The 144179-nt window shown below is 27.8% G+C and overlaps 1 protein-coding gene and 3 non-coding genes across 5 annotated transcripts; 2 read left to right on the forward strand and 2 right to left on the reverse strand.

Moving 5' to 3' along the window:
* Positions 1-14854: 14854 nt before the first annotated feature.
* LOC112594397 (homeobox protein abdominal-A homolog) lies at positions 14855-89992 on the reverse strand. Of its 2 annotated transcripts, XM_025339163.1 has the most exons (6): positions 89243-89992; positions 68603-68745; positions 36191-36342; positions 28748-28791; positions 22050-23165; positions 14855-16033 (listed from the first exon to the last, which is right to left on the reverse strand). In XM_025339163.1, exons 5-6 carry the CDS (start codon positions 23119-23121, stop codon positions 15627-15629), a joined length of 1479 nt encoding a protein of 492 aa, XP_025194948.1. In that variant the 5' UTR covers positions 23122-23165; positions 28748-28791; positions 36191-36342; positions 68603-68745; positions 89243-89992; the 3' UTR covers positions 14855-15626. The 2 variants fall into 2 exon arrangements, with proteins under 2 accessions (XP_025194948.1, XP_025194954.1); XM_025339169.1 differs by lacking the exons at positions 68603-68745; positions 89243-89992 and adding an exon at positions 54351-54437.
* Positions 89993-141113: 51121 nt separating this feature from the next.
* On the forward strand, positions 141114-141185 carry Trnaq-uug. The gene has a single exon. It is a non-coding gene; the product is annotated as a tRNA-Gln (tRNA).
* Positions 141186-142236: 1051 nt separating this feature from the next.
* On the reverse strand, positions 142237-142308 carry Trnaq-uug. Its single transcript has one exon. It is a non-coding gene; the product is annotated as a tRNA-Gln (tRNA).
* A 1141-nt stretch (positions 142309-143449) lies between these two features.
* Trnaq-uug lies at positions 143450-143521 on the forward strand. Its single transcript has one exon. It is a non-coding gene; the product is annotated as a tRNA-Gln (tRNA).
* The last annotated feature ends 658 nt before the right edge of the window (positions 143522-144179 follow it).

Here is a 144179-nt window from a genome sequence, read left to right on the forward strand (position 1 = left end):
GCAGCATTAAAACGACACGTCATGTATAAAGATAAGTACATTTTACGTTGTATTACATTAACGATATCGTTTTAATAAACATAATATATTCAATTTCGACCGTCTTGATTATGCACCATAGAACATCAATAAATCAATAAAATTTAAGTTGCTAACGCTCGTTATACAATAATATAATAGGCAGCACAAAAATATTACTTTAACATTCTCTCTATAATTAAATCATTTAAATAGCACGGTAATAGATTGTTATTGTTATTAGTTTTATAACTACCTATTTTAGAATAAAAATATCATCGTGTTTGATTAAAAACTATTAATTGTGAACTAGCACTGGCTCACTGCTGTACTATTACAACATTATTATAATTTATTCTAGAGCTGAACAATATTATTTTACTAGTTACATACAATAAACCTGAAAAATAAAATACATAACTGTTTATAATTTGCGTTTTATAAAATAAAAAGGGGTAAGCATTGATTTTAAAAAGTTTACATTACAGAATCACATATTTTTTAGATAACTTATCAATCATTATAAAACAATACCATAACCGAGTTGAACGCAGCTAATCGATATAATAACATTTAGTCAAATGCCATTACCTAAATCTATTCAATTTTAATTTCAAATTAACCAAATTAGTCATATTTTATAAAAATTAATAGTATACAATACCTATTATAAAAAAATATATTAATTTCACTATAAGCAATTAATTTAGTTCTAAAAATATTTTTATGATAAAAACATTACTAAATTATTAGATCTAATTAATTCACTCTAAAATTTACCAATAATCATTTGAATTTTAATAAATTGAATTCTATCATGGCAATTTAATAAAGTTGTTTAAATGTATTTATTATAATTTCTAATACATTTATATAATATGCCCAATACATATTCATAACAATCTTTATTACGCTTGGAGCAAGTTGGTTACAAAATTGAGTTTCAATGTTTCAAATAAGTCTTACCTTAAATTAATATAGTATTGGGTTACCATTGTCCCGAGTATGTTATCCCGGTTGTCAGTCTATAAAGCTGAAAAATTACCGCAAATCTGGTTAGTTTCGATTAAAAACGGTTTAATAGTCGAAATTCGGCGACGTTCCGACATGCCGTTATACGTAATATAATATTTTACACATATACAGATCGATAAATTGAATTATACTCACACATAATAATTATCATGCGAATAATCTATATATAAGTTGATATTATGTCCAATGATTTTTTACTTTTATAGTTTGAACATAATTTCGTCGTATCGAAATGTCAAAAACCACCAGAAACCCTCCGCACCGCCGCGCACCGTTTCCAATAAATGTATAACCTTTTACGATCGACACGCATAATATTGAGTAGGTATACGTATTTTAGTATTTATGGTGGATATGGCGAAACACCTATACACATGACGTATTTGTTCGGTTCGTGCGTATCGCCTAGTTTTATGCGTATACTTTTTTGCATTGTTATCGGACGCTTTTTAAAAGAAAGAAAGAAAAAAAGCTCTGTTCGCAATAGTATTTTATATCTATCGAGAAAACCATAATAAATCTACACTGGCAGTATACGCTTCACTTGGATAACGTCATGTGTGTGCGAGTACCGCTCGCCGACCTCGTCGACTATCGCACCGACAGTTGAGTACCTACACTAACCGTTCCCCGACACGTCAACATCGTCACATCGATAAAATAGTGTTTTATCATATTATTATCGTACGGATTTTCAGCGCTGGGGCCAACGAGAACGGAAAACCCATTGCCAGACACGTCGAGCGTTCGACAAAACGTGTGGAAATTAATGAAACGTCACAATCACCTCTGTCGCCTGCGATGGTATAGTGCGATTAATCGCCGTCGAGATCAAAAGTCGTTGACCAGACGATAGTGGACGAATATTACGGAATGCGAACGAAACTAAATGACGAAAAACAAGACGAAAATCGTGCGCAATATTCGCTGACGAAATTATGGATCGAAATATTAATCATATTATAATTAATAATTTATAATATATTATTATGATAATTATTATTATTGATGATTACTGTTTGAAGATCATGTGCCGTCGGGGAGACGCTTGCAAGCGATGCGCTCGCCGAGAACCAGGACTGCATAAAAAGGACCCGCGACGAAACTGAACTCCGAGTCGAGGACTCATGCGGAGTTGACGATTTTACGCCTCCGTGGCTACCAGGACCGCATGTTTCCGTGTCGCCGCCACTGCCGCAAATAATAACACAATAATATTATTATTGTAAAATCGGTCGAAAAACATAGACGTACAATACTACACTGAAATTATAAAATGTGTTGTGAACGTCCTAAATATTGTATCATAATATTTTGTTCACTTGTACGAGTTGTACGTTACGTGTACGGGAAACAAAAACATATTAATATTCTCTCGGAAAAACGTGCCCGAACGCGATTTTCGTGTCCAATCCAACACACTTGCCAACGATTGTTTCACACGAACAACACTTATTATTATTCATTTCCATAAAATGCCTACACGATTCGTATATTGTACGTAATATTGTACAAAATGTTACTTGTATAAACTGTGCTCACAACTTACTATAATGCGTACCGTTTTTCGTTGTGTATTAATATTATACGAAGTGAGATGAACCTACGCGAATATCGAAAATGAACAGGAATAAGTCCGTGGTATTGTATACATAGAATATATTATATTGATCAACAGAAAATTTTTAGAAATCGTAAAACTGAAAATCTTAAAACTATAGTTTCTAGCAGTCCATTGGGTCGTCTTGTCGGTTCCTTTGAATCCTAAAATCAAAAATATACATATATATATATATATATAAAATATTTATAAATATATCATACATCGTTACTAATTAATTATTCCAGTCGCTTTTCATCAAATTAACGTAAAATAGTATTTTAAACTACTTTTTTAATCGGTAAATAATTATTATATTCACACTTAGGTATACAATAAAACCCGTAAATATCAATTTTATTTTATGTTTTATTTTAAAAGCTATAATATTAAAGAATAATATTTAAATTAGACAAACTTTCTATACTTCACTTAAAACCTTAAAAATTCAGTTACTGAAAATATTAGGATTAAACAAACTTTTTATTTTGATAGACCAAAATCTATAAAAATCATTAAAATCCATGTTTTGAGTAAAAAAAAAAAAAGTGACTAAACGTTTGCACGATACAAGCAATTAAACAATTACTCATAAAAATCTACTATAATTTTTAATATTGTATGATATATAGATACTTTAAAATAACTTACTAATATAAACACTTTAATTTGGTATCTTGTTTAATAAAACTTTATTCCATTATTATACGTTCAATTCTTGACTACGGCTGGTCATTTGGAATCCTCGTTTTTAAATTGAAATAAAACTTATTGAATGTGTGTACTATGCAAAATCGCTTCCTGCTAAAAATTAATCATTCCCAACATATTTATTAACCAGACATGGATGCCCTAAATCTTACTATCTTGAGGACCGATCATATCTTCTTATTAAAATTAATTCAGAATAAAATTAACTCATTGAGTGTATAAATCTTAAAGTTCCAACCAATACTAGATCCACTAAGTTCTCTTACACCTCAACTTTCTGTTCAAACTTTTTATTATTTTAATAAATTAAATATTATAAATTATTATTTATTATATAATTGTATTTTTTAATATTTTAATGATCCTTTTGTTAGATAATAAGGAATTGTCAACGTTTAATGAAGTTTAATCGTTTACATCTGTAGCATAACTACATATTGCAGGTAGTAACTAGTAAACTAATAATACATAATTAATGACGTACAAATCTGGATTAGATACTAAATCATAACATTAGGACATCAGGCATTATTTTTTTCGTTTAATTTCGAATAATAGTTTACCAATATAATTAGATATTTAATCACTTGTTATATTTTCATCTTAAACGGCTTTTACTGTTAGCTTTTAATCCACATTGCTATTACCAATTATTTTAATTTTAAATTATTTCTATGTATAATAAAAAAATCGATGACATATCTACAGCGTTCTCACATTACACAAATACAACCGTGATACATATCGACAAGATGTATACATATATATATATAATAATAATAGTGTGCTTATGATTATCGTTTTAGTTTTAACAAGCTGAACATTTTTAACTTGACAACTTGGCTAAAACTACATACTAAAAATTGGCACAATAACATTATAGAATTAAACACGTAACGATATTTTGTATTCAATCATTTTATATGCAAATTATTAATTGAAAAAATCCTAAATTTAGGAGTACTTTTTTGCTCTCGATTATGTTACTTTGCTGAATGTCGTGATCAGGGGCCAAGCCAGACGAAGGTGATGGGCGATGGCGTTCATAACTCCGAAACGGCAATATGATATAGTATACAATTATTACTGTTACAAAAAGTTTTTATTCACATCAGTCCATAAAGACATACGCATAAATTATCAATAAGGTAGTCATAGTCCATAGATACTAGATAATATTGTATTTTAATACTTAACATAAAAGACAATGCAAAATCCGACATTGAAACGTCTAATGACATATCTTCTACTGATACTTCACTCGTAAACTTAATAATAGAAGTAGACAAAATATATCTAACTACAAATGGCAAAATTCAATTCATAAAAAATAATACACAAATGTGGTACAAACCGTATCAAAAATAAAAGATGAAACTGACAAACGATAATGAAGTGCTTATGAATAATATACATATTCATAGTACACAACTATCTTACGTTAAAAAACAAACTATCTATATGTGAATCGTGTTGAATAAATAACACAGTGAAATATTATCACCAAATGAATATATAAACTAAGAAACAAGAAAAAACACCACTTTTCACTAAATAAAAGACAAACACTGAGCCAGATTTATAATCAAATAAATTGATAATTCATTTGGTAGTATATATAAATAGCAATCAAATTATACAATTTAATTTAACGTAATTATAAACTATTAATCTGATAAGTTAAAAAAAAATTCACTTCTAACTTCTGTTATCGACAAGTTCATTAACTTCAATATAATAGCAAATAGACTAAAAAATATAAATCATTCTATTTCACTTCTTAAACACAATAATTAGTCATGTGACCTGTATATCTAATTAACAACATTTAAAAAAATATAAAACATTTTTAGTATGTCTATAGGTACTACCTTCTTTAATGTTAATAAGTTTATTGTACATTAATAAACAATTAACTTATTGTATTATATATTTATACAGATTGTAATTTTTTTATTTTTTTATAACAAAAAAAAAAACTCTATCTAAGTTTTTAATTTTTATACTGTGTATTATATAAATACAGTAAATTGAATTGATTTTAGACTTTGTCAATGAGCTTGCAAACTGTATACAAGAAATCACATAACTTATTTTTATATCTAACAATTTAAAAATGTTCAATTTTATAAACTATATAAGTTTAAATATTAACAAATAATTTATTTAAAACGAAAAATAATGATTTTAGTTATTTTTTTGTAATTTAAAAAATATTATTCAAAAGAATTTGATACTTTTTACCTCTATATTTATTAATAGTTACAATTTTTAAAGTATTTATATTAGCTTAAATTTTTTATATGACAAATCTATTAACACCGTACTGCGATACACCATATTATTAACTTTTAAGTTAATAATAGCTAGTTATAATATAAATATTATATTAAAAAATAATAATATAATTATCATTACTATTTAATATGATTATACGTTTTACCTACTGGCTGGCGGCTACTACATGTAAAATTAAAATAAATTATAAATATATAATAAAATATCCTTAGGAGTCTCCGCTAAGAATATTTTTTTAAATGCAACGATTTAAGTTAAACATATCAATTTCAGCAATCTATACTCAATGACGAATATTTTGTGTTTTTGATTATTATTTATAATCACAATACATAAATCGTTTATTTAATTCGTCAAAAATATCATGTTTAAATAAATATAAAAATAGCTTGTACATCAGTAATGGCGTCGTGTCGTCGTTGATATAAAGATGTCGTGCGACTAAAAAAACAATTGTTATTTAATACGTTTTACGTAAAATTAATCAATTTTAATCAATGGATAATTAAATTTCACGGTTCGATCTCCGTCTGATGACAAAAATGATTTTTTTTTATTGATTTTTTTTTATCAATTTTAAATTTTTTTTCGTATAATTTTATTATTATAATAAATAATTCTATTTAAACAAATAATCCACCTTTTAGTGATGGTGCAAATTTAATTATAAACAAATCATCCATAATAATTAAACTGACATACCATATATAGAAAGGTACTTCTATAATTATTATATTTTGTAGAAGTATTTATAATGATTGTTTTTCTATGTTCAGTAAGATTGTAATACTACAAAAATAGTTAATAAAAATTAATTTAAAATATAGATGAGCTGATAAAAATGTTAAAATAATTAATAATTATACATTGAAATTTTCAGAAAAATATTTTGCCAAAATATAAAATTAAAATATTATTATTCAAAAAAGTAAAAACTTAAAAATGAATAATAAAATTTTTTTGTAAGATAAATTTTGTAATAAATTTAAGTTATCAAAAAAAAAAAAAAATACATATTTCAAAAATGATAACATTGATAACTTTTATATCACATTGAAAACTTCAATTATTTGTACTATTCTCATAACTTTTTTTTTTATTTTCGTAAAAAAAAAAAAAAACAAAATTAATTTGTATACATAGAATAAATCTCAGAAATATTTTGCTTCAAAATATTAAAAATTATATTTATATACGAAGTTAGACTTAGGCTTACATTCAAAACAGTAAAAATTTGATTCATTTCAATTTTATTACAATATATTTTTTAATTATTCGTAAAATACTGTCTTGTAATTATCTAAAACCTTTAATACTTTACATTATAACAAGTGTTTTCTGTTAAAAAAAAATCAATAAGCATAATACTATGTTTATACTATTACGTAATTTAGTTTACCTTTTAATATCAATAATTGATCAATCTGTAATCGACCAGTTAGTCAACGAGTTATCCGCAGCTTGTTCACAAGTTTATATCTATGTTACAGTACTAGCTAAAACCAATCTTAAACATGAATATTATATTGGTATTTTATACGTCGTGTATTAATATTTTAAATAGCATTAAATGCTTTTGTACATATGAATTTAAAATAAATATGTAATAATAACTATATAATATAATATACGTATACTATGTACATAAATAAGTGTACCACCCAGCGTATACTGTAGATACCTATCGGTTTTATTTGGAAAACATATTTATAATGAATGAGATCGAAATCTTTATCTAATTCAGGGTCTTTCGGCCGTTTTAAGTTAATATTATCTCGCATATTTTACATACTTGAAATGTATAAATAATATATATGCAAATTAATACTTAATATTATATACATATTTTATTTTTCATTTATCTCAAACTTAATTAAAGAATTAGCATATAATTGTGTAATATTTCGTTATTAGCTATATATTCGCATGTATCAATAAATCAATAATATGTTTTGTTCGATATTTTTATACAGAACATAAGAAACATATATTATATTTAGTTTTTTTTTACCCCTAATTTTATTTCTTTTCCGAAATTTTAATATTTTTTTTTTTTTTTTTATGGTAATTAAAAATTTCTTAAAATACACATCATTTTATGATATAGGTACCTACGTAAATTTTATCCATTCAGTATGATACAATAAAAAGAGCAAATATTTAACTCAACCATAGGACTTATAAAATTTTGAATTCTATTAATTAAAATATAATTTGTTGTATTTCTTATTTAATTAATACAATTATTATAATATAATTTAAGCCATGAATAGATAAATATCCACTCTTAGTAGGTATGTCATATTAACGGTCAAAATCGGGCAAATTTCAGAAATGCCTGAAAAAAACGAAAATTGTTCATAGAAATAGGGCAATACGTTATTTTCAACTTATACTCAAGCAAACCTGATCGTGATTCACGTTATTTGAAAATACTGTAGCTAATTGTATACATATATATTTCATAATATAAACAAAATGTATTCTATTTTACTAAAATAAGATATTAAGTCTGCGCAATCTTAAAATTTATAGTTGCTACGATTTTGCCCAAATCATGTTGATTACAAACTTATAATTTTGTTTAAACGAGTAAAAGTTGAAATATGACGTTTTTTCCAAGTATATACTGTGGATTGTAGTTCATGTTTTAACCGATCACTTTTTGGATTTTCCAGATTTTTACTTTTTCCTGTAACATATATATATAACGCGTATGATGAGAGCCTCTCAATAAGGTATACTTCCTATACTTCCGCCTTCCGGTATCCATCAATATAGATAATGTGTTAAAAATCCTTAGCAAAATATAATTTGTATTGTAGATAAATTTCAGAATCTCATGAAAAGGTATAACCTCATCTATTATATACTTCGTTATAGTAAAAACTAATAAAACGTGTGTCTACACATCTATGAAAGGCTCGTTATTTACTGGTCATGGCTCCACGTCATTAAAAAAAACCTAATACAAAAAATATAATGTAGAGTAGTAAAACTACTAATAAGTTATCAGTATCATATAGATATATAATACCAGTGTACCACCACAGTTTATACGCATATAGCGTTCACGATGGTTTTTATACATTATAAGTCCTCAACAATAGCGACAACAGGATTTTGTTCGTGGAAATTCCAATCTATGGGGCAATCTAATTTCGGATAAGATAGAGTATTGATTTCGAAATGGAGATATGGGCTATTGACTCCCTCAAAAAAATTAAAATATATATTTAAAATAATGATAATAAGATAATAAAACATAATACTGTAACTATATCAACCAATATTTCTAATTTCATATATATTTACGTCTTGTGCTTAAACAATACTCGTCATCATTATCTATAGATATATGTATGTATTAATGAATAAATTCATACAGAAATAACCGTAAGTTTTAAAAACGCACGTACGGAGAAAAAAATAATTATTATTATAATGTAATATGTAGGATGTAATAGTATGTAAAAATATATATAGGTCAATCATTGTATATCTATAAGAAGCATTTCGGTGTCGCGCTCGGTATTTCTAATGTTTCTATATACATATATCTAAATAAGAGATGATAAACACAAACAGTTATCGTTTGAAAAAAACTGGATTTTTTTTTTGCGTTTTATTATTATTTCTTAATTCTGTTTAGCTTTGGCCTAACGAATTGCTATCTTATAGGCTATAAGTTATAGCAATATATAGGTAAAGTTATGACAATTTTTATAATAACACGGGACATCTAATAATGTTATGATATACACGCACACGATAGGTGAAGTGTGCAATGCGTACAAATATAAACATTATACAGGGTGTGAGTGTATTTTTCAGTATCTTTGTTCAATATTTTTGAAATTTTATCTCGGATAATTAACACGGCGTTACAGAGCGATACTATTTGGTTATATAATCCGTTCAACTTTTTAAGCCTCTTACTTAAACACAAAATAAAATACAATAACATCTATTTTACTTTAGTGTTTCTTAAACTTCTTAGATTTAGTTTGAAAATATTTAATAGGTATTTAAATACGATTTATTTTAAAATTTTAATCATCACTAATTTATTTTAAGTACCAATAGTCCAAAAGTATTGGAAGTCTTAAAGTTTAGATTTGAATCTGGTAAAGAAATATTATATAATAACTATATCTGTATTATTGCACTGTGAGGAAGTGCCGCGGTATATATTATGCACAACGAGGACAAACACGTGGTGGAACATCCTGTATATATATTTAGGTTGTACACCGCACGTTATATAGCCTATACGTTTATTGCTGAAAAATATGTAAGGATTAAAGGATTACGTTAGTTTTTGGCTACGGTACTTCAGCATGCGTATACGTAGTATACATAAACGACCGTAAACTCGTTCGTCCGACGGATTTCGTGTTTGAAATTATTATGGCTGAATTTTTGGTTATTTATATATCACCGCGTAATATTATAGCCAATAGTAGTATTATTTTTCATATTATTATAATACCGGCCTACATGTCCGGAAAGATATAAATGATTGAATAAATCTCGTTCTTACAACATAGCTGTATGCAGATTCGTACGGTTATTTCCGTCGCGTTCGATCACGTTCTACGCATCTTCTGCTACTGGTATAGGTATAAGTATAGGTATACCTATTTAATATAGGTACCAATCTGGTTTTTCAAACGTTTCGTCGTCGACTGCACGATTGTAATAAATAACAATATTAGAACCGTCGCCGAATACAACTACGACGAAAATGATGATGTTGATGTCGACGATGATGTAATACACATATTACGCGTTTATACGAATTTTGGTGCCTAGGTATGACGTATTTCGAACCCACCTGTGATCCTCACCCGTCGTTGTCCCCGTTGTCGTTGATTGCCAAATGCTAGATGGCGCTAGAAATCGGTTCAAGACATACTGACTAAATTCCAATAAAAAAGAGACTACATACGTTACAAACTACGTTACTATGTTATTGAGTACGTGACACGGTCTTGTAGTATACCGAACGATTTTTACTGCTATTACCAAGTTTCGAAAATGTATTTAGCCGGAAATTTCTCCAGTTTTTTTAATTCCATCAAAGACCTATTTTCTATAAGTACCATATAGACGTGAATGGATTTTTCTTTGTCAGTCCGTGTATTTGAAATGTACATACAATCAGAAATAATTACATGGACAAAACTGTTTCGGCGATCAGCGATTATTTAAATTAACATTAATACCTTGATAATACTTTCATTGTAAATCTATCTAAATAGTGTCCTCTACGTCCACAGTCGGATTTAGAGGTGATCACTGCAGGGTGCATATTTTCATAATATACTATCAATAAATTAAATTTGAATGTTAAAACCGATAAGTCGATAAATTGATCGATTTTATATTTTATTTAGCATTAGTAACTTGACCGAAGGTGTTTCTATTATAGACTTAAAAAAAAAACAGTGAAGTCTGAAATTAATGTTATATTCTAAAAACATTATAAAAGCCTATTTAAGCCCACCTACATGACTTACCTATACAAAACATTTGTCCATAAGTAGATAATATTTTTTAAATGCGATTTTTTAATTGATCATCAATCATCATTACACCATCAACAAAAACAACTACTTAAGGAAAATATTAAAAATCAAAACAATTTGTTTTTTGAGTCACTCACGAATTAGAGATTGCCGTTTTCAAGGATAATCGATCTTAGTGAGTAGTGAGTACCTGCCTAAGTCAAGTCCAGGCACGAGTAGAGCGTATAATATGCCTACGAGACTATACTAAGTAACTATCATACAACAATACAGCATAAGTAGCTGTTAAAATGCCATCGAGCAAGTTTACCGACTGCCGAGGACAAACTCTCAATCACAAGCATTTTATGCAGATACAAACAAACAGTACAAAAACATAATTATATGATTAATGCGTTCTGTTGGTAGTATGGAGTAGAACATTATTAATATTTATACACATAATATTATGAGCAATTACCATCCTACACAATGATAGGTATACTCACTACGCACGCGTAGGTATATATATCTAAATGTCTAAATGTTTTTCCGTCATTCGAGGTTTACAAGACGGTTCGTAATAAATTGACTTATTTTGTTATGTATCTATATAAATGGAAATAGTTAAATTTAGTTACCGCTAAAATTCTACATTTTTTTTATCCACTAAAAAAATGTGTATATGCGCTTACCAAAAATTAATATTTAAATTTAGTAACATATGCATTATGCAAAAATATGAAACTATATTATTTAATTTTTACAACTAAGTGGTTTCAATGCACAAAATAAAATCCATTATACTGTGCAGTTAATAAAATACTATAAGCTTAAAATTCGTATAGACTTGAGCATATTTAGTTGATTTTTTTTTTTAATTTCAAACGCAAATCTGTGATTATTAAAGTGTTTAAATATTAAGTCTTAGAAGGTACCTGTATTTGTATCGTCGCTGGTAACGTTTAAAAGTGTTTTAGTAGGTATCATATACCTACGAGTGTAACTCGAGTAGCAATGGAGATAAAAGTATATATAATTATTATATTTACGTGGTAGTGGGTGGCATCCGCAAGTACTTCCATAAGAACACGAAATGTGTACATATTTTTTGTCGGTGTGTTCATTCAAGGTCCGATCGTCACATAATGTTAAACAACCGCACTCGCAACGATTTATTATTATACCTATATAATATATTATAATAATATGTATACGTATATGATTGCATGATTGTTGGATGCGGTTATTAATAAAATATATGTCTGATAATTTATGCGTATTTCCTACGCCATACGCGACATTTCGTTGTAATATTAATAATCGTAATTATTAATTAACAATACATATGCTAGGACGTCGATGTCGGACTCCCACAATTCTACTGCTGGCTCTGAAGGTAGTGACGTACACGAGGACAGCTGAAGTACGACTGTGACCATCAAAAATATTTCTGGGCATACTCCGAATCCAACTATCATTATGATATTTTAATTGTAGGAATCTATATTATTAAATAATATATTTTTTGTTGTTTATCTAATACGTGTAAATAACAACACCAATAATTAACGCTCATTTTTTGTATCGTTTTTTTTTCTTTTTAAAATACTAATATAACAAATCGGGTTAATATATTTAGGACAAATAGTAAATAATATATAATAATATGTATATAGCAAATTTTGAAATAGAATTCAATTTACACATAATTATAATAATAATAATAATAATAATAATATGTAGTCTACTAATTAGCAAAAAAACAAAAAAAAAAAATTACACTAACTTACAAATAAATCAAAATTTACAAGGTACAATAGATATAATAATTATAAAAAATTATTATCCATTTCGTTTAACATTAGTACATAAAATTACGCGAACCGACAATAATCATATTTTTCGGTTATTGATTTTGCCCACATTACATTTTTATATTGCATAAATATTGTAATACATTATATTAAATTGTATTATAATATAATTACGCTCAGATAATATTAAATAATTAATATAATAAATACTTAGGTCGATACAGATGACGATAAAATAATATTGAAGACAAAATATCGGTCGCGCGAGTTCGTTCATAATACAATGTCATAATAAATTATAAATACTTTTTTTTTGCTTTTCATATTCCCATAATCTATATTATTAATATATACAGTAAAATAATTTTTTTTTCCTGAAATCTATTTTAAAAAGAAAAATTTGAGTTCAATCGTTATTTACATAATATATTTGCTTACCTATATAAAATATAACGACGGAACATTAAAATTACCTATTTAATATTTATAAATACGTGGTCTACGCGACGATTTAAGCGTTTTCAAAATAATGGGGAGGAGAGATGGTAGCATTAAAAACAATAATAAAATAGATTTTGGCACCAATAAATAATGTTTAAACACTAAAGTTGAACCAAACGAAAAAAAATATAATGATAATGATAATAATAATAATAATAATAAAAATAATAATAATGAAACTAATACAACAAAATAATAGTCATACATAACCAGAACATAAATAACGTAAAAAAAAAAAAAACAATAGAAAGAAATATTACACATTTATTTCGCAGATATATTTCATATAAATCGCGATGTATAATACTTTAATAAGACTTTGGTTATTTAATTATTATTATTTATAATGAAAAAAATGTGTGTATATTAAAAAGGATTGTAAAATTTGCAATTTAATGCTTTAGCTACATTATATAAAGAAAAAAACTTAACAGAATGAAAGCCGCGATAAACCGTTTTCGTGTAGCTTTTGTAATATTATTATTATTTCGTCTTACTGTTTTAATAATATTGTCGTACATAAATGTTGCAATGATTGTATCTAAATATATATATATTTATAAAGGTATATTCATGAGTGTGAAAAACGTTTTACAATATAAATACTATAGAGGAAATATTGAGAAATCGAAAAAACCGACTAATATCTATACAACTGCAGTTTAAATTAAACATAATATAATATTATATGCATACGACTTGTACAATTTCCATGCGTATATTATATATATTTTTAGATAATTATTTATTAATTATATTACATATTTACACGTCACATTTATTATTTAAATATTAGAAAAAAATATAAGAAAACGCTAAAACTCGCTTAAAGACGGAGATCGATAGTTTTTCGTCTAAACAAAAAAAAAATAATAATAATAATAAATATATAAAAACCACTGGTTATGTTTCGTGAAACGATTTATATAGTTTTATGTATGTCATTATTCATTATTATTATTATAATATTTATTATTATTTAAGTTAGAGGCTAAATAAAAAAAAAGGAAAAAAAGAAACGATAACACATTTTTAAATAAAATTCCTACAACGATGCTTTATAATATTATAATCATATCATCGCATCACACTCAAACGTGTCCAACTCGGGGACTTATTATATTCTACATCATTATATTGCGGCATATACACGTTTCGTTAAATACACATACACATAATACCTAAATAGTAAAAACACGTTACGTTATGTATTGTATATTTAGCCTAATAGTATAATCTCATATATTATATACATAAACTTAGTAACTTAAATTGTATTTCATGTATATTTATAAATGTACACGTTTAAACATTATGATTTATAACATATTATAATATTATAAAATGTCAACACTCTGGAGCCAATGTATTTTTAAAGATGTACCCCTAAATACGTTAATAATAATATTATTAACCGTTTATTCGATTAAAATATATGACGTACTTATACCACGTTTTCCCTACCGTTTTTGAATTTCAAATACTAATCTGTTTTCAAGTGATGATTTTTATTTTTTCGGTTGATCTACGACTGAATTATATTATTTTGTGTTTGAGCGAGATACGGAATAAGAGACAGAGCTCGTCCGATTTGGAAGAACTATGAATTTAAAATAAAGTATCCATGTGTGAATGCATATATGAATAGCCAGAGTACGAGTTTTACGGTAAACGGGCGGCGCAGATATTTGTTCGTGTGGAACGGCGTAACGAAAGACAATCTCATTGGTGTTATTATCGTGGCCAAATCTGATTTCGAAATTCATCGGTAAACATTATACCAATAACTGCTGTAAGCTCATACACGAGAATTTCAGGCCACTCTCAAAGTACATGTCAAAATGTCTGTTTGGAGACAAAAATAGACGTAAAAAAAAGTGTCTGTTGCGTTTCGCCATAAAAAAACGAAAAAATCGATCTCTTCCCCCGTGAACATGTGTTGTATGTCATGTAAATAGATTAAAACTTACGCCGTACTCGGACTTACGATGTTAGCATTCAGACGGATTGCAAAGGGTAATGATGGTGGAGGTGATGTGGCGGCGGCGGGGGTAGCGGTTGTAGTTGATGGTGTACGTGGTGCATGTGCATCGATGGATGGGCGGCGGTGACGGCGGCTCCAGAGTAATGCAACGGTCACTGATGGTGTTTGATGGGCCCATTGCCGTGGTGGCCGCCGATGACTTGCATGTGATGTTGGTGATTGGCGTTGGCGCTACCGTTGCTGTTGTTGTTGTTGTTGGACTGCTGCTGTTGTTGCTGCTGTTGCTGTTGCTGCTGTTGCACGGCCTGCCGCTGGCTGTTCTTCTTGTTCTTCATGCGCCTGTTCTGGAACCATATTTTCACCTGGCGTTCGGACAGCGCCAGGTTCCGGGCCAGCTCCCAGCGCTTCTGTTTGGACACGTACGCGTTGAACAGAAACTCCTTTTCCAGCTCCAGTGTTTGGAACTTCGAGTACGGTTTTCTCTTCTTGCGCACGGTCACCTGACCTGTCCACTCCAGCGGGTTAGATCCGACACCCATCCCAATGCTCGACAACGAACCTGCGAGCGTACAAAGAAAACGGCGTTAATAATAAAATATACCTGTGAAAAATCGCTCGTGTATTGTTTTTTAGAAAATAACTGTATACAGGTCAATGAAACATTTCTCACTATTTTATTACTATAATTTAACACTTATATAATATAATACACATATTTATAAAAAAATATTTCTAGTATTCATTATATTTACGTGTTATATAATGTATAAATCTGCAGCATTGCAGAGAATTTTTTTTTTTTAATTCAATCGTATCATGATAGAAGTAATGCGTTAAAAAGCTTCTTAGAAATCTAAAACACTAAAAATTAGTTTGTAATAATGACGTTCAAAATAGTTTACAACACTACGTAGTGGTTTTACTAAACGATTGACAGTTCAATAACGCAATATGCATTTTTTTTTTTTTTCGAGAAATGATTAGTTTTGATATTATTGGGAAGGTTTTCTGAAGCAAAAAATATACGCGCAATATACATATATTTAATAAGATACTTTTGAGAACTGAGTAAAAGTTATAGGTATTATTTTATGGAGAATTATTACACTGTATCGTAAGTAGGTATAACTTCGTTGAAAGCTAGTTCTTTGGTATTAAAAGTAATTAAATCTATGTTGAAATGCTATTTAAAAAGTTACGTGTAACTATTAACGTCACGCGTATTATTACTACTAAACTCTGCATGATATTTATATCATTATATTATTTTGTTCGATACTACTACTTACTAGTAATAATTTTTATCATAATATGCACCTATTATATAGTATTTATCATAAAATTACGTTATACGCTTTGTATAACTTAATTTCGCCACTCGTCAAGGGTTTCACGTAGTTAAAATTATTATAATGCGATAAGTTGCAACTCAAAGCAGGATCTAAAGTAATCAATTTTGAGCAAAACGACCATTACGGGTTATTTTATAAATCTATACCGAACTGGTCCCGGCATAAATATATTTTTTTTTTCTAAACTGATCGAAAACCATTTTTATTTTTATAACGAAATAACATTTAACACGTCACGGTCGATTTGCGCGTGTATTATATAAAATGATATGTTTACGGCCGGTTTGGCGCCCTTAGGCCAGCGCTCGGTCAAATACCTATTATACAATAATACCGGCGGCCGGCTTGTTCAAATGCCTATCGACTTTATGTTATACAGTGTCTGTATACAGGCCGCACGTGTACCTGTACGACTTGAACATCGATCATTTGAATATTTTTCTTGTTTAAATCGTCGAATCACTCTGTATAAAACCTTATATACGATGTAGGTATATACGTCGATCAACGCACGGTTATAATATGTACACGATAAAAGAGTTGCAGCGGGTGATCACACAGTATAATATGGGCCGTATAATACACGCATATACACACACCTTTATACCATAAATTGTGTAGACATAGGTGAGCGTTGCAGGTATATACAACACGCGTAAATGGGCAAGAGTATTCGCGTTTCGTCAAAGTGCAAAGAGCCGGGATGATTTTGTTTGAACACTGCAATTTTTCGTGGTTTTTTATAACAGTTTCTGTTCTGCGAATAACATCCCTCGCGCCCGCGGTCGGGGTGAAATTCGCAAACAACCTCCCCGAACGCTCTGGGTATACGACCCGTTCCCGATAAAATGCATGTGCATATACGCGTTGTTATATTATCACGTGTCCTGGTCGAAGTTTTTTTTTTTTTTTTGGCGAATTTCAAAACAAGCGTTTGTTTTTTCTTTCAGGTTTACTAAATATCATACGCATAGGTACTCTACACCTCTGATGTAACCCTTTATACGCGCAGTAAATGAATTTCACGCCAGAAAATAGGTATAATTTTACATATATATACTCCAGCAATAATATATTATGAAACGTATTCGTACACATTTATAAACCGTATTTATGGGGGCATATACTGCAAAGCAGACAATATTGTAAATTGTCGCGCATATACGATATAGTAATATGCATTACACAAGGGTTGATTTTTGTTCGATTTCGTAATGCGGTGCCGGTCAGGATTTGTCCGACGAAATTTATGTTATTCACACGGGCTTATATAGCTTCTGAATCGAAATCACTTACGAGACGTATCGTCTACATTCGTGTGTATATACACATAAGTACCTACTGAACACACACGCATATATCGAGCACGCGCATATAGATACCATGTATTAATGGGAGAAAATATACAGTCGGACGGGTGCCGCAGCTGTTCAGGGGCGGTGGCGCGCGGTGCGCACCCCGTCGCAGCCGCGAGTCGGCAACTAGGAAAATTAAAAAAAAATTGGGCTCTATTTTTTCGTTGACCAAATAATAATGTGTGCCTACATAGATTATATCAAAGTGTAGGAGACGTGCGTGACATATATGTAAAATATTATAAAACACGCCCGACGACGGGGGCAGACGGGTCGAGCGCGTAGAAACTAATAATAATGAGCAGATGTTTTATCGAGTATAAACGGAATTTAAATTTTTCTACGCGCTCACAAGAGTTCACGTACATATTATTTGTACACACGCTTGTGTGTGTGTGCGCGCGAGCGCGCGTGGTAATATAGTGCGCGCACACGCGTTATGGCTGTGATATTATTATTATGTTCCTTCGAAATGGCACTCGAAGTGTCGTCGGCGTACACATATATATTTAGTAATATTAGTATAATAACAATCTCGTAACCGACAGTGGTCGTCAACATTTGCGTAGCAGTAGCAATGTGTGTGTGTGTGTGTGTGTGTGTGTTTTGTACTGCATTGATATCGGGGTTTAAAGTAGCAAGAAATAACAGGAAGCGCTATAACTTATAAATATATATATATATAATATATTAATATCGTAGTGTTAGGTGTAATTTTTACGTATAAAAATATATAAAGTTAATAAATTAAAAACAAAAGGCATTTAATATCGATAAAAGTTAAAACGCTTAGTTTACTGAAGAGATCTAGATTTCTAAACACGGTGTAAGCCGACTAGACGATGAAAGATAGCATACCGCTACAGTCATTACCGCAATACTATTATAGTTTCAAACTAAACATTTTCGAAAGAATAAAATGTATTATTTCTTGGTGATGGTGAGATAATAAAAAATCATTTTCAAAAATAAACCGAAGTGTTCATTAAAAACTGCAATAATAATTATAAGGAATCGCCGATAGGTAATAACTGAACGTTAATCATACCTTTAAGAGTAAATGTTAATGGTAAATTTTTTTATTGTTTTTAGACATAGAAAGACCGAGTCTTAAACTTAACAACACCTCCTCACTTTAAGATCAATATATTATCCATAGTTTTGCGATATAGACGTTCTATCTATCTGTGTATAGCGCTTTGCTGTAAAATTAATTTAATTTTACGAACTCGTAGCAGCGTGAAAGACGAAAAATAATGAAAACCTGTTTTAGTCCCAATTATTTAAAAAGTTAGAAATACATGAAAACAGTTTAAGTATTAAGAATAACGTCTAATCTTTGAGAAACATGACTGTTTTGAATGAACTGCTTGTTTTTTAGAAACACTACAAGCTCACGGCACTGCACTCAAACGAAATAATATTTTTAGATTTTTTAATTAAAAGCTTCCAATATCTTTATAGAATAGTAATTAGTATTTTAATTTTTTTAAATATACGTATGTTTAGTCTAAAATCATTACGGCTTAAATATTTTCATTTAAACAAATATGTTTTTATAAAAGTGAGTATACAAAATGCCTTATCTCTCATGATATACACAGCACACCAAATTTAACACAAAATATGTTTAATACAAGCGTATAATATAGATTACTTCAGCAATATGGAGGTGGTCACTGAAGAGTTAAAAAATGATTTTCGTCTTGGACGATTTAGGTAACTAATTTTGGTGTTCGTCGAGTGACGACCGACCTGTAGTATAAGAACAGTGGCGGTTGTAGTTGTAAGAAGTGTCTCGAGTCATAAAGCTGTCACGAACTATGGTAATAAAATCAGTTAAGTGTAGCTTCGCCGTTTACGCACGGCCGCGGTCGGTCTAATCATTGTAGTTTTGGTCATTTCGGATGTCACGTGGTAATATTAATACTTGTACAGTAGGCCTGTTACTTGACATGCACGGAACAGAAAATTCTGATCGCAGTAGTGCGGAAGCTTTTAGTCTGGCAAAACTTATCGGTCGTCAGCGTCCGCGATCCTCCAGGGACTACTACTCTATACGGCTCCGATTCAATGTGATGTACATAAAGTATCTAAATGATGGCCGCGCGAATTTGTGCAAACAAAATAAATAATATACCGAACAATAAAATAATAATAATGGTTTGCAACTGAACAGAATTCGTCATACAGGGAAAACACCTATACATCGCGTTATGGGCGGCTACCGAGTGCAGAAAAACCAGCGTATTATTAAAGATGCGCGTATATTATGAGGGTGCGGACGCCACCGCCGTACTCCGCCGTGGGGACAGCTGCAAATTACGCGCGGTGGGACGCTACGTCGGTAGGTCGGTCGGTATGTCGGCGGTGACGCGATGCATTGCAATTTTAGCTGATATTGTAAATAATATGTCATTCGATTATAACGTTTTTTATTTTTATTTTTTTTTTACGCTCGTTTTCTATTTTCGCGAAAATTATCCATCATAAATCACTTCCGCGATAACATTTCGCGTCAAACGGTTTATAAACTCCACCGGTTTTCCTTCGCTTCCGCGACGAATAACGCGTACCTATATTTTAATAATATAAAACGTCGTACGCGATCGTACCTACCACACGCGTGTACGTGCGACCGGGCCTATAACATGATACATACACATAATATAGCGATTTAACGATATCATTATGTAATGACGTGCGCGTCGTATGCATAAACTTGAATATTATATTAAATTATAATGTACCTACACCGAGAATACGAAAAAACTGGTCGAGAGCGGTGTTCGCGAACGCGGTCACGCGGTTCCGCGAAATCAAAACCTCCGCCTCGGTACGATATTATTATTTAAATTCAGACATAATAATATTATAAACATAGTACGCGTTCGATTCTTATTACCTATTAGGCGGCGGACTACGACGGATTCGGTAGCACCGAACGATGTATATTATCGTCTTCGTTATTATTATTATTATTATTATTATTTTATTATAATTTGGATCCCGCGCGCGCGGTATATACATGGATTTTGGGCATTTACCATCAGTCCATACGACGACGATCCGATACCGATGCCGCTCTGCGTGAGTGCTGCGTTGACCGTGTAGTGGGTATAATATACACACAATGATGATAATAATACACGCGGCGGCATCGGCATCGAACTGCCGCGGCGGAGACAGCTGACCTACCCGTCCAATAAAATCGTATACTTTACGGCCGCCCGTCCTTTTGTACGCGGACGGACGCCCGTGCACGTATCGCCTCTGTTGCTCGCACCGCACAATAATAATATTGTAAACTATATATATATATATATAATATACATAATATGTATAAAGCTTATATTATTATATACACGCGGCTGCTGCACTACATGTACATATATTATACATTATAATATATACGTCATGTGTGTGTGTGCTGTACACTACCCCACTCTTCTGCACCCACCCACGCGAGCGTGTATACGAGACGGCACATTTACCTACTGCAAGCGGGCGTGGAGGAGAGGTAGAAAAATAAGAAGAAGACGAAAAAAAAAAGGCCGTAATATATTACGTCATTACGCGCGTCGTGTTTGTTTTGAAATAGTTTGTTCACGTCCAAATTTTTATACAAGTCTCCAACCCCGCGGCACGTACCTATATTATACGTACGTAGTTCTCAGAACCGGGTCAAACGTCGTCGTTGTTACTATTATCATTTCGTATCCGAAAAAGTAAAACCGTCGTGCACATAGAGAGGTGTGACGAGCACATCGTTTCTCTTACGATACATATAGGTGCTGTGAGATGGATAAGACGCGACGGAGGTACATAATAATATTATAGTCGGTCGATTCAAAACGATAGTACGTACCTGTTGGCGGGTAAGGCGTCGACGAGACGGGATCGTGCGAGCTTCCGTAGTTCCTGAGCGGCAACGACGACGGAGGCGGCGGCGGCGGCGGCTGGTACGCGTTGTCGTGGCTGAACGGGCCCGCGGCCGGACCGTCGGCCGAGCCGGACGTCATGCGCGACGAGTTGTTTCCGCCCCGGTCGTCGCCGGGACTGCCGGACTGCAGGTACGTCGGCTGCGGCGTGTCGGCCGGGCCACCGCCGCCGGACGGGTGTCGGGACGCCGAAGCGGCGGCTGCGGCTGCGGCCGCGGCTGCCGCGGCCACGGACGACGAAGACGATGAGGACGTGGTGGTGGTGTACGGCGAGTAGTTGGTGCACCAGGACTGCGAGAACTGGTGATGGTGGTCGGCGGCGGACGGCGGTCCGGCGGAACTGCTGCACGGCGTCACGCCGCCGTTGGTGTATTTACTGGCGAGACCGCCGCCGCTGCCGCTACCGCCGCCTAGACCGGCTCCGCAATAGTCGGTGGCCGCGGGCGACCAGAACGGAAGGCCCGTTGGCGGTTTGCGGCCGCCGCTGCCGCCTCCACTGCCGCCGTCCATGGACGTCCGGTGATGGTGGTGATGGTGGTGATGGTGGCCGCCGCTAGCGTCCGCGGCCAAGTTGTAGTAGGTCGGCGCGGCCGGTTGATGGTGGTGGTGGTGATGAGGCGGCGCGGCGTACTGGTCGAACGCGGCGTGGTCGACCACGGCGGGCGAGTACGCGTTCCACTGGTGATGCGAATGTCTGATGACGCCCGCCGAACCGGCGGCAGTGTCCATGCAATCGTAACCGCCACCGCCGCCTCCACCGCCTCCGATGGAATGCGATTGTAACCGTTTGGCCGGTATGTGTAACAGAGGCGGCGGCTGCTGTTGCTGTTGCTGTGGCGGCGGCGTTACGGAGGACGTGATCGGCGTGGACGACGGCGACGTCTTGATGACGGCCGCCGGCGCGGCGCGCGCGATATCCACCGACGGCGGCTGCAGCGACACGGACGACGGAGGCGGTGGCGCCGGCGGGCTGTCCTCGTACAGGCCGCCGTTCATCATCGTCCACCAACTCAGCCCGGGTCCGGCTGTCGGGGTCGGGCACCCTGCACCGGTGGTAACATCGTGTTCACCGCCACCGTACAGCGTACCGACGGCAGCGTCCCCGAGGTCGCCGATGATGATAATTGTTGTGGTTTCGGACGGGGTTTAGGTGACAGACAACCGCGGGCGTAGGTGATAGCGGTGCAGTAGACGATGTCGGCAGCGTTCAGACGTCGGTCGGCGTTTGGTCAAAGTCGGCAACAGAACACAAGAAGACAAGTCCAGATCAGTTTAGAGTATTTAACGGTTAAACATATCATATATATATATATATTTTTTTATATATATAAATATTGCGTGCACGTGAACAGTTGTGTTTATTATAAATAAATATTTATATTAATAATAATGTTATACGAATCGCTGGCGCTTGACCACCGGACGAGGCGCGCGAGCGATAATTACGGCTTGGCGATCATAAACTGCCGGGGAATCTTTTGATCGCGAACAAAAAAAAAAGTAAAAAAAAATATCAAGTATGGACGCATAAGCCTGCGGTGCAAAAAAAAAAAAAAACCGTTGGGTAAATTAATTATTGTGATCTCCCCCGTTTCACTTTTAAAAAATTTCAAATAAAATAAAATAAAACAAACGATGAAATTAAAATTAATTTTAAAAAACCGAAAATGCAAAACTTCGCGGCAGACGACGATGTTTCAATGTTATTCTATGTTATCGTGTATATGCGAAATACGCGACGGAACTACCGAGACCGCGGACGGCGCGTGTGCGTGTGCGGCGGAGGTCCGAAGTTTCGTACGCACGGTGCACGAGAGCGGACTGACGTGAGAAGTGACGACCGCCGATGACGGGTGACGACACACCGCGCCCGACGGCTCACAAACGGGCCGACGCGAGCGCGTAGTAGTTGGTGTTTAGCGGCGTGGTGCACCGTCGTCGCGCGCCCGTTTGCATGCGCGTGTGCGCGCGCGCCGCGCTCCCGTCTCTCGCGTCCGCGGCCCGACCGCCGCGCTGCTCGGCGGACCGGCCTCGTACTGTGTCACCGCCGTCGGCGCTCGCAACAGCGCTGCTCTCAGGGCTGTCGTGCGGACAGAGCCGCTGCTGCTGCGGCCGTAGCTACCGTGTCTTATGTACACAATGCGTACTATTACGGAGTCGAAACATTATTATTATTATTATATTTTTCATGTCCGCCCGCCGTCGCCATAACGATGTCAAAGGCGCCCTTTCGTCGCGGCGAGAATTATGATAATGGCGCGCACCCTCGACGTTTTCGGTCGTTTCTGCACGAGCCTAATATCATATTATTTTAATCAGAATTAAAATTGTACAACCCTTAATGTCAGAAATTATTGTGAGATCAAAAACTAACCGTATATTTTATCATCTATTTGACCGTCATCACGCAGGTTTCCCTTGAACTTCACAGAATAAAACTTATACGTATTTAATAATACCTATGTAAAAACCATTCTTTTTGTATTTTTAAATGTATAGCTGTAATAAACCTTTACCTGAGGGTATGGTTTGATTCAATCCATTCATTATAGGTAGTCATTAGTATTTTTAACCATTGATATATACTCGGAACTATGCAGTTTAATTTGGAATTTATAACATTAGTATATATATATATATATATATATATATGTATGTAAATGTATAAAAGTCTCAAACACATTCAATAATAATTTATAACAGAATAGTAATACAAAATTTGTTGACTTTTTTTTAAAAGTAATAGAAAATAATTTTAAATAATTTCAATATTATATTGCTTTGATAAAATATCATGTGCTCTTATTTATTCGAAATTCGACCGATAATTCTATATATTAGAAATAACTATAGCCATATGTATTCTACATTGTACGGCTGCAGTTTATATATCTATTATATAATACCAGACAACGGAAATCTAAATTGACTCGTTGACGTGTTTTAAACACTACTTTTATGTGTATACCTAAATTTGGGTTTGAAAACCTACAGATGAAAATCAACCTATATAATATAACATCTATATTTTATAACGTGAAGAGTGATTTAGAAAATAATATACCTAAGTATACTTTATATATATAATATTTTAAACCTGCAGCATATCTAGTATAGGGGATACCTATAGGTATATATACGTATTTAATGACGTTTTTATATATGCATGTTATACATAAACATACCTATGAAGTTAACAAATCCGGATTCCGGTTCCATATATCTGTGTTTCATATAGGTACACAAGGAAGACTGTTCGGGAACCGGCTCGTCAAAAATAATATATTATTATTCATCACGTCCAAAAAATTCGATGACTATATATAATATACATATATATATCACATACAAAACTATTTGAAAGCTGTGCGCGGCATAATACTGCAAGATGCATATTATAAAGGTATATATTTACAATCCTTCTAGAAATAGGCACTATATACAATTATTATATATATACCTACCTATATACATGCGTTATATATTATATATATATATGAAAACCCATTACTGACGACGGTCTGACGGTAAAATAAATTGTATTTCTGACCTCAACCCTTTTAGAGTTTACGAGAGATAACGGTCGTATACGCTGTACGTATAAGCTGCAGCTATGTATGTATATATTTATATATGGTTTATATATTTAATATGAGTGTGTATCGATATACGGCATGATGTATACCTATTCCGGACGCCTGAGCGGCGACTTTTGAAATACGAATTCGAATAACGGACGCCATATACGATATAATACAGCATGACGTATATATTGAATGTGTATTATACATATACTTCCATGATGTGTATGGTTATAACTTATAATCGTTAAAACACGCTGCAGTATACGGCATTACGCGACAGATTATATGCATCTATACCCTTAGGTGTAAATGTTGAATTTATGTATAATATTATGTGCTGGCAATAGACAGATTTGCACCGGTGTATAGAAAAAAAGAAAAATGAATAGAGAAGATCCAAATATGAGAAGGGAAAAAAATAAATATAAATAAAAAGAAATGGCGCGTTAAAAGAAGCGTCGGCGCAACGCGTGCGCCCAAAATCGCAACGTACCTATACAATATAGGTATATAAAATATTATTAGCGTTATAAAGGTCACATACAGACAGATTAGTCCTGCATTTACACGGCGCGGGACTCTGTATACTATGTCGGGTGTCTACGCATGTGTATACATTGTACTTAAGACAAATTTTTCTCTTTATATTATTGTTGCGACACAACAAAAGCGGTGTTGACTCTTGAATCGTGGGGCTGATTCCGAATATATGCAGTAATACATTAATATAGGTACATTATATATATATGGGACACCTATTGTACAGAACAGCAACACACACTCGCCATTATTATATATTATGCACCTATAAATACAAAGCATCTTTGCGATCCGTCTAACTATACAGCATACACACGAAAAGTTTTAGTCACGGCCCCTCGATGAAACGTCAAATAACATTGTATAAATGGATGTATGTATGGCAAGAAAAAGAGGGCTCGACAACAAAAACTCGAAAAGAAAAAACAAAAAAATATATATAATATATATAGGTTAGGCTGAAGCGGCTGAGGGAGACTTCAGTATTAGGTTGTTGGTAGTAGGGGAGAGGCATTGAAGACCGTCGGGAGACGGTATAATACTGTATGGCGTCGTTATTACATTATAACCGGTGATATGGAAAATTGCGCATTGTGTCAGCGGCGGCGACGGCGTCGTAGTCGACTGCAAAAGAAAGGCAGGCGCTGTGTAGACAATATATGCATATATATATATAATAGCTGATGTACAAAATTATTATATTGTATATTTGTGTCTCGCGATAGGGGATCACCGCCGAATTTAATCTGTAAGTGCAACGCCGCTGCATCAGGCGAACGGTGTTCGAATTTTATGATGCGTATGAAAAACAAACGACCGAAAATAATGTAATAATCTGTTTACCATATCTCTCTCTGGCCGTCATCACTATGGCTCGAAAAACAGTTTTCTAGGGAAAAAAATACAAAAACATTCTCGGTGGGTATATCTACCTATATAATATTATTATATATATGTGTGCTGTGTATTATATGGGCGGTAGACGAGCAGATGAGCCGACCGAGTTTTTAATATTTATAAAGAAGTTTCTATGTGGAAATTTATAAAGATGTCAGACTCGTACTTATATATAGGTATATAACGTATATAATTATATAAAGATGTCGTCGTCGCGGTCCACCTGCGCTTAGGTATCCCTAAAATATAATAATATTAAATTATCCACGAAAAGTAATCACGCAGACGGCGATACTTTAATATTATCGTAATATATTACAATGATAATAACATAACTACGCTAGCTACAGCCGCCGTCTACTGTATAGATCTCAATCGGCTATGACACCGGTCGCGGCGGCGGCGAACGCCGCCATCTTTGTGCGCGCATGTCGGCTCATTATACGATTTTCGACTGGTCCGCAGACGCGCCGCCGCGGGAGGTCCCGACGTCCGGACCGCGCACGCACACCACTGCTCATTATCTACTTTTCATAAACTATTTTTGTGTATTATTTATACCAAATTATAATTTAGCTAAACATTTTTATTTGTGTATCTATATTAAATTAACGAATATGGCTTAACGATAATATATAAGCACATCATGTATATATATATATATATATATATATAAGTTTATTATAGGTACATAATATAATATTTATTATTGTTAATGTAAATATAACTACATGGGATTATGCGAAATACAGTATACAGGTTTATAGATAGTAGGTATATTATATGTATATAATCTATTTGTTGTATATGATGTTTCACTGCTTTTTTTTCTAGCTATAGTCAATAACTTATTTTTATTTTTAATGTATTAATATTTTAGAAAATAATCACTATTTAGTTTACTGTAAATTATTATTATAGATTACCTATGTACAGTACAAGTAATATCTAATGACATTAATTATAGGTCGATACAAACATTTATGATGTTCCTAAACTCGAAATAAAAAAATTAAAACTGCTGTGTTTACGTTTCTTAATAATGAATCATACATAGTGCGTGCGTATAAAACTGTTAATATATTATATTATGTAAATATTTAAAAAGTATGGTTACTAAATTTCATTGAATATTCAAATTTTAGTTACTTATATATTATTATATGTACCTATAAGTTTTTAACTTTGTAAATTACTAACATGCATGAGACTATATATAGTAGAAAATAAGTGTACCTATATTATAGTGCGTGGGCGGGTATGTAGAAAGGAACGCGGTGAATAACTATATGAACAAATATATCTATGTTTATAAATCCAAGTTGTTATTCGATGGAATTCTTAGTAAAAATAAAAAAATGACTAGGAATAAAATTAACTCCATGAAATACCTATAGGTATAATAAGTAAATAAGCGCGGGAAAAATCGCACGCGACGTTGTTTACTGAAAATTTCCATATAACAATATAATATGTGTACTTCCTGTATATTTAATGTAAGTAGGAACATAAAAGTATAAATATATGTAATATAATTTAATATTTGCGTGCTTAAAATAGAAAAAATAATGATAGATTTTTTTGTGCATGGATTCAATAATTACCTTGGACGCTGGCCAGAGTGATAGCAGGCAAGAAACAGTGCAACCTATTAACAGAAACAAATAAACATAATTGATTATTTTTCAGTTCTAGTCAAACTTAGGTTAGGTATACATATCATATTTAAGCACAATATATAGGTATATGACGTATGCACACGCAACCATCATGTTATGTTATAATATATTGAATATTCACGTGGTGGAAGAGAGACCTAAACGCTGTTGCACGCATCGCTGCACTGTAAATGCACTGAAATACTGCATGCTGCACGCGCGGCCACGGGACAACACGAACATATCACATTATAAATATATATATAATATATATACTAGTATACAACGCGTGTGTTGTTTGTATTTGATGTATATATACACACTATATTTATGTAAATATTATACGTCAAGTATAGATATACCATGCGTAGATATATATATAATACTCGCACGAATATACAACAGCAGGGCTGCAGTATTTATAAATTTACGCCATCGAGAATGCTCTAGTTTATAAATATTATAATGTAGCATGTTATATATATATATATATATATATATATATAGCTTCATATTCTAATAATATAATCAATATATTTATTTTATCCACAATATTAACTCAGGGAAGTTGATGTACCAATACCATATTATCCTTTAAACAATCCTTTATAAAACTTGCGATATTTTATTCTCACTATTTTAGAAATATAAATTTATATAATATGTATTTAGGAATAAATATAGTTATAATTTAATTTAATAGTTAACTGTAAAATTCTAGATAAAATATATTATTTTTTTTTTTTTTTGCTTGAATATTAGCTTAAAGCCATTTTAACTATACTCAATAAGTTTACTCCGACTGAATTAAATAATCATATAAGTAATATTGGTATTTTACTTTAAATTATTCATGAATAATCTATGACTATATCATGCATAATTATTTTAACCCCTTCAGATATCTCGTCACCTGCTGTAGTAAATATATTTATAGGTACAGGTACATTCCGACAGATCTGCGCACATACATACAAGATATTATTAATATCAGATATATATTACATTATTACCTACCTATTATTGAATATGTATATATATTCAACTGTATAATTATGACGAGGGAGTAGGATTTATATATTATAACTGGTATAAATTATTGTAACCGTTGAGAGCTGGTATGTCTAGTTGTGTCCTTAACTATATATTCTATTGGTATACATTAAACTACATGAGTGCCGAAGAAACGTTCATTGGCATAATATGTACAATTATGTATGACGTCTATATATATTATATATACATTGTATGGACATACATATGGTTTATGTATGTAAGTCTTAATATTATATTATTATAATGTACAACCATTCCTATAGGTTCGCCGGGACTCGTGAGATAAATAAGATGTATTTTTTGTTATTTATCTTATTTTTTTTATAACAACTTAAAGTGCACTCGAGCATATGATAAACATGTAGTAACATTCAAGTACCTAATATGCTATTATAGCGGTATATACCTATTTTAAAGCCCTTTACATTATATGTAATAATAATTGCACTACGCAAACAACTTAAGTGCTGCAGGTCTGTTCGATATAGTATAATATACTTATGATTTTTCGTAGACGCGTTATGTGTATATATTACATAATGTAGTTTGTCATTTTTAATATCGTATACTATGGTGGTCACATATGAGTTTTTGTTGACGAAAATAATAAATCTTCGGAATAAAAAATCGTTGTCCCTGCAGCTATAGTGTAATACATTCTCAATCAACAGCAGCTAATAAATAAATCACTTAACCCGCATACAATATAAATTACATTTATAATACACCGTTTATGCATATAATTATTATACAGAGACATTATTATATTCTTAATACAATACTAGCATTGATATACGAATGTAACAGTGCGGCTGCAATATTTGTAATAATAACGATTTTGATATTCGACGAGCTATTTGCACATCGTTTTTAAACGAGAAAAAAATAGGTACTGTATGCAAGTTATCAAGACTATTAGTGTCGAAATCAAAATTTTTTCAAGGAGGTTTCAAAGACTTTAAAGAATCAAATTTCAGATAAAATAAACAATCTTTTATTGTAAAGTCACATAACTTAACCACTGAAGGGTCCAAGAGAGGAAGGGTCCTGACCGGGAATACCACCATTTACCCCTCTATTATGCGACTGCACCTATATACTAATATATATTCATCTTCCTTTAGCCCACCTTGAAAAATATTCTGGTACCACCATAGTTTAAAGCATAATATATGTACTTTAAATATATAGTGCTCTAGCTGCATATATATGACAGTAATCAACTAAGAAACGTATTAAATATATTGCAGAGTAAATATTATAACATAAAATAAGTACATCAGTAAACCTGATGTTATTGCACAAACAGATCATAAATATATTTTTTTCCAAAAAAAAACAAAGCTATATTTATCTAAGTGTCTTCGCAAATCCACACTGTTGTATCTGCATATTTCATCATTGCGATATATATATATATATATATATATAGGTGTTCAAGAACTCGGTTCAATACATAATTAAATACAAATATCTGCAAATAGTCGCTATTATAGTTAAATTATATAACGTTATCCTGTACATTTATCTTTGTATAGCTTTATATATATTATATTTATATTTACATATGCAAGATGCAAGTCTATTATGTATATATATATATTATAATCTTTGAGACGGAATATACTACGACATTACACGTGCAGAGCTGGTTTTGGAATATAATTTCCGGTTACAGCGGCATTTACGACCGACGTCGGACTTCCTATGTTATATACCTACTTTATATAAATATATAATATACCTATGGTGTATTATTATAGATTGTACTGAATTATAATATAATTATATAGCATTACTTAAATAGATAGTTTATTCGAGTGTGTACCGAAAATAAATTTAAGGGAATTAAAAAAATCACAAATTAAAAGTTATAAAATATGTAAGTAAAAGTATTTTACTAAATAATTTCGGAGTAGAAGTATTTAAATCCAGATCAACTTTTTTTATTTAACTACACTTGGAGTTATATTGGAAAGCTATAAAAAAAATTATAAACATAATATTATAAAGGAAGTTGACGGGCCAGGGTGGTATAATACTAGAATTCACACGTATATTTATATATATTTATATTATACATATTATGTAGATTTGTGCGTTGGTTGGTCGCAGCTAATAGATTCGTCACGTATAAATATATATATTTAATAAAAATGTATCATATACGCCTATCTGGACTTTATACAAGCGAGAATTGCGTCACACATGGGCCTGAAAATAAATATGCTGCTATCGAACACGCATCTGGTACAATATATATCATATCTATATACGTCCTCGTATATGTGTATAATATAATATAGATCAGCGGTTCTCAACCTTTTTTTTCGTTTCGTACCCCTAAACTTAATATTTTGCTAGATTGTACCCCTCGTTATAATTTTTAAACTTTTTCACATAACTACTTTTAAAATATTTAAATAAAAAATAACAAAAATGTCTATGTTAAATTCTATACTCCTTATCTATTAGATAAGTTTACGGTTAAGTTTTAACTTGTGACACAAATTTTTATTTTTAATAACTTATCATGAATATTTTCGAAATTAATTGTTTTAAATAAACATATTCAACATTTTTCACCAATAGCCAATTTTTTTCATGTACCCCTTGAGATCATGTCGCGTTCCCCTTGGGGTACGCGTACCCTAAGTTGAGAACCGTTGATATACATAAATATCATGATTTATTGCATGCGTGTACAGCGCGCGCGCGCACACACACACACACGTATTTTTACATATGTAATATAATAGGTATATAATAATTAACAATTACTACATTACACCATATCCATCATATATTTATAAATTATTATTATATTTAGATATACAGAATGATATACCTTAAAAAACGCATTTACTTAAGTTATGTAATATTTAAAGTTTTTATTAAAAACCTCAAAAACAAAAAATTTATCTCCACCGCCAAAGAATATTGTTTGATTAAACGGAATAACAATCTAAGTAGTTTAAAATACTTTAAAACCTTTAAATTAGTATATATTAAATTGGTATAAATACCTATAGATACTTAAAAATTTCAAAAATTTGAATATTATTATTTAAACGAATAAAATTGAAATATAAAAAAATATGATAACTTGACTAGACAACTATATAATAGATTTATTTAACCTACACCTTCTTAGTTTAATATTATTATAATATATGTCATCATAACAAGTAGTGCGTGCTATGCATATTAAGTATGTTATACTTCAGGGATCATTAAAATATGGCGGCCATAGACAAACTTTATCCAGTCATGGTTAAAAAATGTATACATTGATTATTATTTTTAATATGTAACTGTTCGAATAGGGTTTTTATTATTAGTTTTAATTTTGCATTTACTTTGTTTGGATAAGAAGCATGTAGACTATATTTTAGTGACTCTTAAAAATATCCTAAATTCCTATAATAGCCTTTCAAAAGTATTAATTACTAATTGGTGATCTGTTATTATATTATACAACACATTATACATTTATATATTATAATAGCTACTGTAAATAATTGTTTCTCGTTTATCTACTAAGGTGAACCTCAATAAAATTTAATAAATATACCTATTAACTTTTTATTTATAATTCAGCGATGTAGTCAGGAGCTGTAGAGAAATTTCAGGAAAATGTAAAAATGCTTTTTGTTTACATTTTACGTAATTTGTATGAAGGTTACTGCAAACGTCTAAAACACTATAATATATACCTACATGTATCACAGTGTCAACACAATAAACGTATGAGAGATTCTCATTAAACATCACACATTTAATAAATTTTCAGATATCCCTCTCAAAACAAAATCTCGACTATGTCATAGTACAGTACAGCAATAGTACTCATGATAAAAAGTATGTGTTCATGTGCAGCATACATATATTAAATATCTAAAAAAATATTATGTATTATATATATTTATAGTACACAAGTTAATAAAAAAAAAAATAATAATATTAGGTAATAATAATAATAATATGCAAGTATAAAAAAAAAATTATAATAAACACAGTACGACAATTTATCGCTTATACGATTTTACAATAACTATATTAACTACGAATTCCTACGTACCAAAATATATCGTGAATGATTTGTTTTTACTGAATACATACATATATATATATATATATATATATATATATATATATTTCCAATATTATCTGTCCCCAAAAACAGGCGATATAAAATTTAAAACTATTTTATAGTTACACATTATAATATATTTATATATCATAATACATTGAATAATATGTATTATTATACTGCTATTGTCACGTGTAGTATCATTATAATGACCGTCTAGGGTAATGTAAAAATATAAAATTAAAGTTGTAAAACAATATAACAATATTAATGCTTTTTTTGACGTCAATTCATATTATGCGTTCAATAATAAATTATATATATACATCATTGTTTGTATTAGTTTTGTCCTATACTTGCGACTGGGCGGTGCGCGCTGATATAACTGCAGCGATTATCATATATACACGATTTGTGAAATAAATTGACGACGGGCTTTAACTATAAAAAAGTTTAAAGCGCTTTGAATAATGTCTTATAATAATATTATATACTAAATATATCATTGCAAAACGATAGGCACTGAAATAGTTGTAACAAAAAGTTTCAGTCTACATATTATATTTATATATAAATATTCGTCTATTTCTTAAGCATCACGTTAAAACTTTATGTAATATATTTCATTCTTGTAATCTGTACATTTTAATCAAATTCGACGAAATTTATTTTGACTGCCCACAAAAATTTTAAATTTTAAAAATTATAAAATATTTGAATATTATTAAAATATCGTTTTAACTGTATTTATATGTATAATAACCCATATTCTAGAAGAAAATAAATATTTGATATGATATGCACGCTTTATTATTTTATTGTATTAATTCGATTGGAATCTATAGGCTATAGTTTTGCCAACAACTAAATTATTCAATTCAATACGTACGATAGATACGTTATGTGTGTGTGCCTGTGAAACACATGATATATTAAACACGATATGTCACATATCGTGTCTAATAAATATAATATTATGCTACACACACAACACAGCACACGTGCAACATACACATGTAGGCAATATATACATAGAATAGAATACTTAAGTGATTTTCTCCGATAACGCTATCTACGACAATAATATTATAATACATTTTTCAGGGATATTTTTTTTCATTTTAAAACCATCGATATGTTAAAAGGGCGTATACACACGATGCGATATAATACATACATGGTTATATAACATATCTCAATTTTTTTTCTTTTTTGACTTATTTTATCTGTATTTGGAACAGGTTTTTTTTCATTAGCGCTTTTACATCATATATATATTATTATATTACATACATATTACTTATGTATATATATATAAGATAATGTTTTTCAACACATGTGCAGCAGCCGTTTACACATAGCAATGCCTAAACATAATTATAATTATCTTAACTGATGAAATAGATTTATTTTCCTACTATTTTGGACACTCGAAGTTGATTAGAATTTTTAACGCGTTATTAGGATGTAAATACAAGTATATAACATTAGGTCTGTACTTCATTATAAAATCTATAAAATTAAATTAAATAGAATGCAGCCTGCACTGCTGTAAGAATGTAAAATATGAGGAGTGACTACTTGACACAACGACGTGGTCGGTCTCCGACAAAGTCAAATACCCTTAAAGAAAAAAAAAAGAAAAACATGCGTTTGAAAGATGCACATAATAACTACAAACTCACATAAATAACTCAAGGAGAGAAGGAGCCTTATTGTGTACATTGCGTAGCTATACGCATATAATATATTATAATATTAAATATTTTAATTTTACAATAGATAAGAATCTTAAAAAACCAGTCTTGTCAACGAGAAAAACATACACATAATTTATTGTAATAAAAATATATAATACATGAATTCTTTTCAACAAAACTATTCAATATTATTTAAGAATTTTCCAATCTTTTTTTTTAATTATTTAAATTCATGAGTTTGAATTCAAAAACGGGCATTTAAAAATATATAGTACATATTAAATATAGATATGTGTAACATATATACGTGTAACGTATATATAGTGTATACTCATATTGCAGTTTTGAATTCTAGGTTACAAACAACTATATAATAACACTCTTAACCTTTAGATAATTTAGTGCATTATACATATTATACCACACATTTCAGCATATCGATCTTATTTAAGGTTTCCTATATCTACTCTATACAATTGAACAGGACATTATAAATAATACAATAAATATATGTGGGTATATACAAAGAAATTGCATTACCTGTTTGAAAAATAACTTGACTGAAGTTGGGAGTCCACGATTAGGCGTTTACATTGGCTTCGTACAGAAATCTGTGGTCGTTCGTCGGTTGATGCGGCTATTCACCCTCTCGCTCACGGCGGTGGTCTCTCTGCTCTATGTCTTAGCCGTATCTAAAATGAAACACAACAACGAACATTATTAGAAATTAAATTTTGTATACACGAATGTACACACACGTACGCAACACGGAACGTCGCAATACACACACATAATATATGTATTGTATGCTATATACGTGCCACGCATATATAAAATACACATAGGTATATACGCACATATATATATATATATATATATATATATATATATATATATATATATATATATATTTATATTTATATACACAAAAACATAGGGTTGAGATATATCACAGCCTTCTCACGCGGGGTAGTTTAATTTCCTGCGTGCAGGGGTCCACAATCGCGAGCACTTGTACAGACGTGGGTCCCAATATAGCTATGGTGCAGTGTATATTATACAATATATAGCCAAAGCCGTTTTATCGCTCTACTCGAGAGTAAATTTTAATTTCGAATAATACAGTATATACATATAGCTCCACGAAGAACCACGTCGTTTTACCGAAAAGCCCGTCGGCTGTAATCCCTCGCGGGAAACGCCGCTTCGCACTGCACAATTGCTGGAATCCGTGGGACGGGCACTAATTAAAAACAGACCCCTCGTATCATGTTTTTAGATATATATATACATATATATGTGAGTGTGTGTGTGTGTTTATATATATAAATACACACACACACATATACATATATTATACGATTGCAGTGGTATTTCCTACCAACGCGTATTGCTTCACATTACAAACACAGATACATTGTTATTTTAAACTAATTACATCCGGGAGCTTGCGAATGAAGCAACCAGGGGAGCAAAAGTCCTTTTTTTACGAGAAAATAAAATATTCATACATGTTATATATTCCAATCGTCTAACTGAAAATTAATAATATTTATTTAACAGCAAACCGTTATTATTACTTAGGTATTTTGATTTTACGCTGACGATTTTCGTAGGGAAAATGTAGGGAGTAATAGTGTAAGGAAAAAATCGTAGTTATTATCACATATTATTTATTTAATAATTAAATAATAATAAATACATATTAAACCTATAATTATTGATTTCTAAAACCATGTTTTTCAGATATTTTAAATTTCATTTGAAAAACTGCAGATTTAAGTTCACCCTCAATGACACATTCTCCACTATACCATTATAGAAAAGGAGATACTGTGGGCTTAGATATTTGATATCTAAGATCTGCCAAGAGCCAGCTTGAGCCAGTTCTTAAACTTTATTAGTTAAAGACGAGTCTAGACGTAGCCTTTAAGTATAATTAGTAAAATCCTTTATACTTCTTGATCGATTAAAATTAAGTAGGAGGAAACTTTAGTACAAACCGAACAATGAAGAGTTCAAAACTACAATAAAAAGTTTCTGGCTTGGGAAATTTGGATTACCCAGAACTTTCTGTTGGGGGTCTATAATGTGCGTCTCGGATATTAATTCGATCAAACTGTATTACCACCAGAGTCAGTGCGCAAATGATACTATATTAAATTATACCAACAATTTAAAGTCATTAATACAGGTTACAGGAATATAAGTGGTTTTTTTTTTTTTATTGCTTATATGATTTATAATATTTTATTAAATTTCATAACGCATGAGTAAATGTATTTAATGTTTAAAATGTTTATATGTTTTCATATAAATATATTATTATTTAAAAATAATTTCAACTAAACAAATGTTTTTGTGATTAATTATTTGATATTAATTAAATATATATGTATATTATAATGAGTAATTAATTAAAAGTTATAATGTATATGTGCATTAAAGTTAAACATAAAATGTAAATAAATTTGTTTTATTCAGAGATTGTTATATAAAAAAATATAAATTAAATGTCGACAGAGAACTTGCTTATTTAAATGATCCGTGATATTTTACAGATTTAATACTCCTACCTAAAACATCAAACGTTGTTTAAATGTATTTCATTACATTTTTTAAGATTTAAGAACGAAAACAATTTTCGTTGTGCTAAATGGTCATGAATTGTCTTGTCGTTTTCAACATGTCACCAAATTAACTGCATTTGTTTATATTACAAAACATATTATAGCTAAGTACTACAGGTTATAATATACAGCCTGTAAGAACGGAGAATCATATAAATTCGTAAACATAAAGTCATAACTCACTTAAGTAAATATTATAATTTTTAATTCATCATAGATGTTAAATTTAGCAGGTAGGACAAAAAAAAATCATAAATGTTTTTAAAAGAAATGATAAAATACATGAATCTTTATAACCTGCACATTATGTATTCATCTTGTAACTTTTAGTTAGTTTTGACTTTTGTTTCATATTTTCACTTTTTGTCTTTTTTTCATATTAAAAAATAATATATAAGTATTTTATATACACATTTTATACTATCTAGAAAATTTTGTTTATCTATAGGTACCTCTAACTTTGTATATTAATAACTACGTATATATATAATTTTTGTATCATTAAAATAATTAATATATATATATCATATATATATTATTTAAGTGATGGTAATCTGAGCTTCGTGTGCGGGCCATCTTGCATCTCTCATCCTCTTCCCCTATCACCGCTTCTGTTGGTTTTCAAAATGCGTAAGCATTAGTGGCCCCATCGCTAAGGCCGCCGTAGTAGAGACGAATCTCCGCCTTTCCCGTATACATAATTATAATATATATCATCTATAGTTGTAAACGCGTCTCGTGATGGTGATTAAAATATAAAACACGTGTATATGTATGCGTATGCATATACCTATACTGTATAGGGGAGAAACGCGTATTTATCCTGCTGCGGGACGGCTGTCGTTCCAAATCGTCTTGCGACACATGCAGTGACGAATGATATATGTATTAAAAATGTCCCATTCGAAAATGAAAACCGTCTGAATTTATTTTCGGGCGCGTGTGTGGCGCGGTCGACCGACAATCTATGCTACACTATTTATTATACTCTACAACTACACGCGTCATATAATAATATACGAGGGACCCCGACGTACTATGTATAATATAATATATACATGTATACATATTTACCATACGGGCGGCGATGATTGACACGGACGCCTCGATCATCGATCGCCTTCGCTACGATATCATTATTGTGTGTAAAAAAAAACACAGACGCGGTGTTGCAGCTGCACATGCGGAGGATGGAAATTTCGAGTGGAAAAATGTATAGCATACAGAACAAACGAAGGAAAATAAGTTTTAACCCAAACATTTGGAAACATTATATATATATATATATATATATATATATAACCATAAACGTCTATGTTGTAGCAGTGACGATATAAGGTATATTAATGAACGTTAACAAATGTGGTCTATTATAATATTATAAACACGCTGCTACATCACACATGTATACACACACGCCGTAGTCTAGACGCCATTTTCCTTGAGGTATTACTTCTATTTACATAAAATCAGTAGATATACTTTTTTTTAATATAAATACACGTAAACTATACATAGATACAGCCTAATAAGTCGTTTTAGATAGGTATAGGTATATGCATCTCATGTTTTTAAATACTTATATTTTGATGTATATTATTATTTAGTGTGAATTTTCCGAAATAGAATTTTTCATCAAAATAAATCGATACGTCGTATATCTACCTACTACAGTGACCATAAGAACGTTTCCTTAGTTACATAATATTATACCACAACCTAAATACGATATATGAGAATATTATATATGCATTTAAATATACAATTTTTATTGATATATATTATGATATAGATATAACCTGCAGATATAAGAATAAGTTCTCAACAACGCTATTCTTGCATGCACACTTAAATATTATATTAGTACCTAAAGGCTAAAAGGCTGCAGTTTTTTATTTTGTTCACAATTTTTTCCAATATCTGACGAGTAAATATTGATTTTGTCTATACTATATAGTATATACCTATATTATGTTTAAAGACTTATAAGTTACTTATGTCCTATATATGCAGTGAGTTAACAAAGTAAAGTCTGAGGTATTTTTTATTAATATTTACAAAACTGGTAATATAACTGCATCGTACCTACACCTGCTGGCTGATGGGTGAAATAAAATATTACATATTATATTATATGTATAAAAATTAATAGTGTTCAATGACGATGTGAAGCAATAATATAACTAGCCTCTAAATAATATATGCGTAAATTTATATGAATATGTTAATATTATACATACGCCACTTGCGTTCATAATCGATAACAAATAAATAATAAATTAATCATCTATAGGTAGGTGCGTAAAAATATAAAAAAAAGATTTTTGTCTTAAGTAAAATATTATTGCAACAATATTTTTTTTTTGATGTGAAACAAAAAATTGATGTAATTATTATTTTTTTTTAATATTAGAACGATACGCTATTATAATTAAATGAATACATAGACATTTTATACATCATGTTTACCAACTTATTATGAAAACAGTTTATAATCTATATTAACCTATTATACATTATAAATACTCAATAAATAATATTATTTGCTTTATAAAATTAATATATATAGTATATAGTATACATATATACTATACAGTCGGCATCATTGTTTATATATTTATACTGTAATATATTATATAAACACATGCAGATTTATTGCGATTGTATAAAAATCGAAATTCGACTAAATAGCGATCTGCTACTGCTGCCGACTGGAGATCGCAGTTTTATCGTATGACGGGTTGCGAAAGATGGAGAAGAGTAAACGTATATATAAATATACAAAAATACTATATCTATAGAAGAAATGCGTATTTATATATATATATATATATATTTATACTGAGCTACAAACGCACTCAAACCATAAAACCACACGGTCCTCGTCCTCGTCATCACGTTTAGGATTGTGTATTTTATACAGAGCGAAATAATTCCCGAGAATTGTGAGAGTGTGTTGTATATATAAGCCGAGGTAATTACGAGGTTGCTGTAGCAGCAATCTCAACTGACATTATCTGAGTCCCTGACAGACTTATACCCATCGCTAGTCACTGAAAGTATACATCTTTATTCTTTAGTATACTATATATATATATATATATATATATAATAGTAGGTATATATGTGCATTGTACGAAAATTGCGAAGGTTAAATTAGGTTGAGCACTGTAGCTATTTTATATGAACATATGGAATTTTTGAAAATAATCATTTTTATAAACATTCGACGCAACTTTGACTAAAACTTTAGTAGCATACCTATAATTATACAATTTAATAAGAAATTATATGATATATTTTAATTAGATTAGAATGTTATTAATAGTACCATGAACAATATCTGCAGCTACGATTAAAATAATCAATATATACATCTATAAAGATCTACTAAATAATAATAATTATAGTTTTAAAATTCGTGACACTATTAAAAGACTTTGACAGAAGTATAATAAATTAACTCTGCACCGTTTGTGCGTATATCAACAAAAATATTTAATAACCAATAAAATTATATAGATGCTGTCTATAAATTTTCCATAAACGAAATAAAAAAAAAATCGTAAGTACAAACACGGTGTGCATATTATAACTAGGACCAAATCGAAACACAATATTATATAGGTGTTCAAGTGTAAAATAGTTTATTATTTATAAAAAAAATACAACCGCATACGACGGAACAGAAAAATAAAATAATCGTGTACCTAAGATTTTTCAAAAGCATACGAATGAGTACATCATACCGTGCCAGGGCTGTTATAATTTAAATATTATAATATTGTAATACACATTTTGTTTTATCCTTTTACTAGCGACCCTCTTCGGAACAGTTTCCGTTCCCGGATGATAGACTGTACACAGACGAACGCGAGTAAACGTGCCGCACACGCGTACGCACGCACACACACACACACGCACACACATCACTTGCACCGACCGCCTAACGACCAATGGCGACGGTCATGGGTGTCGCCCCGGGGGCGATGGCCGCCGACCCGCACTCCATCCCCGTCTATCGTGGTGGATGGTATTTCCCCCTCCCCTCCTCACTACCATTCGTAAAGAAGTCGACGGGGAATGTAGCAGCCGCCAAGAGGACCGATTTATTTTCGTTTTTACTTTTTACCCACAAGAAAAAAAAAATCGTTCTTCCAAAACACGCCGCACAGCGTATATCGATTTCCAGCAGCAAAATTCCTTTTACTCCTCTTTAAACTTATACAGTGACATTCGCGGGATGAAACGTCTTGAACCCTATAGGCTATAGACCCCACAAACTATGGCGATACGACTAATAATAATATTACTTATTTAAAATAATTAATAATTATACATCGAAATAATATGTACTAAACAGGTGTATTAAAAATCGCCTATATTCACATGTAAAATCAAGTATAAAAACCACAGGCAAAATAATATATGTGTATACATCACCTGTATAATATATGTAGATACAATAATACTTTGAAGCGATGGAATATGTGTGATTTATATTTAAATCGTTTTTTTGCTTTATTATATGTTAACTATAGATACATAACTTGTGTTTATTTTTCGTATTTTGTAAATTATAAATCAAAATATATGAAGGAAAATAATGTTATCATATACTTAGGTGCAATCAATATATAGTTAAGTTAAGTTAGGTACCCATAATTGTATGTATCTATATTGTGTAGGTATACACATATACCTATTATTATACCTATGCCTTAAATATATAATTTATAACATACGCCTACACTATTTATATCTATATATCTATGTGCATCTTTATAGTACGAGTAATATAGGCATATTATTCATTATATAATATGCACTACTATTATTTTCAAAAATAATTTAATTAATAATAAAAAATGTATTTAATACCAATATAACATCAATGAAATACTTGAAAACGTGACAAAAATTATAGTACCTATATAATATAATAAACTATACATTACAATTATTATAACATACAGCGTATAGGTACCTATGCTATATTGCTATATAATAATAATAACGCATAATATGTCACATTCATGTCGCGTAATTGTAGATTTCGCGAAATAGACAAAGTTTATATCCATTTCGCGAAGTGGAAACGCTTTTTTCCACTTCGCGTAGATAATTCCCGTTATGTGGACAACATTTTATGGAATGGATATATTTAAACTACACATAACGGAACTAGTTCCGTCGTATGGACAAATACTTAGTGTAACAATATTCATAATCATATTTTTTATTATATTGAACATAGAACAGAATAATAATATAATTATATTATGAATATCATAATGAATTAATAATTATGAAAATTATTAACTAGATATAAATATAATGAAATGTGAAAATTATGAGTTTTGAACTATTTATATCTATTATTTGTTTAAACATAGATAATATAATTATTATGAATTATGATATGAAGAATTTAATTTTAAGTTGGCCTTAAAATAAGCATACTTTAGTTTTGTTTGGCATTTGCTTTTAAAATAGTAACTAAGAAAATATACCTTGTCCTCCCGTTAAAGAAGAAATAGTTTGTTTTAACGTTTTCTCAACTTTATATTTTATTTGCTTTAGTTTGATAAAATTCGAAGAAGCCGGTTGTAAACTTCCTACATCGACCAATTTTTAATAACTCCGATTTCAGTTCCCAATTGGCTCATATCATTTTTTTAATTAACCACTATTACAATAATGTTCACTGGATCCGACGGACATCTATTCAACTTAGTAATTGAAATGATCGCACAATCTCCAATTTAAAATGTAGATGTTAAACGCTTCCATTTAGTTGAAAAATTTGTGAAATATTATTATAAACAAACAGCTAGGACACTATATAAGTAATTACAAATTTTAAGATAGCTGGTAACAAAATAGTTTCTGAACTGAATAGACAGCAACGCGAGTTGACCAACTATTCGATAAGTATAGATAAACTACGGTAGATAGGTACGGCGATAATTTTACATTATACCAGCTGCTAGTCATTATACGATCACTATAGTAGATATTACTATAATCTTTATAATCTAAAATACCAGAATATTATAGAAATATATAGTTATTTTGATTTAAGTATCTTATATAAGGTAATTCATTTTATACAGAGCATAGTTCATAATATATAGTTTTGATATATCTACATATAATTATAAATATTATTACGCTAAGTGTTTGTCTAGATGATGGAAATAGTTCCGTTATGTATAGCTTATAGGTATTCATTTCGTAAAATTTTGTCCAAATAGCAGAATTACACAAAATAGAAATAAAGCGTATTTTCATTTAACAAAATGAGTATAAAATTTATCTATTTCGCAAAACGTACAATTACGCATGATATGGATGTGACATATTATATATATATATATATATATATATATATATATATATATATATAGGTATATATAATATCTACCTTTAATTTAAATTTTAAATAATGTTTGCCAATAATATACCTTTTTTTCTGTTCAAAAAAACCGGAAACGGGTGAGAACTGTTTTGCACAATACTGCCACCCAGTCCCGTAGCGTTGCCAATGATATACCCATATATAATGCAATGAACATTTCAACATTTTCTGTAATGCGTAGGTAGGTTATACATTTAAAATATTGTTTATGGGTATATAAATATATTTGTGTCATAAATTGAACAGTTTTAATTATACTATCAATAATGTTATACTATATTTTATCCAAATCGGATATTAGATTTCTAAAATCAGTTAAAATGAATTTTAACTAAAAAAAAAATAATATATAACAAGTAAATGAACTATTAATGATTAGTTGGAAATGGAGATTGTGGTATCACAGGTAGGTTTTGCCCGATGAATATGCTCAAGAAAAATTATGATAGCGGTGATTATTTCACATTGTAAATATCAATATATATTTTTTTTTGTGTTTTGGTAGATACATATTCTATTCCTTAATTGAACATACCTTATCGTGGCGTGGAAGCGTACGAGCTAAGTTATCTATTATCTGAGTTCATGCATCAAGCAGCTTTGAATGAACCTAGTTATAACTTGGTTACGTATAGTTTGTCAAATAATATATACGCGTTATATTATCATAAATCATTTACTTGTCATTTAGTATTATTATTGATAATTTATATAAGTACTTCAAAAGAATAAATTTAAAGTCATGAAATTCTATCTAGTCTTTGTACCCGCATGGCGCGTACAATTATATACCCTGCATTTTATGGCCATTATTTTATGTAGGTACTAATATAATAGGTTTCTTATATTCATACAGTTTTATGATAAAGGCAACTATATATTTATTAAATACATAGGTACGTATATTAGTATATAAATTGCATACAACGTATAAAATATTAATATATATTATATATACATATATTTTAATATTATGTGTACCTACTTATATTATATAATATATAATAATTGCAATGTATTATCTTTTACCTATACAAAATATAAACTGACAATTCATTATGATATGGACTCACGCAAAAATAAATAATTATGTTTAAAATAATAAATATTAAAAAAATTAATGAATACCTAATGGATTTCAGAGCGTATATATAATAATAATTCATACCGGATTAAACAATATATGTAAGCGTGCACATGATATAGTTTATCTATAATACACACACACACTCACACACATATGATATGTATAACACATTTAAGCTTAGGCATGTTATAATACCTTCCTATAAATAATACATCTACCATATACGCGCGTATAGACGTCGCATAATAAAAATTATTATAATATATCGCTAACGCATAAACGCATTTTCTCAGAATCGTGTATCGTCTATTACAACAAAATAATTCGTATGCAATATTGTATATAATATATTGGTAAACACTAAACACCCATAAACACATATCTTTGTCACATACCTATACATACCATCACCGGACACGTGAAATTCGGTGGCCCTGGGAATTTACGACTTTTGACACGAACATCGTACATATATATCAATATATCATACGTATATATTGTATGTTACAAAGTCAAACACGCATCAATAGCATACAACGTACCTATATCATTGCACAACATAAATTATTATATATTATAATAATCTCGTTGTATATACATACGGCGGCTAGTCACTTTATTCACCCGGCCCGTTTGATCGTCACATATTATTATATTATATTGCGTATTATTATATATATATTTATATACCTATAGGTTATATATTATTATACGTATATACGAAAAATTAACAACAAAAACGCGTTTTCATTCGATAAAATTGTTTGGTCCAAGGCGTGCAGCGTTTCGTTTACAACATGAAACAAAATTACAATATTTCACCAATAACTTGTCGATCGTATAAAATCCTCGCATATACCTACCATATATGTACATACCCTTCACGCGAGCACCCATCGTATTATATTTGTGTCTTTATACTTTGTAAATTCATAAAATTGTGTTTTTAATAAATTATTAGCAATCGTATACTCCTAAAATATATATTATACCTATTTTTAAACGTGTTGTAGGTATATATAATAAGTAATAACACGTGGTTATTGAAGCAAACATCATTATACGTGTATATTATTATTATTATTAAACATTGGAAAGAGAGGGGTACACATCGCGTGTTGGCAAGATCGCGTGATTTACGTTCCGGCTTACGAATGGTGTATTTTTTTTTTTCCATTCCAAAAAAGTTTTAGGGTAAAATAATACGCTTATATAAGTATAAGATTCACTGCAATATATATCCACACACACACACACACACACACACCTATAATCACCTCTAATAATAATAAATTGATAAATAACACACGACAGGCGTAGGTATATATTATAATAATAATATTATATAGATAGCCATTTATAGGTATAGGTACTATGTAGGTATATAGATAATAGGAAATGAGCGGCTCTCATGTATTAAATATTACAGATATATCAAATATATATGATATGTATATAATTATATCTCTGTGGGATACGGATAGTTTGACGTTCGCGGCGAATGGATACGCCCAGTTTTTTTATTTTTATCTTAATAACAAAATTCGGAATTTTTATTATAATCCAACAGGCAGATATATATAATATATAGTATATAAGTATATTAGTATATATTATAAATATTATATTACACATATATACATATATATACACAAAATACGACTTTTTGACTGTGAATCTTTTTTTCGGATTAAATTATGATGTGATAGTATAAATACGAACCCGGTACCTTAATATATTCGTAGATAATATACTAACAGAAATACGGTGTATTATATTACAAAAAAATTTACAATATATTATTGCATGTAGATCCTACATAGGTTTTATAACTTACATATTTATAGACGTTTTCGGTTGCGCCCCGCAGCGGATGATGACGATGGTGCTGCGCGACGACTTTAATATACACATATTTATTATTTAATATTTTAATACGTGGGATTGCGAGAGAAGAGACAGAATTTACATTATTTGTTCTTTTTTTTTATTTTAATACAGTATATATACAGATTAGGTATACAACAATGTTTCTAAGAATTATAATATATTATAATATGGCGTATCGTATAAGACCGAACAAAGTGAGATTTGGTATATATATATATAATATATATTACACGTTTTTTGAATAAACCACATTTTTATGTAAAAAGATAAAGTATACGGTAATGTATTCAATAAATTATTCTCTTTATTCAAATCCTGATTTTCTTTCGCTATGTTAAATATTGGTGGGTATATACATACATATATATATATATTTTATTTTTTTTTTGTTAAATACTGATAACCCTAATTCAAAATTTGAAAAAGTATATATTATATTATATAGTATAATATAATATATAGCTAACTATATTATATAGTTTATCAGTATAGTATCAACATTTTTGTACTTATAAATACTTTAAAGATAAGTCATTAAAAATTGTTTTACTCTAATATAAATTTAATTTATTAAAATCAAGCCAAGTATTTACTATATACTAGTGTGCTAGTGTGCAGGTAATATTATTATTAATTGATAACGCACTTTGTAATACTGTGTGATTATTATTATTATTATTTTTATTTGTTTTAGTTTAGTTATGCACACAGGCGCATCGTGCCCCGTCTTAATAAAATCTCAAATATTATAATGTACTTGTGTATTGTTGTTATATCCTGCCGTATTTATGAGCCCCTACAACCTCAGAAGTTAGATTCGAACCCATACCTTAATCTTTTTTACAAATTATAAATGTTTATAGATTAATATTAATTACTTAATATAATTTTCAAGTCATTCACCACTAATACGGACTTGTATTATCCTTAGTAAACAAAATTATGTAACTAAAAACTACTTATTATTCTTTGATCTCTATATCTCAAATTGTTTATAAAAATTATCTACTAAATAATATGCAGCTGAAAATAAGTGCATTCTCATAAAAATAACAGAATTTTGTATTTCTACAGGACACTCTTGGTAGCGTAGAAAAATCCCAAACATTTTAAGATGTGATTTTTAAATATATTTTTAATTTAAAAATCAGGTTTTAATTAACTGTATTGTAGAAAAAAATGAGGTAAGTATGCTTGGTGAATCTATGAAAATATAACATCTTATTAAAAAATAAAAAAAATAATGACGGTTAATTAATTTATATCTTCATTATATTTATCATAAACAGAAATATTAATTTTATAAAAAATAAAACATTTAGAATTATCATATAATTTAAATTATTTCCAAATAAAATAAATATTAATCGTCTAATTTTATTAAGTATAGCAATTTATTATTGTACTCTAGCTATTCTAGCTATTAAGCTGCGATAAGCCATAATATTTTAATTATTATCTTTGTTGATAATTTATTTCTTATAGTTTACTTGTTTGAGGTACCACTGATATTATATATGTATAGCCAATAGCCATATAGGTACCATATTGTTTTGACATGCTGATTAATACATTAATTATGTTAATATCATAAAAATAAAATTTATGTTCATTATATATAGGTACAGATTATAGATTGCTTAAAGCATATTTGATAAGTTTATTTATGATCTATAAAAATTTCACGAACTGTATGATCAACACTATATTTGTCATATGTATACTAAATATTGTTTTACTGTGTTAAACAGCGTGTATATTATTTGGATGAAAATCCATTACAATAATAATTAATAATGTATTTAATTATGTTTTCCATAAACTAATACACCAGCTATAATATGTCATGAATAGACACATATAAGAAAGAGCGTTTAATTTTTTAATTAAATTTAATAATATAAATTGATGAAATTAAATGCTACGCAAGTGATAAGTGATTACAAATCGAAGGTGAGTATTGTTTTGTATGTTACTTTTAAACTTCAATAGGGGAAACACATATTATATATATGCACTCAGCCTATACGCTGCAATTGGCGATGGGTACAAACACGCGCGAACTTATATATATATATATATAAACACGATGCACGTATATTTATGCTTATATAGTATATGAAAACCATTGTATTGTACAATGACAAATATAATTTTTACGCTGTCTCGTAAACAACAATTTGCTTGACATTGAACAATGCTGTTCAAGCGACGTTTGTATGATATGCGCTGAGAGACATAATATATAATATATGAATATATATATATATATATTTATAATTTGTAATAGGTACAGTTTGTACACTTTTATCCTTACATGAAATATCATACAATACTATAATTGAATTTTATCAATTTAAAATCTAAATTATAAAAAAATATGATTGGTTTTGTAATAAATTTAACATATGATGAAGGTTAAATAATAATTACATTTCAAATAAGGTATAGTAAAAGGTCTGTTTATTTTCTTTATTCTGATGACGCATTATAATTATGCATCTATAAGTTAATTTTATTTTCAACACATAATATATATATTATTTTAATAAAATTAAAATTTAATCTAAAATGGAAATCAAAATAATTTGTGTTTGGAGAAGACGTAATAGTGTGTCAAGTGATTACAAGTTTAATAGTACGAAATACAATACTACAATACTATATATATAGTATAATATGTGTTACTTATTGTAAAAGCCCAATTACTAAGGGTATACCTAAATCTAAGTTTTAATAATTAATGATAGGATTTACTGTTTATACTCAGTATAAATACTTAATATCATTATTTTATTAACTAACTCAATTTGTACATCTTAAGATACCTACACAACATATGTTTAGTAAATACGTCGGAATAAAATTATGATTGTCACCATTTACGGAGTACAAACATAATTTAAATTATAAATACTATATCTGTTGTGTACTTAAATGTTTTATTATACTATCACAAATAATTATCATAAAATATATAGACTGTTATCATAATTTATATTGCAATAATGTTACTAAAACTTCTAAATCTGTAATTTTTGTATTTTTGCCAATTATCTATAAAACTCGGCTTCTTAAAATATTTTTTATATTATCACCTCACGTCCATAGTATATAATATAGGTTTTATAAATAGCATAGTTTATATTTTATAATTTATCTATAGGTAGGTACATATAGTACATAGTAGACCCATATATAAATTGAAATAATAATAATTTTTAATATTAATTTAATATAAATTATTTATCATGTAAGTCTTCAATCAACATTTTAGTCATTACTTTTAGTAGGTAGGTATAGTAGATACTCACTTCTTATGAGTATAATATAATTAATTATATATTGTATACATTTTGAAACATATATACCTATATGATTCATAGATATTATAAATATGATATATTACGATTAAATGAAAATAGGAGCTAGGTATTTTCGTGAAAATTTTCAATAAATTCAAATAATGTAATTTCACCGATGATGTCATTTTATTATGATCTGCACTGACTACATTTGTGCCATACATATATTATAAATTATAATTTATAATAATATATATAGGTACCTACTAAAACATCGCCACAGCCCATCGCGATTTATTGATAACATATTATATATACGTAATGTAACCAACCAACAACGATACTGATAAGTAGTATAAAATAATAACGCCATTGTCATTACGCGAGCTTCGTCGGCGGCGGAGGTAGCGAGAGGCGAAAAAACGCAAACATATTATTATAGGTAATTATTATTATTATTACGTCACGCGCGGAACGATCTCGCGAATGAATAAAGAAAAATATCCCCTCAGACCGCGCAACTCAACCATGGGGCCCTGGTTTCGTACACGGACACGCGTATGACGTTGTGCACAGTATGTCCGGGCGGCCAAGGCGGTCACGCGCCGCCGCCGCCGCCCGTTTGTCTTTCTCTAGCTGGGTCGGAGTGCACCGCTCGCGCAGACTGCAGCGACGGTGACGGCGAAGCGGTCGTATTTTTTCCCTCCCGCCGCCGCACAGCCCATACCGCTGGCACGCCGGTGCATCGCAGATGCACTTCACGTTGGTTATAAATGCATTCGTCGCCGCCACCGCCGCCGCTGCCGATGCGAAATCGCATTGTCCGACGCCGCCGCTGTCCCGATCGATTTTCGCGTTTCGCGTATACCACGAAAAATTTGAAATCGCTCACGGACAAAATGTTCAGAAAATCGCTGATATTATTAATTACGAGTTACCCCGAGATCTGCGGCCGTCGCAACTGTGCTGGAAATGATCGACGAAATAGAACGCGCGATTTGGAATACTTAATAATAGGTATTATAGGTATTATAGGTAGGCGCGTATTATATCTACATTCAATAATTCGGAGTCGATGAGCGATAAAGCGAACGTGGCGGTTTCGGGGGTAGGCCGCGTCGTGCACTGGCGTGTGTATACGTAATAATTTTGTGGAATGTGCGTTTAATTTTAGGTAGAGGGATGACGTTTTCGGCGGTTGTAGCGGGCGAATAACAATGCGATAGCGCCCACTCCGCCCGGTCACGGCCGCCAGTGCGTGCGTGCACTACTCTTTTTTTTGGCAATTGTGTTTTTTTTTTCGGCGGTGTTGGCCCGGGCGGGGACGCGGCCAATGAAATGCGGGCGCATGGGCGGAACGGTATTGCCGAAAAAAATGAACGAAAACGACGAGGGAAAGAGTAGACGAGACACCGAGCGAGAGAGACAACATGCGATAATAATGTATAACTCCAGAACGTGAACACGACGCCGACCAATATAAATATTATTTAGGTGTGATACACGAATAAAATGTATCTGGCGCGCATCACACGTTGGTCGTTGGATATAATAATCGTAATAACGATAATAATTTTTTAATTGCTCTAATTGCGTAAAAAAAAAAAAAAAAACAACAACCGTCGGTAATGAACTGATTGATAGTATAAAATATCACCACGAGTAACCGAACGACGGCCGGTCGGCGGCTGCAACTGAAAATCACAATAAGACTGTTTTGTAATTATTATTATTACTTTTTTTGCAGTGGTTGCGTCGGTGTCGTTTGTCCGCAGACACCCGACGACGAAACCGCGAGTCGAGCGTGTGTGGCCGGCCGCGGGCGCCGCGGAATCGACGACCATCATGCATTTACCGCGGATTGAGTACCAGGATACTATGAGCTGGGAGCGCGCGTGAGGCAGCCGCCGCCCGGGCGTCCGCCGCCGAACCGTCGCGGTCGCTGTCACAATCGTCGCCGCCGTCGGCATCACAATCGATGCCGCCGCTCGAAAACGGATCTCGGAACGTCTATCGGACAAGTCGCGGCGGTAAGCGACGGTTGTGTACCAGGGGCGTAGCAACCCGGCCGCGACCGTTTCACGTCGACAACAGAGCGTCCGCATTAATATCGCGTAGTATTATTAGTGTTAATGTTTTGTCATTGACATTTCGATCGAGTCTTACACACTTACTATAATAAATTACTGCTATTAAACTATTACTGTTCTTTGCTTTGACAATAATTACATCAATTACACATAATCATTGGTCGAAAATATAGTCTTTTTAATAAAATTAAATAATGCATAAAATAATTATCAAAAAATACTATATTTTAAAGTCTTGGTACTTATACGTATTATATAACCAGGTAGACAATTAATAAAAAAATATAATAAGTATTATTTTTAATATATTGTTTGGTATCTAGCAGAATAGATCAATTGTATTATTATTGGTATAAGATCTTTGAATCATGTAATATGTGAACATTTTAATTTTGCAGAACATTTTTTTTTTTTAATATTTATGTATCTAAAATAAAAATTTAACTAAACGAATAGATAATCTGAGTTATTAAAAATTTATATACTAAAGATATTATGTATTTATGTATACAATTTTTGAAGGATTAATAATATATAATTATTAAAATTTTTAAATCATAATCCTTGTATATTTATTAACATAATATTGCAAATTTCTTGTCATGAACTTATTATACCCTTAATGTACACAGTTAAAGAATTCAAAAACTACTCCATTACTCGTTATAATTTCGATTTTGATACATCAATATTTGCACAAAATCATGCAATAACAGTTTATAATAAACAATAAAGGTATTTATTTTTAAACGAAATTGATATTGCCAAGAACACTTATTAATGTTATACAAAATCTAAGTATTTTTTTTTAAAACCCTTAAAATATTGCTATTAATTAAAAATTTACAAAAACGGAATTTTAATAAATACATTATTAAATGAAACAAGAGGGTGAGCATGCTTGTATATAATTACCCTAATATATATATATATATATATATATATATAGTGTTATATATAATACGCACGTATCTACTCGTGTATAAATATCACGTACTCATAGTTAAATTATACGATTCAACGTTGTAAAACTGAAAGTTTCAAGTCGTGTTCATGAATATATTATTTTGAAACAAATTGCAAATATATATGTATGCGTGATTTTTTTTAAAATGATAGTGCTTTGAAAAAATTAAAAACATAATATGTACCTATACATAAGGTATAAACACATAAAACGATGATTCGCACCAAAAAAATAAACCAACGTCGTGTTTATATTTTAGATATTTTAAATATATTAAATTATTAATTTTTCAAAACACTTATTTACATACCTGAACTTCTAGTTCGTGGAGACTTACGATCGAAGACGAATTTACAAACTAACTTGATCATACTCGGCGGTGATGTGCACATCGTCAGATCCGAATAGTATACTGACGGAACGTATGATAATAATAATATACTGCACCCCCAGTATTAAAATGGATTATATTGACGGAGGAATTTTAGTGCACAAGAAAAAAATCAACCATGTTATATTGTAGGTAAACTATACATGTAGGGTTATAAAATAATAACAATAATATATGCGTGTCTGGTGCGGACCAAAAGGGTCGTTTTCGAGAAAATGTGGGTCGACAATATTTACTCGTATATTTTTTGCTCAACCTCATCAATTTGTTTCAGTCTTTATGCCCTTTAGCTAAATTATGTTTATACTTTACTGTGTGCATACCGGGTCACCGCGATGTACAACAACAACGACGATAGAGTTGACCTAGATATTTTTTCTTTAATTTTTTTCATCACGTCCATGTATAACAACGGTGCACCAATATGGTGTATAATATAATATAATATATAATGTTCCACCACGTTATGTCGTAACGAAATAAGTGAAAACTATATATAATGCTATAATGTGGCTGGTCGAAACATAAATATACAATCCTAACATATATTATTTTACTTATTACTTCATATTGTTAAACCACTTCTATACATACAAAATAATCGTTTGAAAAAATTCCCACGGAGTTCTAAATAGTAATGTTTAGAATAACAAAGCAAAAAATTATTTCACAGCGATTTTATTATAATTATGGTATTTGGATCGATCCCCGACAGAAGAAACAATTAAAAAAAAATGTGTAGGTACTAGTCGTAATAATAACTAAGTATAATATCAAAAACTAATAATCTTGTATATTATATTTGAACAAATGATACACGTATATATAGTTAGTATTATTAACATAAATGTAGGTACATAATAAAGTGGTGTATATTTATTCGCGTACACAAATTATATTGTCTGTGAAAAACAGTAGAAAAAATTTTATGAATTAATTTAATGTCATTTTAACGATGCTATATAACGAACACTAAAGCACACATTAAATCGTTTTGCTATTTGTGACCAGTGTATTAAGATATACATGAGTATGTACAAGTTTAATGGTCTGCGTAAGCCACAGCCAACTTGTCTATATAGGTATGTATGTAATATGTATAACACTAGTATCAAAAAACAACACTTATATGATTAAAATATATCTTACCTGCATGTAGGTATTTACATAATGTATTAGAACTATGAGATGTGTGTGTAAGAAAATACATTGTTTTCACACAATTTCATAAAAACTGAAAATGTTGTCAAAACAATTTTGTTGTAATTCAGAAAAGGAAAATTAATAATCATAAATAGCTGAGTAGTTATCGACTTAGCCGCTTTCTTTAAATCTGAATTAGTATGTTACTACGTGCATGTAGTATATATAGATACAAGTTCTTAATTATAAAAAAATATAGGTATTTACATACATATATTATTTGATGTAGCTTTATATAATCTATAGCTTAACAGATTATATTATCAATAAGTTATAAGTTATAACTAATAATAGATATTCTATAGTTATAAATTTACAATCCAATAATAAAAGAAGTAAGTTAAAAAAATTATGTGTACCTAATTAATATTATTTAATATTGATATTATTGAATCAAGATTATAATTCATGTGTTTAGATTTAAGTAGTAACTTAAACTTAATAAAAAGTTGAATAAGACAATTAAAAAAAAAAAAAAAAATGATTTCCCTATTTTTCTCTAATTTATTGTGTTATAACTTATAAGTATTTACTTTGACTAGATTTTATATCATTGATATACACATCTAAAAAGTATAATTAATTATTTTTACGTCATGTAACTATTTAATGGGGTATATACTTAAACATATAACCTTATACTTATCTAATCAATAAAATTATTGTACCCAAGATAATATAATAATAAAATTTTTTATCAAAATATATATTATATGTAGTTACAGATAAAATAATTTTTGTAGTGTAGGTATTACTTTTAGTAAGCATGAATTAATTATATTATTAGATACTTAACATAATTAAATTATTGTTCAGAAAATATGATAAGATATAGCAGATTTGAATAGATAATCAACATTTTACTATTTTTACTTCTTTGTTTTTCAAAAAAATATTTATACTTTAAATTACTTGGATATTAACAAATGTAATTATATAAAGAAAAAAAATAACCCAATTATATTTATAATAATTATAATATCTTATTAAAAATACGGTATTTTTGCTTTCTAATTTTGTGTAATTTATTTTACAAATAAAATTGCTTATACATTTTATACTAAAGTCAGATACAACCTAAAATATCGATAAACATATTATTTTACATATCAGTTTATAACAAAAAAGTTCCAATCTATAAAAATTTAATTCTGTTGATTTTGGCCTGTTTTCTATAATATACATTAGATATTCACTGATATTGTATTCTATGATAACATGATATGAAAATTAGATTATAAAAGGCATAATATGTTGGGTACATAAAATAATGTATATTATCACCGGATATATCATAATATGTAGTACTAAATTAAACACAAACGATATTGGGAAATTATAATTTTATTTTTTGTTGCAGTTTTATCTTCACTTTTACCTTTTTTTATCTTTATAAGATGATCTTTAATAAGTCGTAAATTATACTAATATTTGATAAAAATAAAAATTGATAAACTTAAATACTTTTGTAGAATTATTAATCCTTTTGATTGAAGCAAAAAATGTTCACTTGTAATTTGTATATAAATATTATAATAAGTACAAGTTAATAAAACATAACAATATAAATAAAATATCGATTATCATAATTATAACTATCGAGGAAAATAATTATATATATGAAATTGTAATGAAGATTTTGTCCGTAATTATGTCTTTGATTTATATTGTAATTTATAGCTCTGAAATAATGTGATAGGTAGAGGTAAAATTATGCACCAATCTTCAACTTAACAAAATTTAAATATTTTAATACAACTTGGTTAATAAATAAATTAATTACAATTATTATTAAAAAAAAAGTCATGAAAATAATTCATTCGCTTAGAATTGATTAAATAATAAAGCACGAGCATAATACATATAATATATATATATATATATATATATAATTGCAATAGGTAAGTTTGAAGTTGATGTATTAAATTTTAAAATCAAAATTATTGATATTGCCCACTTTTAATATAAAATACATAATAATATAGTAGTAATTCCTATATATAACTCGGTGACACGTGTTATTCACAATGCAAGATTACGGCGATAAAACGTTATAGACTCCGTCGATCGAATGACTATATGATGACACCATCATCATCGCCATGTTTGTTACAACACCTCTTTTTTCGTCTCATCGTTATTAAACTTGGTTTCTGTGCAACTGTCCTGTTTTTATAATATAATATCATGTCTGGTAGAGCAGCGGTTCCCAAACTGTGCTCCGCGGAGCCCTTGGGGCTCCGCAATGGTTTCTCAAGGGCTCCGTTCATTATTACACAAAAATGTAATAATTTTAAAATTGTTTAAATTATTTAAAACGAATATATATATGAACGTTAAATATTTCTTGGGGCTCCACGAGAAACTTCTCCTTAAAAAAAAGGCTCCGAGGTTGAAAAAGTTTGGGAACCGCTGTGGTAGAGGATTGTAGCACCAATTCAAACTTTTTAAGTTATCCGTCGACTTTTGATCTTTAGAAAATCTACGATAATGTAATAAACTAATATGTACATCTTTAACATATTGTTTACGTTTAATGTATGTTGACGAGGTTCAATAACCGCATTAACCCTTATTACTTTTAAATTTAATTGAATAAAACACATTTGTATCAATATATTACACAAATGGCTATATAATATAATGTAATATATAGCTATATAAGTTGGTACTTAACCACTCGTATAAATAATAATATAACTTTGGGGGATTTTGCGCAATAACGGGAAACAAACGATCGAGTTGATGAAAAAAAGGGTAAAAAAATATCTGACATGTAAAAAGAAAAAACTTCTGTTCGCAAAACAAATCACCCGTCGTCGCGTATTATCCTACATTTTACACGTATACGCGTATAATATGTATGTATGTATAATGTACATATACATTAATGTTTTTATGCGTAATACCATTACGCACTTTATGGGCCCATAACGTTCTCACGTACTCCTGTCCACCGTATTTTTATGATTTCACTTTCGATGTATGACAATAATTAGCTGACCCCAACCATAACGTGCCCAGAGGCTGATTTATTATATATGACGGCCAGATATCCCTTTTTAAGTGCGGCGTTTAACTTAAGTAGGTACTTGCTTAGATATATATATATATATATATATATTATATTCTCATACTTAAACCTACACAACAATATAGTTATATAGAATTATTTAGGTGCAAGGCGCTTATACTTACATAAAAATATTATATTTATGATATACTATACCTATTGTATAATTAATACAGACCACGAGACATTATATGTTATCTAGAATAATATTACAATTATAATAAATATTGTACGATGTGATTGCTAATGTATAGGCATATAGCTAATAAAAAAAAATGTACAACACGCGTTACCTATATAATTATATATATATATTATTAATTTTTAATATAAAAAGCCATAAATAACTTGCAGTATACCTTAAGATCTATCTTATACCCTAATTAAATTCTATTGAAATAAATTTATCCATAAGAAATTAATTTGATGAAAATTATCAAATATTATTTATAGTATTTATGGGTGCCCGAGAATTGGGGCACAATTAACTTTTTATTATAAAGGTATATGGCAATTGGGCTACTTCTGTTTTACATTTGTAATAGCGGTATTATAGATCCAGAGATTGGGTCACTATTTTCAATATTTTTTATTATTGTATCCGGCAATTGGGCCACTATTAAATTTTAAATTTTAATAAAATAATATTTTATATAATATGTCACATACTTGTATGATATAAGTTGATATGTTACTTAACACTTTAATTAAAACGAAAATGTATCCGAAGCGACCACGTACATTATCAAAAGGTAATAAATTATCCAATATTAAATTATTAGAATTAGTAGAGGCTACCACCAAATAAAATGGATAAAAAATAACCAAAAGCGTTATATTTATTAAGCGTAAATATTCAATATATATATATATATAAATTATATACTTATATATTCCTGTATTATATATTTATGGACCAATCTCTAAATACCTACACTAAACACATAGATTTATTTTGTGGCCCAATCTACGGGTAGTAAAAGGTAAGCAAATACTAATTTTTTTTCAGATAAGTAAAATATGGCCCAATTGTCAACCGCCGGTATACATATACGGTATATGTATATTGTATACCTATATACAGTATATACTATATAGTTATACTTTACGCGAACCTATTTATTTATTTATTAATCGACGTAAATCCTTGTACAATAGGTACACATTTTGTGAGAATAAATAATTATTTTAAATTCCGTTAGATGTAAACTACACATATTTTTAACACAGTAAATAGAATGATTTTAACCAGATATAAAATACAAGTTTAAAGTTATATAAGCTCTAATAACTATTTTATTAACTGTAATCAATAATAAATACTTTCTATCTAAATGAAAATATTCATTTTTCGTCAGCCGAAAGATCCCTCTGTAAGCTCTTCTTTTATTGTAAAATTTAAAGAATGATTTCGAATTGCACGTTCTCAGATCCTTTTTTCAGATCGTTTTTAATTGATTTTCAATAATCTAATTTAATACGATTCTAAATGGATTGAAACTGAATTACAATGACTGTCTTAGTCTTATTTTGAAGAGGGGTAAAAAATAATTGTTGAAATAAACAATTAATATAATTAATATTTAACGTATTTAATATGTATAGATATATTAATATTGTAGTTTACTATTAACTATTTCTTATGTGTGACATAAGAACATTGTTAAATTTATACAATTGTTAAATGGATGTAAGGATGAGTTTATGATGTCATTGTTGTCTGATGACATATAAATAGTGCTTTACTTTGTACGTAGACATTCCATTCGTACACAAAACGTCATGCAGTTTCTGTCTTAGACTATGCAGTCATCCATTTGTAAATTACATTTATACTATAGGTAGTTAAAAAATATTATCCTATTTATATTACAGAATTATTATAATTGTAAAGTGTTAATATTTATAAATAATACCAATTAAAATATTAATCTTCTTTGAGTTAAATTTCAATAATAACATGTATAAAATAGAAAATTGGGATAAAGGTTACCTTAGGTATTTAAAAAATGAGTGAATTTAGTATTAAACTAACAATTTTTGGATGCAAAATATTATTTTAAATAATTATTTTTTAACTATTTTAATCTTGCAATTCAAAACTAATTTTTTTTTTTATAAACATTTATGATAAGTTCAAATTACTATTTGAGTTCTAGATGAATACCCATGATATATATATATATATATATATATATATACTCGTATATTAGTATTATTAAAAACCTATTTTTAAAATTGTAATTAACTATAATATTACTTTAATAATAAAATATTAAATTTATATTTATTTAGATTATTAATTAAGTAAGATCAATCCAGTATAGATAACTAATGAAGAACAATTATTTTAACAGAGAATTATTTTTTCTATCAACGTTTATACACCTAACAAAAGCTAAAAAGTCTATAAATACATTTACTATTTATATATTATGATACTTAACGCATCATACTTATAGGTACTGTATTCAGTAATAAATAATTATGTAGATTTTTATAATATACGTAATATATTATAATGTGTTTTATACTCCTAGTTTAATATTATCATTCAAATATTCCAAACATCGTATTATATGCCTACATAAGTATAACATGTGGTAGTTTGTAATGAGGTACCTATACATAATTTACGGATTATAATATGTACGTTCTAATGACATTCGATTAAATATATTTAAGACTATCTAATTTATGTCCTAGCGTCATAATTTATTTATATCGAGATTTTTTGACGTGATAGTTAAAGTTTTTCTTTTTATCGTTAAACACATCTTTTATATATATATATATATATAATGTGGAATGTCTTTATGCATATATTAGACATTCACGTTTATACGACATTTTGATATAACATGGTGGATATATGTTATAATAATATTATACAAAAAATATATTTTTTTTTTAATTTAAAATGAAAACTTGAAATCCGTATTTTTATATTTGTGTATGTACCTACCTACTACAGTCGACAATAGTACATAAATGTCGTATAAAATATTACATTTATCTACATTTTTATACATTATATATATATGTGTATAGATAATATACAGATTTGCTCGTCCGCGCATATATCCGATATGTATACATCTACGCCTTTAATATGAAAAAAAAACTAAAGCTATATTATATATACATATGTCCGAGTATACATTTTTATCGTCAAACATCTATATGGGTCCTACATCTCGTTATCGAGATAATAATATGTTAATTAGCCATCGTATATTATGTAGGATTTCCCACGTATCACCTAACTTTACGACGATTTTTATAATAGGTTATATATAGATAACTATCTCCCCCCCAAACTTTTCTGTGGATCATGCCATGTATGTATATATACATATATAAGCATTCACACATAAACACATAGATAATAAATAGAAAAGGGTGATATTTGACTATATGGATTTGGGACGAAACAAGTGACTTGAATTGTGTATGATAATTTAATTGTACACCGAATACATTTTGAATATATTAACAAACCCGGTGCAAGATTATCGTCGCCCAAAATATTACATGTACAAATAACGTTTATTATCATTAGCGTAAGTAAGCCTGTGCAGCGAATTACTAGCATCACTTGTACCTATTTAAACATAGATTTTAGTAGATATACTCGTTTACGCGTTATGTTGATATGTATATTTTTGTTTTTTATGCCGTTGAAACTAAAAGACTTATATTCATTTAGTGTTATATAATATATAAATGGAGGAAAACAAATTAAATTAAATTACGGTTTAACGGTTAACACGCGCTTAAACATATTACTTAAATAATATGTGCAACATAATGTGTGTGTCTGTGTGTGGTGTACGTACTACGCACGAGTACGTATTATAATACAAGTGAATCCACAGCTCGGGAGGCATAACGATGTAGGACGGACTATACGTGCATATAACGTGTGTACGTACGTTTGGTAGGGATGAATGGAGAAAGCGTGTTTGCGGGGTGGACATGGGTGGGTATGCATAATATTTATATGTAGGTGATAAAGGACCCGAATGAATAAAACCATAAGATTTATACGCCGGACAAGTTTTACAATTTTTTTTTACGCTCGGATGACTAGCGCACGTCAAAAGTGTCAAATAAAATTTGATTTTTATATTCACTATTCGTTCGTCCTCATTATTATTAATAATACATTTTAATATATACACATTTTAAACAAGCGTTCTGTATGTACGAAAATAGCTCGCATAAATATTGCAACAGTGATGGTATATTTTATATAAATTATAAGGTGGTGCGTGTTTAAATCAAATATGATTCTCGCATATTCCTACGATAAACGATGAGTTGAAATATGAAGGTATAGGGTCATCGTTTATTATTACTTATCGAGGTCTACATGATATAAAGTATAATATTTATAAAGTTACTAATAAGTTTTTAACTCAATCACCACTGTGTGAAGATGTTTATACATCACATTTTGATTTTAATACAACTAATTTGTACAAATTAAATTTTAATAACGAGAAATAATGATAAAAATTGTTTTTTATATGTATTTACTTGATTTCTATGTATTTATGAGTAAAAAAAAAATTAAAATGTTATAAAAAATTAAAATGTTATTGATACATATGTCTGTACAGTAGGAAATCATAAATCGTTTTAATACAGTAGCAATTGAGTATAAAATAACATAATGTGTGATAATTACATCCACGATTTAAGCATATATTTATATAATATAACTGTAGGTAAAATATGTTAGGATCGTCAAATTACTATATTCACTATTAAAAACTGTATACCGCATGCCACATTTGTGATACACATCACATGATGGATAAACTGCATGATATGTCAATATTCTAAATATCAAACGTATAAAATACCAATTATATCTCTTCGGCTTACGTGTTAATAACGTATGAACCACTATACCAATAAATTGTTGTGTAAAAACTCTTTATTACTCATAAACACATAAATAATATAACAATATAAATGTATATATAAACAATAATTAAAAAAAATAATAAAGGATACCTAATTACACATAGCTACCTAGTATAATACATTATAACTTAACTCTTAACTACACGCGCAATTTTGTTTTCAATAATTACACGCACGATGTATTTTATACACTAATTAGATTTACACAGAAATCAATGTCGTATTGTAGATACATTTAACTTTATTTACTTATAAAAGAACAAAGTACTACTTAATATTGTTTTAAATTTAATCATATAATAATAGTACATAAAAGAAAAAATACATTGTTATTACTATATCTATTATAATTGATAAAAATAAATATATCTTACATTAATTATTAGGTATTAACTTAAATGAAATCTCACTCGCTATCCTGACGTATTTTGGATGTTTTTGAAAAAACATTGTTTTGTTGCACCCCATTCTTTGCTTATTTAATTCACCGATATAAAAATAATTTAATACGGAGCTTGTTTATACGCTGCTATAAACATTGAAATATCGAATGATGATTGAAATAGATTAATATCCAACATATTATTTTAGATAAGGAAAGATTAGATTAGGAAAATAACTGAAAACAAATGTAAATCAAAATAGAACAAAATAAATAAAAATATTGGTATATAAAGCACACCAGCGCGTGTAGTTAATATAGGGTTAATATAGTTAATTAATTCTATAACACTACTAAACTACTCTTATATAAAATATTAAAGTTACCATATTTATATTGTATTCCTTCATATTTATACTAAACTTGTGTAATTTTCTTAAATAATTATTTTCATATGTATTAATAATCATTTTAAAACATCTATTGAAAAGTTTACATATATATAGTTAAATGCAAAGATATGATTTTAAAATATAAATTAATTATTAATTTGCATCAATTTAAAAATAAAGTTGACACAGACTTATAATTGCCGAAACTATGAATAACAGCTTATAGTGTTTAATTAGAGGAAGATATTTAAAATGCCACTATTTTAAGGAGGACATTCGTCATAGGTACACCCGTCTTATGTGCTATATCAAACCGTATCTTAAGTTCAAATTAAAACTTATAATTTTCAAGTACTTATAATTTTAAAGTAAAAAAATATCTAAAATACTTTTTTGCTTGAATACAGTTTATATATTATTCTCTTTCGACAATTTAATACGTTGATTTGCTATATTATTACGTTGTGTAAGAAAGATACAAAACATTATGCGGGTATGATGCCATCTTATTAAATATTTAATTATTTTTAAAACATAATGAAAGTTTCACAATAAAATTACTATATGTATAACTTAAGTACCAACTAAGAAAAAAATTAATTAATAATAACGTCTCTTATTTAATTGAATTGTTATTTTTTTTTCTCTATGTTAACTATAAATTTAGAGAATTAAATTTTAAAATATTTGTTTTAAGTTTATAACTATTAACTTTATGTTCTTAATTTTGACTTAAATTTACGTAGACACTCAAGTAATTATTTTTTTCTATTGATTTTCTACCCATCATTGGTTAATTTTTTGTACCCATTAATAAGACATTAACTAAATGTTACAAAATAATGTTTATTTTCTGATTTTTCTTTTTTACCCGAATATGGTTATTTATAGTTATTCAAACGAACTGATTAAAGTTGTACAGCAATCATTAATACTAAATAATACATAAACATTATATCACGCATATATTGCTTATGAATTATAAAATTGGTTACCAAATCTTGAATCGTGCAGAATATATATTTTATTAATAAGCCACTTTATAATGTCATAAATTCCATCAGAAAAAACGTATTTTATAACAAAAATACTCACTGACAACCTAAAATTACGATGAGCCATTTGATTCGGTTCCAAATGATGTAAATTAAACTGAAGCACATATGTACACATATACATATAATGGAGATATTATATGAAAAGCTTTAGATGATGCTTAGTTGATAGGACATTGAATGGACGGTGTCCAATTACAGCAATAATATAATCGTCATTTATATATATATCATTTGTATACATTTTATTTAAAGTTTTTCATACATAGATGGGTTAGGGGAGGAAAAATATACGATGAAAGTGCTGCCAAAAAGCCAAAAGGTATTGTGTATATATTATCTAAATATTATATGCAGGATCGTATATATACTATTATTATAGGAAGGGTTTATATTATAATATAATGAACTATAGATAGATACTATATTGTATATATATATATATGTATATGCATTATTGAAACAAGAGGAAAATAACTTAAAAAATATTTTAATAATTTTTAACTGAATTTTTGATTCAAATTAAAATAAAATAATATTACGATTTGGAAAAAAGACTATTTATTTATAAAATACTTTATTATAGTTTTTATACATATCATAGTATAGGTACGTTTAAGTTGAACAGTTCGGTAAATTTTAGCTCGATCGATCTTTAAATCATTTAAAGTTTATAAATGATAAACCAACCTATACGTTTTCAAGTCATAGACTAGTCAAGAATAAGTAGTGGAAGGCGTTGACGGCGTTCAGTGTTATAAAATATATAAAATATAGAAGGGCGTAAAAACGTGTTCGATACGAGATTTAAGTCACGTATTTTCGTGAAAAGGTGACGGTCACCGCGATTTTACGGCCTAAGTCGTCTCACGAGGACGCCCGCGGCTCACACACATTTATATATATTTATTCTTGACGTCTGAAAGCTTTTCGCTGTAGTTTGGAATAGTTTATATATATAAATATGAGTGTGTTTTTGAGGGAGTATTATCTCACTCGAATACACTTGACACGTGTAAGTATGTATAGTATATATATACAGGAGTTAAAAAATATGGAAAAATGCACATGTATATCAATTTTAAAACTTTTCAAATACCGTGCAATATAATATACTCTGCAGTATATGAAGATATTCTCAAGCAGTTGTAAGTTGTAGTATATACAAGAATCTATTTTCTCTTACGTAAAATTGTGCAGAGTTTCCTCTGTATGTGTTGGGACTTTTTTATACCGAATACGCGTATATAGGGTTGGTTTTTACGTCATCCCTCGCCCCCCCGATTCGCGTGCACGTATATCGTGACTATAAAATATATCGCACGCGCCTCGAAACGCATCTCCACGCGGCTACTATAATACATATATAGGAGAATACGCTGCTGTAACGAGAGAGATATTTAGAAAAAAAGCAAACACACACACACATACAATTCCATATATACAAAATATCATCCCCCTTGCGATGAATGATCGTAAACACCGACGTCGGCCGTGGTGGCTTATAAGCGTGTAATACAATTTTTCCAGGACGATGGCACACGTACGTATATAATTATATATATACAAAGTGTGTGTGTGTATGTGTATAAAAATCGACGACAACAATAGTAATAATATATCTATATACATACATATATATATACAAGTATAAAATCTATGTGCGCGAGAGTGAGTGTGCGTGTGTTATGACATTTGGATTCGGGCCGCGTAAAAAGCTAAAAGAGATTTTATGGCGTATGATATATATTATTATTCTATACGTATATTGTATTTGTCTACGCGTATAATACAGCAATATAATATAAATATAACGCATGAAGATACTGTTCGGTGTTTTTATCAATTTTTATTATGATTAAGGGGTTATATATATATATATATATATATATTGCGAATATAGGATATATACATTTTTTTTTTGTACACAAATTCTAAAGAGTCGTGGTATATAATATTATATTGTATTATTTAATACAGACGTGTACAAGTATATAACATACTATACATGTCTTTTCTATACGATCATAAGAGACATTCATTTTTTATTTTTATTTTAATATGCGTAATCGCAGATACAGAAATTAATTTGATCTAATTTTACTAAATATTATATTAATATAAATAAAAAAAAGTATTCAACTTATATCGATTACAATTATAATTAATATATAATATTATCGCGTGTATTAATAATATTGATTCCACAACCACTAACTCTGTGATTTATAATTTCACCGAGAAAAGTTCAAAATTATCAAAAAATATGTGGATTCAAATCGTGCGGAATAAAAATTATCAATGATAAAGGTTCCGGTTCAAGTCTAAGACTAATTGGATTTGAATACATACACATTTTAATAACTAGGTAGGTATTAGATACTTTTGTTGATTCAATATATTTTGATAGAAACCATACACAAATTAAGATATTAGTTATGTCTATAGATTCCATTGTTAAAATCTCCTTACATTTAACTGATGAAACTAATTTGTTTTTACAATCTTTGACCGTAAATAAAAATGTATATAATGATTATACTGTAAATATAATAAATTTTAAGTTTACATGCTTTTTTTGGTTTTTAGTTTCAATAGGTCGGTATATAAACGGATACCTACTATAAATTATAATCTAAATACACTTAAACACGCCATAGAATGAAATATCATTGTTTTAATACCTACCTACTTATTTAATAAATTAATTTGAAATTTTAGTATTTTTGGCCAGTGCGTGTTCATAAGATTAAGTTAGAGTTTTCACTCGAAAATCGTATTTTATGTTTTGATTTGGCGATGTATATAATAAAATAATGTAATGGATTATACCTATTTTAATATTATTATAAATATAATGAGGATCTAATTTTTGTAACGTTAAGTCCATTATCACATTATATATATTTTGTATCGGCTGCGCCATCTATAAATAAAATAAGGACGTTTTAACTCAACAAAAGTAATGATTTGTCTGACCTACCTACCTGTATGCATTTTCTACGAATAAAGAACTTAAAAAAAGTAATTGAAAAACGAGCATTACAAAAAAATTAAAAATCTTTGAATTACCGGCAATAGAATCTGTAATAATACTATATTATTCAATTAAATAATATTATATAACTCACCAAAATGCAAACAACATCGTACTTGATCGAGCCTCTATTTCACCTATGTCGCCCTCTATGTTTCCCCAATGGTTTGAATGAATCTGCACCCTCGTTGCGTGACTTCTAGACCGTAGTGAATGGCAAAAGTGCACTGAATGTATCTGTTAATAATATACGATTTGATTAATATACTGCTATCGCGGGAAAACTTAATTTTCGGTTATTATTAATCACACTTTGTATTATTTGATAGGCACTCGATAGGCAACTTAAATAGGTTACAAATAATGCGAGAACAATGATAAAAAATAGTAATACATTTTCAGTTATTAACGACAAAAAGTTAAAACAAATTATAATCTATTGACAACATCGTAATTAATCATTTCCAACACTAACAACAGTATAAATTCTGTGTTAGTGTATTTAGAACTAATTGTTGTTATCGGTAACTGTCCTTTTGCGATGGTACAGAAATGTTGGTTTAAGATTGTTTTGACAGAGGACGAACCAAGTTAAACAATATTAAACATGAGAATTACATTGATGTTTTCAAGAAAAACAAATTTTAATTATAAAAGTGTCGTATTATTTAATACAGAACTTAAAAATTGTGTAGGTAGTAAAATATAACATAATATCTTCGAAAATGAACAAAGTATACGGAAAATGGCAATTAATAATAAAAAATACCGTACCCACAGTGCCATCTAGCGAACTCTTTGTTCAGATTTCTTTACCAACAACTGAGACGTTCAAATTCGAAATCTAGTATGAATATTGTAGTATTAGATATGTGTATTTCATCACAATAAATTGAGTTAAAACTATATAATTAACTATAACAAATCTTAAAACTCCAAATTATCATTGTTATATTTAACACTATAACTGTAAGATCTAAGTCACTTAGTCACTCCTGCTACACCTTTTTGTAACTTCAGTTAATTAAAATATATATTCGATTACGATTATTAGAAGGTCAAGTAGATTTAATTTTTCTTAAAATGCATACCTAATAAATAATAATTTGGGTCAGAGATAAACAAATTGATTAAATGTATTTTATAGCCTAACATAATATTATGAATCCGTGATAAAAATATTTATTAGAAATGCGATTACTTAACAGTTAAAAAATTAATTTAAAAAAATAATTATTTTAGGTGACGACTGATCAACCTTCCTTTAATATAGGTGTTATATTTACTGTACAAATGAGATTATACAAAATTACACTAGATACGGTTAAAGTTGCTTAAATTTATCTTTCATCGTGAAAAAAAAAACACGAGACAACTACTAAAATGTTTAGTCATCATAAAAAAAAATCAATTTTCTTGCAATTTAAATTTTGAAATTAATCTTTATCTACACTGCAATATTAATTCATAAAGCCCGTTTTTGAAAAACATAATGAATATAATCAAAGTCATTATAATTATGTATATACAGCCAGCTATATGTTCATAATATATTGAATATTGAATTTTGATAAACGTGTAAATTAGTATAGCGATGCGGCTATTTCCAAGCCTGTTTGGATTATCACGTCTTTCGAATTAGCTTATGTTCGGACTAACTAGACCCTACTGTGTATATATATAAATATATATAGATAACTTGAAATAATTTATCATTTATTTACCCATTATTTATATATTCATATTTTTTATGAGATAATTATTCTTATAACTATTATGACTACAACTTTGAATATTATAACTTAAACATTATAGTATATATATATATATATATACTATATTGTGTTATTTCTGGTTAACGTACCTATACTTAATGCGTATATTGATATTATACTTATAATAATAGACGTATGTTTGATCAACTATTAAAATAAAATTAACTTCGTGAGCGTGAATCGTAAAATGTTAATGAATATTAAATACTATATGTGCTGTGATTCTACATTGCTATAGTCTAAATATTATCCTATATTTCAAATCTTATTAAAAAAATCGTAAAATCTCCAACAGTTTTGAAGTTTAATGACTAACTATAGTTAATTTTAAATAAAATACCAAACTGCGCGTATACTATTTATACAAATATAGGCAAGTGATTTTTAATAAATTAACTGTTTTCAGAATCATACTATGTGTCAATTATAAATACATCTAATACAACAATATTATTATGCTAATTATCTTGCTCATGAGTACATGATGTGACCGTTGGCCAAGTTTTTAACATTATGTATGATATAATATCAATTACTAATTCGATACAGTAATGATTTGTAAACAAAACAGTAAAATGATTAAAAACATGGCTGAATAGTGAATACATTTAGTGATTATACCTATGTTCCAATAAAAATGATACAATTTATAGTACATATACTCATTACCCAATCGTGTATGTATAAGACATAAATACTATGAAAATTTAAAATAATTTTAGTGATTAAAAAAATGTCAGTATAAAACGCCAAAAATGTTGTTATACTGTTTACATTCAAACTGACACGCGCACAAAATATAGAGGCCAGTCTACCGCCTATGACTAGAACGCATGCACCAAAGCCGAATATTTTCATTACACACTTGTCACCGGATAAATATTACACCTCGAAATGGAATGATATGTAGTTAAATTCTTTGGGCATATCACATAATGTATTGCAATATAATAGCTTTTATTTCTTTTATTTACAATCTATACGAGTATAATGGATATATGTATACAAACACCGGATACCTAAGTATATATATATATATTTATATGTTTATTTATATCCGTCTAGGTCACAGAGCCGTATTTCTTTTGAAGTCTGCCGAGGGTGAGTATTTATTCGACATTTTATTGAACCGAACTGCAAAGAGTAAACACAGGCACTCGTACCATATTTTACAAGCATTTTTTCCCCCTTTTTTTTTGCTCTAGTTATATCGTTATATCAGGGTCATTCTCCGGCGGCTTGCAGTAGGTACGGATCAGAAAAAATACTATGTCCAGTTGATGTACATTATATTATGTGTATATTATATAGATCCACGTACCGATTACAAAATTTCAAAAACACAATGAGACGATGGTTAACCCTTTCGGTTTTACGACTATCTACGTCTTCAAGGTCATACACAAACGAAAATATTTCCTGAACTTAGTTTGTAATTTCAAGTATCAAAATAATCATAAATACATAATGATATATAATACAACAGCGTCACTGATATTAAACTTAGTTCTAGATTAAAAATAATAGTTTTAAATCAGCAGCAAATTATATATACTGAATAATTATACATGAGTCATGTAACATTATTGTGATTTTTATTATGACTAAGGTTCGGATTTTGTGGCAAATGCTTCTTTTAAGGCGAGTATGATAGAAAGATAATTCTTATACATAAATACGTTTTGAATCGTTCCAATTTTAATGAAGTAAACTTTTTTTTGCTTTTTTCCACAAAACCTGCTTTTTATTACTTTTTCCCCTATTTGATTCTTTTATCTTGATTTTTACATATTTTTTTTGAAAATTTAACTTATTTCTATATATATTATACATGGACTATATTTTTATTACCAGAAATTATAAAACCAGTGAAAAAACCAGTAAATAATGTATGTCTGATAAAATAACTATGGTTATTGTGCCAAAATAGTTTTATCTACAATTATTTATAGTTGTATTTACATGAATTCAAATGAATTAGTTTATATGAAATATGCACCGATTACATCGGTTGACGTAGAAAGGTCTTTTTCTATGTATAAAAATATATTAGCACCCAATACCCAATAGAATGAGTTTTAATGAAAGTAACTTAACTAAATACATGGTCGTAAATTCCATTTTTAATATTTAATTTTTTGTGTAATTGAAATTTATTTTTTAGAATTAAATTTAATAAATGCTTTTCTTTGCTTTTTTAAGGATTTATTTTGCTACAAATCCGAGCCCTAATTATGATTGTATGCGTCCTAAAATAGAAGTAAATACAAAAAAAAAAAACAATTTAAATAAAGAACGTCAAGACTTGGGAATGAACATAGTTGGCCAAACATTTATAAAAACGATAATGTAGGTATACATAATTATAATTATTATGGGCGTATAACGCTACTGTTTATATTATTATGATAATATTACAGAAAGATGTGCGTGTATTTTTAAAAAGCTAGTGTAATTATGTGATGTAAAGGTACTTAAACATACTTAATGTGGTATATTTATATACGTAAAACATATATTATAGAAAGTATTTTATGTAAATATTGTAGTATATTACAGAAATTAAATAAATAGCGTTTATATTCAGTAGTAAAATATATGCGATGACACAAATGATGAAACTTTCGATATTTTACAAAATATAAACATATTAATTATATTATAAAGATATAACTATACTATTGTTTGATATACAAACATACACTTGTGTTCATTATATTATTTTAAAAGATAAAAATAACTGATTTTTTTTTTTGAGGGGGGAAATATTATTGTAACTAATCGATAAAATTATGCTGTTATAATTCTTCATTCTATCAAACCAATCAAAATATACATACATTATACGTCAATTCATATAGAAATAAATGATAGGAAAAAAATATGACAATAGCATATTATTATAAATACCTATAATAATAAGTAATAACTCAATTTTATTAAAGTATTATACATGAGTAAATCGTTGTACCCATTGCGCTGCATTAATACTTGAATACTTATGATTATTTTTATACTTTGTACATCTAAACAGAAAAATAGTAACCGGGATAAAATATATAAAATATATCAAGGTAGTATATAATATACACGTGTCATAGCTTGAATATTTTGGATATGCCTGCGACGCTACGGAAATATAACATTCACGTGTATGAGATGAAAGTCTGTATTTTTTAAATGTTGATATCCACCACTGAATATTAACATACACCATCATTATAACTATATGGGAAACATTAACGTAACGATAAATGAAAAATACCAGAATTCAATAATATTTTTTATGTTTGAATACAGTCATTTATAAATATTTTTATACACTTTAATGTTATTTTTTACAACATGACAAGCATTTTGAGTTACAAATTAATTTAGCGCTTTTGCAATTACACTTTTTTTTTTAAATGTAAATTTAGTTTTAAAATTATACCTCAGAAAACTCGTTGACCATGTGTGTCCGTCCTTTGTAACCAAATTTGACATGAATATCTTGTAAAATATCATACATTTCATTATTTTTCACGTAATAAATGATTTTAGATTTCTTTTCCTCCAATGAGACAATAGGTTTGTTGCGAGACATTATTTCTAAGTTATTATACTCTTTCAACTAAGTACGTACAGCTCTCTGTTTGGTTTCTTTGCTATTAAACTTAAACACTTCATTCATACATTTATCATTTTTTCGTTATATTTATTATAAAATACTTTTTTTTATAATTTCCATTTAACTGTTATTTTTATGAAGTTAACGTTATTATGCCATACGAACATATTGAGTCGGTGATACACATCAACAAAACATGTTTGCCTCGAAAATCATCAATCAGAATACAATCTATACATAAGTATAATATATTGATTGTTAATATTTACCAAAACATAGTGGTTAATGTTATCATTGACCAGTCATAATCAACATTACTCGGTAAATGTCGGTAGGTATATTGTTATTTTTGAGGAAATGTAAACTTTTACGAAAATTCCAGTGAACGTCAATATTCGTTAATGTATGCAGTAAACATCATTCGTCAATAATCAAAGTAATTTACCTCAACATATATAAATATATTAAATGTTATAATGAAGGTATTGAAATTCAGCAATGTAAATATTAAGTACTGCACAAAAGGTTTGCATAGATACGTATAGGTAAGCAACAATGTAAAAGATAAACAGGAAATTAATTGTGTACATTATATAATATTTATTTCATAAATTTAAAATATCTTGTTTCAATACTCTGAATTTAATTGAATTTGTAAAATTTCTTGATAGCTGTTATAATTTATACTAAGAAAATTAACAATTTTAATGGACTGTAAACGCGCGGATTTATTTTTGTTTAAAAATTAAAATTACGAGTACTTATAAACATATACTACTTGAATAAAAAAATATGATCTAAAGAATGTTTTTTGTATTTCGTATGAATGTATACAAGTTTAATGGGATATTGCATAATTTTAACTTACTGCTATCACTAATTTATAGGAATATAATTTATTTGATACGGTTTATATCAAATTTAGTGAAGATATTAAATAATTGACACATTTAAACAAAAACTGAATGTACAATTAAAAAATATAGCGTATTCAAAACGTTAATTATCTGCAAAATTTTAGTTATCATGTGTTAAAAACTTAAGTGTTTTTGAAGCTTTATTACATACACAATCTATGAGACCAAAAAATAATAAATTAGAAGAAAAAATTACTTCAAATTATAATCGAATTAATTAATATTGCTACATGCTATGATATCTTATAATATATACAACATAATACGAATATTTCGATTTAAGTAGCTTAAACATTCAAAAACATAATTAGAGAAGGAAAAACAATACTATATATAACTATGGATAGCCAAAATAGGCCTGATATGCTCTGTAGGTACTCATCATTTTACGTCACAGAATAGTATACTTAATTACTTTTACTCTCGAGTATAATAAAATGCATTTCATACAGGAATAGCGTGGTTCGTTAGGTGCAAGCAACTACCCAGTAATATTAACCAGACAGATAGAAATTGCGCGTCATTAAAATCTAAAAGACTTGAGTGTAAGATGTATGTCGTTCTGACGCTTTAAGATAATAAAGGATTATCAAACGTATAATATGCAAGAACTCGAGAACGCGGAAACCATAGAATATGACGATGCGCATCGTTTGACCAGAAAAGATATGACCAAGAATAGTAGGGAAAAGAATTCGAGATAAGCCTTTTTTCAGTTATATAATTTACCAGAGTTAAACGAACACCATCATGTCAATCTATATAAAATTTATACTATTTGAACTTAAAAAAACATCTTGAATTAAAAAAAAACACTTAAAAATATTTTCAATTAAAAAAATGCTTAGAAGAATTTTATGACTTTTTTTATACTTACACTTATTATACGACGAGCACAAGCTACTACGCATCTATATACTTGATCTTTTTGTACGTGGATCACCACAATATCATTGTGACAAAATTAATGGTGTAAGAAAAATCAATGACTGATCTCGATCTATGGAAATAGATGGCAGTATAACATTCACTTACGTTAATATTTTTAGGTTATTATTTGAATACCACTTGGTAAAGTTATTCAAGTTATTTTGTAATATTCTATAATCTAATATATCGTATTTAGCTTTAATTTATGTTATATCCAAAAAAAAAAAATTTCAAGATGGAAGACGTTTAAAAATATTGTCAACATAATGTTAAATATTTTGGAGACCATGATAAATTTTGATAATTAGAAGTGCAATAATTTAGTAGTTTTAATGTTGCAGCAATTATAATATGTTATACATACGCACGACAATAAGTCACATGATATGACATAAGTATCTAACTATATGTTGAATACCTATGCCATACATATAATATATACCATTAAGGTTGTATAGGGTTTTTAAATTAATTTACAACATCTAATAAATCACCTTAATCTACGAAGAAAACAGTTAATTATGTGATGACATTAAAAACCATTGTGATTGTAAAATATAATTAAGTATAGAATTTAAAATAATAGGTGGGATTGCGCATTTCTTAAGTTTGTTTATATATCTAACATAAACATTTTGGATTTTTTGCTACACACTTTTTATGCAATTATTACATTTAGATCCTATACAATTTAATATTCATATTAAATATATAGGTAGTAGTTGTATTCGATTTTACCCTGCTTTTTTATACAACTAATTTCTTGTGTTATTTCAATTAAATAATAAATGACAAATGATTTTATTAACATAATATATGTATTGTTGTATTTTACAAAACTCATTTTAGTTGTTAAGATTGTTTGCTCAAATTGTAATTATCATGTAGTAGGTACTATTGTGTATCAAGATAAAATACAATCGTTCAATTTTAATATTAGATAGTAATATTCTTATTTAAATTTTTTTAAACATACATTATTATCCACAGACTATGGAACGATGTATTGAATCAAATTCCCAAGAATTTAAACAATACATCTCAAAGTAATAAAATCAAAAGAGATCATAATATATACTGATTATTGTATATACAATATAAAAAAAGAGTGATAAACTTATACGTAAAAAACTTTTAATTTACAATAATTATATCTATAATTTTGTTCTCGATAAGTTGAATAAAATAACACATTAAACACAGTATTCAAATTTAAAAAAATTAAATAATAATATTATGTGATTGCGCTTTTACGAAAATATTCATTTCTAATAACTAGATAGCAATTCGGTATTATACGTTTTAACAATATTTTGAATAAATTAGTACGCCCAAGTGATTTTTGAATTAGACACGTATTAATAGAAACGCGTGTGAACAAAACAAAAATCCATTTGTAAATTTTATATAATTATATGTTTATAAATTATATATGTGCTACAGTAAGGTTTACAGAATTTGGAATAGTAAAACATGATTTATACGTCAATAAAGTAATAAAAGAATCGAAGTCGTTAAATAAAAGTTGTAACTCATGAAATACAACTCATACTTACACATCTTAAATAATGCTGCAATAAAACAATATATATATATATATATATATATATATATATATATATATAAAATAAATATATTATGTGCTATATAGAAGATCCATTTTCTAAATTATAGATATATTATAATTAACATATTATATAACAATTAATATCGATGGTTTGTTGACTATTTGAATACTATTATATTATACCATGATACCATATTGTAAGTTTTGGAAATGTATTTTAAACAACTAACATAATATGTAAATATGTATACTGTATAGTATATTATATTGTAAACAATATAATTTCAAATGTATACAAAACGATGTGTGCTGTAAATGATTGTTAAAGTGCCTCTGTTTTATGTAAGAGAACGTAAAGAACACTGAGCAAATATTTTTGAAAATTATAATGTAGCCAAAATATTTCCGAATATTCTGTCATCGAAGGGAAGAGGGAAAAACACAATATATGCATTGCAAAAATCAAAAGTAAAAAAAAAAAAATAATAATAAACAGTCACTCGTACGTTAATACGTAAACAAACGACCAACTACAAACGTATACCTATCAGTATCATCGTATTGTATACTATTATTCAATACTTATAACATGATGCGGAAAATCGATTTTTCTGATTAAAAATTCCTCATGAAGATTTATAATTATATCCTGAATACCTGAATAACCTAACCTACCTTTTATGGGGTAAAATTATATTTGTCACCGGCACGAGTAAGTAAGCTGCGTTTTATGACGTTAAATATTACATTATATAATGTATTAAACAGTATTTGACCCTGGAAGCGTAAGCTTGTGTTTGACCTATAATAAGGATCTAATGACAAATATAATAGTAATACATAAATATTATAACGATTATACCGCCTACAGCTGAGAAACGTATTGTTAGGGCTAAAAGCGATTTTCGAAGTCTTCGCATAGGGCCTATACGTTATTAATAACTTAAATTATCGTATCGTCGTAAACAACGCGCGTGCAAATTCGACCGATATTTATGTACATTATATATTCAGTTTTAGGAGGTATGTATTATGCAAATGAGACTCAACTCGTGCCCGTCGCATACCCACGAAAAGTATATTCGCGTGTGTGTTATAATTTACGGTTCAATAATAATATAATATAATATATAAAAACGCACACTGGCGTGTGGTGGTGAATATACGGTCGTTAAAAAAACGAAAAAATAACACACGAAGGGAAACCTAATGTTCTTTGTTTCGACCGGTTGACAAGTTGACAGGTTGTTAAGATTCCGTGTGTGCACCGCCATGTTTTATTTTTTGGTTTTTATTTTATACGTTTTTTTCCTCATTCGTTCTGCTCGTTTCTACTTTGCGGTCTTTCAATAGACATGACCGGTTTCGTATATCAGAACCAAGATATATCAACTATAGGTGTAACATATATATATATATATATCGTATTCGTTTCGTTTTCCCATTAGGTACACGTAGCATTTCTATAAATGTATATCCCTCCACTGAAATATAATATTTTATATGCGTTCATGGCACATATATATTATTACGTATGTATAGGTGTATACAATCGAGTCAATATAAACACGCCCTCGAGAGATTTTTAAACATTTTTTTTTTTTTTTAATTTTGAGATAAATCCAATATAATATAATGCTATACACATTCCCATATGGAGCTTATATTTGAACCGCCTACTACGCGTTGTGTTGGACGGCCGAAATTCATGATAAATATATTACACCAACTTGAATTATAATATATTATAATATTATGCTACGAATCATATATGTATACGGTTTTTAAAACAACCTTACTTTATAATATTATACACGTGCGTATTATACTGGAACGAAAATTATAATAATTCGTGTAATTAAAAATAATCTCTTATTAACCGCATAAACATGTTTTTAATATGATGCATATAAGTTTTATTTTAAGTTTTAATAGCGTACTATATTAATTACAATTTCAATTTCTTTAAGTCTAATGTATGAATACGAGTATAGTTAAATTTATGAAATTAAATAATTAAATAATATTTTTTTAAATTAAAATTGTATTTTGAATTAACAAATAAATATATTAAAGTACAAATCAATGCGAGTACTGTAAATGAATAAAACACAAACATTTAAAACTATAAATAAAAATTTAACATAGTACAGGAATTTAATAGTTTATTATTATGTGAATGTAAAAGTCAGACAAAAATTTGTAAAACAAAATTTGTTATTCTAATTTTTAATCAACTTTATAATATTAGTGTAAATAAACACGTAAACAATGTAGAACAAAACAAAATTAAATAATAAAAGATCTTTTTTATTCAATTACGGAATTGTTGGATCTACATACATCACAACTACGTTGTGTATATCTATATAAGTATATTTACCTACCAATTAAATATTATTCGCTACACCTGCGGTGTACGTATAATTTTGAATTTAAAACACTAATGAATAATAATCTTATTATTTTATTTATTTATTTTATTCTTACTAGAATACACAACAGCATCGTAATCAGTATAATACACTACATATTATTAATAATTAAAGATTATTCGAGTTAATTAGTTGTAAAACTCGATATTTATCTGCAATATAGACCTAATCAATAGTATATATATATATATATATATATATATATGTAATGTCAATATAAATTAGCCATTTATTAAAATGAGCTATGACCTCTAAAATGTTGGTGGTCAAATAGTGAAATTCTCGAGATAATATAATAATATGTTTTATCATTTATATACCTATCATTTATTGGATGCGGTATTCTATATATATAGGTGTGAGTGAATACATTAAGATATTATAATATATATCACATTAAATATTATGGGTCAACGTCATTTCTTGTTTGGACGTAGGTAATTTATGGTATACAGATTATATAGATACAGCTAGTTGTTAGTTAATATAATATACCTACATTTGTATTTTTATTATGATAGTGAAAAGCTTAAAATATTTTTTTTTTTTTTTTTTTTTATTGAACTTAAGCCCGGCAACTAGGGCCATTAGCTGTTTGTAGGGGTTATGAATTATGGTAAGGGGTAAGGTTGGTATGGTAGGTTGTATTTTTACGATTGTTACGGTTGATAGCAAACACGTGTATGTGTGGCAAGGTTTTTAACCACTATGATCCCGAGTGGTCACCCATCCGGGAACTAGTAGCTATGGCCGTTACTTACTATCAGTCGCATTCCGCGACTGGTAGCAGACAACGCGCCACACCAACCCACAAAATAAAATATTTTATATAATATAAAATAAGCATATTGCCTTTGATAAATAATCGTTACCGACGAGAAGAATAGAATATAAAATTGATCTTTAATCACTACGCGTATTTCCTTAGGGTCGCTATCTGAAGAATAATAAAAAATACGGTTTTCCTTAACAAATATATCTATAGCAGCTACAGCAACGATGGTGTCATTGTAAACGCATAATATATATAAGACTTAAAAGTTCAAAGTGGCGAATAATGAAAAAAATTCATAAATTCAAATTATTTAACAACAATAACCTAAATAGGTATATTAACAAAGAAGTGTGAAGAATTACATAACATACGCTCAACTAGTACGACTGAATGAAGTATTATAATTTATAAATTATAATAACAATTTATATATAATAAAATGATATGATCAACTACATCAATCCTTTATAATATCTACAAGTATAGCATCACTTAAACTATACGATGCACCGTCGAGATGATATTTGTATTATATGATGTAATATATAAGTAAATAAGTTTTAAATATATTATATTAAACTTATACTGGTAGTTTATAAAACTTAACATGATATTTCCTGTTTGTGTTTTATGCGAAAAATAATCAGTAAATATTATTTAAATATAGAATTTGTTTCATTTTTATTTTCTATAGATATTGTATTGATTCAATTAATATTCGTATACAAATCAATTACGCGTATTTATTACTTCATTAACTGTTTACAGATGCATATTTAGACGATACCAAATAATAAATTACTAAATCATACATTTTTATTTGCAGCGGTCAAACAAAAACTATTCCGTACTATTACAATATTTCACACTTTTATCAATGAAACCAAATGAAAATATAATTTATATAATATGAATGAACGATTATGATAATCAACTTTAACCACCAGCTTTATAGTATATATACACATAAATATTACAAAACAAGAACACTAAAAAACATTATGTGTTTTATTGCGTATTTAAAATGGTATAATAAATATTAAACGATGTACAGTTATTGCCCATTAGTCTATTTATTACTAATAATTAATACTATACAAATACTACTAAATAGTAAAAGAAAAATCTCTTAAACGGTTCGTTAACGGGTTCATTCGATGAATTTTAAACGATAATAGTATTATTATTAATATTTTATATACAAACAATGATAGTAAATAAAACTGTGTTCTGTTTTTTTTTTATTTATTTATTTTTTTTTATTAAACACTTAGAAACACATTAAACATGTTTATTCATTTTGAGTTTTATATTGAATTAAGTACTTACACGTGTGATATTTATCGGTTTGGCCAGCTGGTATGACAAATATCAGCAAGCGTTTTGCGTAATATTACACTATTATTATTCTTTCATAAAGAGCATTTTTAAAATAGCAAATTATTTTAAGGGCTTTATACTTATACACTCGCAAATAAAAATACGTATGATATTGTTTTTGAAATTTTATTAGCACGCTAAACTATAAAAAATAATATAAGTCAGTTATTCAACAAAGATTTTATTTTATTTTTTTAAAGTCTTCACACGTAAACAATAGACGTTACAACAATGACTGATTTTATTTAACCATTTTAATTTTATGTTCAATACGATTTATTTTGTACAATGCATGTACAGGTATATATTTATAAATACCAATCTATTACCTATATTATGTTTTATATTTTTCATTTTCAAAGCATAAATAAATTTAATTATATTATATTATATTTTATAGGTATTTAAATGCTTTATATAGGTAATAAATTATTCTATGGATAATTAATTGACTATAGTAGTGTTATAAAAATATCTCTTTAAATACGTAAATATTTATCAATATTATAGAGGAATAGATTTTACCTAATCAAATTTATTAGCATAGTTACATATGAAAATGGATACGAATTTTTTAACTGTCATTAATATTATGACCACATTGATATGTAATCAAATTAAAATAGATACTTATAAATGACAATAGGTTATACATCGAATACTTGAATATTTATAAGTTTATTAAATTTATTGATCGATTTACATTTATATTTAAGTATGTAAAATATACAACTGTGTATATATGTACCTATAGGTAGTGTGCAAATTGTAAAGTTATGTACATTCCTATAAATATTATAAGTTAGTTAAATATATCAAATATTGTTATCGCTGCAGACAAAAATGTATGACATTACTATTATTTAGACTTAATAGATACTACCAGCACAAAAAATAGATGGATAGAGTTATTAATCTGTACACAAATACATTCATTAGTATCAATTTACTTACTACTCGAAAAAAATATATCAAATACAAAAAAGTTCAAAACTATAATTATTTATAAGTAAATATTGTAATGAGTAAATGAAAAAAACGCTTAACGTATTTAAGATACATTTACTGTCAAAAGACATTTTTATGTCAAATATTTTTTTTTTATTCAAAATAATTTTGTAATATTTTGAATGTAAAAAATTACTGGCTCAATTAATACATATGTGTATATAATATATTTATATACCAACTCGACTTATAAGTAATCCTATAATTTTCAAGCTTAATGAATTACTAATTACTATATAAAATGATAGGCAGTTAATGCAGTGAATGGCGTTTGACTAATGCAATTACTTAGCCCTAGAAAATTATCTTGAATTTAAAAATTAAAATTTGTATGGATAAGTGTATACTTAATTACCATAGTATTTTTTTATATTAAATTGTTGATTACCTGTGTTCTATTATATAAATTCTAAATTGCTTTACTATTTTAAATTATATATTAATTTCCAGAAGAGTATTATAAGTGAACAATTGTTTAAATACTATGCATAGGGTTTTAAATATACTTGCCTCGCCACAGATAATATATTAAGCTGTGGAGTGTGTTCGTAAAATAGGTTAATTCATGCGTAATTCATTAAATGTTTATACTCATATATTATTTATTTCTTGGTAAACCACAAATCGCGTAACATTTAACTTAAGTTATGATACTACGTATATATAAGTATATATTTATATCAGTGGCGGCTCGTGAATCGTATGAGCGGTAAGGCAGATATTTTCAAAATGTATGGGAGAAAAAAATGCTGTTAAAATATAAAAATGAGTTTCAAGTTAACTTTCACAATAATTCAATTAATATTTAAATTTAACCTTTAAAATATAAGTAATTAACCACGAATAAAGCATATATTATTTATATTAAATATTAAAATAAAGTCAACTATAAAAAAATAAAAAAATGCTGTTCCTATTTCTATTAGTGCAAGTTATGTCACTTTGAAAAAATGTCTAATGGAGTGTTGACAAACTCTGAGGCCCGTATCGTTCATCCTCATTTCTTAATGAAATTCTGGCTTTCCCCTCTACCATGATATATTTTATAAATTTATAACCGTAGGGCCATCCAGCTCGTCTAAGGCTAAATATTACTAGCCTCTCAGAACTTTTTGGCTTTCGTCAAGATTACTTTATCGTTCTATGAAAATCTTAGTCATGATTTTTGATAATAGTGACGAAGTATTATTATCATTACCTATCTACTATGATAATTAATATTATACACGACAAAATAAATTTGTTTTGTCATTAAAATAATATATAATAACAAAAAAACTTTTGTATTTTAAAATGTTTAATATATTATTGAATATAATATTCTTAAAGCTAACTATAATTATAGTTTATATCTCCTTTTCCTTTACAATAGTTAAGTGAGGCTAAGCCTCACTTGTCTTCCTGACGAGCCGCCACTGATTTATACTAACAATAGCATTGTTGTATTTATTCTTATTGAGTACATTTATTGCATAATTCTATTATAGTTATAAAAATTGAATATGAATCCCATTAAATATAATTTATCGCGAAATATACCTTTCTTTATAAACCTAAATCTAACTATTATTCAACAAAATCATCCAATAGCATAAATATTATAATTATTTCTATGTACATTAGTATAAAATGCCACAGTGATGCACTCGACTACTATTCATATATAAACACGTATTTCATATAAATTACGCGTGCTTATCGTCTAGCGTTAATTTTTTTCTCATTAACAACGCCATCGAAGGAGTTCGATTACAGACTCGCGTATGGCGAAGAAGGCGATTATTTCGAGTCGCCCCTACCAGACGCGCAACATAGTGACGGCATGCAAGAGCATGGTTTTTATGGCCGCCAGTTTTATACAAATGGCCTCCATAAAGGACGATCCTTAAGGGGTGTGTGACGGGTATACATATACATATATACACATGTACACACATACATATATATATAAATATAACAATATAATATGACCTCCAACGCCGTGTGTTTAAGGAAACCCTGCTATAGCTATTTGCTTCCGTGTACCTAAATAGTGCACGTCTGCAGTGTATAATAATATAATATAAATTTAAATACACGTGTGTTTATGTATATATATCTAAAGGACCCCCGCAATGATAAGGGTGATCACGCCGTGACAAAAATACTTGTCCTTGCATCAGACCTTGAAAACAGACAATGTATAATGATGGTATATTGAAATGAAAAAAAAGGTACAACGTTTATTCTCTTGACTTGCGTAAAAGGACGTGACTATAAATATATATAGGTACAAGCCCAATTCGCGCAATCACAATAATATTATAAGATATTCCGTTTATGCGACGTTGATGCTAGTCAGTTCACTGCTGTCGTCAGTGCGCGGTTCGTGTGACGGAGTGGGTATAGGTAAGTACCAATAGCAGATTTTTTCAAATTTTTGTAGACTAGTAAAATATGTATTTATTTAAAAATATTATAATCTTAATGATTGATAACACAATTAATGTTTTTAACAAATTATTGTTATTGTATATTCGATAGAATACCGTCCAGGTAACTTATACTGCAGTTTGCATATTATGTTTAATAAAAATGATATATTATATAAATAATATATATATATAAGCAATAAGCATCCTTAAGACACAAATAGGTTATTATAAGATACATAAAATATTTTTTTAAATATTAATATCATCTACATATGGCTAGATACTGATCATAATCGAATAAGGCATTAAAGACAATTCAAATTAATCCTAACACAAATTTAAAACTATATAGGTATATACATATATATAAACGAGAATACATGTTAGATATAAACATAAGTAGTACGCACTAAAAGAAAGTTATCAAGAAGATGTTTTTACACTTTTTGATATTCACGTAAATTTAATTTGCGGAAAAATAGAAAATATCCTGCACAAATATTTCATTATAAAAATCTAAAAGTTTTAATTTTATCATAGCGTAATTTTATAATCTATGTTCAGATATAAAATATTTATATTACTACCATATAGGTACATAAATTGCGATAAGCTGCTTGACATAATTAAGGCACAAAATATTGGTACTGACTACTCTAAACTGTAGAGCTCATCGAAACTTTATTCATATATAGGTACTTGTAAAGTTCTAACTATAAATATTTACTTCGATAATTTGTATAATATGTATACATTTTCTACTTTGGAGTACTAAATTAAAATTAGTGTTGTCATTGTAAAAAGAATAAAATTTAAAATAAATAATATTTTAATTTTATAAAAAAAAATGTAATCCATTTAACACAAAATCGAAAAAAAAATTAAAATCAATATTTTAAATATGTTTAAATGTCTACCAGTATCTGCCCAAGAACTCTAAAATAATTACTATTACAATACTGTATAAATAATAAAAGAAAACCAAAAAAAAAAAAAATTTAAAATGGATAAATAAAAAAGGCAATATACATTGGTAATAATACACATTATAATAAACCTAACTACAACTTATCCAATTTATTAGGAAATATTTAAATTGAAATATTTTAGAATTTATAGATGTAAGTAAATAATAATTAAAAGTATTGTATATCATAAACCCATATCATAATCTATACAATGGCCAGTAAAATACGATATAATCATACTAATAAAAAAAAATAAAGTGAAGAGTAGGTGGTAAGTGAATTTGTCTACGTGAGAGTGTGACAGAACTTACTAAGTTAGAGCTCATCAGAGAGATATTAAATTTGTCTCATAGGTCATTTGCCTTATTAATCATCTTTATGAATTAAATAGATATACAATCTATAAAGGCGTGGCCGTTTTTCACTAAAATAACCCTCGCCCATCATTACTATGGCTGTTTTCCGTCAAAGGTTATCTTTCAATTTTCACCAAAAAAAATTCATAAATTATTTTAGATATTTTTTAAAAACTCCTAATATTAGTTAAAAATTGTGGGATGTATTATTATTATTTTATCATAGACAAAACCCGTTGCTTATGAAAGCTCACTCTCAATTTATACGCAGGTTCAATACTTGATAAATAAAATATAAACTTGTATATATTGTAAAATGACAAGTGAGAATGAATCAAAAACTTTATGAAATATTATTAATTTAAAACAAATAAAAAATGAAGAATACATTTAAAAAATACATTCGTGAACATTGAATTAAATTTGAGTTTGTAAAAAATCTCTTTTTAGCATAGTAACTTAAAATTTTTGTAATTTTTATAAAATTAAGTTTTTTTTATAAATAAACTTGTATTGTTTATAATCATTAATTTTGTTTAATGTAAACTTTTTATTTAGTTTTATAATTAATGCATTATTTCATGCTAAGCTTACTGTAACGTTAACTATTCATAATACATTTAAAAATAATTTTTAAACTCCGGTTTTATTGACTTTTACACAACCATAATACTTATGTTATGATAATACTTAAATGTGCCGAGTATCAAATATAAATTTAACTAAATGTATAATAGAGTGTATAGAGTGTACGTTAGAAAATGCATTAACTTTATGAGCAATAGTAGTAAGATAAAATGTTAATGATATTTATTATGTTTTTGATCGATATTTATGACACAAGATAAGGCGCGTACATCTTAATTATTACAATTTGATAAATTTGGACTCAATAAAGCTTTTTGAATAATTTATTATTTAATTTTTTTTTTTTTTTTTTTTTGGAAATTGGAAGATAACCTTTGGTGCTTTTAGTGAAAAACAGTTATGATGATAATAGGCAAGAATTGCTCTGTCGGAAAACGGAAATACCTATATGTAAACAGTAAATACAACCTTTTTAAAAGAATAGTGTTAACGATGTGATGAATCACGCAACTTAAATAATTTAATCAAAGAAAATCTCTAGACCCACCCACATTAGCTATTGTAGTATTAATCTATATAACAATAGTTAATAAATCGGTTCATCATAGTAATGTATATTCAAACAAATTTTATTATTTAATTTTTAAAATATTAAAACTAACAATTAATATTGCTTACACTATACGTCTAAAAATATATATAAAAATATATTTTTTGTATTATAATTTGTATTTGAATAACCGTTACAGCAGTTTAACAATTGTTTTTTTTTATATAACATTAATTTTTTATCAAGCAATCTGTTACAATAATTGAATAATTAACTTAATTGATATAATTTTGTATACATCACGGAAAATACAGAGTGAAAAAACCTCCCAGTGGAGGTACTTCGTCATCATAAAGTTATTGTTATCTTATAGGCATTTATATTTAAATTTTTTTTTTTTTTAATAACTAATATATTATGTAATTGATATTCATCAATTACTGATATCAACAGGTCACAACACCACTGCCTTTTTAATCTCTTTTGAGAATTATTAGGTATGGTTATGAATACGAGTTAAGAAATAAGTAGATTGAGGTGATGGTTTAATCATTATTGAAGCGTTTATAATATAGTTTGGCTAATTTGTTGACAGTAAATATTCTTAAGTTGGAGTGAAGGGATTTATTTAAGACATAGAATAGAGCTTTTAAAATGGTACAAAGAATTTTTGATTGGATTCTTTGGATACGATTAGTATTAGAAATTTTTGCTGAGCCCCAGAGCTGGATGCCATATATTCAAATGGGTTTGTGCAGTAATTTTTAAATTAATAATTCATATGGTAGTTTTATATTTTTGGAAGTTAGTAAAGGACGAAAGAAGCGTATACGATTATTTAGAAATCAAAATTAGTTTTTAATTAAAGCTACCTATGTGGTAGTTAGGTAAGACAGCGGTCGATGTGAATACCAAGATATCTTATACATTTGTCTACAGGTGATAATTAATTATTGAGAGACAGTGCTTGGCATACACTCTTTCAGAAAGTGAAGTTACAGTAAATAAACATGTTCTCGTTAATTTTAACTCCTCATTTTTTAAACCAGGTTTCAATAAAAGGTTAAAGTGATTTTGAAATAATTGTTTTTAAATTGATTATTATTTCTGTTTTTTCAAATAAATTTCTACTGCAAAATCAAATGTTGTTTAAAGTTCGAAAAAGTACTCTATGTCTTATATAATAAAAATGAAATCACTATTCTTGGTCGAAAAACAGATGAAAAAACGCGTATATTATCTACTATATAGTACAGAATCATTTTGTATACCGTTATTATGAATAACTATAAGTAAATATTAATATAGGTAGGTATATAAACTATAAATGGAACTAACGACTACCACAAAATATGCATATTTAACGTAAACGTTGATTTACCATGATATATAATATTATACCTATTAGTATTATATAGTTATACAATATCATTTATAATATGATGGAAAATAAAGACTTACGTGACGGCGACATAATGACGAACGGTGCGGATGAACAATATCACGGTAACTGCAGTGGTCTTGCACGGTGTGACAACGACGGGCAGTATATAGGCTTAGGTGCAAGGTTTATACCTTTACGAACAGCGTATACGCCTAAATACCTATGCCGGGCGTATTCCGCGCATAGCTGCCAGTGCAAGTCGGAGAACGCGCGGCGTGATCACGTGCGTGTAACCTGCACGCAGTCACACGTGTCGTGTGACGAAACAGCGATCGTTTTTATTATGTACGTGACCCGCGGAATCCAATATATTGTGTGTATTTGTGGAAATGTGTGTTTGCGTGTGTGCTTATATCCGCGTATGTGCGCGATTGTGCTTTTGTTGCGTTCTCCCGTGCACACGCGTGCTCGACTCGGCAGTGAAACGAATAAGTTTTTCGAACGTTATAATGTCGTGTCGCATCAACTATGAATTCCGTACAACGTACGGTGTAAATACACGGCTGGTGACTATATGGATAGCGTGTAATACCGAATAGGCGTACAGCGTACGCATACGTGAATATTTTATATTTAAGCACTTAAACAGTATACCTAAGCTGCGGCGGACCGAGTTGACTGTCCCGCGATGTCGGTGACAATGATGTGGAATTTCGATGAAACCGCGGGACACCCGGAAATTGGGCGGTTTAAGTTTAAAAAAAAAAGAAAAAAAAATGTAATAATTATAATTCGAAAACGATACGTGCGCGCGCGATTTTTTTATATTCTTGGGGTTGTGCGGTCGCCGTGGTCGTCGGACTGCCGGTGGTCGGGGTCGTTCTAATGAAGATATTATTATTATCGTCGAAAACGGGCGAGTCCGCGACCGGCTGGCTGCCACCCGAACTGGGCGCCTGCGGTCCAAGATGGCTGCCCGCCAATGACGTCGCTGCTCGCGTGGTCGCGCGCGCGTCGCGGCAATTGTTACTATTATTTTCACGGCTGGCATCGCCGACGACGCGCTTATAATTGTTTACAAAAAACAAAAAAAAATTAAATTTACTCCTTGTACGCGATCCTGTACATGTATAATCTTTACGCTTTAACATTACGTTAAATTATCTATTTCAATATTATTCAAACAGTCATAAGCATATACATCAAAAATCACGCATACAATCATTAGGCTATATGATATGTTATTTTAATAGTGTAAATATTATATAGTTACTTTTTTATAGGTATCGCCGACACATTATAAAACCAAAGCTATCCGTGAAAACACTTGTATTCAAACGTAAACAAACATTTTAACAATAATTTTGCAATAATATTGTATATGGTTGGTATATACGACTATACATAATGTAGGTACATCAAAACTTTGTAAAACGGTGATATCGTGACATATGGGTAGTATATAATATAAACAAAAAAGTATCAATGTGTTAAAATTATTTATTCAATAACAGTTTACCATAATTCAATAATTAGGTTTTCTTATATAAACATAATATATAGCCATATAGGTGTATCAATACGTATATCTGTATGAAAATGGTTATAATGGAAATGGTTTGGATTTGAGCGTCGTAAAAATTCGTAGGTTATAAAATTGTATTACGCGTGATTTTAACAACATATACGCTGGAGCAAAACTTTATATAGGTTTATGATTTATTTAACTAAGTTGATATAATTATTATACCTATGCTGATAAAAATATGAAATATGAAATCGAAAGTATATTATGTTATTATACACGGGTACATAATAATATATGCTTACACAGCTAGTGTTCACATTAATATACCAATTGATAATAGTTAATATATTTAAAATAATAGACATATTTTTAAATCATATAATATGATAATTTAATCTCCACCATGAGAAATATAAATTATAATACATTATCAATACACTATACATATAGATATACTATATACAAGTATAGGTTTAGATTTATACGCTGCAATATAAGAAATATTTGAATTCTCGTAGGCTGTATATACTGCAGTATAATATGTATATTTAAGTTCTCGTTTTCTTTTTATGGTTTTATTTTTATACATACACCATAGGTACACGTCAATCAGACGTTTATTCGTTTATATAAGTAATAAATAATTTACATTAGTATTTTTTTTTTACTGCAAATGCGTAAAATATTTATGCGAACAAAATTTAAACAATTATATACCAATGGCATAGAATCGTGTATACCTACCTATATATACTATAATTATTATACTTTATGGATTAACCATATCTAAAACTATAATATTTGTTCGAATAAATAAATAGTTTTTTTAAATTTTAAATTCAATAAATAATTTTAATTAAAATACATAATAATATAAAGGTAATATACACATATAGATATTAATGTATAATAATGTATAGGTAGGTACAAGGTTATATATTTATAACATACAACTTTATGAAATAATTCTTAATAAAATAAGCATTATACATCTATATAAATTCAGTTTAGAGATAATTTTACATAAAAATACACTCTATATCACCTTCAGAAATATTTTTTTGCTGTACCTACTTTCATATATTTATAAATTTTTCCATGTAAAAATACTTATGGATAACTATAAAAAATAATATTAACATAAAAATCTTCATTTTTGTAATACGATATAAAGCAGAACACTCTATGTACGTAATATATCCAATATCCATTCTATAGAAGCATAAGCGTCCTCAAAGCCCATGTTCCGAAATTATATAACTATGTAAATTTTAATATTTTATGTACCATTAGCTATTCGCTATCCTTTAATTTTTTTTTTTTTTTATTCAAATTTTAAAATAATAATATTAAATAGGTACAGCAAATTATCATCAACCAATATAATGAAAATTGTATTAACCGCAATTTTATAAAAATAAAACTAAAATGGTATATAGAGCGTATAATAAAAATAGCTAAGAAATGTAATTAACCTATATATTTAATACATTATATTTCTATCAATATTTAGTTTTTGTTAATTTATAATTAATAATAACCTAAAATAATATTTCGTGCCTAGTTAATCATATCTGATAGTTATTTCTATTACACTCTATATATATATATGCATAATACACGGGTACTATATACTCATGATTTATCGTTGGAATTTAATTTGTATATAAATATATTTATGTTTCTAAAATGTTTATCCGTATAATTTTATATATATATATATATATATAATATTATCAGCTGCAATGTACAGTGTTTATTTACCTAAATTTTGCCGTATACATAAAAATATATAAAAATATTGTACCACTGAAAAACTATTTAGTTTTGTATACATAACTATTGTATGTACATGAAAATAATATAATGATCAAGAAATGAGTATGTGAATACGACAGAGGTTTTCATAATAAATGTGCATCCTATAAATTATATTTATACCTACATTTATCTTTCATTACTTGTACAAAACCATAGCACACGTAAACTATATAAATAATATAAATATGTGTATATACCTACTACCTACCAAGAATTGCGGCCCACATAATTACAATTAACATAATATTATAGAGTATAAAGTTCCTACCTATTATAAAATACAAGACTTATAAAATCGTTACAGAGGCCATGTTTACAAGTAGAAGCCTATAGACACTTATTAGAATGATTAGGTAAAGTGCTATAATATATAATATATACAGGATAATATAATATTATTTGAGTTTTTTTTTTTATTTGTAAACAACGCTCGTTAATAAATATTAAGTTTATAAGATATTAGTTTTGTAATAAAATAATTTGTATCATATTTATTTATTAAAGCGCATAACTATTGTATCTTTATATACGCGTAGATAAGTGCAGTGCTAGGAGTGAGAATGTACGTGTGGGTGACATCCCTTATTCACAACTTTTATAGTAGATATTTTACATCCTAAGCACTTATTTTGATTAAAGTTATACTGTATTTTTAAAGTTTAAAAAATTAATTATTTTTTTAATTTGTAGCTCTTGTGACTGATGTTAATTATTTTTATTTTTGAACCTTAAACATTTCACATCGAAAATTATTGGAGTTCAAAACGTCTCTCAATCGTTATAAATACATAATTATACAATATCTATAATAATAATTTTATAATAATCTTAAATTATTTTAAAATAATCACAAAACAATATATTATATTAAGTGCAGATATAAACTAAAAGAATTGTACATATTACTTATAAAAAATTGTATTTAATAATTAATGTAATAATTAACTAAATTAATCTCATCTACCTGATTTTATTTTTATATACTTGTAAATATACATTAATAAATAAATATATACAAACAGAGAAGCTGGTTAGATATAATTTTTACTAAAACTGTAGGTTTATAACCAAATAACTCTATACACGGCAGTATTATCGTCATAAATATAAATATGCTTGTAAAGATATTATTACAAGTCGTGACTATTATCCATAAATGTAATGACAGAATTTCATTAATATTATCGTAGTATTACTCTATGTTAGTTTATTAATAAATAATATAATTAAATATGAGACAATATATGGATAGGATTTTATATAGTAAACAATATTTAGCGTTTAAGAAATAGACTGGAGATGATGATATCGCAGTTTCAAGAAGAAGTTAGCTATTATAAAAAAAAATCCAAGTTATATAATCTAATTTTTAATACATAGAACTAGTTAAAGTTAAGAACATATATACATTTTAACTAAGAAAAAAAACACACACATATATATATACAACATGTACGGTTTAGATAATATAAAATTCACAACATTTTTCTCTCGCGGTTAACATAATACTACGATTTATTTATTAAGCACATCACCTAACGTAGAGTAATTATTCATACTTTGGTTTTATATGCATATTAATATATTATGTATTCGCGTTTCACACAACAACAGGTAAATATAAAGTGAAATAATGCGCCATAACCGCTCAGCGGGCGCCGAAGGAAATATAATTATATAGGAGGTGAACACTAAAAATGCACGCGTGTTTTATATTATTTGTTGTTTTATATGTACAAAATAATGCGGTCGTCAAAAAAAAAAATAAATAAATAAAGGGCGGTTTAAAGACGCGACATAGTATGCGAAAACTTTTCATGTAGTAAAGGGCTGGCGGTTTGTTATACGGTCAAAGTTCCCTTCTAGTATAATATTTTAAGTTTTTTACATCTTTCTTTCTCTTTCCCTTTACGTCTCGTATAATGGCGGCAATAACGATAGGACGTGGCACGTAAGCCGCGTGAGCGTATATAATGGGAAAAGTTTTGTGCGTATATATATTATGACACCGCATAGTGCCGTAAATTCTTCGGCTAAGTAACGACAAATAATAACATCCCGTCATAAAAAAAAAAGTAAAGAAAAAAGAAAATCGGGTGAAAAACATTAGTGAAATAATGGCAGATGCCTTTTTGTATTATCATATGCATAATATATAGGTAGTTATTTGCATAATTTGTACTTTATGCTAGATATATGCTATGTATATACATGTGTACGGAAAACGAGCTTTGTAGTGAAGAAGAGGGTTAAGTAAAATATATAATCATAAGTACCATCTGCCTATATATATTTATATATACAAATATAATTTAATATTCGGGAGTAAAACACGCGTACTTTGCGTGTTCACACCACTCACTTTCTGTAGTTTACCATTAATGTCGACGCAAGCTGAATATATAAATTAAAAATATCATGAAAAAATCGAAAATCCTTAAAAAGTGACATAATACAGTATTTATTTCAATGAGACTTTTTTTATTTGTCTACCATGTCCTATATTTTTCATTAAAATAAGCTTATTATTAAATGTTATTTTGTTTTTATAAATTTGTATACCTAATTTTCATAAATATCGAAGTGTTAAAATAGAAAAAAATAATAATTGAAAAATATTTAAGATTAAATTATCGGTATTACATTATAGGTATAGACTTTCTACATTTATAAGTGAATATAAAACAAATATTTTTTGAAAATAGCCTACATCGTATATAACATTAATTATTGGTATTCATATATATATACAGCTATATGTATGTTATTTTCCATTGTTCATTAATGAGAATTCAATGCAATAATACTGCTCATTTACATCATACAATATTTTAACGTGAGCTTACATATTTCTTTTGTCTGATACAAACGGATGGATTTTATTACAATAATATATTATGAGCTACACTATTGCAGGTGTATATTAGTTTAAGTCATATATACGGCCTACAGTCTATACGTGGCTTATCCCGGTATTATAGGTTTATGCTGTGTATATTATGATATAGAAATAATTCTCATTGTTACACGCAATACCTATAATAGTGAATATAAGTACCACCCACTATAAATATATTCGAATAATACCTACTACGCCGTATATGATAATATGACGTATATTCTCTAGAAATTTGAACTACATTGTAATTTTTACTCGTGTGTGGCAATGTAATGAAAACGACTATTATTATTCGTTTGCATAAATGTATTCTGTAAATTTAATGGATTTTGTTTTTTTTTTTTTTTTTTTGTTTGTATATAAGAGTTATATGCAATGAAATCGATAAATGTTATATGTGTTTGTATTATATACTACAGTGTATATTATACACATATTATACAATTTAGACTTTAAAAAAAAAATGCAATGCGTTTTATTTTGTTGTAAAGTCGTTTAACATATTGTATAGAACTTTCAAATAAATAAAAAGATAAAAAAAAAAGCAGATTAGAAAAATTATGTTCATGAAATATTTTTTTAAATATATTCTTCAAACTTATTTTTCGATTACATGATTAATATCTATAAAGTGTTATATAAAGTGTTATATTTACTCAGTAATCAGATTATTTCACTAGGCTTTAGTTCTAAATTATCAAATGTATAATAGCAAGACTATTTATTTTAAACGGGTATAAACTTATTTATATTTGCTTACAATTAACTATAATATAATATTCTATATTGTATATCCTAATGAAAATATGGGATATAATATTTATTGGCAGAATAGTTATATAAAAATAGTCGAACGACATAATACCTATAATAGTTTTGTTATATTTTAAAAACATGTTTAATTTTAATATATTAATATGTATGTGAACCTTGAGTATAACATCTATCTAGGTAATATTTATACTCCAAATTTATTTATATACATACATGCGTTTAATAATACGCGTAGTCATAATACGTCGATGTACCACACTATAATATAATATGGGTATTGTAATTTTTTTTAAAGTACTCACATACTTATAGTGCACACATTCTTATGAGTTCGTTGAATTATATTATAATATATAATACATAAAAGTTCATGACAATAATTATTGTATCGATAATTTTAAGCGGAGATGGAAATATTGTTTTATAAAAAAATGTTACACGAGAATAAATATTATATGATACAGTCACAAACGTGAGAGCACTGTGCTTAATTTACAGCAGCTAGTTATGAGGCGTGTTTGCAAGGCTCGAATTTATTTCGAAGGTGGCTAATGGAATTAGATATATATACATTAATAATGTAATATATCCAAGCAAGTAAATTGTATAATTACTTAAGAACGCATTTCCTGTACTAACCAAAAGCATTGGATCATAGTATTATCATATTTTTTTTATTTTTCAACAGATGAACGCTATGCACACACACACACACACACACACTCACTCACACACACTAAACTAAAATATAATATATTATATAGTTTAGGTAAAGTATAAATATATACCATAGACTCTTATCCACTTACATCTCACATTCCGTTCCATTTTGGTCCCCGGGACTGAAAGCAGTATAAATCATTTTCGAAACATTCTTTTACGACCCATTTCTTTTCATCTGTTTATATATATATATATATATATATATATATAAACATGTACCACAGTAATGCTCCAACCAACATTGCAGCATTTTAATTATAATATTGCAACGTATACAGAATACAGAAACACCGCGACTTACACTATATACATTATACAGTTATATATAATATAGGTGCATATATATTAGTATAGGGGTATAAATTACAATCATTATTATTGCTCCACGTACAAAGATGTACTTGCGCCTGACATAAAAAAACGTTTTAACTTTTATCGCGATGAAAATATAACACAAAAAATGATTTACGCCGAAAGTATAAAATATATAAAAGTATATTGTATATTGCGCACACGTAAAAAACACCACCCACCAATCAGCTGATTGCAAAGCAGTCGTAATCATATCGGGTTTAATTAATTTTGAGCGAATTCAATTTAAAATTAAATTACTTTTTGTTTTAAAAAACGAAAAATTAATTAAGCCTGAATGTATCAAAGGTGTGGCCTTTATGATGCAAACGCACAGTTGTCGGTTCCTAGCCTATTTCTCGCAGACATGTAACTATACGGAGTATAATTATTATTCCAAACTTTAAAGTAGATATCAAGGTTGCACCATTTAATTAAATTTTTTTTATACCAACCTTTAATATTATTTTATAAAAAAAAAAAAAAAAAAATGATAATAAAGTAATGATGCTCAGCGTGTGTAGAGATTATCATCCACTAACTCTATATTGGCCTAGTTTTTAACTTTAATGTCTTTGCACCATTTCTATTTTATGTGACAAGGTAGTAAATTTTCAGAAAATTTATTCTTTCAGTAAAACAATTAATAATAATAATCATTAGTTAAGTATTCACCTAGAATTTACAGTAATTTATTTTTTTCATACAATCTATATAGTTAATACAATCTTAAAAAATTAAATCACAAAGGTACTATGGTATATATTTTTTTTTCAGTTTGAATCGACGACGCCGCGGGAGCTGCTTTCTCATTGCTTCCGCGAAAACTATGGTATATATTATAATAATTTAATATAACCTATTTTATAGAATATTGTTGTTGTATTCTAATTATCGCGAATAACATATAATTATGAGTACCTTTATTATTTATATGCAGCACTAATATAAAAGTCTTGTATAATAGATACTACTATAGGTATGTCATATTTACATATAATGTATATTATTATAAAATATACATATTATTGTTATCATACAACAACTATTACAATAATATTGAAAGCGCATTAAAAACAAATTGTTAAAACCTATTAAAAACATGTCGGTTGCTCAAATATTTTATAAAGATATCTAAATGAAGTATCGATTCAGAAAGAGTTGTAAATAGCTGGTTTAATAACTAAATAATTAATGTTTGGTCGTATCCGTGCCATTATTATATAGACTGTGTAAGTACGCGTACATACATTTATAATTTAAACGTAAAATATGTGATATATTATTATACATATTATGCACAATAGCTATTGGTATTTCTTAAATGTAATTGGATTGATCATAATATGCATATATATTTATTAAATATTCGATATTGTACCTTAATAATGTAAAAAAAAAAAATACAATTAAAACATCATACTTCATAAAAAAAAACCCAAAACAACTGCTAAACAATATAATATGTTCAACGATGAAAATTATAATTTATAATATATATATTATATAGCTTTGAATACGTATTTTCATGAATTAATTTTGTATTTCTTTATCAATAAGACATATACAGTCACGCTTCTTAATCATAAATTTTATAAATAATTTATAATAACTAAAAATTTAACATAACATTTGTACACCTATAGAAATCTTTATTTTAAATAAATACTATAAACTTAACTGCAGGAAATTAGATTTCAATTTTTTATGGCTATTATTCAGCGTAAGTATGTGAATATAACACAGTAATTTTTTTTTGCAAGCTACCTAATATTAATTAACTACTTAAACAAAAATAATTTTTTAAATATCAAGATCTCAAAATAATAATTCATTTTCGGAATATTAAATTTAAAAATATAAAAAACAATTTTAAACGTAATAGGTACTTTTCAAGATAATAAATATTTAATATTAAAAGACTTGCCCTGCTAAGTTATTACTTGTTATATTAACTCTTTTTTTTCTTTTTTTTTTAATTAAATACATTTACTATTTAAGTCGTTCTAAATTATACAGTATGTATAATTTGATACTATATTTTCAAAGAAATAATTAATTAAAATAAAAAAAAATGATCAAATGCTATTGATATATTTTGTATAGATAATAATATTAATATTTTATAATATTTGGAGCATAACACTATTGTAATATTTACTATGATAAACTGTTTAATGGTTAGTATGTAAATAACTATACAAATGTATTTTTTATAGAAATTTATAAAACACACAAACACGAAAAAAATTGATTAGATAGACTTATTAACAAATTATTATCCATGCTCCCGAAATGTGTGAAGTTTGGTGATAATAAATTATCCTCATCTGGTATAAAACATATAGTAATATAAACCTCTCAGAAAACTATTGTATATGTAAAATATTACACCCTGTAAACAATATAAAGAATATACTATAAATTAGCCTCAACAACAAAAAAAAAAAAATAATAATAACATAAAAACTTATCTAGTGAATATTTCAATTTACCTATTCGTCCAATTTCGTCCAATCAATCATCAACTCAAACAACAGACAACTACTGGAAATATTTCCAAGCATAAGCATACAAAATAATGAAATCTCAAACCTCAAATTCCTTAATGAACTTAAATCCATCAGATATATTAAAATCATTGATTCTCTTCAATCCTTTCTCACCACTAATCTTACAAACTTACTTAACACCAAATAATTTAACTACTAGCTACACTACAAAAATTAATCTATAAATATTTTAACTCCTATTTATATGAATCATTGAAATCTTCTAGTCACTAAATTAATATTTAACACTACCACTCTCTATAAATTTTAAGAAGTCTAAAATAGTGGTGGCACTAGGGACCAACCCAGTCCCTAAAATTGTGTGTAGTACGACACACTTTGTGTAGTACGAAAAGTGCAGTGTGTAGTACGAATTTTAAAAGTGTGTTAAAATTAAACCTTTATAATAATATTTTATACAATTTTATAGCTTTTATAGCTTATTTTTTTTAATAATTTAATGGTTTTTTGACAAACCATATTTTAATTATTATAGGTAATTAATTCATATATTAATTATACATATTTTTATTTAATTTATATTATGTGTTATTGGTTGAAGAAGACTATAAGCATCGGTAATAGTTTATATTTTTTATTTAGATTTTACTGATTTGAGACTGTGTGTAGTACGAAAATTTGGTTATTTTAGGGACTGGACCAACCATGTCTGGCCCTATTATTGACCTAATATTAGACATACTAATATTCTCATTTTTCATAAGCAGAAAATAATGGTATTTTTATTTTGTATAGTTCACTGTACAGTCTGTAAGTAATTTAGATTAATATACTTCTATATTATAATATTATATCATTTTTAAAAATGATAAAATATTGTTTTTCAAATTACATAATTTTTTATATATATTTTATAATTTTTTGCTTAAATCTCATTTTTGTGGCCCTACCTTATAATTTAATTGACCTCACATTGGCCCTATCTAGAAAAAAATCCTGGCGCCGCCACTGGTCTAAAACATAATTTATTCATAACGACTTATTCAACTTCTCATAAACTAACAGTATAAAGTTACATTGATGGTCTCTTCAACAATATGCCACCCCATTACCCTATAATGGTACATATGGTAAATTATGGTGAATTTATAATACAAGTTACTTATAATAATAATAAATTTTAAAAATATTTTTAAAGTTTTCAGAAAAACCGTGCATTAAAGTGAATGATTTGAACATAAGATTATGTCATATATAACATAATACTAAGTATAATTTATTCATTTCCAGATACTAAACATCAAACGAATAAATAACATAATTTTTTTTATTAAATTATACTTAATCTGCGACTGTCGTATACATCAGAATGAATCCACTAGTATCATTACTGGCTTTCACAAATATTTATTAATAAATCCATATACTGGCCTACTATTATATGTTTGTAAAAATTAAATTTAAATATTGCTATGAATACCTTATGAGTTATGTCCTACAAAAAAAATGTGATAATTTAAAATTATATTATTTATTTTAATATAATATGTGTTATAAACTATAATAGTGTAATACCTTATTTCATTATCGTATTAACTTAAAATCTATATACATAATTATATCTAAAATTACATAATATATAGAGGATCAGAAATTATTTTTATTTTTTTTTTATTTACTTGCAACTATAAAATATTTAATGATGTATAGTATAGGTCAACGAGAATTCAACATAGAAAAGACAAAATAACTTAATAATAAGATGCATAATAAAATTAGAAAAGTTGGTAAATATTTGATAAATATTTCATACATTATAAAAAAGTAAAAAAGATAAAATAACTTAAAAGATATTATATAATATTCTAACAGTTGGTATGTTTCAGCATAAAAATGCTGTACCCAATACTTTTACTATAATATATATGGTACACTCGCGTTTTATATCGCATCCGCGTGGTTTAGCCGGGCATGAAGATCGGCTTTTGCATATAGGGTCTTATATAATGCCATAATATGTATAAAAGTGATATTACATTGTATCCTATGTATATACATTTGCAAATACGTACACCATATAGCTGCAGCAGGATGCGGAAAATACCCGACCTTCTTATTTTTTTACATTCGTATTTCGATCCCCTAGCTCTTGTATGTGCATATGTATATATATATATATATATAGTTACGCCGTTTTAGTTTTTTATTACATACACGATATGTAGGTAGATACTTTGTATGGGCCGAATTGTTACGTTACACGATAGGTATAAATATAAATTCTATGTGTTCGAGTATCACGTTTACGACATTTTTTGTCCTAACCGCAATATATGCGCATATTATAATAAATCGTTCGACAACGATGTATCACACATTATAATACGTTAAGCTTGCATTTATCGTACATGTGCATATATTATACTCTTACGCAAATTTACGAAAATATAAGTATCTACTCACATACTTAAAGATTAAAAGCGTTTGTTAATAATAATAATTAAGCTACTATATTACTGACGTATCGAACATTAATTGCTCTACCTACTCTCAACTGGCCACTTGAACGACCCTTGCACATTGCATCTTCTACATATGTAAAAGATAAAAATATAGTATAAAGTTATGATTAATACGATGAAGTATATTGCATACCTATATGTACTAAACTTTTGATTGATATTTTAATACTTTTGATTCAGATGTTTCTGAACGAAATATATTATCATATTTATACCTACTCTGCTAGGCCGAACAAAAAAAATATTAACACTCCTAAAATATAAAATGGACGCCCGCAATATTCGAGCAATATCCAAATTCATTTTCTACTAGTTTTATGTACGCGCGAAATGCCTACCAAACTTATATCATATATATAATTCACGTATGTAATGCATCATTTATAAAATACAATACTATATCTTTCGTAATGGAAGTTATGTGTGTTTTTTATCAGATGTACGAGAAATTCGCTAGTATTGTAAATAAAAACGTCCGCAGTAAAACTTACATATGAAGTTTTGATATAAACGCTGAACGAAGCTTCCGCCTCCTTAATACTGGAGAACGATTGGGGTATTTTCCAATTTCGCAGAGGACCCTCTCGACTACCCCTTGTCGCACGCACACGCCCGTTCGCGTATTGTATAAATATATACAATTTGCCACAACTATGTTGAGGACGATCTGTTTAAGCGCCAAGTCATTACCACAGTTTTATGTGTACGATAAAAGTCAATACTGATGCGCACCCCACCGACGATGGCCACCCCGTTCATCAAACCGTTTATATCCTATATAAATAAATATATGTGTGTTTGTCAGTACTACGGGGTTCCTATTAAACTATCCGACAGCAATCAATTGATATAGTTTAATGTGCGTCTATATAATATAGTAATGTGTTGTGAACATTCGTTTTTTATGTGGTCACATAATTCGCCCTCAATAATACTATACATGTATATAATATGCGCCTAATGACATGATATATAATACATGAGATATACACGATGACTACTGTTTCAATCGTATTACAATATAATATAGCACGTTACACTGTTGTATTATATTATATTGGTCCCGCGTGAGTAGATTATATATACACATGTATTATATAATATATAATGTTGTAATCGCTCAATCGAATTTATATATCCTACGCGCAAGACCGCGTATTAAATAGTTTTTCTTTTACTACAGTATACGATATTTTGAGAACAATTAATGTTTTAATAGCCAATACTACAAACCATATACTCGTATTTATATTTTTTTTGTCTTGAAGTCGTGAGCAAATGATTCATAAAAATGATAATTTTACGAATTATTTAATTTTTATTCATTCATGGTCTATTATAATGCATTAAAGGTTTCAATACGTATCCTTATAAAAATAACCTTCTTACATTAATTTGGTTAAAAAATTTCGAACATTGCTAGTATACTAATATTTAATATATCGACTTTATGTCATTAATTGATATCAAATTTCGACGCAATAGGTATTTTTAAAATATAAAATAAGATACTATACATTACATTATAAAAATAAAAAATTACCTTATACTCTACAGGTACAGTTTAAATTAATTTTATTGATAATCGCGAGTAGATCCACAACTACCCAGTACCCATCCAATATTTACGTAATTCACAAAACAAATTGTACCAAGATTTTAATAAATATTTTCTTTAAATGTACAATGTCATGCTGATCGGCAAAATCGAATACATATAACAAGCATGTATGAATTCATATTCTATTACTCCGTTTATTTTTTTTCCAGATTCACGACTACGAGAAAATCGAGGACTTACATACGCAACACCTGCAGTATAGAGTATAATATATTATAATATTTTATATTAAATTATTCACATACATATGGACGCATTGTCACACCACCAACTGCAACAATCATCACCAACATACTTCAGTGAACGTATTTAAAGCAACCAGACATATAAATATATATATATTCTATTATAATAAAATATTTAAATATGGTTTATGTACAAGTCGAAATGCACATCGACAATACTGAATGATGTACATGTAAGCATGATTTCGATGGCTGTCGAGGGAGGTGTGTTCAAGACTACAATAATAATAATTATTATTCATGCATTTTTGTCCACGACACAGCAGAGTGAACTTCGAACAGTGTATCGTATATATTTTAATATTATACAGCACGCAATACATATTAGGTATATCTAGCAAAGAAACACATGATTATGATGTATTTTGAGACACTCAAAACCAGGAGTTTGGCCATAACCGAATCGTTGTAAAGGGAATGGCAAAAAAGGGACAAAAAAGAAACGTGTATCCCTTTATAAATATCATACTTATTCCCGTATACTCAGATTGCCATTTTTATATTTTCTCGTACCTATATAGTATATATATATTATTTATCACACTCCCCATTTGAGTTTGCGCCACGACACAATGGTGACGGCGCGGTGCGGAGACAGCGGCTGCGAATTTATCGAGTGAGACATCATCTTTTTCACGTTTATATATTGTATAATAGTGTGATTTCTTTTGTATACCAACGAGGACTCTATATAATATACCTACTGTACATAATCTGACTGTGAATTACGACTGTGCTTATATAGTTTCATTGATGAATTTAGTATATATATATATACCTTGTTCTTTGGGTTCGCTACCTCATACACTTAAAATATTAATAATAACAATAACGGCCCCTCGAAGGATTTTTATTGTTTTGGGTGAATTTACTTCTGCACTAGTCCCACCAATCCTCCCGTATATACCTAACCGAAGTTTTAGAAGATTCTGGTTTTGACGTTTTTCACGGCGCCCTATATATTATAATGTATAACAATACATAAAATAGCTACCGTGTACTTGAATTTCACACTATAGCAGGGGTTACCGGCTACTTCACGTTGTAGGTATACAGAAAGAAAAATTCAACATTTAAATAAGCGTATCATATTACTACGCAAGTCCGTTAAGCACACCTATACGCAAAAAAAAATCCCACCTTAAATCCGCCTTATTGAAGCTAAATAATAAGTACCTAATAATATGCATATATGTATGCATTTAATTGCATACCCATAAATATTGAATGTCTATAAGGATTTTGACATTTCGGCGGAATTAAGATAAAAAAATTATTATAAAATATTGGTATACAGTAAGAATTAGAATATTATTACCATAATTATACGTGACTACCACTAAGAAACGTTTTTTGCAATAAAAATAATATTTTCAAATTAATCTGTTTCTATGTATGTGCTTTATTTTAACAATTATTATTAGTAGTGTATATTATATAGTATGTGGTATGTAAACTTTAATTCAAGATAATATACAAATAATATAGGCCCCTTATATTTTACCTATAGTGCAATAATATAAAATTCAATTTTTGATGTTTTTATTCTATTTTCGTATTCGGTTCACATATATATGTATTATGTATGCAATAGTAATGTATGTATTAAAGCTTATACGATATTTGGATCTCGGCACACGTAGTATATCAATAATCGAGCATCCGAAAAGACCGTTTCGTTGTAGACATATATATCCGCGTAGTATCAATATCACATATCGATATATTATTATATCTATAGCCGTAAGTCAGTCACGTTCACGTTACCGTAAAACATATTCGCGTCTAAAATAGGGTGCATGCATTATTGTATAAGAATATTTATTATTTTCTATATAGAAAAATTGGAGGACGACCGTAAAAGCTCAGCCCGACCAAGTCGTAAAACCGTCATATTATTATTATATATAGCTATTAGTAATCTCGTCTTCTTTTCGAGTTCCTATATTCTATAATATAAGAGTATTTGGATTCTTATTTAATTATAATCACAAAATGTTACACTGTGTATTTCTGTCAGTCATTTTCTTATCAATTTATAATATATTGAGATAAAATTGTCAACATATAATAAACATAAGAAAAATTAGCATTTTTTATCTCATAAGTAGTGTTTCTTAAATTTAAAACAGTCAAATTATTTTTCGCAAATATTTTAAAGATTGAATTAATCCAAATAATTATAGCAAAACTTAGGCGAGTAAAGATGTATACGAAGACAAATACGTACTCAAAATAAATCACCCAATATATATATATACCGCACATTATATTAATATTATTATTATTATTATTATTATTATTATTATTATTATTATTATTATTATATACGACGCTGCTCTCTACAACTATATTCACACATATGCATATTATACGAACGTCATATATTTATAATATATATATATAACTCAAAAACATAGAAGGATGATATTTTATCCCGGTCAACTAACCAGAAGATTATACTCCCGGAAGGGTCATAACGACCGCTATGTTTTCCGATACAATGATTTATTTATCCAGAAGGATATCGAAGGTGATAGAGAAAACCAGTAATAATCAGCCTATTCAGAAGAAAGACCTAAAAAGATTTTAATAAGACCGACTTCTGTATTTTGGTATTATAAAACGAATCAAACACATAGTCATTTTTTTCAAGATATTATTTTTAAATCTAAAACAACAATTGTCGGTTTGGAAAAAATAATAAAATTAAAAAATAAACCACCTGGTTTAGATGGATATTTTATGTTCACCAACCGATTACATATAATAAAAAAAAACATAGTCCTATAATGCAGGTTCTGGATGCCATTTTTCGCTTCGAGAACGAATTTACATGTTTTTTTTTTTTTTTTTGGTATTTACTATTTTTGGATACCAACGTAATAACCCCAGAGAGAAAGTTAAATAGTGACTTTAATTTATTACGACAATTTTCATACTGGTTTAGATAGCTTAATGTATTTTTCCACCCAAAATGTCAACATGAAAAATAGTTATTGATATTGCCCAAAGTACTTGAGGACCAATGAGATTGAAGCGAAGCAGCTAGTAATTACTATTACTATTTACTATCAGATTTTTGATATTTATATAGTTGTAGGCATAATATATGTATATATAAAAATAATAGTGGACTCTTATTAATAAATTAATTAAGTTGTTGCGATCGTCCATTAAAATCATTTCATTATCGAAACTGTATACTTAATAATATAATGTAGGTATACTCAAACTAAAATCTATTAAAATCAAATTATTATCAGATTAAACGTATTAAAATTATTCATGAAACATAAAATGAGAATTTGTGGTATAGGAATAATAACAAATTTTGTTATAATTATTACCTATAACTGTGTAAAACACTACCATCAATTAACGTGATCAAGCAAAATCAAAACAATTGTTATACAATCCGGGTACATAATTGTTTATATTATTGTCTTAAAAACCATTTAAATTTTACAAAGTGCTAGATAATTAATACCTATAGGGCATAGTGTTTATTACACTGTCGATTAAATACAATATTAAACTAAACTATTAAAAACAACTCGTAATTGTGCGAGTAGCGTACCTACTTCATTCAACAGTATACGCATATATAAATTTTTCAAGCCCGTTGACACTATATTTTATAGTTTTAAATTTAATTGTAAAATGTATAACTATAATATAAAATAATCATGATTTTATCATTATTAAAATATTATTACATATCTACAATTTATAATGCATTCATGCTTATTATATTAATTTTAAATAATGACATAATTAACATTTGTTATACGTTTGGAATACTTTACATAATATATATAAATATCTTATTACAATTTATTTTTGTGAACTTTTGAACCTCTACAACATATTTTTTCCGTAGAGCCACCTTCATTTCAAAAGATCCCCAGAGAAAAATTTAAATAAATTTAAACGATTATATTTAATCATTTACTAATGAATCACTTTCATGTTTACCTATAAGTACCTAGCAATGGTGGCGCTGTTTGACCGAATACCGTTGTGAAAAATCAAATCTAAGAAATTCGAGCTCGGTCTCCCCTTCTTCACCGCTACAACAACCACACCTCGGGCGAATGTCGTAAATCACGTATTCGATCGTCATATAGCCCGTATAGGGGTAGTTTTTGCAAGGAGGTACACCAGGCACCTCGACCATAGTTACCGAGTTAAATCAATCCGTACGTCCATGTCTGAAACAGAACGCGATGATGAATGGGTCAGAAGGGACTGTAAAAATTGACCCTCCTGTAGGAGTGGTTTTTTCGTTTTCTTCTTGTTGTTCTAATTGGACGTCTCTGTTTCAACGAGAAAACCGTAACGGCGGAATCAGGCACGTACATGGTACGTGACGAGCGTAATCCTACAGCAAACGAGTTCGGGACAACATACGGTTGTTCGTTGAAATTATACTCTAGTTATTATTATATATTTTATTTTCGATTTTCGTTCCTGATTTAAAATACCTACTTTATGCACGTGCATATATTAATTGTATTTTACTTTACAACGCATACGTATGCGTATTAATTTTATTGGTCTACCGACACCGGATCATAAAATTAAAATTATATATACATTGTGCTATACACACGTTGGTTCACTTATAAACATATAGGTACATATTACTTAAGTATCCCGAAAATGACATTATTTTGTTTTCAAAAGTAATAAAAATTCATTACTTAATATTAAAGATAAATATACAATTAACGACTACTGTTTAAACAATAATTGTTTCGAATTTAATATTTTGTTTTTAGACAAAACCATTTTTATTTCAAATTTTGTTTATTTCCCGATTAAATAAACATTTAAATAACCCATATATAGGTACTTATTTAAATGAAAAAATTTTGTTTTAAAACATAATAATATATATTTTAATTAATGGTTTATTATTTTAATATAAGTAATATTATGACACACAATTATTATTTGCTAACTAAACTCCAATTTAAAAATAGAAAAAAGTATTAATGTATTTCAATTTTTTTAAATACGTTTAAAAACCACAGTTTTTAACCTATATATCCGCCTATAAACATATAATTATAAAATCATATCAAAATTATGAGTATTACTAAAAATATAAAACTTAAAAAAAAAAAATGTACCTATATTTTTGAACAGTATCGCGCATACAGCATTTATTAATTTTTACACTCCACTTTATTTTGTGTTGTGTAGAATGGTTAAAATAGTAATTACTTTATTACTTTATTATAATTAATTATTATAAATGAAAAGTGAATGCATTATAACTTCTAAATAAAAAATAAATTGATTTCTAATATAATGTTAAGAGTTTTTTTTTGTAAAAGTACATAGATTAAATATATACCTGCATATAAACTAATAACTATTATGATAATGGCCTATACTATTTTGAAAAATACATTTAACTTTTGTAAAATCAGATTACAGTCAGTGATAATGGTTCTCACGCACTAGTCTGAAGATCGTAAAATGAAAACAATAATGTATAATTATCTAAATTGTGCAGAGTTTGGTGACGGTGTGTCGTGTGGTCTCGACCGCCATTTATTTTTAATTACTACAGGCGGTAGCAGTATTTACGCACATATTATCTAACATCATATTACCTTATTATTTATATTATTAATTATTATATATTATATAGACACTATAAATTTATAAATCGTATGCATAAGACCAAGCAGCGCGATTGAATTTATTTATCGTATCTAGTTTTTTTGACGTTATTCATTAAGAGGACGTGATACCCGCATGTATTGTCTCCGTTTTACAAGTGGATAACATTGCAAATTTTACGCTCAACAGATCATGTTTTGCCCGTTAGTTTAAAAATTAAAGTGAATTGACTTCTTATAAAATTTAAAGGTAAAAATATTATTTAGACGACCTCATGGGCTTTTTACTATTGTTAACGATATTGATAAATACTGCATATTATAAATAACGCATGAATTCACGGTCACCGGTCACCGATCCACACACCCACAAATATATTTTGTTTAATTATTTTTATATTTTAATCGTTGCTGTGAATTATATAATAAATTATATTATTATCCATACGGATCCACGTTATCTGTTTCTGCCGCGTTGGCTGCGCGAATATTAATTAGTGCGGCCGCCGTAAAATTTGTCTTTTGTCGTACATCGTCGAGCGAAGACCAAACGTCCACATTTTTTATATTATTATTATCTTTGTGAAAATCGACGTGATATTTTTTTATTTTATTTTTATTATTGTGAGCGCGAATCGCCACCTTTTGGGATTATTATTATATACTGTGCGCGAATCACCACTAACTATATTATATTATTATTATTTCGTGTAAATATATTTATTTGAATATTTTTCTATCATTTTTTTTTTTATATATTTCTATTTGTACCTTCTGTGTCTGTGTGTTAATTACCATTTATTTTATAGCTAAAGAACCAGCTGGCCAGTCTGCGCTCCGCCATTTGTGAGTTTTGATTATTTATTTATTATATATTTATATTTACATATTTATACAGTTGAGCCAAAAGGACTAATTATTATATTATTATTTATTCATATTGTAGCTCTAATAGCTATTTTATATTATTATATTATATTTTTATTGTGGCTCTAATAGCTACTTTTCTTACATTTTTACATGTTGGGCCAAAAGGGCTGTAATTATTATTAGTATATTATTAATTATTATTATATATCCTATTACCGTAACATAGAGTTACCATTTATTTTTATTGAGTTACCTTATTTTCCTAGCTTTAAGTTACACACATACACATATACACACAGTTACACACCCACCGCATACTAGCATTCAATAGTCTTGCTTGGCAAACCCGTCCACTTCTATTGAATTGCTAAACACATATTATATACACACATACACAGGTCGGTTGGTATGTGATCGCACAGCGTACGAAGTATTTGGTAACCTGGGTGCACGTATTCATAATTATATGCTCCCGGTCCTAACAACAATATTTTAATTTTGAAGTGAGTTATAAATATTTTAAGAATGTATAAAAAATTTACAATTTTAAAATACTTATAATTCGCTTCAAAATTAAAATATAGTAAAAAGCCATGAGGTCGTCTAAATAATATTTTTACCTTTAAATTTTATAAGAGGTCAATTCACTCTAATTTTTAAACTAACGGAGCAAAACGTGATCTGCTGAGCGTAAAATTTGCAATGTTATCCACTTGTAAAGCGGAAACAACACATGCGGGTATCACGTATTATTATTAAATAATATCAATACAGCAAAACTAAGTAAATCGGTATAGCTCTCAACTAAACTGGAATCAATAGTAAAAAATCAACACGTGATCCACTCAGTACTTACATGTTATAAACTTTTATATTAAATAAATAAATACAATGTTAAATTTTTATTTTTATTATATTAATATAACCAAGTTTATTTTTCTCTAAGTATAATAATTACTGCAGACGACCCTAAGTATATGAAAACTTAAATAGCTGCATTGTTTTCTGCTCAATCACTATATCAAATATCTCATACAGTTATACAACCATCAAAATACATAAATATTATGTTTTGAGTAATATTAAAACATCACAGACAACCACATATAGGTAAAAAGAACGGTAAATAAATATTAGAATAATAAAATTATTAGAACTGCAAAAGTACAGTTTTAATATATTTCAATGTTTTAAGTTTTTTGTTAAATTGGATTTTGGTTTTTAATAATTATCGCATTTCACGATTATGTACCTAAATTAAAAATGAAGATATATGTAAAAATATAAAAGGAGGAAAAACACCAAATGATTCCAATGTAGTAAAGTGGTTTTTTTTTTAGTGGTCAGGTTTCACACCACGACGATATATTGTAATCGTAATGACGTGTTCAGACGATTGGCAGAAGAAAAATGTCGTCCAAGCGCGAACACTGCACAAAACACTTAGGTATACCAACCGGTTTATAATATATTAATATATAACTAATATATAACTGGATACACGCAGCGATAATAATATATAAAACGTAACTAAATATATGTATAGACAGATAGCTCCTAATGATAATACATGGACACACGTCTGACGAGGTGTATAGTAATAATAATAATAACAACAATAATATACGGAAAACTAGTTTCTGGCATAAAATCAAATCCTTCCAAACACACACATATGGCGTATATATTATTAAATATATATATATATATATATATAATGCAGACGCATAATGGTATTATATATATCTCTACGTACGATTCCAATCTCAAGTGTGCGTCTCGGGTGTAATTTATTTCAGGCATGCCGACAACGTCTGCGCACTATACCTGTACGCATATATATATTTAATATATTATTTTTACCCGCGCTATACATGCACGCGTAGGTATACATATATACATTTACAAGGATACCGTGGAAAAAGTTACAGCGACAGAGAAATGTAAGATGAGAGCTGGTTGGGAATCTAGTTAGGGGAGCCGACAAATATCTTGCGTGTGTGGTAAAAACGCGTACACTACGTAGGTAACGTGGTGGATTGGTCGGTGGAGCGCGGAGGGTAATAAAAAATGAAAAAAGTCATTCTGTTGCTTTTCCCGGTCGTGGAGTCGTATATCATTTCGGACCGTCCCGGCCGTGTACACGCATGTTCGTACATTATACATTCCATTTATATTTTTTCGACATTATTTTATAGTTAATTAACTATTTTTCGTATGTGTTGTTTTTTTTAAATTTACTTTTACGATTAGATATCGGCCTGTCGATTGTGTGTAACCAGACTAAATATATAATAGGTATAGGTACGCCAAGACTTGTTGAAATTTATGTTCAAGTATATCATATAAATTATTGTGCATATACATGGCAAGAAAAATATATTCCATGCTTAGGCATATCATATATTATTATCATAATATAAATATTATACCGTGAAACAGCACGCATATAATAAAATACAACGTATTATAGGCGTGGAGAACCATATAAATGTACAATATGTATATATAATATATTATTCTATACAATCAATGAATGGTGGGTGGGAGTGATACTATATAGAAAAACAATTTTTACCATGCAGAAGAAATAAATTGTATATATGTTCGATATTTTATGGTGAACTTTGTCCTAGTCAAATGGAAGAGCCTTTAGTTCTAACCTCTCTCTTTCTTACACATAAGGAATTAAAATAATAACCTATAACTCATCTCGATAAACCGAGTCGTAAAAATATAACGAAAAATAAGTTTTCCAGTTGCACAACAAACACAAGTAAGTAAAAAAATTATATTCATATGCTATTTAGTACCTGTTATAATTTAATGTACATGATATAAAAATGTAAATCACATTATAAATAGGTAATAGGATTAGTTTTTTCAAAAAAAACAACGATCACTTCGATTTAGACTTAATAGACTATTAAAAATCATGATATAGTTTCAAACATTAGGTACTTATTTCAAATTAAAATTTAGCAGAAATTTGAGATTATACTATTATTGATATTTTTTAAAAAAATAAATATTAATATTTTAATTTTATTTGGAAATTACCTATACATCACTCCTTTTATTAAATACAATAAATATATTTAAAAAAAAAAGTTATATGATGGAATACTTTTAAAATTAATTAAATAAATATTCTACATATTTAAATTTGTAAACTCATACATTTTTGATACACATTTCGCTAGTTGCATGTTCAAACATCGACGTAATAAGAATTAATTTTCACGATCATAAAATAATGTGCCCCCAGCCAAAGTCAATATCAATATAAAATATAAATGTACATTGTGATAAATTTATCACTAAGTGCATGCAAATAAAAAATAAGCACATTTTATTTATATATTTATATTATACATTAAATATATAGTTTTTTCAATTAAATTAAATTAAAAATAATATAGTTTTTCATATTTTATATGCAATAATAATATTAATAAATAATAATAACGTGTAGTTAGTAATTAAACAATTAACTATTGTCTCAAATTATATACTTATTCGTCATAATTTTTTTTTTTAACCAAATATTAAGTGGAACAAGAGATCATATTAGTTTAGTTTTTCCTGAGCTACTTTTACACGGCTGAAGAACTAATTATTTTTATTTTTGTAACAAAAATTTATTGATACATTAATAAGTTACATATCGTTATATTTTGCACTAATACTTTACTGTTAACTATAAAGTTATACAATTTTGTAACGACGAGTACAATATACCAAATATGCGATATACCGACAGATAATCTTTACTATACTTAGAGATATATTATTTTATTATCCTTAGGCACTAGTCACTTTTTTATACAAAATTACGGATTATAACTAAAATTTGCAAATGTAATAAATTAAAAAATTATATTATACATTCAATTTAATTATAAATCCTCGTCAAAATATACTTATTTCAGTAATGAATATTTTTTTATGCTATTTTTTATTTATTTTTTTTTTTTTTTGTTATTGATATTATTAAACTAACCTAACTAGTACTTGAAAAAATCGATATATTTTTTTCCGTGAAACTCAAAAACTAATAACCTTCGATAATTTAAATGTTCACATAATATTTAAATTTGCATCTCTTATACAAAATAAAACTTTAAAATATAATGATTTTTTTTAAGCTATTTATATGTATTTAAAATTAATTTTTACGTTTTTACTTGCATTTTTCTAATTTCGATAAAAAAAATATTCACTACAAAAATAAACTTGAAAATTTAATACAAGGTTCTTTATAAGTTGTTATCATGCCTACATCGAAATATTAAAAATACATAACCATTATTTTTTTGTTACTAGCTCTAGAGCACGGGATAATCCCGAATACCCGCATAAATCTATGGCATTGAATCCTACAATACTATAAAAATAAACTGTGAAATATACTTTCACGTTGTAGGTACATACGAGTACTCGTATGCTGTAAATTTTTTTTAAAATTCGAATAATTGCGACGGTCTTCAATGAAACACTATTTCAATAGGTACCGAATACACTATTTTGTTATAACGACGGAAAATTCGCAACGGTTCTATAATTACCTATTATTGTAATGTTGTTCGCTGCGCGAAACGAGTAGGTCGGGACGACAAACCGAAACCGGACGACCGCGATGTGCGCTGACAGTGCGATCTGTCGTCCAAAGCAGGCCGCCAATTCGGGCGGTCGCGTTAGACCAGCAGAGGACGCAGTAAATACGGCTGAGAGTTCGCGTCGTTCCTATGCTGATGTGCGGCCGCCGACGACGTTACAATAGGTGTAATGGCTGACAACCGTTGCCCGGGCGACAGCGGTCAACCATCGCGATCGGCTGCTGTTAGAGATCATGTCTGTCCGCCAAGTCGTCGTCGTCGATCTTCGGTGAGCAAGTGCCGCAAACGACGCTCGACGTTGCTGACTGCCTACATCCGCCGGAACAACAGCGGCGTGAACGATATGAATATTATTATTCTGAATGATATTGTGATTCGAGTTCACGAACTATAGGAACTTATGTGTGTACAAAGTTTACAATAGCGCCATATAGGAAGACGTGAGATTTTAAAATCAAGTGATCACCGTTACCCGGTACGTACAGTTAGTATAGGCACGTGTCTACTCGTTCATTTATGTATCACGATATACCTATTCGAATTTTCAAACGCGTTCACGTGGAAGTAATTTGGTCTCACACGCGTTTTGACTATAATTAATATAATACATATTATAGGTACACACAAATCCGCATGTGTGTGTTGGTATATATTTTCGAACGCGGTTATCACGAATAATAGGTATTAATAGTTTTAAACTTTCATTCTAAAAACAATTTGGCATTTTATCAAGACCAGTCGAGTAATATTTGAGTATAATGTATAAGCTACAAAAAACAAACACACGCTACGAGACATTCGTTTATATAAAAGGCTCTTTTATTTCTGTTATCAATGACAAGCTTAAACCTATATAAAAAATATTATTCAATGTGTAAGCTAAAATTAAATTTATAAGTGAACCACCCTACTAGACAGGGAGGGGAATTGGCAGCCCACGTACCATTTTTAACTGACCCGAGCTATATTTCAAATTACTTTATATCTAATATACTTAATAAAATTTTAAGATTTTTCTGTATTTTATTTTATTATATTTATAAAATTGATGTAATTTTTATCGTAAAACGTAGATATGAATTTTTATCTAATATTAAACTATTAAATGTCTTCATATTATATTATTTATAAGGGTATAGTAAACACAACTAATAGATTATCAGTTTAGTCGTATCTGACATGTCGTACTGCCCAATTGCTTTAGTTTTATTATTTTTACATTTAGGATAGTGTTTCAAAAATTCCGGTAAAAAGCGTAAAATTTGTCCGCTAGATTTTCACTTTCAAAAATTTGGCCATTTAGTAGCATTAAGTTGCCATCCCTGCTATAGGGTATAGTAATATTAGTAACCTATAGAAGTTGAAAAATAAACTTAAAATCCCTACCGAGCTTTAAGAAAATCGATATAACTTTTATCAAAACTGATCAAATCGTTTTTAAGAATAAATAATAAGACGTTCAAACACATTGGTTCAAGCTGTTCAAATTTATAATACTAGTATTATATATATACACGTTACACATATAGTGACAGTTTTAAGAGGGTATCTGTAGAAAATTGACCTATGACGGCACACTTTGGGCGAGAAAAGAATAGAAAATTTAATTTTCCTTTGTAAAGATATTTTCGAGTGTACGAGTTCGAGACTCCAAAAGTAGAATTGATTTTTTTCATAATTTTTTTCTCGTTTTATTTACAATCAATCTCGATTATGTTGAATAACATCTATGCAACATCGCCTAAATATATAATAAATGTTTCTAGGATGTATTATTTATAATATCTCTGAGATGTTAATACAATGTTATAAAGTACGTAATATACACGTTGAAACAACTCGTATGAAATGTCATAAAATTTGGACAACGGCAGTTACCACAACATCGGTGCAACTTAAAAGTAACAATAAACGCAATGTTATAAGTTGATTTGAAACGTCGCTGAAACGTTTATGTGATAGAATATAGCACAGTGAGGAGAAACATTTATTTCAAAAATTATTATACATTTTATTATTTTATTTAAATTTACATGCATTTTTAGTAAGTATTACCTATATTTATAATTTTAAATAAAGAACAATAAACTTTATACATAAAGTACCTAATTACTAAGTAATAGTTGATGTTAGTGATAAGTTATAATTACTAAATATGTACAAATTTAAACTTCTTCAAATGTCTATGTTTGAACGATAAGGTTTAATTGTTAGTAAATAATAATAATGAACACGTTTTATTTATTGTGTGGACTGCAGTAAGTCAAAATTTTAATTTATTATTAATATTTAATCGAAATAATAATATATTTAATGAGAACAACACGGATGACACGCATCACGTATCTTAAACGCGTACACACTTGTAACATTTGCGCGTAACGTAACCTAGACGCACTATTCGTGACCCTACCATGCAATAACCTTTTGATGCAACTTAAATTTTTCGATAATGTTACGCCTTTACGTCTATACATCTGTTGCTGTTACGCGTCTATACGTTATACGCAAACTTACAAGTGTGTATGAAGCCTTGTAATACACCGTTTGATGGACACTTTGAGACAACTGCTTTAAATGGCAGATCACTAACACACGAATACCGCGACAAAAATAATAAAAATTATGTCTTATCGAAATAGTAACACTATAGCGTGGTTATAGGTTATAAATATGACTATTTATTAAATAAAATTATTTGTATATTTTTTAAATTATTATTTTCAGTATTAGATACTTATGAATCATGCGTAGGTATATTATGTTACATTTTCAAATCTTAGATATAACATAAAATTTTTATGAATTTTTACTTCACATAATTTGTAATTTTCACTATTTTTAAAAACTTAAATTTCAAATGCCTATAGAAAAAATTGTGAATATGTATTTTTAACAATTTTTTATAGATATAAGAACAACTTTTGAGGAATCTTGTATTAAATATTCAAGAATTTTGACTCATCAAAAACTTTTTTTTTTTATTAAAAGAAAAAAGTAAAAATCAAAAAATTCTCCTGTCAATAAATAGTTCAAAAAGTGTCAAAATATTTTTAAAATTGTACCATGTATAAAATATAAAACTATACAAATTTGGTGAATTTTTCAAATATCTACGATTATTTGGTTTTAAAACAAAAATTGTTGAAAGAAAAATATTAATTATTATCTAATGATATTAATATTTAAACTTTAAATGGTCATAAAAAATTAACTTAATTTTCTGGTAAACACATTATTTTTAATAAAAATTAAACCTAACCGTATATAAATTCTTGTATTAATAATTTTCATATCTTAAATATAAATAAAAATTTGTATGAATCGTTAACTACAAAATAATTTATAACTTTCGAGATTTAGACGAACTTTTTCAAAATTCTAACTTTAAAAGTTAATAAAAAAAATATTTAAACTATATATTTTTAATTGAAAAATGAAAACTTATTAGAAACCTTATAGTACATTTTCAAATATTTTTACCCACTTATAAATGTTTAATCACTTTAATCAGCATTTATATATAAAAAAAAAACACTAAAAACAATTGAAAATTTATATTGAATATAAGACTATAAATTACTTAAAAAGTGTCAAAATAATTTGAAAAATTAAATCATGAAATTATTTGATGAATATTTCAAATTCCTACGATTATTTGTTTTTAAGTTACATCAATAAAGCAAAATCGATTTTATCAAAAACTATATAAATTTCAATTAAAAATGTACTTTTATTTTATTATTTTCTTTCGATTAATTTGGAAAATACTGGTAATTTATAATTTTTACTTAGAGCATAAACTAAATCTAATTAACTATCTTTAAAATTAAAAACCATTATTTTTGACGATTAATTGTTTATACAGATAAAAACACACACGCAAACCATTGTAAAATCAATATATTTATCGTTTCACTCAGAATCTAAAATTTATTTATTTTATAGCCTTTGGTGTAAAAAAAAAATTGTGTCCTCTACTATACTATAATAATATTAAAAAAGTTTGTTAAAAATGGGCGCTGTGAATTTTATACCCGAAAATGCAAAAATCATAGCTCTGTATATTATTTAATAATATATTAAATACTTATATACTTTTTAAATATTATAAAAATAATATAATTCATCTAAATAAAACTAAGAACTTTAGTCTAATAGATATCAGTCCCTATATAATGTAGTTTGAATTATATTAACACATTTTCCGGGGTGAAACTTTATTTATTTAATTATAAGTTATCGTCGTTAATATAACCACCATATTTATTAGGAAATGAAAACTCAGTAGATTTCGTGAACAGTTAAAAAACACCCCTTTCTAAAACGCATATTAAAGATTAATATAAATCTCTCTCCCCCTATAAATGTGCAGTATAATGACAGTAACTATAAAAGCGGCCATTACCACGTATGGTAACCAAGACGACGCAATGTATAGGTAAATATATTTAAAAGTTCCAAAATACTCGTTAAAATCTAATAATTTTTAACTCTAAACTGTGGTTCCATGGTTACTCATGAGCTATAACATAAAACGTATGATAATATAATTACGAGTACTTATATATATTATATTGACATTAAAGTTTTCAAGAATAAAATAATTGTATTCGATCTGTATTCGTAAATACTAATAAAAATATATCCATAAATAAGAGTATAAGATGACCACAAATTTAGTTCAAATTACTTTTATTTATATATAATACTGATCTCGAATAACCTTAAGATTTTAAGCAAGCATATCTTTGTTTAGGTATTATTATTTTAATGTGAAACGTTTAACCTGTTTACTACGTTATTATAAGCACAACAGGTCATTGAGAAAATATAATGCATATATTTATGTATCAAGATTATGTAGGTAGTTACAAATTCGTTAATACAACCTATACCATATCACTATAGATCTTAAAAATAATTAGCATAATAAAACCAAAAATTCGCGATTCGTAATAATTAATAACCTATATGTAAAAAACGTCTATGTGTATATAATGTTTATGGCATATGGATATATAATAAACATATAATTATACATATATTTAATATAAATGAAGTTTATATATAGATACATACATATTTTATATATATATATGTATTTATATATTATAATGAATCCTGAAACTATCCTTTTTACGCCTACGAAACATATCATAAAATCATGCGCAAACTATTTTTACGATCGTTACCGTAAATATTCATACTATGTATACCTATATTATTGTATATACTTTGTTAGTTTGTAAAGACAATGTCATTTGTATTATTTTATATGATAATAAAAAATACTCCAGTTAAAGAATTAATTAATTATTTTCAAAAATAAATTTCTATATAGTTAATTTGATTTTATTATTAAAAAGTACAATGTACGATATTTTTACCTTCTTGCAATTAAATTTAAATGTTGTATATTTTCAAATATTCTTATTTATAACAATTTTATACTAAAATTTTGCACATTGCGGCATCATTCATTCAACATATATGGTAAAAACATATCTATAAACAATATAGCTCTAGCTAAATAATATAAAACAAATGTATATACACGGTTTTTAAAATTTAAGAATTTAAATATAATTTCAGTAATATCCTTTTTAATAAAGTTGAACTTGGTTATAGATAACTTATTATTAAACGATTTATTTTTTATAACCGTTTAAAGTTAAAATTTTACAAAATCATCAACATATAAACGGAAAAATAAATTATTAATAGTAATATAAATATATTAAATTATAAACGTACCTTTTTAATATGGACCAATAAACCGCCTTCGCTTAAAAATGTATTATATATCTCAAAATTTATTATTGAGTATCATATTAATTTAATAAATTCAGTTCAATAATTTACTCGATCACGAAGTACACTCAACATTTTTCTAATTTATTTAGATTTGTGAACTTGAATTTAATAATAATTGGATTCAATTATCGAAGTTTTAAAAAGCTATTGTATATGATGTATTTAACTATTATATACTTCCTGATTTAAAATTTTTGTATGATGTAAGACTAAAACTACGTTTTACTTTAAAAAATACTGTAGATAGAATATTCATTACAGTTATATTGATCTTATATCTATGTAGATTCCTAGTTCTTATTTATTATCTCTATTTAATAGTCTATAGGGGTGGCTAAACTTTTTTTTAATAAAGATTTACTGAGAACTTAATTTTCTTTTGAGGAGCTATAAAAAATAGAAGTGCTTATAAGGTTGTAACTATGGTCTATTATCAATTATAAACACAGGAATATTTAGAAGCTGTTGATTAAATTTATAATAATACATGCCAACAAACGGGAGTCGACTTTGAAATCTTCTGTGATCGATTGTTTGGCCACCCCTGCTTTAATAGGTATCATTTGAATCCCTTTTCAAGAGTCTACTTAAATTATACCTAAATACATAAATTGACTGTATTACCTATCAAAAAATACCTCGATTGAATTTGGAAGTCCCGAATTAAGTTGTTTTCTTTAATTTCATGTCGTCTGTTGGCTACGCTGTGGTGATCATCAACCCGCTCACGGCAGCAGTGTCTCCACTAAATTTAGCTGAATCTAAAACGAAAAACAACAACACGTTACTAAACACTAAATTTCATATACATTTTACACTCAAATATAAATATGTATATTGTACATATCACGTTATATCGTAGTAGACAAACACTTTTATTAATGTATTAATGCTATATACGTGCAAAGCGTCTACACATTTACAAGTAAAATAATACGATTGAACTTTACATCTTCTTATGCAAAATAATTTTTTGCGCCCAGGAGTCGAAAAACGCGAGCTTGTCTCAAAAACTATATTCTGCAGCATAGGTAAATATAGTTTAATGTAACTGAAGCTATTTTATAACTTTACTAGATCGAAAGTAATTTTAATTTCGAATAATGCAGAATAGGTAGGTATACATATTTTATTTATATTTATTTTTCAAAAAGGTAATAGGCCGTTTCAATAATGAGCTTTTTAAAATCTGTATATTTTTAGCCTAACTCGCCTAACTTTCTATCCAAGAAATTAGCGAAAAAAGCAAGGAGAAAAAAAAGCTCACTAGTATAATATTATATACCTAATATAAGTTTATTTAAATTATATACAATAATAAAAATTAACATGTATAATTTTTAGGGAAAAATTTACAATCCACTATTTTCGCAATAATATTAAATTGAAATTTGTTTTATACATTTATCCAATTAAAAATAAGTATATTAAATAGTATAAATTAAACGCCGAATTATCGCCAATATTGATTCAGATTTTGTGCAGACAACTTTCAAGTGGTACTTAAGCACAAAATAGTAATTTTTGTCACCTATAATATAGTAATTAAATATTATCCGTTCTATAAATTTTATTTCTAAAACCATGTTTTTAAAATATAGTTAAAATTAAGTTTCCTATTACAAATAGAGTAAGTATTCGGGAAATTCCTCTATTATATTGTATACTTACACAATATGCGTAATTTCGCTATATGGACAAACATTTAGCGTAACAATATTTATAACTATATTTTTTATTATTTTGAAATAGTTCCGTTATGTGAAGCTTAGATATCCATGTCATAAAATGTTGTCCAGATAGCAGAATTATGCGAAGTAGAAAAAAAACATTTCCATTTCGCGAAATGGATATAAACTTTGTCCATTTCGCGAAACGTACAATTATGTGATATATACTTTATACTCGTTGGTAAAACAAATATATTCTCAACGATATCATACTTAATTTTTTATAATAATATTATGTTTATTCGATTGAAAAAATAGTATACATTAAATATTAATACGGACTAATGTTAATACGACGAAAGTGGTTTCAGAAAACTAATGAAGGTAGCAATTTTACATTGTTGAAAAACTATATGCATTTTGACCTTTTTGCAGGTAAATGTTCTTCCCCGATATAATCCCACATTATCAAAGTAAAAGAGTTTGTGAAAAAGGATAACTGATTTTTGCAGATTTCTACCAAGGAGTCCTTGCCCGATGATCCTAATTTATACTAAGACAAAAATATAACTAACTCTTATTTTAACAGAAGTAACAATAAATAATGATTAAGGAATTATTGTTCATAAATTATGAAAATGGTCATAAAATATGAAAAACTAAATATTAAACTCAGATCTGTTGGAAGTAAAATATAAATGATATTTATTTTATTTTCGTTTAGCTGTAAATACCCCCAATAACATAATGCTGAGCGGAGATTCGTTCAAACGTAATCACAACGATTTTCTAGTGTAAATGTTTGCAGAGATGTCTACATTTTATAATATTTATGAAGATAAATAAATCATATATTTATATAAATAAACAAAAATATGTTTTTAAGATCAAAATTATTTATAATTCAATCTATCAAAAACTTTTTGTAATTTTAATATATATATATATATATTTTAAGATTATTAACTTAAAATAATTTATAGTTTAAAAAAAAATAATTTTAAAGATATTTCAAAAGTTCTAAAAAATATCTCACACCTACAAAATATACAAGTAAAATATAAAATAAAATCATATTTACATTTTAATAGTATATATAACCAAATTAAATTTATTTCAAATGATTTTTATATTATAACAAACATGTATAAATTATCTATCTACATAATTGTTTACCCAATTAAAGTAAAATTATTTTACTCATAAAAAATATGTCTTATTATTAACTTTTAATAGTTAATCAAGAAATATATACAAAATACAATAAAATTAAACTCCATGCTGCATTGTTATAAATTGAATATTATATACCTGCTATTTAAATTTAAAATGCCTTTTTACATAAAATTTATTTGATCAATTCAGATAAATATATGAAAACTATTTTTACTACAGTCATTTGCAGCCCTGTAATAAGTAGGTAATACATAATTATTACACAACTATATAATAATCAAACGTTACATTTTTAAGCTTATTTACACAGTATATTAAGTTGAATGTTTAAAAAAGATAAAATTAATAGTTAATGCTGACAAGTAAATAGTAATAAACTAAATGCATACAGAACATTATATTATATAGATGTATGATTTTTGTCATAAATTATGTTTGTATACAATTAGGCATATTTAAAAATCGTTTTATTGATCAAGTTCATCACGTGTTCGTGAATACAAATGGGTTGTTTATTTTTCGTACTTGCTGCTCAGCATAATAATATTATATGATCCTCTATAAAAATTTGTTGCATGTATTAAGTATGTATACATAATAAAACAATTAAACTCGCATTAAAATTCGGTGTACACATAATAAGTCACACGCGAATGGTTATATTTCAAAAAAGAAAAACATTATATCGGTATTATTGCCGTACATAGTAATAATTATGTCATTACTATATTTAATGTTTTTCAATTAAACTTAACTGTTAAGGTATACACACATATATATATAATTTATATGTATAATAATTAAATAATGTTTAATATATAATTTATAGTCGCAGTACACACGTGTACGAAAGTGGTATCAAATATGTTTACGACCGTAAAAAAAAAAAAAAAAGAAAATTAAAAACCGATTGAAAACATTTTGTTCGAAAAAATCAAGACTTTAATACTACATAATATAATATACTAATAACATTACATACCTATACGAGTTTATAATGCAAGATGAAAATGGGCGCTGCGGGCACGTCAACGCGGTCAGTTGCGCTGTAGACGTCGTCGGTAAAAATATAGTCAGTTAAAAAATCGAAATCGTTTTTGCAGATGCGACAAACTTTACCACGAATCGAGTACTGTACGAATGAATGTGATCTACGCCACGCGCACTTATACACATAAAACAGTATATCCACGCAGGGTCGGTCCACGATAAATCTGTGAATTTTCCCGACGCGCTCTCATGTTGCGGGCGTATCCCATCGAATGACCCCTCACCCTCCATCATCGGATACCCCTGAACAAACGATCCAATAACCGCGCGCGCTGAGTCGACTGAATTTTATGGCCGCGCGGGAGGTCTCATCCTCTGCAGTACGTCTGTACAATAATATATACATATTATGCGGGTGGGAAGGCAGACTAAAACGCGTTTTTGGAGATCCGAGAAACGAAAAAAATATACATTACTTTTGGATAATTTTTTTCTCTAAAAAAAACTTGACAGCTATAATTTATTGTGAAAATGTCCAATGGATATAACTAGGTATAATAATATAAAATCTTTGGCTCTCCACCGTATCCAAAAAAAAAAAAACGATATAAAATGTGTAGGTATTTATACCGTGGCTAAATAGTGTGTACAGTCTGTGTGCGGCAATATATACCTCATATAATAGGTATACATGATAGTATAAGTGATAAAAACGTATTTAATGCACTATGCACTATTATTATTATTATTATTATTGTTATTATGTGGACACTCTTGAGGAGAATATATTTATCAGTTTTGTGATCATCGATATAGAGATAACCTCTGAGATTTATTATTATATTTTAGAACATTTATGGAATTATCCATATTTTCATAAATCTATAATGATATACCCAAAAATGTTGATATTATCAACCTGCAGTAGTTAAAAACACATATAATATGTATGCGTATATGTAATGTGAATGTAATAGAAATATCAAACGCATTATTAGGTAGGTATATGAATACTGGTGATAATGCAGATGAAATTGTGTGCGTTACAATAATATATTATGAGGTGCAAAGAACACATGCTTTTTAAAATTCAAAATTTTGTGGTAAACTTATCTGATAAGATAAGTGCGATGTTGTACAACGCACTCATCCAGTGCGTCTACGCGCGGAAGAGGGAAGTTAGTTACTCGGTCGACCGCGATGCGAGACGTTTTCTTATAATATAATAAATTGTGAAACCTACACAAGTGTATTTTTATTAATTGTTTTGCAGTACCTATACAAACCCAGCTCGTCTAAACTTCGACGACAATTATTTGAATTATTGTATTTAATAGCGATATAAATCAATGATACGTCTGATCGTAGCTCGCTGCTTGTCTATAAACCTTGTTTAGAAAATGCTGTTAAAAAATGAATGCTTAATATTATTGCTTACTGTTTCTATACTTTCATGTAATAACTTATGAACTATAAGTTTTAAGTATTTTAACACCTTTGATTTTTTTGTTTTTAAAAATAACCATTAATAATCTCAAAAACTATTACTAATTTCATTAAGTAATTGATAATTGATTCAAATAGGTATAACTTTTATAATATGTATTTACTGTAAAAAACTCATTAAACGTATTTGACAACCTAAACTACAAAATATGTTGTTAAAAGCTCACATTATTATGTCATTACATTATGTATATAATTATATATAATATATAGTAATAGTAAAATAGTATAATGCAGTAACATATATATACAAGTAGAAACCTAAACCTAATGCATTCAAATTTTTTGAGTAATGAATTTATTGATTTTCCAATACTGTATATGTTTTTTCATCTATCTTTAAGTACACTTAAATGTTTCAATCTTTAATTTTTATTTGAAAGTTTTTGGTAAAAAATTAAATTTATTGTTACATAATCGGAAGTAGAATATTATTTGTATAATAATCGGAAAAAAAAAAAACTAAATTTATTTACGCATCAAATTTCAGAAAAACCAATGTTTTGTTTTATAATTCTGCAGAAGAGAATAACCATTGCAATTTGAAGTTTAAATAATTTAAGCTATATAAAAATATAAAAATATTTGAAAGTTTTTGGGTGATTTAATAATAATAATTATTAAATTTAACTTCAAATCTTAAAATTTTAGTTTTTTTGCTTTAATTTAAAAATATTACTCTTAAAAACTTGAGACATGTTCGCCATTACGTAAACTATTATTTTCTACACACAATGAAATTTTAAAATATTTGTATTAATTTAAATCTATTTTACGATTTTTCATTTCATTGACTCTTAAAAGTTTAAAAACATAACAATATAGATGCCTATATTTATATTTTTATGAATATGATATATTTTAATAAATAATAATAACAGACAATTAGGGTCAGACTGGCCTATGGTATAAACGTGCAATTACAAAGTAGACCCCCAAACGTGTGGGCCCACAGTTTTTCCACATTTTAAATAAAAATAAATCATCTATTTAAATGTCTATAGATTTAATTATTATACTTAATTACATGCATGAGAATATGCGATGATACACGTATAGCCTATAACTTTATTTTTTTGTGAACCTTTTTTTACTAAATTACATGGTAGGCCTCTTTGAGCCAGTCTGACCTAGCAGACAATAGTAAATTATAGTATAATATAGTATTATGCCATGTTTTTTGCATAGTTCAACCTAATATATTACTGATAGAGAAATAATTTACTAGTACCTACTATAAATTTATTTAAAAATATCTTAGTAAAAATAACTTAATCATTTCCACTTAGAATCATTTTTTGTAGCTATATACACAAACGTGTATTGTTGAATTCAAATTTAACCCGAATATTACAATGACTCGTTCAATGGTAAGATACGAACAAAATCTATTTACAGCAAAACACCTTGGGCGCTTTTATTTATAGAAATTATTTTTAACAGTTTATACAAAATAAATAAATACAAAACGTAAAATAAGTAAAGTATAATATGAGAGAGTGAGAGTCAGGACTTAGGAGGCGTGGATGGGGAAGTTTACCTATTATTTAATATTTTCATGTTACATTTTATCTAACATATATGTATAATATGAACTTAATTCATTATTTACCGCAAATACACATTAGTACACAACTGAAATAGTAAAATGTATACTTAATTATTTATAATATTGAATCTCAAAATAAAATATTATTGAAATTTGGATTATTATGTTATAATTTATTTGTATATAGTTATTTATATATTTATTCACAAATAATTTATCGTGAAAAAAATATCTTTCAATGTAATTTAAAATAGAATTTCGTTAGAGGACGGTTTCTCTGAATCAAATTTTCAATGTCAAATTTCTCTAAAAATATCACTTGCGCTTATTTCAATTTGTTTATTTATATATATACATCTCATTGTGTAATTCAATTAAAGAATAATAGAAAAAAAATTTTACGTGATATAATATCATAGTGAATATATTTTAAAAAGTTTCAGAAATGTATAATAAAAATTTTAGAAAAATGTATATTTGATTTTCTTTTTTTAATTTATTAACTCTTGATATGTATATCTATGAATACAAATATTTATTAAGAATCTGGTATACATAAATATATTAAACTTAATATTTAGAGCACTGTTTGCTCAAAAACAACATTCTACGTTGTAAATCCATAAAATTAGTCCGCATTGAAGTATAATAAAAATTCGGTCTACCCTTTCACATACCTAAAACCTCAATATATACTTCCTTATTGTTAGTCAACCCTTCCTTATTAGGTGTTTAAACACCATTTTAAACGGTCACAGCAGGTAATCCAAAACACTTTCACTATTAAATATAAACTGTGTGATTTAACCGACAGTTTTTTCTCATTCATACCAAAACATTGTTTTTTTTCTCTCTCAAATCGAACTATATTTTTTGTTCGCTTATATGTTTATAAAGCCAGAACGAAAATCCGTATCAAATTCAATTTTATAATCTGAACGAATTTTATCTTGCTATAAATTTGTACAGTGTGTGCGTGAATATACAATAACATTATATTGAACTATCTAATATGAATGGATTTAAATATTTAAAATATTCTAGGTTTTTATAAATAAATATGTATTTGTGATTAAATTGTATAAATTTTTAAAAATGTATTCAATTAATTTTACTTTAAAACTTTAATTGTCGCCTCAAAATAACTGGAAAAAATACCCTACCTAATCAAAGGAAAAAAATAAGTGTTCCTATAATGCTTAGGTTCCTATAAAATAAATATGTATTAAAATACTTCTTAGCTTTTTGAAAAAGTCCCGATTCAATTATATACGTAATTTATATAGGCGTCAAGCTAATCGAAAAAATTGTACATTCATTGGCTAATTCACAAACTTTTATTTTATATAACACAATATAATACTATACGATAAACCTTCATTAGTAAGGTATAATCTCTAAAAAATGACTATACTAAATAGTAATATCCAAAAATACACCATAAATTGTTTGCATGAAATCTTTACCTATAAATTCTATACCAGCAAATATATCATTCATAGGTGAAGGCAAATAAGAAATTTGTTCTCTACAACAATGATTATTTTAATCCTAAAATATCTACTATTTTATTATGCACAGAGAAAATATATTATCAATACACACAGATTATACGAGTATAACTATAATTATTATTCTCAAATTTGTTATGTAAATGAAATTTTCAATAATTATAAATTTTTTTTGCCCATTCAATAATTTAAACTTTATCTTCTCGTTCCTTAATACATATATATGTAACAACAAGTTCACCCTCAATCTAAAATATTATCTACATAGTTTTTTATTACTAAGGTGTACCTAATGGCAATATCATTAATAATATTAATATCTATAAGCTATATCATAGTATAATACTATAATGGATCACCTGTTTGTAAGCTTGTATTACAGTTCTCGCTATATACTATACAATACACATTGTTCGCATTCGGATACACCAAACGTAATATATTATGTAATAATAGGTTTTTATTTAAAATGGTATTATGATAATAATACATCGTTTATTTAATTTCCATACACACTACGGCCGAATAATAAAAGTCCGTTTTGATTTATGCGATATGGACGCGTTCGGTAGGGCCGCTTTCGCGCTACCACCGCCACAAGAGTTATAAGTGTTATAACTATTATAACCGTTTTCCCAAAGACTTCACATTGGACTCTTCGTTCTTACATTGCACAAATGCGCACGCACCCCAAGTAATTTTTAACAGCCTCTGCATGCCTCTTCGATCTCCATTTTTTCTTTCTATCCCACAGCCGTCGCATAAATCACTGAAACGATCTTCCTTCGGTTTTTAATAATAAACAACTCTGTCGGAGGGAAAAAATAATAATGGAAAAAAACATAAAATAACTACGAAGATTTAAGAAATATCCATCGAAAGCAAAATGTCTGCCAAGCGCAATGGGTGCTATGATTATACAGGCTGCACCGTTAAAACGTATTATACTGGTTATAATATATTACTATTATTTTTAAATTGTTTTAATTGAACGGTTTTGTTGAGTTATTTAATATACAGTAAAATTAATTTATTTTATTACCATAGTAATATGATTGTATGATTTTAAATTAACAAATATATATTATTACCTACTGGAATACCACGATAAAAATCACCAGCTAGTAATCTATAAGTTTATTTTTCTACATTTTATAAGTATGCTTAATCAAAATTTAATTTTAAAGACGTTCATTTGGAAATATAACTAAATAAATAGGCATTTTAATTCAATTTAATAATGTCAAGTTACAAAAATTTTATGAAAAAACAGAAGTGTAATTTTCTTATATTTTTAATTATTCTAAAACGTGTATCATTTTCTTCAATATTTGCATAAAAAATATTTGGTTTAAACTAATAATTTATAAATAATTCTTACATAAATGAATTAATGTTTTTATGTCTAACTGCATAAATGATTTCCTTAAATATATTCATTACATTTATTTATTTTTTAAGATATTTTTCAAAATTAAATATAATTTATATTAATTTTATAGTGAGAAGTAAATATTTTAACTATTTCTGTATACAAAATCCTTAATATGAAAAGGCTGTACATGAAAATAAAAATTGTTTATACCTAAATGAATATTTAGATTTTGACTTAATTATTTGTATTGAACTAAGAGACAATAATGATGCGCGATGACTTTAATAATTTATAAGTAGGTTGTAGGTAATAACTAAAAAGTTTATTTTTAAAAAAATACCTAACACATAAAAATCAAAACCCAACATTTACAACAACTGTCAACTACCTAGTATCTATAATAAGTATACTTATGGAAGAGACTTGGAGCCATTTAAAAAAATTAAAATTAAATACTAGAATAATTAATATTATTTTTAGTGATAAGTAATAAGAAATTTTTAATGATTAAATAACTATGATAATCAGTTCCGAAAAACGTAAAAAGAGCTCGTACTCCTGCGATCCTCTCGTTTCTGTTTAAAGACAGTACTATCGTATATCGTGTTCTAAGGTGATTTTAAGGTTCCATGGTTACATATTATAAAATTATACCTAATACCAGGTTATCGTGAATCACATGACGATACATTGAGTAAATAAACAGTTAGATTATATTATGATTATAAGAACAACAAATCAACAAAATACAAATTGACCTATTATTTGTAAATCCTTAATGAAATGTTTATATTTTAATACTTCACAATATTAAGTGTTTAAATTTTAAATATTAATTTTTATTTATATTATTTTCTTATTTACCTCTTATTATATTGTACTTATTGTATTTAATAATTAAATCAAACAAATAAGTATTTAGGTACCTATCTAAATTGTTTAATCACATATGAATTGAATACTTGGTAAGTACATTTTATTGGTTATTTTTACTAGTTAGTGGTTGCAAAAATTAAAATGAATAATATAATTTGTCATTAAGTTTTTATAATTTTGATTTCAGTTTAATAATTTATACATATACATTTTTTGCTTAAATGGATTACTAGATACTAATTTATATTTTGATAATGTATGGATTGTCTTATAATCAAGTAGCACCTTAATACTACACAGAAATACTACAAACTTTTAAAACAATTCATAAAGTTGTTACAGTTTATTTTATACATTAGTACTCAAATTTTATATATAAATATTGGGTTGAAGATATAGTCTTTAAAATGTTATGTAATTATAAATTTAAATATGCCCTAGTGCAATTTACTATCACACACAATTTGGAAAATCCAGTATATTAGAAATATTTAAATCATATTCATGAAAAATAAAATATTAGTTCCCATGTTAGATACTTGAATTAACAGACTACAAAATAAATTATGTATAAATATTAAATATTAACTGTAATAATATTTTATTGTATTGACAAACTACTTTTTTTTAGATAATAAAATTAATTTCAAAAAAGTGAAAGAAAAATCTAGTTGGACTCAATACATATTGCAGTAATATAGAACACTGAAAATTATGCTAATGTTAATTTATTATAATTTGTATATTTTGTATAAATAAATGAGGTACATCACTCATTAAAATATAGAAGATAAATGTAGGTATGGTTTTTTTAATTTATGATACAAAAAAGATTGTGTAAACCAAAGAGTTAAATATATATATAAAGTAGATATATGATTAATAATTACACTTAAATTAGGTATTCTTTGATTTCTATATGAATTTTATAATGTCCAATAAAACATCTATTCTTTGATATATTTTTATTTAAAATTGTATTGCATTACATTGTATAATGATAAATATTAAATTCTTTCTATCAATGATAAGTGTTATTGACTATTTAATATTTACTGCCTAATAATAATTAGTATCTACTGAATTCAAATTAGAATATTACTAGAACCACTTTTAAATTTTACTTTAACTAGAGTGTGGGATTATTGGGGAGTTAGTTCTACTTTTTTTTTTTTAAATACATATTATATCTCTATTCATATTTTGCATAGTTGAAAATGAAAATGTTGATTAAACTATATCATCAAGTTTAAAATAGATTATTCATAATTCTGGGCTCTGTCAATTAGAGTAAAATTGCATAGTGGTTCATAATAATAAAGTTATAAAAGTGGGAATCTCAAACCCTGTTCATGACTGACATATTATGTTGTTTGTATAAATATTATATAGTCTAGAATAATTAACTTATGATTAGGTTTAATATTATTGTTAAATTATTTTAAAATGTATGTGAATGGTCAAAAACACCTCATGTGATCAAATATGTTACCTACAACATTGATTCATTTTATGACAAATTGTTTATATTATACTAGCATTTGATTTAAAATTTTTAAAAAAATGAGTACTGAATATAATAGAGCATAATTTTATTTGACATATTAATTATAATGAAAAATTAGCCTGTTAAAAGTATTATTTAAAAGTATGTTAATATAGTAGTATAGTACCAATATTCAGATTTTTAATTATAACTATAGTACCTAGGTCAATAGTGCGTATACACAATATTGTTATGTGCATTATTATGTTTTTTTGATTCTAAATAACAGTTTGAAACAATTTAAATGTTCAGTCCTCACTGACAATAGTTTATATGTACTTATTTAACTTACATGTATTCTTTATTCAAATTATATACAAATACATGTATAAATATTAATTATATATATAAAATACTAATTTACATATTTTACATTCTTAACCAAAAGGTATGTTAAAAATTCTACTTAATATAAATTTTTTTACTTACGAAAACGTATTTCTGATACATCAAATTAAATAAATTGGTACTGGAAATCTATTGAAAATAACGAAATAAATAAGTTGTAAAAAACATGTTTAAATATCCAACTAAAGCTCCAGTTAATTAGATCAGTAAGCTAATTAGTTATAACCACAAAATAATATTCATACCATAAAGAAACTTATTTTATATATTAAACAAATAATTTTTTTCATAATGTTGTACAAATTTGAATTTTATTAAGTAAACAGCTTAACTTACTACATTAGTATTAGTCGTTGACGCCATGTTTATAATTATTATTTTTTTTTTTTTTTGCAAATAGTCATGCTTGGGTTTTTGAATTAGCTAGGCGTAGAGCCATGCCGTAATGTACCAATAACATGTTCTAAGTTTTTATTTGCAACACAAATTAACAGTTACTGCCAATATTTATTTTGTCTATGCATATAATGGTTACACTGTATTTTTTGATGATACATAGATAGTAGTGATCAACCATTAAGTTAAACGTCGGTATATATCACGTTACCTCTTCATGATTATCCAAAGTATGGTATTATATTTATTGGTCCGTGATTGACGGTTGTTAACTTATTTGTAATTCTGTATGTAGCAAGAGGGCACATGTATAATTCTCCTAAAAAACAATACTACCCTAACCTAACCGTATTACGCTTATGTCAATTCCCAAAGATGAGCAAGTTGATGAAAGTAATTAACTCAAATTGAGTTAAGAGTATCGACAAATTAAAAGTTAATATGGAAAAAAATATTATCTCAACTCAGTTTTTAATAAAGTTGATCTACTTTTATTATATAATGAATCATATTACACAGAGTAACTGTGTTCTTTCTAATTTCCTAAATTATAATAAACAAATTTATTAAACTGTTACCATAATGTATATTGAACAGTGTATATACCCACTTTACTTCACATAATTATTAAATATTTAAACTATAATTATACACATCTCAATCAATAATTTAACAAATATTAGTATTTTTATTTAATAGTCATGCTCTTTTGAAACACGTCATAGGTATTATGCATATCTATTTGAACAAGTAATTTAGATTTAGTTTCTTCCATAGATAATTATACTAATTATAACTATTCACTAGTACTTAATAAAGATAAATAGGTCTTACTATTTTTCCTTTTCAGTCACATACCATTGTCGTTACTCGATCTAAATTATTCTATAATAAATGTATAACATCGTTTGTATTGTATAATTGTGCGTGATATAAAAACAACGTATTTATTTATTAATTAATCAGTAGGTAACTTCTTATGGGCTATATAAAAAACGCAATTTATTACGGGGTCGTTCATTAATTGTGTTTAAAATGTAAAAATATTATTTTGAACGTACATTTATATTTTATTCAAACTGATGAAAAGAAGTGACGTTGTTGTATTAAAAATTGTTTCACATTATTAGTTACTCAATCAAAAAATAATCAACATGACAAAATTAATAATAATAATTTTAATAAAATTAGTATTACGATATATTTTTTTAAGTATGAAATATGAATAAAGATATATAAATGAAATTAAAAATACATATTATATTTTTGCCTTTGGAGGAGAATAACTTGAACTGCTCCACATGATGTGCTCTGAGTTCTAATATTTTTTGTAAAATTTTTTTAGGGAATTTACTGTTTCATTCTTTAGGAGAGTTAACATTAACTCGTAGTAGGGATCGAAAGCTACATAAACAATGATACTGTCCAATTATTTCCTAGATCCTACTATGATCGTGTGTTAGGTAGGTACTGTATACTATTATTGTAGGTAAATATTAGATAGGTACAACGGATATTACCACGCTATACCTTGGTGTGGAACAATTTACAATATAAAATATATTAATTATAACTTCTGGTTCTTATAATAATTATCTTTATTATAATTATAATTATTAATCAATTTCATTAATAAATGAATTTCAATATCATTTTGACCAATGCCGCAAATTCCTTCAGTGCGGGGTGAACTGCACGACACCCTGAAAAAAGGGCATTATAAAATACGTTTAGGGGCACAACTTAAGCTTAATGTATTTACTGAATTGATTTGCAAAGTGTGATAACTTTTACTCTGGTACATAAAATTATAATTGCTGTGGTATCTACTGACTAAATATATCGCATTTAATCACAAACACCTGTCACCTTCCGAAACCAATCAACTTTAAGGAGGGAGCTATATCTCATCAATGAATTAACATAAAATGAAAATTTAAACGTGATAACTCATAAAAAAAATAGCCTTATTAATTTATAAAATTTTTGTATAGGTTGCCACTTGAAAATTAAAAATTAATAGTGGTTTACCTGATAAATATAAAAATTAAAATAATAAAAATTTTGTATAATTCTGAAACAGTATAGATTTAAAATTTTGAAAAAAAAAAAAATTAAAAAGTTGATACTTTTTGAAATAATGAATTTCGTTTGATAAAATAATCACTCTGTATAGTACCTATACATGGTAGCACCTTTATTCAGTTTTATTTTTATCAAAATAAATATTTTTTTTTCGAATTCAATATCAGAAAACGTTTGGAATTTTATGTTTCCAACACATGTGCCACACGACGCGCGGCGTGATGTTATAAATCCTAAGAAATTTTCAAGTTTTTACGACCTTCCAAAGGATTAGGTTTTCCTGAACCGTCTTGTGCTACAATACCCATTGTTTTGAAATACCCATCCGTTTTTACGACCATCCATAGCAGTCGTTTTTATACGTATCGCGTACTTATTATATATAGGTGTATATATACATACCTATACGTTGTGGACGTTGTGGTACACTCATACGAGGGGTGCTTCTTAATATATCATATACAAATACACATATAATATAGTATATATCATTCTCCTCTTTTATATTTTTAATAAACGAAATCGTATATAAAATATCCTCGAGAGTGATAGAAAATATTTATCTACAATGAATATTGTTTGTGTTTTGTATATTTACGTGTAGAAAACTACCTTTGGTGAAGAAATAAACGAATAACTAATAATTTTATTATACCTATGTACATAATATATATTTATTCATTTTTTATTGTTTCTTTTAAAGTCACTTAAATCGTTCGCTAAGTATATAGTTTTGAATATTCTCAAATCTCTACTCACGATAACATATAGCATTTTGGATTCGTAAAAAATAAATTATTTATTCAATTTTATCTTTAATTTCGGGGGGTGTTTGAACACCCAACCCCCTCCTTACGCCTATGTAAGCAATACAACTTCAATGACCATCTATCCAATAATTAATTTACGTGCCCAAAAAATTTTAATTTCACTTCACTAAAAAATTCTGAGTTTGGTGCCTCTAAACCCAGGTATACAAATCTATCATACTAGAAAAAATAAATATGTTCTAAAAAATATAGCGGAAACCAAAATATTTGTTTTTAGTGTTTCTACCGATGATTATATGCAGCGTTTTACTGATTTTCGTCTCACTACAGAGTTTTCACATTTATACCACTTTTATTGGTTAATATTTCAAATGAAATTGTATGATAAATTCTTATACGCGCAGTATTCTTTCCTTTTGACCGTTTATCCGTCCTCATAGTTAATATTCGTTGGCATTTGGTATGCTTACCAAAATAATGATAAATCGCTTATTAACCCTAACCTTTTTTTAGGGAGATAATACTATAATATAGTCATAAACCTTTATAAATACATACCGTATGACTTTAATAATAATTAATATTTCATTACGCATATTTACATTATATTTATTAGTCATTACACTTTAAAATACATTACTTGCTTGTCATAGGTATACTGCAGTTGTAGGAAAGTAAAAGTGCGACTGTAGTGTCGCTCGGGAGAAATTTGTTTTACTAGGTATTACATAATATACAACTAAAGTTCAATATCGAATTTTAAACATTTAATAAATAATTTAAGTAACTTAATCAATGACATTAATTATACGTAGAAATTGTTTAAATATCATTTTATTTTTGTCTTACTAGTTGCTTCCATCTCGCAAGCCGACATAATTGATTTTGTTCACGGACAATCCATCACTATCGTCGCGATATTTTCCAATGGAAAAATAAAAAGTAACCAAAGTAGGCATTTTATAAATAAACTTTGTTGGTTATAAATAAAATAGTTTGATTTCCAAACGAAATAAATCATAATAGACATTTTAGTATGAATATTAATAAATTAAGATGAAGTGATAATATTTATTTGAATCAATCATTCAATATGTTAGTTAATATTTTTCTAGAATTTATTCAATATAAAAATAAAACAATATTTTTGATAAACAAATTGATTTAAAAATAAATATGACCTACCGATCAAATACACAATACATTATATACCTACTGCAAAAATGCAAATAAAAATATAGTTTTCAACACGTGGATAAAATTATCAAGACATAATTAAATGTCATCGCTAAAACACATAGCTTAATCCAGATTAAGCAAAAATCTATACCTATCCGATATAACCGCAATAAGCGGTAACAATACTGCATTATTATTAATTATATTTTATAATATTTATATATCTACAAATTAAAGTCTTGGTAACTATTTAATACTATAAAGGTGCCTACAATCTACATAGTAATAGAAGTATATCTACTATTCGATATTCTACTACGTTTATTAGGTATTTATATCGACTATATCATACGTATATAAATATCTATCTCACTTTATCAATCCTAATTTATTTTGGTGACAAATCGGAATTCTGAGTCCAGTCATAAACTTTAACGTCATTTTAGGTACACGAATACACAATATAAACAATATAATATGTATTCGACCCTCTCCCCAAGAGAGTTCGTAAATACGTTCGATTTTTGGAGAAGAGGAGAAGTAATCATACATAATTCACGAGATGTTATCACAGAGCCGTTCGACTCTTACGAGGGGGGGAATTTTCGAAGAAAAAAAACAGCGTTTTTATTACGTTGGACCGTAGTTGTCACTGCGGACCCATAAAACGTGACCACTGCCTTAATTCTAGAACGCGCCATCTTGTAATTAAACTCTTAACGACACATTAAATCGAAATAAGTTGATAATATAAACCCGAGGCGTATATATTTATATATTATATACACCTACTAAAGGGATCTACGGATCGTAACTGCACTTTTCATTATGTGTACACACAAACTTACGAACGAGATAGTATAATGTACAGAATACATACATATATATATATATTATATTACATTTCAGTGTCGTATTATACTCGTATATATATATATATATATACATAACTCCTTAGATGTACATAAACGTATTCGAAACGCCAAGATTTGTGTGTATTTTTAAATTTATTCGCTGTGAAAATATATTATTGGCACTTGGTATTTTCGGAGTGGGTATATTTTTTCTATCCGAAAAAATTAACTACTTATGTATAAAACATATAAAATAATATAAAACGTATTATAAAACGTAGATATCAAACTACTTGACGGACGGCTCGTCAATATTCTGAAATCACGAAGCGGCGGCGATGACACGACGCCCGACAGTTGGCGTATTTGATGTCAAAATAGCGAAAAAAATGTGCGCAACGAAAATGCTAAGATCTGTCGATCTGCGAGGCGGTTGCGCGAGGATCCATTCTGGATCGGTTGTTTACTGGACAATGAAATGTGACTCTGCAAACAGCAAGTGACCCGGCTCCGCAATACGTCCACAACCGTTTTGTTGAATATATTACTTGTTTGAACAGATCCATGCGAGATCTGGCTCACTCTTTTTCACCACAAATGGTGGGCCCTTAAATGTTATGTTATCCATGCCCGTCATAAGTGATTTCATGAGGGGAAGTGGATAAATAATCTCACCCATGAACATTTTTTCTATAATTATAATCATTCATAAATAACTGGTATTTTTGATATTGCAAGACTGCTTTTAATGCGCTGTAACAACTGAAAAGTGACAAATATAATATATAATAATACTATCTATATATTTTTTGATTTTTGTTATATTTTAGATCAGGTATTTCAAGCGACACGATGAGTGCATTGATTTTATAATTATAAGCTCATCACCTTTTAAAAAATATAACTGCTTAGATTAAAATAAATTATTTCGAATTTTTGAGATTATCACTAAGGAAATAACCAAATTAGTTCATTATTGAGAAATGTTGAGTTTTTTTTTTTTTTTTAATTCATTAATCAGGAATAAATTTAATTCGAATTGACCAGTGTAATGCCTTGAGTTTTCTCTTTATCATTTTTATAATGTAGGTACCTATAATATATAATAATTATTAAAATTTCCAAGTCATAATACTTTGAATATTTATTTTTATTGGGTTTATTATAATCAAATAGGTACATTTGGGCGTATGCAGGGTCTAAAATTTTCTATTTTTCGTACTACACACTATATTTTACTTAAATGTTTATAAAAAATTATAAAAATGAATAATAATAATAATATAGAAAAATACATTACTATTTACTACACATTTTTGAATTTCGTAGTACACATTTCATTTGTTGTACTACACAAAGTGTATCGTAGTATATACAACTTTAGGGCCTGGACGTATACCAATTGCCAGGTATAATTAAGGTACACATTAAGTACCTATACAATTGGTTATTGCTTTTGAAATATTTATTAGATTTTTAGTACTTTACTCAGTGCAATAAATTGGTATAAAAAGGTAATTTTTTTATTTACATACTGTAAAATAACTTAATGTTTAATAATGTTTAAATATCTACAATTAGTAGGTATATGAAATAAATATTAGTTATATGCATAAAAGTAACAGGTAATACATTTTTGAGAATAAGATTAATATGAAAAACAATATATAAATATTAAATACACGTTATGTGATCTCTTAAATATAAAGAATAGATATAAGTTACTAGTTTGGTTACAACGTTAAAACTAGAATAAAGTAAATACCTACCTACGTGACTACGTCCTATAATAAATTATATACTAGGTTAGAAAGAATAATAATCAGTGTTACTGAGATAAAAAAGATTGATAAATTAAGAATGGTAGTATAAAATAAATCTAAATCTTTAGATTTTCTTTAACATTAACACATTATAATGTGAAAAAAATTCAGAAGAAATAGATAAAAAATAAAACATTTCTAGAGTTAGATTGGTACATACATTAGTATGTATAATTGATTGATTAATTGATTGATTACACTTAAAAACTACTACTAGATAGTAGATAGTCCTTTCTTTTTAGTAACTTATTAATGTTCACTGTTATTTTAATAAAATTTTTGTAATATTTATCTACTAATATGTTACATTGTATTATGCGCTTAAATGTACTCGTTTCTTTACTACTAACGTCGCGGTTCCATGGTGTAATGGTTAGCACTCTGGACTTTGAATCCAGCGATCCGAGTTCAAATCTCGGTGGAACCTTCTGAATTTTTTGCATTTTTTTTAACAATTCTTATATTCACACTTCTTTTTTATTTATTTTAAACACCCACAACAACAACTAAAACATATAATATTTATTTCTATATTATGAAAGACAAAAAATTATATTTCTTATTTTAAATACCATTTCTTGGTCAAAATCATAGCTCAGATTTTATGCATTTTAAATGTAAAGTATCCACTTTAACAACAAAATATGAAGTTACAGAAATGCACTTAACAACTTTGAATTACACAATAATATCTAACATCCACATTATTACTATGTATTTACATTCAAGATTGATTTAGACCAGTAGTAGAAAACCAACGCCACACAGACGACCGTTATCGCAAGCCTACTTTAAAATAACATTTTTTCATATTAATTAAATATTTTTAAAATAAAATTTTAATTTTTGTTTAACTCAGCCTGCGGAACTTCTTTATTTTATTTAATGTGGCCCAAGATTCCAAAACTTTTACTATCGTTTTAGACAATTATTAAGACCTGTTTTGGTTTTTATATAATCCATGATTCGATTTGCACATTAAACTTTAACTAAATTAGTAAATATTATTAAAATTGTTTAGTATTATTTTTTTACCTATAGGTTATAAGTTATTATAAATATAATAGTAATAATATTTGTTGTAACTCTAATTCCAATAAATTATGTTACTATTTCATTTTTAATTCGCATTAGTGATTTGGTGTTCAATCAATTGTTTCGTCGCATCCAGCGCATCATATGGATGAAGGCGCCAGTTTTGAAATAGCCACATTCATATTTTACCAGGTGCATGGCTGTTACACAAACCTAAGTATTATATAAATGAAAACATTTAAAAATTAGATAAGTCCTAAAGGTCATTTATATTATGATACATTAATACTTTAACTGAAGAAAAAAGTTCAACAGAGTGCGCAAGTATGACTAACCACAGTCTACCAAATGTGAAAATATAAAAATAACTGTGTACACTTGTATTTATTTCATTAATATCACGACGCTAATAATAAAATTTTTAAATATAGAAAAAAAAAGATAGGTCCCACCGAGATTTGAACTCGGATCGCTGGATTCAAAGTCCAGAGTGCTAACCATTACACCATGGGACCACGACGATCAACTTCATAAAACGTAATTATTTCTTACAAAATGAAAAGGTAGGTAAATTTAAAATACCAGTTAAAATCTAACCATTAGATAGTACCAATGTATAATAATGTGCACTATGTATGTCACATTTTTACACTTTAAAATCTAAGGAGTCCAGTATAGGCAATTTTATAAGTCCTTGCGGATCATCTAGACTGTAGATATTATGTACATAGAGATTACTATGTAATATGTAGATCTAGCTTATGTTATGTAACATGTAATTAAATATAATTATAAAGTTTTGCATTTAAATACATAATATATAGGTTTAATAAATATATATATATACATACATATAAATTTAAGTAATTATTGGGTGTATATACTATATATACACAAAATTATATTGATACCACTTATATAATTAGTTAATTATTATTAATTTTTTATAATATGAATTTCTTTATCTGTCAATGATTTTAATAAAATTACGTTATTTTTATATATTTTTAATAAGAGCTAAAAATATTTGTATGCAATTTATTTACTATAGTTATGATTATGATATTTTTCTATGTTTTATGGGAATCTTTGTATCTGTTTAGGTATAACCCAGCACTCAGCAGTAACACTTTTATTAATGAAGAAATATATTAAAGTTTATAAGAATAACAAAATAAATATGTTAATCTGTTCAGAACCTCGAAAATTATATCATATACTCGTAAATGTTAAATTACGATATTATTAGAAATTGTAAAGTGTTCATACGAAAATCAAACTTTAGTGACCAATCATATAATAAATATCATACATTATTGAAATATTAGAATATAATCAGTAACATGCTGAAAACCTAATAAATAAACAAAATTAATAAAATATATGTATTTATTATATTTTTGTATGTACACGACCGGTACTTACAATTCTTGAGTTTTATTGGATGTATATATAACCACTGCATTAATAGATTCTGGCGCACTGTTAAATCATTCACCAAATTCAATTTAATTTTAAATATATAATATTTGCAAGTACAATATTACTGTTACAAACTTTCAATATAGTAATAGTCAACCATAATTTAGCATTTTAAGTTTAACCTATCTTTTTATTTTGAAACAAATAATCACGTTTTCTTTCGGCTCTCACTTCGGTCCCATGGTGTAACGGTTAGCACTCTGGACTTTGAATCCAGCGATCCGAGTTCAAATCTCGGTGGGACCTATAATTTTTTAAACTTTAAAAATGTCCACATAATTATAGTGATCTCAATGAAAAATAAATAGCTGTTTTATTACAACAATTTTTTTCTATCAATGTCTTCCGCTAAATTATTACAATATCATACACATTTGAAATTGAAAATGAAATTTTTTATTGTGCTCTGAAGTATGTATATATACTGTAATTATTAATTTTAAATTTTAAATAGAAATAAAAAATAAATAAAAGTAATTTTATACAAGATGCTTTTTTCAGAAAATTTTATAATTTTTAATTATTTCATAAAAATTTAAAATTGCCCATGGATATTTAATTTTTACATTTTAAATCAAATTAATCCATAGATTTAGTTATGTAAATGCAATTAAAATCTTTGATAAACGTTTAATAACTTAAACATATTTATTTAGGTAAGATGAAACAAGTATTTATTATCTACCTACATAATCTCAACACTGGATAAGTAAATACAGAAGACAATTAATATAATATTTAAATAAAATATCAATCAAAATAGGATAACGACACATAATTAAGATTTAACAACATAAAAAACGCAAACCTTAAGTAGATTAACATTAAATATTAATGCGTTAAAAAAAATTAGCTGAAACGAGAGATTGGTATGGCACCGGTATACAATATTTTAATTGACCCC

The sequence above is a fragment of the Melanaphis sacchari genome, unplaced genomic scaffold (genome assembly GCF_002803265.2).
Source record: "Melanaphis sacchari strain LSU unplaced genomic scaffold, SCAv2.0 Contig0_pilon_pilon, whole genome shotgun sequence".
Classification (NCBI taxonomy): domain Eukaryota; kingdom Metazoa; phylum Arthropoda; class Insecta; order Hemiptera; family Aphididae; genus Melanaphis; species Melanaphis sacchari.

Bases quoted from the DNA above. Each gene is read 5' to 3' on its own strand.
- LOC112594397 (XM_025339163.1), bottom strand. From the start codon at position 23,121: ATGATGAACGGCGGCCTGTACGAGGACAGCCCGCCGGCGCCACCGCCT. The intron at 16,034-22,049 runs GTACGTACTATC...GTACGCTCGCAG, and splicing joins GACGCCTTACCCGCCAACAG to GTTCGTTGTCGAGCATTGGG.